Source organism: Tyto alba, unplaced genomic scaffold (assembly GCF_018691265.1).
Source record: "Tyto alba isolate M040663 unplaced genomic scaffold, T.alba_DEE_v4.0 Super-Scaffold_2, whole genome shotgun sequence".
Classification (NCBI taxonomy): domain Eukaryota; kingdom Metazoa; phylum Chordata; class Aves; order Strigiformes; family Tytonidae; genus Tyto; species Tyto alba.
In genome coordinates, this window is record NW_024881282.1 from 18,430,871 (window position 1) to 18,575,049 (window position 144,179).

Genomic DNA, 144,179 nt, shown 5'->3' on the forward strand with positions numbered 1-144,179 from the left:
AGGTCATTCACGTGCCCAAAATCTGCTGAACTGAATTGAAAACCTCACATACACAGAGATACCCGTTTGTGTAAATATTTGCCAGTTATGGTCTTAAGTCAAGAAGTAAAGGCAGGAAGCCTCAGGGCACAATTTAAGAAATTTAAGACATACAGATTCTGAAAATGTCCTGGCTCTTTAGCAGCTTTGTTCTGATTCACCATCTTCTGTTTTGTATTTCATGTAAGTAGTGACAGCAATTTTGCACATTTATTTGGTAAAAAAATATTTTTCCCATGACTTTTATTTGACTTGTTTGATGCATTTTTTTTTTCTTCTGAGTGTCATATAATCCCCCACCAGCTTTTTTTTTCTGTTCATATCTAGTTCTTTCCATCTTTCTGAAGAGGAATTGCCACCTACTCTTTATATCAGAACCTTTTTATCATTTCCGTTGCTCATAGTTGGAATTTCTCAAATTTCTTCTGTTTAATCAGTACCCTCCTGTAGTCAAGTGCCTAGGAGTGCATACAACTATCCAACAACAATCTTTCCTAAAGACATATACAAAAAAATAATTATTTCTCTGGCCTTATAAATGATACCCCATAGTATAATATACTGAAAGACTTTGTCTTCTGAAGCAGAAATAACAGTGCACACTCATATTTAGCATGTTTAATTTGTTATTTACTATCAACTCCAAAATTAATAAGTTATTATAACTTTGGAGCTCTCTGAACCCTCTGGGACTTTTCCCTTTAGATATAAGCATCATCCTCATTAATGCCATTATAATTTATTCATCACTCTCTAATGTTCTGTTAAATTCCTCTTTACTTTCAAAGTTAGAATTAAATATGTGTATGAACTATGTTCATTTCTGACTGAGTAGAGGCCCTCCAGGAACTGATGAATTCAACATTTAGCTGATGAATGACAGTCAGTCCCTTGCAGCAAGCTCAGTAATCAGTTGGATTATGAATTTTGGAGGGTGGAAATTATTGGCTGTTTTTCTTTAGTGTCATCTTTCACCACTGATGTCAAAGGGTGTTCTGCATCTGATCTGATATCAGTGAACTGATACCAGGATTTTGTGTTATCTTTTAGTTTCAGAAATGAACCTTATTCACAGTATAGCAGGAGATGCAGTAGGTCCCATGTTGTTTGGAGTCATTAAATCTGCTCTGGTTGGTAATATAATAGCCACGTTATTTTTCAGCTGCAACTTCTTAGTCTGGGTGGGAAATGTCCATTGACTCTCCAGCTCCTCTGTTAAGCCAAAGATAAGAGGACATTATAACTCATTTAGAGCTAAGTTCTACCCAAGTAATTAAGTCTTAGATTGTTCTGATTTTATTAAGAAGTACTTCTGCACGCAGGCTGGAAACAGACCCTTAGCTACCACATGCTGAAGTCAGTGGCTCTGCCTGCCAAGGGTCAGGAAACAGCAGCAGAAACCCTATAGAAGCCCATCTGACTGCAGCCTGGTTTTCATAGCCACACCTCACAGGGACCAGTTAATCCTCCTTTTGCCCTTGTGTCCAGAGGGACCTGCAGCAAGGACCTCCAATGGTGAGGAGATGCTGGGAAGTTGCTGAGTTATTGATTGATTCTTATTGTCAGGTAATTTGAGTGCATACTTCCTGTGAGGAGAGGCCAAAGTGTCAGATACGTATTTTACCATTTTTGAGAACATCTACATCAAACTGATGATGGGCAGAACTATAGTCCCCTCACTTCATGTAATATATGCTTCCAAAGTTCAATAGGATTGTCATATAATTCAAGTACTAGCTTCAATCATTATTCATATCTTCTGTTAGCACTGGAGTTGGGAAAAATAATGAAAATATTATTCATAGAATGTATTAGTCCCCAAATTCCATGAATCTCATTGAATAAATTATTCAACTATTATTATCTCCCTCTTCCCCCTCACTCCTCCTCCCTGTCCCTAGGGATTTTCAGATGACTACTCATAAGGAGGAAGAGGTGCAGATGCAGGTGTTGGACCAAGGTGGAGAGGCTGCAGCTGTCTTGTATGACTCAGGTGGATGGACATGAACATGCAACACACAGTGTGTGACTCCTCCATTTCATTTTATGTATGGGACCCCAACAGATATTTCAGTACAAAAGCCAAAAATGACATCAGATGCCTAGGCGTAGACAACTGAATCACATCCTGAATAATATTTAAATAAATACACTTTCTTCAGAGGCAGATCATGTTGGAGGTGGCCCTGCTTGTCACTCCCCAGGGACAGACAGGGCAGAGGCAGCTTCTGCTTGGTGTCTGCAGCTGAGATGTGCTTTTGTTGCTTCTGGGAAGGCATCAATCACTGACAGGGGCAGTGCTCTTCCAAATCCATTGTGGCAGTACTGGGAGCTTGTGCTCTCTAATATATGATATCCAGATAATTTTATAAGCTCAGAGCTTCATTTTAGACTATTTGCAGTTATTGGTATTAAAGCTGAATTATTCATCCCCCTCCAATGCAGGAAGATTTAGGACAGGGCTGCACCCTGCAGTCCCAGCTGGAAGTATCTTGGAGTTACGGGCTTCACATGTTTGCAACCAGGTAGGTATTTTCAACATCGCATACCCTGTCTGTACCTGCTGAACTGTGGGAAAAGGTCCAATAGCCACATGTACCTTATGGGGTAGAGTACAGGATCTGATCAGTCTTGTGTGTCCATGGGAGTACCCCCATACTGCAGAGGACCAAGGACCTATAGGACAGCCCATAGCATCTCTCTTGAGGGTCTAACTCCATTTAGTCAGAGCTACTGGTGATTTACCCTGCAGGCTTTACTGTTTGCAAATGAATCTTTTTACATATTCACCACAGTCATTACCACTGAGATGGAACTGTCCTAGCAGAATAAGTCCCTATTGCTCAGCTAATAGTTTCTGTGTTTCCCCACCTCTGTCAGAAGTCTATGATAGGTGACAGCTGCCCAAGAGCCTTCTCTATCTCCATGTAATCATCAGTAGGTACAAGTGTCTGTTCAACACTTGCAGTCATCAGGCTTGTAGAAGCTAAGAGATGTTTGTGGTCAGGAGCACCAACCTGCAGGAGTTACATGTTGCCTTTATTGCTCCCCCTGATCATTTACAGTTTACTTTCCAAGGTTTGTCTCTAACCAGTGATGTTTCCTCATCTCAGCTCTCTGGAGTTTAGTCTGCTCCCCTGCCCCTCGCCCAGTGAGCAGGGCATTCTCCTCATGCCATTTCCCTTGGCCTGGTGAGAAGTGAGCATAACTGCTACTCACCCCAAGGCACTGAGTGATTTATCTGAGGGGAAATACTGCTGAGGCCATTTTCACCATCCAACTTGTAAAAATATGTTTTGGGGTTTTTTTTCCAAAGACTTAGTTATCCATTATCCAACTATCACAAATATTTCCAGTATGCCTTTCTGCATGTGGCTGCTTTTAGGCTTTTGTCTGTCTGTTTCTCTCCCCTCCTCAACTCTTGTTTTGCACAGGATGCTTCAGAAACTCCCATCATTTCTAACGTTGAGCACTGGTTTAGGTCAGTGGGGGTGGGGGGAAGCAATGTTCACATTCAAAGATGCATGGGTGTGTGTTTAACTTGTAGTCTTATAAATGTCGGTTTGTAATTTGCATGTAAGTGCTTTGCAGAAATAAAGCTGTAGGACAAAAGCAAGGTGAAATGTGAGTTATGAGGCTGTGGAGATGGTGCAGCAACACCGGTCCTCTGTAATGTGGTGTAGCCTAGCTGTTTTGCCCTGACAGGAGATTTGTCCCAAGGGAAAAGTGAAGCCAGTCCTTCATGCATTGCAAACCAAAGCACAGACTGCCTTTCAAACTGTGATAGGCTGAAATGAAATGGGCAGAAAACAGTCGATAGACACAAACTCCTTTGAGTTTTCTCTCCCTGACACTGCAAGTTTTCAGAGCTGTTGGTGGCTGCTCTGCTGTTTAGCTATCCATGCCCTTGCTGCCAGAGCAATGCATGATGACCCTATGGCCAGTGGTACTTTGCCAGCTGCACAGTGCTCCTAGCCCAACGACTCTGGGAGTCTGCAGAAACCAGGGGGAAACGTGTTTATTACTTCCTTTTTCAATGACTGCTCACTTCATAGTAATCCCTGAAGCTGCTTGCATAAGGTGCACAGGAAGAGCTGTGCCAGCTCACCCAGTGAGCTCTTCAGTCGTGTCCTCTCAGCACGGGGTAGAGTCTTCTGAAACGCTTCTCTCAGGCACAGCGTGGGCAGTATTGCTTATCACGTTCACTCACTTCAGCCAAAGAAAGGAGACTACTTGTCTGGCAATGCCTTCAGTGTTGAATGTCTGCAAAGACGGCTGCAAGCACAACCCCTAGAATGGCACCCATCTTTTTACGTCATTGAAAGTCTTCACGCTTCAGTGCGTGCCTGCAAGATTCCCTTGCCCTCTGACTAAAACCCACCATGAAGACAGTTTGAGCACATTACAGGTGCCTTTTCTTTCATGAGAAAGGAATTAGCCTTACTAGGGTTGCATTCTGGACTAGAGGGCTGCATATGGGCCCAAGGAAGAGATGAAATCCCCTGGATAACCTGAATGGACCACCATCTGAATCATGGGTGGGAATGCAAAGCAAGCATCTTCTCACCCACATCTTCACACTACAGGACAAGAAGCAGAGCCCACCTGGACCAGTGGACCTGCAATGGTCAACATTTGTCTTCACTAGAGCACAGGGCACACAGTGAAAGAAATGTTTCCCCCAGCACAGCTGTCTTTCCTGCTGGGGTGCATATTGAGAGTGTGTTGCAAGCTGTGGGGCTGAGACAGAAATTTCTGCATGCATGCAAATGCTGCCAAGGTCCATGCCACACTCCTCCAAGGGGAGTCCCAGAGTGGTTCATGGAAGGGAGTTGCAGGACTGTGACTGGTCCCATCCAGCCCTAGTGAGCTGTGATGTCTCTCTCTTGCAGCCCCACCCCAGCCTGGGACCTGACTTTACGTTGTCCATGGAATGCCTGTGGCTCAGGGAGCTTGGCTTTTCTGTCCCCGCTGAGTCCTGCATGAGATCTGGAACAGCACTGGGGCAGCTTGTACCCTTTTTTTTACAGTAAGAGCTCCTTTATCTTCTGTCGCAGGGAAAAAACTGCTCAGCTCAAGAAGTTTAAATCAAATCAGGATCAAAGCAATTTTTAGATTTTTTAATGACATATAATTAACTGGCATTCAGTGAACTGTACATGCAAGATCAATATCAATGATAGGACAAACCACATCACTTGATGTCTATTAAATGTTAATAAACACCTACAGACTTCAAAATAGCCTTCATAACTAATCCCCCGAAACTCTAATCACATAATGTGCAGAATTACATGTACACTACCTCCTCAGAGGCCACGTGGTCCCCAGCACTTCACCCCTCTCCCAGAAATGGGGGCTCCCCTACTCTAACACCCCTCCTGTGAGATGTGGGTGCTCCCCATGCACACACCAGGGACAAAGGCTCCCCTGGGCTCACACACAGGCACTCCAGGTGTGTGTCTCCACTGTGGCACCCCATGCTGTCACTCCACTCCACTCCACTCCACTCCACTCCACTCCACTCCACTCTACTCTGCTAGAATAGAATAGAATAGAATAGAATAGAATAGAATAGAATAGAATAGAATAGAATAGAATAGAATAGAATAGAATAGAATAGAATAGAATAGAATAGAATAGAATAGAATAGAATAGAATAGAATAGAATAGAATAGAATAGAATAGAATAGAATAGAATAGAATAGAATAGAATAGAATAGAATAGAATAGAATAGAATAGAATAGAATAGAATAGAATATTTCAGTTGGAAGGGACCTACAATGATCATCTAGTCCAACTGCCTGACCACTTCAGGGCTGACCAAAAGTTAAAGAATCTTATTAAGTACATTGTCCAAATGCCTCTTAAACACTGACAGGCTTGGGGCATCAACCACCTCTCTAGGAAGCCTGTTCCAGTGTTTGACCACCTTCTTGGTAAAGAAATGCTTCCTCATGTCCAACCTAAACTTCTCTTGGTGCAGCTGTGCACCATTCCCACACATGCTATCACTGGATCCCAGGGAAAAGAGGTCAGCACCTTCTTCTCCACTTCCTCTTCTCAGGAAGCTGCAGAGAGCAATGAGGTCACCCCTCAACCTCCTTTTCTCCAAACTAGACAAATCCAAAGTCCTTAGTCACTCCTGATAGGACATGCCTTCCAGCCCTTCCACCAGCTTTGTTGTCCTCCTCTGAACACATTCAAGGATCTTCACATCCTTCTTATATTGTGGGGCCCAGAACTGCACACAGTATTCAAGGTGAGGCCACACCAACACTGAACACGCTGGGATAATCACCCCCTTTGACCGGCTGGTTATACCATGTTTGATGCACCCCAGGATGGGGTTTGCCCTCTGGGCTGGCAGGGCACACTGCTGACTCACATTGAGCCTGCTGTCGACCTGCACCCCCAGGTCCCTTTCTGTAGGGCTGCTCTCCAGCCACTCCTCTCCCAATTTATACTTGTGCCCAGCATTACTCCATCCTAGGTACAGAATCCGGCATTTTGACTTGTTAAATTTCATCCCATTAATCATAGTCCAATGCTCCAATCTATCTAGATCCCCCTGCAAGGCATCTTAGCCATCATGAGAGTCAAGAGCACCTCCCAGTTTGCTATCATCAGCAAACTTGCTAATGGTAGATTCAACTCTTACATCTAGTTCATTGGTAAATACATTGAACAGAACTGGCTCTGAAGCCATTTCGACAGAACTGAGCCCTGAGGAACACCACTGCTGACGGGTCATCAGCCAGATGCAGCCCCATTCACTACAACCCTCTGAGCCCTGCCCTTCAGACAGTTCTTCACCCAATGCACTGTAAACCCACTCATCCCACTGTTGGACAACTTGTCCAGAAGGATGCTGTGAGGGACAGTATCAAAAGCCTTACTAAAATCCAGAAAAACTACATCCGCTGCCTTCCCTTCATCCACTAGATAGGTGACCTTATCATAGGAGGGTATCAAATTAGTTAAACAGGACTATCCCTTTGTGAACCCATATTGACAACAACACTAGCTGGATGCCAGCTCCTCATGGTGTCCAACGGGGCAGTTGCTCTGCCCAGCCTCAGCAGAGGTTGGGGTGCTGGTGGTTCTTCTGGCAGCATCACACCAACTTTTGACTACTGCTGTTCCCACTCCAAGGGCTCTCCCCATTCTTACAAATTTTTATACTTCACTCATTAGTCTTCTTAAGCTGAATCCTTCATTGTTTAGAATTCTCTCTGTAATTCCCAGGTTGCTGTTCAATACAGCTAGTTGCCACGGTCTTTAACATGCTTGGTTTTGGGCAAGTGAAGGTAGTTTTGGGTATTCTGCTCGCACACACTGTGTACACTCACCTTTCTATCTTAACAGCTGTTTTTAACTGGGCCATTCTGCCAAGACTGGGCTTTGTGAGCATCCCCACAATTCTTCCAAGGGAGGAGCTGTGTGGAGTCACCTGCACCACCCATTGCAGTGAAACACTGCAGCCTGTCCTACCCTGTCCATTGGACCACTAGTCCCTGTGCCACAAAACTCTGTGTTTTGCCTGTTCACAGGTTGCTGACCTCTGTTCTCTTCTCTGCTGTGCAAAAAGGGCTGCGTGACCTTCTGAGGTCCCAACTGACACCTCTGTCTCCTCCCTTTCCTCCATCTACCCTCGCTGGCATGGAGACCTTCCTTCTCTCCCTGCCTTCTTCCTCCTCTCCAGACTTGAGCCACCCATCATCCCTTCCTTGCCCAAGGCTGTGTGTACCATCCTTTCTGGGTCTTTAAACCCTGGTCTTGCTTCTTCTCTTCCTTTTTGGGGAAGGATTCTGTCATAAGCATATAAAGGCCTCTTGGGCAGGGCTGAGCTAAGAACATCCCTCTACTAGAGGATGCTGAAAAATACTTTCCCCTTCTAGATATACAGTCTTCCAGATTTCACAGAAAACAAGGTAGAGTTCTGTCCATTTTTGCCAACAACATCCTCTTTGAAGTTGTGGAAGAAATTGGAAATACTGTTGAAAAAGAATTCTGTCATAGTCAGACAGAGATGAGAAACTTATGGCCAGAAAAGCACCATCAAGATTTGACAAGCTCAGTCAGTTCCTACGGTTTCTCTTCTCTTGGATTCCCTGCCTCCCTTTAGGTCCAGTTCCTTCAGACTGAGCTGATTTTCAGTGGGTGATTTTGTAGTGCATGTGTGTGCATGTGCGTGTGTGTGCATGCATGTGTGTACATGTTTGCTTTTCTGTAACAACTGCTGTAAATGCAGTATTGAATAAACAAGAACTACCATTCCACTTATATACTGCTAGACATTTGACTGCAAACATACACGTTGTCTGCATTTCTCATCAATACTTTTTATTATGTTTTCTTAGCCTTATTCCCAACCATGTGCCTTAATATACTTTGTCCTTTTCCTGATTTTTTTTAAAGCAAATCCCCAAAAGCAAATGATAAGGATGAAACTGAGTTAGGTAGCGACAGTAAACTGAAGATATTAATAGTCTTCAGCTTGGCATTTATAAGAGATGAGGATTATTTTTTGAAGTGCTACTCAGTGAATGGTCCAAACAGTTTCTTAATTAACAGTGTTAGGAGAAAATGCTAGGTATTGCCATGTGGCTTGATTTGTATAAATAGGTCATGGAATGGCATTTGCTGCACAGCCTACTGCCCCTCTCTCCACTTCAAATCAAGCAGAAGACAATTCAAAAGACAGGTTTTGGGCTTATCCTATTTTTGGATGATATTATACAGTTTCACATGATTCATATTTAAAGGGGATGGATATCTCCTATTTGCATAAGTGAATACTGTCTAACACACATGGCATTCTGCAGCAGACCCGTGACATTCTTATGTGCATCGCGGAGACTGCTGCTGCTGCCTGTTATCATTGGTTGCACTGGGTAAGTTTTGCAAAGTGTGTTCACACTGCAGCTGAGCCGTCTACCCACCTCTCCTTCCCTTTTCATTTTCATCTATTTTATTGTTCTGTCTGAACGACCTCCAGCCCTTACCCCAGCCTGGCTCCTGGAAGACATCAGTTGCCCAGGAATGGTCTGGAAGCAGTGCAGAAGAGGCTGAGTACCATGGCTGGCACAGGCAGGCTTCAGCTCACAGGTGGTGAAGATGCCGTGGTGCCACCCCATCCTTGGTGGCAGGACCTGCCTTCACAAGTTCCTTTGCCCACAGTGGTCTCACTGGGCACAGCCTCACACTTCACTACCACTTCTGACTCAGCACCAAGAAGAAACAGTAAGCGACAGGAAAACTGCCCAATTCACCCCACACTCTCCTGTGCACAAAGCCTAAGGTCCCTTTACCTCCCTTTTCCTTCTCCTTTCTAAAGGAAGGTCTTCTTCAGCTGTGAGTAAAGTCCAAGAGTCATTCCCCTCCTGGAGCAAAGCCCATTATTTCATACTGTCAGGGACAGCTCAGGCAAGAAAGAGCATTTCAGTTGTCAATTGTTTATCCTTTCTTCAACTGCAGCAGGAAAATCCTACCAAAAGGAAGTTAATTATTTAAATGCCTCCTCATTTTGAAATGCTCATTCGGAGCTGTTTCTTACACCTCAGTCATCCTAATGCTTTTCCTGCTTTGAGAAAACCTGTCATGCATTTATATTATTTACCAAATAGTGCTTTTGCTGACCACAAATTTACTAAAGATCTACTGGAGACAAAGCAGCCACTGTATTACAGCACAATTTTAGTCTTCACTGACTTACAAAAACATATTGTGCTGAAGATAATCTCAGAGAGGGCAATTATAGAAGCTGGAGAAGTTCAAACACAGTAACAGGGATATAAAAGGAAACCTGCATTCTTTATACGCTACTCTCCATGCATGTGAATGCTTCCCTTTTATCTTTCTGTTTACAGATGTTTCAAATAACATAATAATCAAAAATTCACAATGATTTTTTTCACACAAAGCCATCTGATCTTAGCCACTCTCTTAAGTAATATTGGAGCTGCTTTCCAAGGCTTGCAGTTAAGTTATCCATCACCGCAAATGCAGGATAATTTTGTACTAGTTATGGTGTAGTTCTTTTGGGGCTCAGGTCTTCACCCAGAACCTTCTGCAGGGGTCAGAATAGACGATACTTATGATTTTATTGTCTACAAAAAGATATAAATAATATCTTGAGCAGAAAGTTGATTGATCTGAATATTACTAAAGTATCATTATAATCTAAACCAGTAGTCAACTGACTGAAGGTGCAGTGAAGTGTCAGAATAATTCTGTAAATTAGTTATCATTTATAGCTGCCCTAGAAGATTTCTTCTACTCCCTAGGATAAAAAAATCAGTGCTAGTGATTATGGCATGACTTTGGGAGATGTGAAATGGTGGATCGGTGCCCAAGGAGTGTATGTGGTGGCAGCTGCAAAAACACTGCATGAGGAAAGGTGATTAATAGGCACAGAGAGAGCTTTCAGTTTAGATCTGAATCAATTCTTCTCAAAACCTGTAAGCAAGTAGGCAAGTCTGTGGAGCACACGGGACTGCATTTCCTTGTAAAACTTGCATATGGAGGCTTCCAAGGGTTCATGTCTACGTATTTTTGGAATTTGGTTCAATGGGCAGATAAAAGCAGAGAGGAAATGAAAGATAACATTTCCTTGTGAGGCTCTTCAAGGAGAACTCTGTTGCAAAGATAGTAAAGGGACTCAGTCCAAATTACCTTGAAATGAGAGTTTTTCCATTTGCTTCAATGGGCCAAAAGTCATTTATCATGTGCACTGAGAGCCACTGACAGGGAGGAAGGCTGCCCATGCGCCCTGGTCCACAGCAAGCTCACACAGGCAAGCAGTGCTAATGGAGAGAGGGAAGAGGAAGGTAGTAGGTGAGGTTTAAGACTCCCTAAGTCATCCTACTAAATTGCATTTGTAGTTAAATTCTTCCAAAACCAGCTGTTCTGAAAAATGCTGCCAAATATTTTCTTGCAGCTATTACAAGACTGCTACTCTTTGTGTGAGGAGTTATAAGAAGTATTTGTTGACTATTATGCTGGTATTTATCATAATATTTCCCAGAATTGTTTTATAACATACCAAATAAAAATCATAACAAAATACCAATCTTGCACCTTGCAACTTTGACCTTGCTTGCTTGTAAGCAAGGTCAGCACATAAACAGAGCATCCTCAAGCTTGCATCAAGGCCTGTTCTTGACACTCACTTCTATCTCACTTTGAGATGCCTAAAAACTTGAGTTTGTCTCTCCCTCTTTTTTTTTTTTTTAGCATTCTCAGTCAGGTTCAAGGGTCATCTTTTTGAAATATCATATTCCATGAAATAGGAATGACCAAGAAGTTTCTGTTCAGAAAGTCTCTATTTCTGGAAGAGCATTTATATGTCATATATGCCAATCTGTAGACTCCTTAGAAAATATCATGATGATAAAATAATATTGCAAGAGAGACGGCCCATTGTTTATCATATCTGTATACTGTGTAACATAGGCAAATTAATCAAATAAAGAAAAATTTGAATGACGTTAGCATTAATTTCACAAATAGGTGTCTCATGATCCATTTTGAATGACGTTTTTGTGCTTCTGATCACATGAAAAATGGATGTCCTTTACATCTGCTATGACAAAGGAAAGTATCTCTTGAAAGATCATTGGGGATTATCCAGAACGTGATAATAAGCCCATAGCAAACATGGTGTACAGCAGACATGAATACAGGATGAAGAGCCTTCACTGTGTTCTGCTCCCCTCACACATCCTGAAGGGCATGGCCCACCAGCTGCTGTGACCCACAGCGTCTTTACAAGCACCAGAGGTGTCTTCTGTTTGGCTGATGAAATCTTCTCTTTCCCACTTCCCTGAAACAAAGTGTGTGAAAGAAAAAAAGAGGAGAAAGATAAAGGAAAAAAACAAACTTTCCATTTTCTTTTGTCTTCCAGTGATTTATGTTGCCTTGTTTCTAATATTTCTTCCATTGCTAGGAACTGGCTCTAACTACTTGGCTATTTCTTGTGAGTAATGATCACACCAGCAGACACTCTTGTACAAGAGAAAGATTTGGTGTCTTTGCTCACTGTAAGGGTATGTTGGACTGGATATATACTCCTATGTATCAAAGCCCTCTGGGAATAAATGATTTTGAAGATATAAAAGTCTTCCATTGTGTTAATAGCATCAGTCATTAATTAGGAAGATATTTTTCTGTTTAAAGAAAGGGATCAGAATACATGGCATAAGCTTTTGCCAGCTTACGGTCTTCATGGGGGGTCTTTTGCAGTGTGATTTAGTTTATAAGGTCTCAGGGACTCTTTCATTGTCACCAACTATTTATATTTATGCTGTAAACAATGAATTATATAAATGTCTCTTTTGCTGTTATGCCACAGAAATTTTCACAATGAGCAGGCAGCTGTGCACAAGACCCTTTTCTGACAGCCTGATATTGCAGTTTCACTCTATAATGTGTTGCCTCTTAATTTATACATAGGTTGTTATCTGTTTGAGACAGAGGGGTTTTGTACTTGCTTTTATACAGTACTTAACAAGGTGATGGTCACACTGAAGAAAGATTCACTATACCATGCTCCAATTGGAAAAAAGGGGCAGGAAAATTAGTTGGTACTGTTTTGCTGTGATTTCATCTGTCTGACTTTCTAATGACTCAGTTCATTAGGAAATGAGGCACTACGAATACACACATACATGTGAACCCTCGGATTAATAGAGGATGGGTTGGCAGCAAGGTATGCACCAGGGGTGCTCACTGGCTCTGGATCATAGCAGCTGAGCCTGACTCATTATCACTAAGCAGGGTGCCAAGAGGTGATTCTGACATACTGGGAGCTAGAGACATAGAGAAGAGTGAAGAAATAGCACCATGCATCTCAAGATACATCGTGTGTGAATGTATTTGTGGGTTGTCTGGTGAGCATTTTGGCTGCATTAATGTATTTCTATTGATATAAAATACTCAGGTTAGAATTGGACACTTAAAAGATTAAGCTAAATGTGTTTTAAAAGAAAGCAGCAGCAGAAATCAATTGGTTTCTTCCTCCCTCCCTCTCTGTACCCCAGAAGAGTGATCTGTGCACAACTGTCATAGCCTTTGCTCCCTTTGACACTGGACTAGCAGCAGAGGAACTCCAGGGTCATGTTTCTGGAGACCACCAAAGGCCAGTTTGTGTTTAGCAGTACTTATCATCAGTTCTCTCAGCTGTGCTTTAAAAGCCTGGGCTTTCTGGGTAGACACCAGGATCATGGAGACATGAGCACCCAACTCCACAGCTATGGCTCAATCAGGCTTTGAATGAAAATGTTAGGGCACAAGATATGGCCCAAAACCCAATAGCACCCGAGACACAACATTTTTTTTGTTTATTAGCCTCTAGCTGGGAAGTAGGGCATGCAAATTGTCTTTGTGTTAGGAGAGACTTTTAAAAGATCATTTGTTTGCCCAGTGGTTAAACACTGTCAGTGGTAACACTGTCAGTGGTAACACTGTCAGTGGTTGACAGTAGTTGACCACTCTCTTCAGCCTTTCCTGGTGAGTTTGCTTATATGGCAATGCCCTTGGAATCCAACTCTTTTGAAAATGAGAGCCCTCAGCTAACTCATGGCATACATTAACAGTCCAGCTGATGTGTCTGTTCTGTGTTGTCTCCTATTCATGTTCTCTGCCCTGTGCTAATAAATACATTGATCGAGTGCCTATGATACTGAAAAGTAAACTGGGAAAAAGTAATTAAAATACCAGAAATTTCTCTTTTTCTCTACCACCTTGTCCTGAAGTCAATCCAGGGGTGTTTAAAACTTCATCCTTCAGTTTTTGATGTCTGATGCAGCCATAAATCACAGGTCAAATGGAAAAAAGCAAAACAAAACAAAACAAAACAGTCCAAACCACAAAGATTCACAGGATTTTTCTTCTGTGCTTTCTAATGTCCCACCAGCATGCTGTGCAGTTCTGTCATCTGCCCTGTAGATTGTGTCCACATGTGTCACTGTGCCCACACCAGGGCAAATGTACATCACCAGTGGTGGCACTGAAAAAGGAGGAATTAGTGCATGCCTGCAACATATTCCAAGTTAGACAGGTAAACTCCAAACACAATAAAATAGTGGTGAAAGTTGTTGATCAGTTATTTAGTGGCAATGTGACTTACATGCCAAATCCATCTGATGATTAGCATCACCCTTCTTCTCAGGAAGGAAGGCTCCAGTGTATTTTTCAGATTTGATTAATAATTTATTTGGCATCTGGAAGTCACAGCAAAACAGCTCATATGGAACGGGAGGATATAAATTGTCTACCTCTCTCAGGCACTACCAGGTTATTAGTCACAGCTAAAATACTATTTGTAAAATATTTGTATATTTAATGTTTTAAAGAGCAGCTCTGGTGCCTGGGCTGATTTCAGCATTCTCGAGGTGGAGGGGGCTGTGTGTGTGCTACAGATACTGTCATCTGGAATACATGCTCTCATTGCCAGCTGAACCAGCCAAAAAAGGATTTTACTATGCAAGGGAGCAGGCACTAGAAAAAGGGGAGATTTATGTGAGCTTAGTGCCTTTTGAATGAAAGTTGTCATCCGTGGAAGGGGAAGCTTTCCAAGATGGGACTCTGGTCACACAGAGGGCACTCTCTGACTACTGTAAACAGGGCATTGCTGGAGCTCAGGTCAAAGTATATTAAATGCAAGGAAGTTGCTTACAGATTTTACAGCTGTACAGGTGATATATTACTTCTTTCTGCAGGTATCACTCAGTGATGACCTCAGGTTCTGACAGCTTCCTCGATCGTCTTCTAGGAATTCACCTGCTAACATAAACACAGTATTTTAACCTACATCTATTTCCATGTCACTTACTCACTGTATGATATCTGCAGTATTTCTCCTAAGAGTAGTAATTCTATTTACCAACTACAGATATTCATAAGTTGCTAATACCTCTCATTGTCTTATCAAGAGGTTTTTAATAGAGGAGGCCACTTAATCAACGGAAAAGGGAAATAAAACTGTTGTGTCATATTCAAGCTACAATTTTTTTAACATTTTTTTTTCCTTTTTAAGAGATTTAAGTTGCAGTAGCTAAAAAGGGGTAGCTGCTGTGTTTATTCTTGTCTTTCATGACCATGACAGTCAAAAATTGCCCAAGTTTATATACCTAAATTCACAACCTGACCTACAATAGAAACTAAATATTTTCTTCTGTTTATTTAGCCCTGGCATGTGGACCATACTCTCATTATTATTGTTTATTGCTTCCATTGGACCCAATTCAGACCAGCTTTCCCCTGTGTTACATTCTGCACTTACATAGTCCAAGATACTGAAGAACAATTTGGCTGGGGTGAGAGAATGGACTTGATGACCACCCAAGTTCCTTGTGAAGACTTGGTGTGCAAGGGTGGTAGCTGGGGACAGTGCTGGCCTGAATGGCAGTGTGTCCAGACACATGGCTGTGTTGTGTGAAAAATTGTACCTGGCAGGGGCAATTTTAAGAATGTGAATTGCAGATGCCTAAACAAGCATCTGGACCCTAGGCAGTATCCCAGAAACAAAGATGAAAAAGATGGGAAGGGAAACAGACAGGAGATGAGTAGTGAGTTTGTGGCATAGCCAAGATTTACCAAGCAGTCTGATTGCTATTCATTTCCCACCTTACCTCTCCTGGCTAATTTGATGGCCTGAGTGAAATTGTTGCTGAGGAAAGCAGTGTGAGCATGCACAGTATGCTGTGGTTAGAAAGGGCACTGGTGGGGAGAGAAGCATTAGAGCAGCCAAGCAGAAGTTTTCTGTGTATTCCCTCTGCCTTTTCTCCCGAGAGGTACTTGCCTTTTATTCCCAGCTCCTTAGCTTTCAGTTCTGTTGTTGCAGCTTGCACCTCTCACCTAAAATGTATAATGCAGTTGCTTTCAGTGCAATGGAGGCAAAGGGAGCTAATGTTCCTTCTGCTCCTGGGTGGATAAAAAAGCCACAGCACTGATTCTGTATTGCAGGGAGGGGACAATCTAGCTTTCAATAACCAAAATAAATCATACAGTTATTGAAATATTTGGGATCACTGGTTATCAAGATTTTTTTGTCAAACTCCTCCCATATAGAATATAAATCTCCCATTAAAAAAAAAAAAAAATACTGCTTGTTGACATTTGGCCACATTGTCAGTCAGTGGTTAGTAGATAAATCAAACCATTGTTGGAGTGATTTAACCCTAAATACAACAGAGTGTACTGGTCTTTGGCTAGTCCACCCTGCTTTAAGAAAAAAAAAAAAAATTCAAACGTTTTTTCCTAACAAATCAGAGATAATATGGGCTTGTCCATCCCTTGCTGTAACTGTTTAGGAGTATCAATTAGAGCTGTTGTGCTCCTGAAGAGGGAATGAGGTTTGATCAAGGGCTCCCAGAGCCGTTTCACTTTGGGAGGTCTGAGAGGTGCTGGGCGAATATGTCTTCCCTGCTGTGGAGGAAGCAAGCAGGGCTTGGTAGCAGACCCAGGACATTTTAGTGTCATATTAATTCTCTGTTACTCCTAGGATGCAACTGGGGATCCCAGTCAATGGCCAGGATTTGTTGTACCTGACTCAAAGGTTGCCTAGGGTCAGCTCATCTCCTTGTCACATTCTTGGAGTGCCATCACCTGTATTTGTCCCCTCCTTACTAACAATATCTAGGCTGGAAATAGAGGTTTCCTTAATCTTGTCCCTTCCAAGTGCACTGGCTGAGCACAGATGTGATTTCATCTCATGAAATCTCCTGCTGTATCTAGGAGGAAAAAAGGAACTAACCTTGCAGAATGGGTGCACAAATGCATTCAAGAGTGTTGTGCACACAGCAGTGTTTGGATGGTCAGTGAGGAAAACAGGTGGAATTTGTTGAGCCTAACACTAAAAAGCACAAGGTTGAAAAAACACGGCCAGTCCCTGTTCTTTTAAGGATCCAAATTCCATTTTTCGGTGGCTGGAGAGCAAGAACTTAGGAAAGAAGAACAAGACATATATTTAACCCCTTCAGCCTTCAGGTGAAGGGATGAGCTGTATTCTAAAGCAGACTTTCAGAAGCTGAGAGCACAAGAGTGACTGACTGCATATTAATCCCCAATAAACATTTTCCAGGATGATGGCACAGTTCAGAAGATATGAAGAGGGACAACACCCTGCAAAGCACTAAGAAGCAAGCAAGCAAGCAGATATAGCAGAAAATGCAATTATAGTAAAGCCAGCTTTGAAAAGAACAGAGACCTTACAAGCCAGGGTTACTTTAGCCTGCAGTAAGGGAAGATTAATAATGAACATAGATTGCTCAAATGAATAATATCATAATGGATGCCCTGAATGTTTTGTGATGGATGGCTAGACAGCATTTAGTGCCACTAACACTGGTGATTGAACTGGAATACAAAGCAGGTAGGAAAGAGGTTTCGGTCAGAGAAGGGCACAGGCAGCGTTTGTCAGTAGGAGGGCAAAACCCACCTCCCAGGGAACAGACGTGTCCTCCAACCCGTGATACAGGGGAGAAAACCAGTGAAAAGAAAACAGCCGTTGCTCAGACAAGGACAGCAATGTCAGGCAGTGCAGAGACTGATGGATGTGTTCAGGAGCAATCTTTATCACATGGAGCTTCAGCGTGGATAGTTGCAGAGCTACACTGCATCAGGAGATTGCATGAAACTGGTTTTCTGCCCTGTGGTCTGCTCAACCTGAACAGCATTTTGAACTTGCAGTTTGGGTAGAAGTCTGAACATTTCACACCAATTCACTGCAGACAGAGATAAGACTATTAATAGGTGCCCTGTATATAATATCTTTTTCCTAATACAGCAGTGGTTCTTCAATTTATCGGCAAAGGTAGCAGAGTTTGCTAACTGGCACCTGATAAATGTAATGTCAGCCTCACTGGGACACCCGCCAGTAAATAAATTCAGCACAAACTATTGAAACATTGCTAGGTGGTGAACAGATGTGATGCAGGGCTGGTTGGACCAGAGGAGGCACAGAGTTTCACAGACTGCCCTCACTACATGCCACTACCAGCCCCACCAGGGCCAGTTGTATTCTCTCACATCTCTCTTCCCCAGGCCATGAAAAGTGTAGCTGACCTACTGGAAAAGAGTCAGAGCCTGTGAAACTGGTAAGCGCTACAAAAAAAAAAAAAAAAAAAAAAAAAAAAAAGGAAAAAAAAATAGCATAACAAATTGTTTCCTGACTTGGTGACAGGCAGAATCCCAAAACAAAACAAAACAAAACAAAACCAAAAAAAAACCAACCTCAGAAAACCAAACAGAAAATAAAAAAGAGGCTCTCATTACCCTCCTTGATGGGTAGAAGCAAAGTTAATTAAAAAAGCAGCAGGAGAGGGGGAGTGCCACAAAATCTCGCTGCAAAAGCATGGTCCCTTTCTTCTTTTTTTTGCCCAAATTTTTATAGGTTTCAAGTTCTGACCATCAGAAGCTGTAGGTGACAAATGCAAGTAAGTTGCTAGACCCTGTCTTCTCTTCTGAGACCAACGTTTCTGCAAGCGTGAAGCAAGAAATCGAGACATTCCCAGCTGCACCATGATTGCTCTTCCCCTTCTGACTGCACTGTAGCCTGTTGGCAACTGTAGCCATTGCTAATGGGGAAAGCAGTTTAAAAGAAGAGGAGAGTGTATCAGCAGCTTTTGGATGCGTTCCAGTAGCAACACATACATTTAAGCCAAACTCACAAAGTTGGTCAGCTCATCATCGACCTCCAGCAGCTGGTACCTGTGTCAGCACACCACAGGGACAGAGGGAGAGAGGGAAAAGGAAAGGAAGGCAGGAAGGGAACAGGGAAGGAAGGGAAAGAGGAAGAAAGGAAGGGAGGGAGGGAGGGAGGGAGGGAGGGAGGGAGGGAGGGAGGGAGGGAGGGAGGGAGGGGAGGAAAGAAAAGGAGGAAGAAGGAATGTTTTAACGTACTAAAGACATGGGAACTGTGCATTATAGTCTCATAGATATACCAGTAAGCAGCATGATTATAAGCAACCTATTACCCTAACAGGCTCTACGATTGATAGCAAAAATTTACCAGTTAAATGTAACTGCCAAGCAACAATTCCCCTGTTAAAAACTGTCCAGGAAGGTTATGACTGAAGTTTCACTGTGGTCCTATAATATGTGTGAAGTAAATGCAGCCCTTCAAATATATTGTTAGTCTGATGCAGCCTTTCCTTTTCCAGGCTTTGACTCTTTGTCACATCTCCTGGATTGAAGGTATGAAACAAAATAGCAGGTGGAAAAATTCAGAAAACTTTGCTCTGAAAATCAACTCTGTTTGACTACGCACTCCTATATTCAGCAGCTCTGCCTCTGTGTCAGTTAGATCCTCTCTCAAGTGATTAAAACAAGCTCTCACTCGGAGAAGAGCTGACACAGCCCAGAAAATGATTTACATAATGCAGAACAAGAAGAATTTATTCCTTATGTTTCTGCTGTGATTAAGACTGTAATATGAGCTGACCTCTCAAATATTCTCCCCCAAACAATTGAGATCTGAGCCCATGCTCTCAGCTTGGGGAAGGGGTCATAGTGGCCGTTGCCTCGCAAGACACCGCTGTCATTTATTCTCCAGCTGCAGGGCCAGGCCAATGCATCCAAAACATAGGGTTGGGAGAAGGAGAAAGGCCACAATAAATACCTGTGCTTTGGGCTTGGATGTTGTAAGTATGGGCAGAGCAGTAAACACTGTGAGCATCTGGCCTGGTGCATACAGTCTGGCCAGTCTGAGCCCTGTGTATAATTAAAGAGTACCTTTTATTCCATATATATCATGGCTATGCAGCAGCACAGGAGCTCCTTTCCAGGTAGCACTCCAGGCCACTATCTTTTCTACAGCAGCAAACAAGCCCATTTTCCCCAGAGGAATAGAGAGCAGTGCTGGGAGGGACATGCACACGGCAAACTGTCTCACCCAGATTATAAGTCTTTATTCACCTTCAGCTCTGCTTGCCAGAACAGGTGTGTTTCACATCTTTAAAATCCCTTTGCTTCAGTTACCTTTTGTCACCTTGGATATGTTTACAGGTTTTCTTGCTCCTTCTGTGCACACTTAAATTGAATTTATTCCTGTGCTTCCTCCCTTCTTTCCATCTACTCCTCCCCACTCCTTTCCCTTTATCAAGCTCATCTTGAGGAGACACCCATTTGGGGAAAAAACCCTTGTCTGATTTTGTGAGGATGTTTGTATGTATACAGAGTGTCTGCAAATCTCAGTGTGTTGGTGTGTTCTACATGTCTTATTTTATAATTTTTAACCTTAGAGCTGGGTTTCCACATCCTCTTTTGGGATCCTACTATGCAGTTTGAATTTCAAGGTTGTAAAGCTCTCTATAGATCTCACTGAGATCTGAAATAAAGTCCCCAGGAGCATGACCTGGGAGAATAGAATAGTATAATTTAGGTTGGAAAAGACCTTTAAGATCACCAAGTCCAACTGTTAACCTAGCACGGCCAAGTCCACCACTAAACCATGTCCCTAAGTGCCACATCCACACATCTTTTAAATACCTCCAGGGATGGTGACTTCTTGGGCAGCCTGTTCCAATGCTTAATAAATGCTTTTCAGTGAAGAAATTTTTCATAATATCAAAACTAAACCTCCCCTGGCGCAACTTGAGGCTGTTTCCTCTTATCCTATCACTTGTTACTTGGCAGAAGAGAGTGACACCCCCCTCGCTACAACCTCTTTTCAGGTAGTTGTAGAGAACAAGGTCTCCCCTCAACCTTTTATCCAGGCTAAACAACCCCAGTTCCCTCAGCTGCTCTTCTTAAGATTCCTCCTCTGGACCTTTCACCACCTTCATTGCCCTTCTCTGGACACGCTCCATCACCTCAATGTCTTTCTTGTAGTGAGGGGCCCAAAACTGAACACAGTGTTCGAGGTGCAGCCTCACCAGTGCCAAGTACAGGGGAGCGATCCCTTCCCCAGTCCTGGTCACCACACTATTTCTGATACAAGTCAGGATGCTTAGCAGAGGTGTAACAGATGAGATTTTACCTCTCACTTATTTCTAGGTTTGAACTGTTTAACCGTAGCTGCAAAACACTGCAGTAGGGCCTCCGTGAGGCTCCCAGCTATAAAAAAAACAGATGATGCCTGTTAGTGTTGCTATAGAGCCAGAGTGGCATTTTAGGATTTAAAGAGATATGTGATATCACAGATATTTTCTGTCTGTCCTAATAAGAGATATGGGCAACAGGGTGCTGGAGCCCATTGCAAGGGATGGGAAGAGCTAGGGGCACAAGGCTCAAGGACATGCTAATGCCCCTTTGCTGGCCTTGGAGTTTGACTATAACTATTTGGCAGCACCTTATACCAAGTAAAGATGAAAACCTCAAGGTCCAGGAGCCAGGCTTCCCACAGAGAGAGTTTGTGGTGGGTTGCTGAACACGTACACAAGTCCTGGCTTAACAAAGTGCTGCCTAGCTTTCAATGTCAAAGGAGAGACCCTATTTCAGCTGTGGGAGAGCTGCCCAACAAGTAATTGAATGGGAACAGAGTCTCTGTAAGCACTTCGGGGTAGTCAGACAGAAAGGAAAGAAGAGATACAAGAGATGAGAAAGGTCACTGAGTGTATGAAAACTAGTGCTTTTTGACACACGGGATTCGCATGTCCCAGAAACTGACAGTGTCTAATGAGGCAATCCAAAGGTTGAACAGGGGACTGAAGGTCTCCTTGAACTATTAATTACCAGTCACTGGGGTGGATTCTTTCAGCAACACTAAAAACATAACTGTCCTTTATTTCATATTGCAATAAGGCTGAACTTATTCTTTTTGCTGAATTGCTTTATTTGGTTTTGTTGCTTTTACACTGTCAAGACTTTATTTTTGTCCAGCAGCATGTACTTCTTACCTTGTTGCATGCTGTACTAATCATGCTTTTATTATGTACTTTTAGATTCTTCCCACAGTGTGCAGAGATCTGTGGGGTTTTTTTAGCTCAGAATATCAATAAAGCTTACTGCCAAAGCTCCTGGTAGAGGTACTGCATCTACTTATTCTGATGTCCCTTGAAAAAATTAAATTGTTGCAATGTGAGTGCAAAGCAGGGTTCAAGGTCCGCTGCATATGAAAATGGAATTGATTACTCCCAATGAACAGAGGCTTGCAGCTCTTAAGAACATTATACGATAAATATGTTGGCACATACTATGCATTTGGCATGCTAAGTAGTTTACTGAACTACTCCCTGCAGCATATTTTAATGAAATGCTGACAGTTTGGCATCTTATTGGATAACTGCATTCAGTAGCATTGGTCACAAATGACAGATGTTAAGGAAAGCATACAAAGTACTCCTTAAGGCAGCAGCTCCTCCATGACTTTCTGCTCTGTGTTGCTACACCCTTGGAATTTATCATAGCCAGCGATTAGAAATCGATAACAAGCACATGGCATTCCTCCAGTTGGGCATCTAGAAACTTCTGTCTCTAAGCTCCCACAAAAAAACATTGCACACAGAATATTTCTCCTAAAGAACTTGGCCTTATTTGCTAAAGGAATGACGTTAGCATCCCATGTTAGATGAGGTGTGAGAAAGAACAACTTGCTGATGGAGGGGCTCTGCCTCTTGCTCAGGTCCTGCTTTGCTGGCTGGTGCACTGGGCAATGTGGTTGAAGATGGAGGGAGCAGAGGAGCTGCGAAAGTGCCACTCCTGGCTCCAGCAATCCCTGAGACATGGACAACGCTGGCACAGAGCCTGGGACTGGCCCTACCTCCCCACTGCTTTTCTCTCACCTTTTTTTCTGTACCTGAGGAGAGGGTTTATTCATGACAACAAGAGAACAAAAACTTTAATCACAAGTGGGGTTTCTTTTTAGCTGAAATAGTTCCACAGTGGAAGTAATTAAACTTTACAGATAGTTCTTCCTATCTTATATCCTCACCTGCTCCTAATCCTACTACTACCTGAGATCTCTTGCTAGACTAATGTTTTTCTTACATTCACTGCATCAAGATTATAAACAAATAAATTGGTAGCACCTCACCTCTCCCAGGATCACAACTCCCTTTGAACGAGGAAAGGCTAGAGACGTGGACCTGATTATTTATATTGTTGGTGCCACCCAGTGTTGAAAGACTGGAAGTGGCACTGCAAAGGCACAGGCTCAAGAAGTCACAGGTGACAGATATTTCTGGTGCATATTCTGCAGCCATGGTCACGCTGCCAGACCTGTTGTGACCGTGCACTGTCTGAAGACCGAAGTGCAGGGAAGAACCAGGAGATAAGGGGCTTTTTCAATTTCAGATGCTGATTGAGATCAGTTGGCATGAAAATGAATATGGGTGATTGTCCAGGTATTTAGTATCTACAGTAAGTGGAGATCTCTCAAGTTATTCTCCTCTCAGTGTGAAACTTTATACATTGGGATGGATGGATGGAGCACATTACACACAGAAACGTAGTGATGCCTGATGAGTTCACACATGTGCTTGGTTCCATGTTTTAGGTGAAGGTCTCCATGTTGAGGATGCCTCATCATAGCTGCCCCCTATGTGCAGGTCCCAGGCGCCAGGCAGAGTCCTTGAATGAGCACTGTGCCTTCTCTCTGTAGGTCTTCTCGTTTCCACGTGGCTGATGGGCTCATCACACTGTGACCTGCTGCGGCAGCAATGAGGAAGCGGCTGTCCTGTCATGCTGCCGATGTGAGAGATGCAGGCAACATGGTAAAGAAGAAGGGAACTGGACATCTCAGGCAGAACCTGCGAGGGTAAAGAATCCATGCATGGCCAAAAATTAATGCTTAGGTCCCATTCCAAATAACTGATGTGCCTTTCAGATATGCTAAAATCTTTTAAAAGGACATGGTTTCTTTCTACACACTCTTTAGTGACCACCTTCCCCATGTATCAGCCAGAGATGTGCTTTAAGCAGGAGTCTTTTCCGTCCTACTTCCACCCACATCTCTTCATCAAAAGGCTCACCCTTCCACTGATGCTTTCCTAGGTGTGAGGAGGGTGACTATGAGGGACACCAGTTGGTGTTCTCATGGGTGTTGAATGTATTTTAGGACTCATATTGACAGTAAAGGCTAAGAGTTCAGAAGTCCACAGGAAATACACTCAGGACCTCTGGTATATCGGTCACACTCATTTTGATGACTTATCCTGAAATCCAGCCTGGCCTAACTTGGTGAACACTTCCATCACCTGCAGTGCATGTACTGTTACAGATTCAGCTTGAAGGAAAATGGAGAGCATCACTTTGGTGATGCAGAATAAGAATCCTAGCCTCATTCTTTTAGAAGTGCAAGCAGCATATTTCACTTTTTTGTGGACATTCAGTCCACTGAGCAGGGGAAGTGTGAGTCTACAGATATGAGGTGTAATAGTGCAAATGCTGGTTGCAAAAAAAAAAATGGTGTGAAAAACATGTTACTGGGTAGGGTCTAAGTCAGGCTATGGAAAAAAAATAAAAAAAGAGCATCTCCATAAGAAAAGAGAAAGATGGCCTAGTGATAACCTGCAACTTGCCACTGAATCAGGTGTTGATGATAGTGAAAATAGTTCAAAATGGACCAGTCCCCCCTAAACATGAACCTGACCCATCACAACACATATTCCTATCTTAGATGGATTATAGCTATTTTTGGCAGATACCTGAGGCGTTCGTCTCCTTTCTGACATTGGCAGCACTGTGCAGGTTGCTATGCCAATTCACTTCTCTCTGAATTGAACTGAGCTGCCCCCATAAGATGCCCCTGAGACTGTGTTGAGCCTGGGAAGTTAGTTGGGCTTCAAATTTATATCCAACAAGAAAGTGGGACAATTCCTGCCTCAGTATTGTTTTGACCTTGAAAGACAGCTGTAAAGCCACTCTTACAGGGATGAATACACAGATGTCTTAGAGAAGAAGTGTCAAAGAAGGCACTGAAAGACCATGTCCTTTCCCAGTGGTACTTTGTCTGATTTTGGTGGAACTGCTTTGCATTTCATCCATCAGAGAAAGGAACCAAGCACACTGTCACCAGTACCGGAAACCAAAGCTGCTGAAATAGGGCCACAGAGCAAATGCATTATACATCCTTGTTAAGAAGAGGTTTATATAGGAGAGCATGAAAAAATACCTGAGCAGTAACAAAAGTGGAGATTCTTCTGAAACTCAGTGGAACTGCAGCTCTGAATTAGGGTGGTTCCAATATTAAAGGCTACCTTTCCTACCTTCTGAAGACCTCCTCATCCCCTTTTTCTCAGTTCTTCCATATTACTTCCTCAGTTCTGACAGATGGAGCCATCCACTGTGTTCACCTTTCCAGATGGAAGCTCCCTCTTTTCCACCTGAACATCCTGCTGCATTTCCGGGTCTTCTCAATACAGATTTTCCACTTGTCACTAACTTTGTTAAATATTTTGCACCCTTAGCTCCACCTTAGGCCTCTTCCTAAATACGGACCTTTTGATCAAGAAGCCATAACCTTCCCTGTGACCCACAAAATCATCCCAGTAGGTTTCTTCTCCATTTTTCAGAAGTCCTGTACTTGGATTGTCCTTGCTTGGATTTCAATGGTTGAACTGTGATCCTAAACCATCTTCATGCACGGACACCATGTGTTAAACTTTCTCTGACGTAACTAGGAAATTCCAGCAGGATATAGTTCTTCCTCTGAGGTGTTCTTCTCTTTTCCTTATTACTGCTAAGAGGCAGAGAAAACTTTTCCCTTAAGTGTTTCAAGGCTGCTGGTTATAATCATTAAGGGGATGGTATCATTTATGTCTTTAAGAATGATTTTGGGGATCGGCGATCCCAGATGCAATGTTAATCCCCTGTGATTCCTTACACTCATATGGAGTTTTAGCCAAGAGGAGTAACATGGTACCTCCATGCACACCATCATTAGTGTTTATTGATACAAGACAGAAGAGATGTGGGTTGATGCACGTTGTCCTGGTTGGGGCTGGCCTAGCGCTCCCGTTGGTCTGGCAGCGGGAGGAGCTGCAGCCCCCTGAGACCCCAGGGGCTCCCCAGGGCCCAGTGCCCTCACCTGTGTGCGGGGGCGGGGGGAGCACAGCTGGAGGGCTGGGCCCCGATTGGCCGATATCCCATGTCATGTGACACTGTGCTCACTATATAAAGGCAGGAGTGGGCTGGGAGGGGCTCTCACTTCCAGGGGTGTGGCTGTGGGGCCTTGGTGTTGGGGATCGCCAGCCAGGAGCAGGTGGGTGTCGGTTGGTGAGTGGTGAGGAGCTGTACTGTACATTACCCTCTGGTACTGCTGTCACTGTATTATTCTGTCACTGTTATTAAGCTGTTTTTATGTCAACCCGCGAGTCTCCCTTTGCCCCTCTGAGTCCCTCCCCATTCCCAAGTTGGGGGAGGGTGGATGAGCGACTGCGTGGTGTTCAGCTGCTGAGGAGGCTCAAACAATGACACAGGTGCATGTGTTTCAGAGTATCATGGTGCCTGAGTCACTAGAAGAAAGTTTATTCTTTCTTGAGCGATCAGTTGATAACTTTTTGCCTAAAGGTATGAAAACAGACATCTGACCTAAGAGAGGAGCATGGGCTTAGTACCACCCACTCCCCAGATCCCAAACCTAGCTATTCCCCACCTTCCTTTTCCTTTGTTCCATATGGGTCTCTGCTCTTCTAATGGCCATCATCTGCTCCTGAACGCCAGAGTCTGTGCCAGATGATGCTGTACAACAGTGTTTGACAGTCCTGTTGCCCTGTGACAAGCCAGACCTCTTCACCCTCACTCACCTAGTCAAAAGATTCATGTTGCTCATATGGATCAGCTGTCCCAAGTTAGCTGCAGAGGTGAAAAACCACATTGTGGCTTTTGGATCATTGTAACTGGTTTATTCTTGAATTACCAGGTCAACATAAGGTCTCCTCTATTCATTCACACTTTGGCTATAGATACCCACTCTGTCCAATTAGCTGAGATCTTTCCTAGCTCTTCACAGAATAATCCCAGAAACAAGAATTTCTGGAGGAAGACATGCTTTTGTCCTGTGTCCACTTTGCTCTTTCAGAAGTTATGTAGTGGTGATAGAAGTTGAGTGGCTCTTTTACTGTTTTACAATACATTTTCCCTTTTTCGCTTATACTGCTTTTGACACAAACCTGTCTCAGCAGTAACCTGCTGCACTGCCAGCTGGCAGTCTGACAGCATGTATAAGCCTAGATTTGCAATCACAAACCCTGGGCAAATGGACAGTCATGGGTTACAAGGGATGGTTTTGACTGAAATGCCTTATATGCAGTTTGTTAATGCATGAATACTGGCATAAACTCCCAGCTGTAGAAAGTCCTTTTCCAGTCCCGTTGCCCAGAAGGATGCCGGCAGCAGTACAAAGCTGCAATAAATCAATCAGCCAGACAGTCTTTAAGTGTCTTGCATAACTGGGTAAATAAACAAGTACTAGAAACAATAAAACACTGTAGCTATTTTCACCTTGTCAGACCAAGCCATTCCAGACAATCAATAGGGGGTACAGGAAAGGTCACTGACTGCCTGAATAAATCTCATCAAAAAACAATGGCCAAATAGCAATAGCTCCCTCTGAGAAGAGAAAGGCATGGCCTTTAACGGAATAAACCCAAGATTACAAAGTGGCATGGAACAAATATTAAAGCATAAACACTACTGAGTTCAGAAATGTTGTAGAAAAGTAGGATATTCAAAGCATTGATCTTTTTTCTCAGTTTCTTACAGCTACAGAGGTCTTTATTCCCTTTTGACACACGGAAGAGGAGTTCTGGAGGAAAACGCTTGCTGAGCTAACCTGATGGATGTACTTGTAAAGAAATAGCTTTACATATGTTTTGAAGTTCTGGAGAGTTTTTTAGTTTAAAAAAAAAAAAAAAGTCTGAATATGTTTAGAGCCCTAAAGATATTGCCCAGACTAACATATGTTTATGTAGGTCAAGTGCTGGTTTTAAGCCATTTCAGGACAGATTTTCAAGTCACCTGCACTGAAGCAAATCCCTCAGGAATCAAGTACTACTGAATCTAGTCTCCTGCCCAGTACTTAAGAAAAGTTTGGCTGAACACTTACCCCCTGCCCAGAGATGTTTATGTTAGGCCCACTCCTTGGTGGATGCACTTGGGAAGGTTAATGTTAATAATAATGCTAAGGAAGATACTACTTGTTAGCCTGTGTTGGTTGAAAAGGTACAAGCTTCAGCTGTGAACCATTCACTGCTGATCTTAACCTGCTGTCTGGCACCATTGTTGTCTGCTGCTCCATGCCAAACCAAAGCATTGGACAATTATTTCCCTGCTGTGTGTTACAGGTACAGCCACAGTCCAGAAAATCTACAGCTTTATGGAAAGCTCCGTGTCATTGTGGCTGCAACATGGCAGCAGGTGCTGCTATATGATCATTTACATCTTCCAAGCATCCTCTAGCAGAGTTTGCAATTCTGCTTCAGTGGTTGGCAGTAGTCACCATATCTACATCCGATCTGTGCTGCTAAAAGCTAAAGTGATGATACATTAGACCCTGAGGTTTGTTGACCACTATAGACAGGGATTCCAGTTTCTTTATGTCCATAAGTGTGCGGAGACCAGATCAGCAATCAGCCCTGCCCATTCAGTGTGCTGAGCTGCTGTGGTTTGAGCCTGGTCAGCAGCTAAATGCCACACAGTCGCTCACCCACCCTCCCCCCACTTGGGAATGGGGAGGGAATCTGAGGGGCAAAGGGAGACTCGCGGGTGGAGATAAAAACAGTTTTAATAATAGTAACAGAATAACATGCTGACAGCAGTATCAGTGGGTAATGTACCATACAGCTGCTCACAACCCACCTGCTCCCAGCCAGCGATCCCCAACACAAAGGCCCCACAGCCACACCCCTGGAAGTGAGAGCCCCTCCCCACCCACTCCTGCCTTTATATAGTGAGCACAATGTCACATGACAGGGGATATCGGCCAATCGGGGCCCAGCCCTCCAGCTGTGCTCCCCCCGCCCCCGCACACAGGTGAGGGCACTGGGCCCTGGGGAGCCCCTGGGGTCTCAGGGTGCTGCAGCTCCTCCCGCTGCCAGACCAACGGGAGCGCTAGGCCAGCCCCAACTGGGACAGGATCCAACAGTAGATTGGTATCTCAGAGCTTAGAATAAAACAGTTATCATGGCTGCTTCATCTCTCTCCGTTGACATCAGTAACAAACAATTCCTCTAACAGGGTGAAGCCTTGATGAAAATCTGAGAAAAAGAGGAACCATGCTATCTGAACTAGGTGTCCAGGTGTTGTGGTTTAACCCTAGTAGGTAGCTCAGCACCACACAGCTGCTTGCTCACTTGCACAAGGTAGGGATGAGGGAAAGAATCAGAAGGGTGAAAGTGAGAAAACTCGGAGGTTGAGATAAAGGCATTTGAATAGGTAAAGCAAAGGCCCCATGTGCAAACAAAGGATCCATTCGCTGCTTCCCGTTGGCAGGCAGATGTTCAGCCATCTCCAGGAAAGCAGGGATCCATCATGTGTAACAGTTACTTGGGAAAACAAACACCATAACTCCAACCAATCATCCATCCCTCCCTCCACCCCTTCCCTCCCTTCTTCTTCCCCCAGATTTTACTGCTGAGCATGATGTCATATGGTATGGAATGTCCCTTTGGTCAGTTGGGGTCAGCTGTCCCAGCTGTGTCCTCTCCCAACTCCTTGTGCACCCCCAGCCTCCTTTCTGGTGAGGCAGTGTGCCAAGAAGAAAATGCCTAGATGTTCTGTAAGCATGCATTAGCAATAACTAAAACATTCCTATGTTATCAACACTTTTTTCATCACAAATCCAAAACATATCACCATACAAGCTTCTAGGAAGAAATTTAACTATTCCAGCTAAAACCAGCACACCAGGGGTGCTCAGCACTTTTTTTTGTTACCTAGTTAAACACCTGGAATTTAGTAAAAAGCTCATGGTAGAAGCAGCTAAAGCCTTTAATGACTCCATAAGTGCGTAAACAACAATTAGTAAGGGTAAATATGGCCAAAGACCTGACTTTTATTTAGGTACCTAAATGGGATTCCTACCCCACCCCCTTTCCCTTTATTAGCAAGATTATGTAACTAAACAAGTAATTAACAGCAAATTACAGGAGTATACCCGCAATAAACCTGAGGGTAACTTGCACTAAGTGACAAACAACCTTCACAGAGACAAATTAAATTAATTGAGGTGATTGAGTATCACAGGCAGAGAAGAGAGGTGTGCTGGACTGTAATGGTTGCTTGTGACAAAGAGGTTCTTACCCTGCTGTCCCTGTGACTGTACGCTGGACTGAGGGACAGACAGAAGAAATGTTTGCAGCAACACTCACTGAAGTGCTGATGACATTTAAATAAGGTGCTTGTATGAAACTTGTGAAGTCATCATATGAGGAAAGGCTTGGTCCTTATTGAGTAACTGCATAAGTTGTTTGCTGTTCTTTATCAGCAAGCACTTGCTTGTTCTTGTCAACTTGTAGGAGGGAGTCAGGGCAACCTGTATCTGTGTAGGATAACACCTCCCTACAGAAAAATTCACTGAGCCTTGGGGTTAATAAAATGTTCCGCTTGCCCAGTCTGAAACCTTTGGGTGAAAACCACTAACAGGGATGCACCATTATCTACCCAATGGTATAGAGGCCTAGCAGACCCTGGATGGGTCAGGATCCAGGAGCATTTTATGCCTCTCGGGAGAAGGTCACCCTGGCCTGGGAGGTTGCTTTACCAGGGTGAATCATGTCACCTGCCCGGTCATGGTAGAAGTGATGCTATCTGGTGAGTGAGCAATTTGCTAGGTGGGGGAATCTCTATTAAACTATAGAAAGCATAACATCAGGCAACAGTCAGATCTGTTATTTGTATGTAAGCATGACTACAAACAAGGTGAGCAGGTCCTGAGCTACTTATGGACCAGCTGCACAGCTCTGATTTCCACCAGCTGGAAGGACCTGAGCTGGGCAGCACCAAAAGTAACTGCTTGCTCTCTTCTTCAGGGAAAAGTGGTGCCAGGAGTGTAAATTTGGGCAGTCACTTAAGATTAAACATGGAGAAATATTAACTGTGCTGTAAATCCTAATGATAAAAGGAAAATGTGCCCAAGTATAATAACATAAACATAAACTGTGTGCCCTCAAAGTGACCTGTTCTGTGAAAAGGTATTGCTTTTTGCCATCAGAAAAAGATCATCACACAGAGACTACACCGAAAATGCCCTAAGGGAAGGAGAAGGCTCACTGGCTAACGGTAAGTGCAGAGATAGAATAATTCAGATTATAATAGAGGGAAAAAGAGTTTCACTGTTCTCCTGATCTATTCTTAATATGCCAAAATGATTTAACAGACACTTTAGGTACATGAAGGAGTTAAGAGTTTATTTCTCTTTCTCAAGAAAGAAAAATTACTGATGAGATGCAGCCAGGGGACCATGCCACATTAAAACAATAAGCTTTGCTAAAATACTTGAGAGAACAAAACTACAGTTTGAACTCTGCCCACTGAAAATAAGATTAAATGTTATTGCTCATTATAACTGCAAAGTAAGAAAATGTAAGAACTTGTGTTGAAATTCATAGGGCTAAAAAGTGGTTTGCAGAATTAGAAATTGATAATTCTGTATGTTTTATGGGAGTGAGGAAAAATCTACATGGCTATAGACCAAGCATATCCCTTGGGTCTCTGTATGTGCAAACAAATAAATCGCACCCACAGTTTATCAGATTAATCCCTAAATTTGGCATATGAACTTTGCTGATTTCATTCTGAATATTTTGCAGAACTTTAGGTAGTGTTGTAAAGCATGATGTCAGGAAAGAATTAGGAGAGAAAACACTGTCAATTAAATAAGCTTCAGAAGAAGATATGAAAATTGCGTAGCACAGTTTGCACAAGATCTTTTAGAAACAGTGCCAAAGTCTCTCTGAGATTACTGCTTCAGAGATGCCTTAGCACACATGTATGTATGCACTACTGCATTATCTGCATGTGTTGTCCATCTCCCAAAAACAAGGTGCCACAAACCAGACGTGGGGGTGTTTAGCTCCATCTTCTAACCTTAGCCAAAGGAGGCAAGAGACTCTAGAATTAAAATGTGTCCTCTGTGCCTACCACATAATTCTCATACAACCTACTGGTACAGCTGTGCTATGGGGCGATTCCAAACCTGTAATTTCCTCTTGCAGATGAAGCCCCTGGGACAATTTACAGAGCAAGCAACTGTGGCAGCTTTGGCTTGCTTTCAGAATTTTGAATCAGATCCTGTCATTGTTTAGCACACATCCATTTTGTGCAGCACAAGGAGTACAAGTGTCTGATGACCTGAGGCAGAATTTCTAATTTGTCAAAATAACACTCAGCATAAGCTCCATATCATAATTAATCAGATGTCATTAAAGAAAGATATATCTATGATGTCTCTGATGTTTATTAAAGACTTTTCATAGCATTTTAATCACAGTATTGCCATGGTAGGATTTCCTTTCATTTAAAAGAAATATTGTGCCTTGCAAAATGTTTTAGGGTGTTTTTTTATTCCAGATTCCTGAGCATCATTCCTAATGATTCTTTCTGTCTTCTAATGGTTTAGTAAAACGATTGTGAAAGCAGCACCGTGATTAAAATAGTCTCTAGATCAGGAGCCTCATACATCTTAGGTGCTAATGTTTGGGTTTGCTTAAGCTTTGGTACACAACACTAGGTAGCATTACTACGCCGGAACATTCACTCCCCAAAAAATGCAACAGGACTAAGACTCTCTGAAATAAGAACAGAGAAAGTAAAATAAAAAAATAAAAGCTGGGGGAAGGGATGGTTGGCTGGGAGGAAGGAACGAACAAAATCAACAACCTCAGGGAATAAAAAAGGAACATCAGATTTTCCAGAGGGGCAACCTCATGAGTTAAAGCACAATGATTTTGAAGTCTACACTTATATCAAATAAAGAAGGATTTGATTTTTTTATGAGGAAAATGAAATGCTATCCAGATGCATGTTTCTATGTCTTGAACACCAGTTTCAAAATCTCAATTTAAGAGGCATCTGGGGATTTGGGACTGGGTCCTCAATGATATTTAGGTATGAAACTTTGACTGAAATTACCAACAGTGAAGGGAAAGGCAGGGAAGCCAAGCAGTCGGCTCTAGTGGCTCCTTAACCCTCTCAAAGATTGTTGGGAGTAAGAAGGGCCTGTCAATTGTGTTTTCTAGACCCAACTCCTGACTTGAGAGGACAGAAAATATTTAAAATGTCTGTGGTACATGGGGCAAGATCTGGGCTATTCAGGAAAGCAGAGGGTAAACTCTACAGGAAGTTTAAACAAAGTTTTTTGTGTTATTTCTGTCCTGTCAAACTCTCTAAAATTTTCCTTCAGGAGATCCTATGTTCACACAACAGAAAGTGAGCACAGACATGAGTTAATACCTCTCCATTACTAAGTCAAAGCAGTTGCTTTCCATCAAGGGAAAAAACATAGACACAAGACAAACTTTAGGTCCTGACCTGGCATGGCATGCTAGTACTCTTTAGCTTTCTAACATGGCATGGCAAAGTAAGATGCTAATTGCAGTTGGCAAGGTAAGGGGAAGATTTAGAAACATATCAAAACACATATATTTTTTCTACACATACATTTTCACCTTTACACATTCATTTTTTTCCAAGCCCTTCCCAATCTAGCTTTTTTTTTCTGCACTACAGCGTCTGAATTTTACAGGTTAACCCTGTCTCTTACTATCCTACCAGCGTCAGCACTTTTTGATGTTTTAATAGTACTACTTTAGAATTTAAAGCTTGTACTTGGTTGCTACCCAAAACCAACCCTCCTAAGTAAGCCCAAGCATTGTAACTTTACAGAAATGCCATGTCTTCAGGAGGGATATTTTTCTAACAAGGAAAATCACTTTTATCTTTTTTTGGTATAGAACTAGCTGCTACATACATCATTGTACCCACAATTCATTCACTTACATCAAATGATATGGGCCTCTCAAGCAGCTAGTTTCTTCTACTTGTACTTCTGCAAGGTTGAAAACCTTTTAAGAGCTGACACATACCAAGATGACATTTCAAGAAACTGTGCTATTTCATTCAGCTAATCTACATCTGTTGCCACACAAATCATTCCCCATGGTATTGCTTTTGGTGGTAAGATAAAGTGGCAGCTCCTAGCAAGATCAGGAGATAAGATATCAAACTATATAATCTCCGTTAGCTAAATCAGCTCAGACTTTTTGTAAGTACTTACTTCAGTCCATCACCAAGGACTAAATAACTTTGCTACTCAAAAACTTCAGCAGAAGAGCTCTTCCTATCTGACCCTTGCCACATACACACAAAAGGATTACTCAGACAAGAATGATATGACTAAATAAAAATGACAGGTCATTCAGCTGATGTGCTCACAGGCTACCATACATGCTACTTGGAATAGTGATATGGATTTTAAAATGATAGCTGGCAATATTTCCCTATCCTTAATACTTGGTACAGTGATGAAATATCAATAATGTGATAAGGCAGATGTTAATTTAAAGTTAACAGAGATGATACTCTCCTAGATAGTGTAGTTTATGTTACAGAACCAGGCTTTATCTTTGCTTTTTGATAAGGAAACAGGCAAAATATCTCCTGTAATATCTGCTACTCTGCCAAATCCGTTGGTGTCAAGAGCTTGTTTAAAATGATGTATTATAATGATGATTTCTGTGGTTCTCAGCAGGATTTAGGGCTTCAAACACTGAAAACTCTATAGAGGCATTTTACTTTTCCAGTGTCTCTTTTGATGAGCTGGTTGGCTGGCTTCTTTAAAAAAGAAAAAAAAAAAAAAAAAAGGAAAAGGAAAAGAATAAGTCTTAAATACAAGCTTTAGAAAAAATGTAAACCCTAAAGTGTAAACCAAGCAAGAACTTCAATGGAGTAACATAGACATATGTTCAAAGAGAACATTATAATGCTCTGGTTTTGCTTCAAGCTCAGCATTCTTCCTTTCTCACCCTTGCAGCTGTATAAAGCAGCAAATACTGTCAGCTTTTCATCTCTGTTTCTTATAAGCTGTTTTCAGTGACAGACTGGTGGCTCCTCTGTGCTTTTCCTAAAGAGCCTAGACATGCCTTTTCTCTGAGTTTGGCTGGCAGGTACAGCAGATCCCATTCTGGCAGAAGGTATCAGAAGCAGTGGTTGTTCTGCCAGAGGGCACCTGTGAGTCCTGGGACCAGCGTTGGGTCTCAGCAGCCAGCTCTGCAAGTGCCTTTCAACACCTGTGGGCCCAGGGCTGGGCACAGGCCACCCTACACATGGGTATGAAGCTCAGAAGTGCAGAAGAGCCCCTGAGGCTGGGGGCAAAGCCTGAGGAAGACAGCATGGAGACCAACCATCCTGTCTGAGCTGTCAGCGCTCTAAGGCGAAGCACGAGCTGAGCTGGGGGCTGTGGCAGTTTGCTTGTTCAGCAAGGATGGATAAGGCTGCAGCAGATGCTCTCCAGCAGCCGTTTGACAGTTCAACATCTGTTATCGTGCAAGGGGGGAGCAAGTGTTGGACAGTCAATGCTTGCCCACAGGTTGCAGTCCTCTTGGCCTTGTTTGCACATTTCCTTGGTTCATTGGTATGTCATCCTCTCCCTAGATGTCTGAGACAGCAGTCTTATTGCTATGCTGAGCTTTCATCCCACTGCTCTTCCTCTTGCTCCAAACATGTCTTCTATGGCTAGGTGCTCCCCTTAGACAGATGAGGTCCAGCTGCTGTTACACTCTGCTGAATTTACAAATGCCTCGTGTTTAACTCACTTGTTCTCTCTCAAGTATTGTCTCAGTTTCTTTTATCTCTTTCTGAGTCACAGAAGAGGGAAAGAAATAAACATTGTACTACATGGACTCTGAGTGAGGAGGCAAGTTCTGAATAAACATTGTTATATCCTGTCACTTAGCAGGAGGCAAAGTTGAATTTTCTGAAATCACGGAGGTGTAGCTTAATATGACCAAGCACAATGCTATAAAGGTCTAATTGCAATAGACACCTGGGTCCCCTGTGGAGCATCCCAGGCACCACGTCACCCACCGTGAGTGATCATGAGCTGGATCACCCACTGAGCCAGTTCAGGGCTGTCAGTCAGGACCTTAAGGGACTTGCATGGAACGCTGCAGGTCAGGGCTTCCCACAGCACCCTGAGGATTGCCCCTGAGCAGCCTCAGAACCTACTGCCCTCCCGATGGCAGCCTTGCTGGTGGCCTTGGGCATGTTCTTCAGCTGACACTGCTCCACTGTGCTGGGAAGTAGGGCATTGAGATTTGGCTTTTGAGCCCACGTGCAAAGACAGAAAGAAGGCCATGGCTGGGATCTGGAGCATCCATTGGGCTGGGGAGTGGATGAGGGACCTTGGGCCATGAGGGGATCTGTGGGACTAAAGAGCATCAAGGATATCCTGGGACTTACGTAGAAGGACTACATGGGACATGTGGTAGGGACCCCGTGATGCTGGGGACAGCCAGAGCTGGAGTGGGGTGAGGTGGAGAAAGCCCCCAGGTCCCTGGAGGCACAAGGGTATTTGTAGGACTGAGACACGCTGAGGATCCCTGGGGAACAGAGGGACATGTGTGTGGAGTGGGGCAGTATCTGCGGGGTTAGGATGGAACCCGGGGGAATGTGGGAGGGGAGGTGGGATCCGTGGGGCCAACGCACTCCAGGACCTCTGGGGCACGGGGAGACCTGTGGGGCCGAGGCCCGCCCCCCCCCCCGGGCTGCCCACGGCGTGGCAGGGCGGCCACAGAGCGCGGGGCGGGCTCCCCTGCGAGCCCGAGCTATTGTTCTTGCCAAAAAACTTCCTCCCCCGCCCTGTGATAGGAAAGAAACATCGCGCTGCTGCTCTTTGACCGTTTCTTTCACTTTCCATGATTTCCGAGAAAGAGCAACCGTCAGACCCGGGCGGGTTATAAGAGGCAGCGACAGCCCCGTCTAGAGGGGGGATGTACCCGTGGCAACCACAGCACAAGGTAGGGGCTAGGGCAGGGTCCTGCGCCGGGGTTTTGCTCAGGCCTTCGCACAGTTTTAACCCAAGGAAAGCGGGGGGGTTCTGGGGTGGGGGCTTCTGTGGGCGCTTCCCCCCGCAGCATCTCCGAGGGAGCCCCGCGTCTCCCCCGGGGCTTCACCCGCTCTCTCCCCCCCGGCTCTCTCCCGCTCGCCAGGCAGAGCCTCGGCTGTCCCTGAGCTGCCACCTCCAGCCCGCGCTCCGCAGGCTGCCCGGGCTCCGGGGAGCCGAAGCAGCCCCCCCGACTGGGTGAGGGCAAGGGGAGACCGTCCCTGCCTCGGTTTCCCGCCCTCCCAGTTCACGGCCAGGCCAGAACCGTGCGCCCGGTCTCCCTGCGCACCCGAAGCTGAGGCAGGAGGGTTTACAGGGCTGTTCAAAATGTGCTGCTCTCGCCCCTTGCTGCATCGCAGGAAAAACATTTGGTGGGAAAGGGGAAAAATTGTCTTTTGAATTGTCTTATGGTTTTGCTGGTTTAGAGGAGAAAAAAAAAAAAAAAAAAAAACAAAACTGTGAGCGTGGAAAGGGGGTTGAGCAGGCTTTAAGCTTTTAGAGACCAAGTTGCAGAGAGAGGGAGAGAGAAGCAATGCACAATATAGCTGAGAGCAGTACCAGGAACAAGGAAGGGGAGGACACCAGAAAAAAGGTGAAGCAGTGCACACAGAGAGACACCAGGACAGAAACTTCAGGTCTTTTTCCTTTGCTTTCACAAAGCAGAACTGGACTGAGCTGAACTGCATTCATCTAGAAAGTCCCAGTTCATAGAAATTCCTCAAAACACTCATGTGAAGTCATGTTTCCAGGAGAGGGTGTAAATATAAAAAACACCTGATTTTTCCATGCTCCTGTGCATTCTTGGAGGTGCTGGAAAACTCCTACATGGCTTGAAGAGGGGTTTGAAACCAGTGAGGTTATAACTACTAAATGAGGTTCTCTTCCTCATTGCATGGGATTGTGGGGGAAGGTAAAATGACAAGACCTGGTCTTCTCAGGCTGATCTTTGTGGTCTTTTAATCTTTCCTTTAGACCTTTAGCTTTGAAGGTGCAAGTCTCATTGCTGAAGTTTTCTTCTTGGCCGTCCAGGTTTGAGCTGCCACTATGGAGGATGCAGAGGGGGACAGAGAGGGTGAACGCAGAGAGAAACCTCATCCTGTGCTTCTGACTGTCCAGGAAGGCAGCAGCGGCCTGCTATGTGAGAAAGGAGGTAACAGGAAACGTAGGTGGAGGCTGTGTAAACAGCCACCAACCCACTCCCCGTGACTCTAATCTAAGAACTTCTTCCTTTATACAGTAAGGGAAAGCCTAGTGAAACTAAGTATAAAGGCGTACTTGCCCATTGAAGACTTCCAGCTCCTGTAATGGAGGGTGAACTTTATCTTCTGTTTAAAAAACATGAATGTTATTTATAAGGAAATGTATATAAATCTATATAAAGCTGATCTCTCATCAGTGCTACCAGAAAAAAAAAAGGCTGTTTCACATGGTATAAAAAAAGAAAAAGATGGTGAACTCTCTCCAGTCTCCCTAGGCCCAAAGAAAAGGTATCTGAAAGAAGCAGCATGTCACACTTGTATGACAGCCAGTCTCTTACCTCCTACACCAGGGATTTAATCAGGAAGTCTGCAAAACTAAAAGCAGAAGTTGCCACAACTTGTGCTAAAGGCCCTGTAATAAACTTTGCCCCCAGTGGGGACACACACTCTGCCTTTACATTTGTATGCTAGTACCAAATAATGGGGAGGAACATTGCTGATGTGCATGTTTTTACGGTGCTGTTAGCAGGCTGGATGGATGTCTGAGCATCAAGTTGCAGGCATAGTCTGCTCTTACTCAATGATTTTGACACAAGCATGTTTGTTCCTGGGTGGTTTTCCTCGGAAGGGGCAGAATGTGGCAGAATTTCAGCAGCAGGAACTGGTTTCCTGACTTCATAAAACTTGGTGCAAGCCCTGCCCCAGTCCTTCTTGTCTTCTTTTCCATGTGCTTCTCTTTTATCCCATTCAATGACATTTTCTTTCACTGCACTATTGTTAACTCACCTCTACTGAATCTAGATAACTGTCTTGGATTAGATCTGCTAGTTTTTAGCTGCCTCAGATGAGTCCACCCACTAGGGTGGAAATCTGGGCTGTGTGACTGCTGGCCCAGATCGTACCTTTCAGCAGATTCTAACTGGATAAATGGAGCATTGTAAAAGCAATTGATGCTCCTTCATTATTAGAAGCAAAGTGAGAGGAATTAGCATTGTTGTAGCAGATACGATGAAGATAGACACTGTGCTCAATACATGCATTTTCTTGCACCAGGAATGAAATCTGCAGCACCAAAAAGCAACGAGCAGCAACCTCTCTGCACAGACCAGCTGACAGATACCATGCTTGCATCCCAGGTAAGGGATAAGGTCTAGGACCAAACACTGAGGCTGGAACCCTGTTTCTCTAGGTCCAGGATGGTCAAGTTACATGATTTCTGAGCATCACTTAGCCAGGATCTGGAGCCGCAGGGGAATCCAGGGACCCATCCTGTTAGACCTGAGCTTCACCCTACCTGGTGTTCCACAGAGAAGCTGGCAAAATGAGTGGATGCTTGCAGGTTGTAGAATATCTTAGCCATGGCTGGCTGGAAAGGGGCTTACAGCAGAGGAAAGTAGTTGGGAATGATACAACCACATTCATTAGATCCCCTGAGGTGGAATTCATAGTCCTTCCTTGTGAAACCTGCTCCTCTATGATCTTCTCTGAAGATCGTATCCTGATGTCTGAATTATTCCCAAAGGAGGGCTGTGATACCTGTTCATCCCTGGATTGGGTGAGAAGCAACCCCTCAACTGCACATGACAGCAGCTTCTGGGAAAAACTGTCTTCCAGTTCAGGTACAGTGTGACTGGTGAATGTCTTGATGAAACAGAAATGGGTAAGGAAACCCAGGCAAAAAGAAGATCAATATTCAATCTTGAGGAGTAGAAGGGCATTTCTGCTCTCTTCTATATATTACCTTGTTGCTGTTTCCCTCACTGCCTGTGTTGTAGCATTATTTATTCACTTCCTGGCTCCCAGGAAGTGAGATTGTGAGACAAAAGATGGGGCCAGCCCTAGGAATTTGTCCTTTCAAGGAAGCACCCCTAAAAAGTGGCCTGGTTGAGACCATTCCTAGACAATCCTTGCTCTACACAGTTCTCTGACAAGTTAGTCTGCAGCTCCCTGCAATCAGTGTCATGGGCCTCAAGGCTTCCTGTGTGCCTCTGTGCTGGCCAGCTGGTGGCTTTGGATCACAGAGGGAGGGACGAGCACCAGTGCTGGCATTAGGTGTGCTAACTATTGTCCTTAGGCCCATTCCCTGCCCCACCTTTGCCCCCAGCAGCACAGATTACTCCATGTCCTTATCCCCAGGAAAGCTGTACCAAGCATTGGTGGAGCTTGGCAAGATAGATGGGGGGTGGGGGGATCACACAAGTGAGCTGGGATTCTTGGTTCAAAGACCTGAAGGACCATACCCAAGATGAGAGGAGCTTCAAGAGCTTCTCTCCCATTCACAGTAAGCAACTATCTTCTATTTTTTTGTGTCTTGGTGCATCTTCTGCTGATGTTAACCCATTCTCCTCACTTGCAGATGACAGTGAAAACAAAGAAGACCTAGGAGCTGATAGCAGGTTTGTTGATGGAGAGACGTATGCTGTGGAATTTCCCATCAGACCTCAAGGAGCTTGAGATCTGGGAGCTTGCTGGGATAAGAGCTGTCTTTGGGAGGAAGTGTAGCTTTAGTACTGTAAGGCTACTCCAACCTTAAAGTCCTTTCTCCACCTTCAGATGGAGATGGAGACAGGTAGAGGCCCTCCAGGACAGGAGTTGGTCTCTTTACAATGCCACTTGGTCTACAGCACGCTATCTGTATCTGAGTTATTCACACAGTGGCTTAATAGTTGCATGTAAGCAGCTGGGACCACTGTAAATGCTTTATGGTAATCAGGATATTTGTACAGGACTGGAAGATATGATGCAGAAGATACTACTCTTCCAGGAGCTGCAGCCAGAGGCTGTGACAAATGCATGTGAGTATCTCAATGCTGTCCTGAAGTCCTGATGTGGATGAGGTGAAGATGGTGACAGAGTGATGGAAGGGGGCTTGATGTTGACCTTACAGTATTTCTTTCCCTTCCAATAGCTGCCTGGAGAATCCATATCTGTCCAATGAAAGACTTCGAACAGAAGAAACAATGACCCTAGAGTTTGTTGCTGTAATGTCAAAAAAATACAGGTTTTCTGAATTGTCGTCCAAGATCTGTGTTGCTATTTACAAGCAACCTGGACAATACCAGGAATTTGCTGTTCTGAATAAAAGGTAAAAACATACCTAAATGTATGTCAATGTCACATTTTTGGAAAGCATACAGGTCACCCCAACTTTAGGTTCCAGCCTGGGCTTCAGCTCCAAAGACACCTGAATTTAGGTATCTGTAGGGGTGAATTACAGTGTTAAGTCTAACTTCTCTAGGTCCTGCATCAGATCTGCCAGATCTGTATGGAAGTCTAAAACATTATGTTGCTTGTCAAATGTCACCAGATGTCTTGCATGAAAGAAGATGGAGTGAACAGAGTCACCTCAGTTCTGGTACAGTTGCAGCATTCAGCGGGAATATCTATAGATGCATTTCCCATTCTTTTTGCAAGACAGCTGCAAATTTGGCTAGGACCAGGGTTGTTCACATCAAAACTTCTTACCAGTTATTTTTATTTCTCTCCTGTCAGATAAACCTTCAAGCTCAGGTTAGATTATCAAGGTTTTGTCTGCCATTATAAAGGCTAGAGGCATTTTGTTGAACTTTGCCTTTTGAATATGAATGTTGGTTGCTCATTCTTGCTGCACGAACTGATCTGTACAGCCAAAGTCTATCTGGGGTTGAACCTGATGGAAGCTCCTTATGGTGTAGTAACGAATTAATGTTCTTCTCTGTTCTATTCTAGAAAAAAAATGATGGTGGGCCATGCGATGATCCCCATTTCTGACCTACAGAGAGGACCAATTTTTTATAAATATGCTATCTTTAATGTACTCTCAGCTGACTCTGAAGTTAGATTATGTGATTTAGAGCATATTTATGGAATGGACTCCAAGAATATAGATGGTCAGTTACATCGAGTCATAAACATCCCCAAGGAAGAGATCAAAGCAGATGGTAAGTGTTGTGCTTTCTTCAAAAGGTGGAGTGGGGTGAAGTATGACCAACAAATCCTTTCATGTAGCAGATGAATATAAACTCTCCCTTGTTTTGCTTCACATTGGGGCAGCACCTGCTTCCTACAACAGAAGCATATTTATTGTGGGGATTTTTGACACATACGCTTAAGAGATATTTATTTAACACAGACAAATTCTTTATATAACACAAACACAAACTATTCTGGGAGGAGTGTTTAAGTTATTTTGCATTTTCCCAGAATAAACTCAGACTTTTCATTGTTGGGCAAGGGAGAGTGTGTAATAAAGCTTTGAATCACCTTTGCATCTACCATCAGGCTTTCATTTGCCACTCCAGAAGGGTGCAGGTGAGCTGGAGGTCCAGTGTTGGATCTGCCACACTGTATAGATGTTTTGAATATGCCAGGGTGACTCAAGAAGTAGTAGACACCTATTGTTGGAGCAATTGAATCAGCCATGGGCTATGCACACCAGGCCCATCTAAAGTGCAGGTGAGATATCTAGTGCTGAATTTAAATATTCATGGTGAGTTTTGTGCATTAGTGGCTCAGTTATGACTCAGCTGGGCTTGGCATTCATATAATGCAATTGGTATTGTTAGCTCAAGGACAGTTTAAGATTCATCCTTTATAGGCTTCAAGGTTTGTTCACAAACCCTGATTCCTCCCCAGGAACGTGGACCATTTTTGAAAACCTGAAGTGCTATTTTCATGAAAAAAAAATAGCTAACTTCAAATACTTGTCTGCCTTCAAATTCTGGTCTTCAACAACAATGCCCCAGAAGTCAGTCAACTGTGGTATTATAGAACACCTTGCAGATGAATTTCTCCGGCCCATCAGGCTCCAGAGCAGCTTTAAGAATATAGAAAGGAAACTGAAGAACTACACAGAGAACTTCAAAATCTATCTTGGACATGCTGAAGAAGGCAAAACCTTTTCAACTAATCTTACTGAGCAAGTGGTAAGTATGCACCAAGCCAAAGTACTAAGCAGCTCCCAGGTAGACAGATCCCAGAGCAGAAATTTCTGCAGCTACCTCTAAATCCACACAGGGTTTTGAACATCAAAGGGATGGATGTTATTTTATTGTTTTTTCCAATTTCTGGGTTGGACCCAAAGACTGATGAGGTCAAAGGAGATATTCTATTGGAATCAGACCCAGATGGTGTCATTTGTAGAACTATCTTTGAGTCTGGGTCATGGAACGACTACCCTGGTTTTGAGAATCCTGCATGGAAAAAAAGAATTTCACATGCAGTTATGTTCTGGCTTCAGTGCTGCACTTTAAAATTAGATTCCCATTTGACTTATTTCTCAGCAGTATGAAGCAAATGTAGAATACAGTTCAAGGTTGCAGACGTCTAAAATAATAGTGGCATACTGAAAAATAACTGGGTGCATACGTGCTGAATGTCTTAACTCCTTTTGTAGATGCTGAGTAGTCTACAGAGTCATTGAAGGATTGGAGAGTCATTCAGTATGCACTGATGTTTAGTCAGAGGAATGGCTTACCAGTCCTTATTGACAGCAATGATGGATCCTCTCTGTGCTGAAATTACTTCTTTCAGGTGTTTACTTTCCTGAGCTGAGTGCTACTTTCAGTGTGAACAGGTCCACCTGAGCAAGTTTCCCCTACCCAACTCTCTTTATTACCAGCAGAGATCCATCTGCAAGGGACAAAGGGTAGTATGTTTGTCTTACCCTAAGGCGGACAGGTGGAATTTTGCCCTGGACACATCCATCTCTTGCTATGGGTTGATCAGGAATCCTGCAAGAAAGGTTGAAGTCAGTATACTCATTGTTCATGGAAGTGCATCCCTATCCTGCAAATGCAATAAGAAGGCAAAATCTCCATGGCTGAAGGAGACCACTGATGTCCACACCCATACCAGCATGGCTTCTGTCTGAGATGGTGCTAGGTTTGGCTGGGATGCAGTTAACTTTCTTCACAGCATATAGCGCTGTGCCTTACATTTGTGACTAAAACAGTGTTGATAACAAATGAATGTTTTGGCTGCTGCTAAACAGTGCTTGTACAGCATCAAGACTTTCTCTCTCCCCTTGTTCCCCACAGTGAATATACTGGTGGTGGACAAGAGGTTGGGAGGGGACATAGCCAATACAGCTGACCCCAATTGATCAAAGGCATATTCCATAGTATATGATGTTGTCCTCAGCAATAATAGCTCAGAGAAATGAGGAGGAAGGAGGGATGTTCACAGTTATGGTATTTGTCTTCCCAAGCAACTGTTACACATGCTGAGGCCCTGCCACCCAGGAAGGGCTTGAACATCTGCCTGCCAATGAGAAGTATTATACGAATTCTTTTTGCTTTGTTTATGTGCACAGTTTTTGCTTTCACTAACTATCATTATCTCAGTTCAGTGGTCTTCTCACCTTCTGCCCGTTTTCATCCTGGCCCACAGGAGAAGAGATTAAGTGAGAAGCCTGGTGGGTGTTTGGCTGTTGGCCAGGCTCAACCTACCAGTCCTGTTTAATGGAAGCCCTGTTTGAACTGAGGTGCCATATCCACCTGGCATGGGCTGGGGGCTTGCCTCAGAGGGAGTCAGCAGGGTATATACAGAAGAGGACTGGGTACCTAGGTTACAAACATCTAGGTGGGGATGTTGTCTTACATTGTGGATGTATCCTAAAAGGTCACACACAGTGGAAAGCCTAAAGTACACCTGGGCTACACAGGATACAGAGCAATGCCTTGCAAGTCATCTGTAGGGAAATCCCAATGAGAGGAGTAGAGTGATAGGTGCTGCATCTCTGTATAGGTGAAAGTTGTTTATCTGCCCTTTGGGTTTCTCTGTCATGAAGTCATGCTCCTATACTAAGCTAGACCCCTGAGAGTATTTATTCCTTTTGATTCCCTTTGATTTCCCAGTTCAGATGGGAGACTGAAGATCTGTTTACCTATACTTCATCTGTGGTAGGGCTTGAGCATCCTAGAGTATAGTCCTGGTGCTGGTGTGGATTCAGCACATAAGAGCTGCTTGATAAACTTGTGACAGCCAGGAAAACATTCTCCCTGGCATAGTGCCAGGGCAGTGAGACACAATAGAAGATCGGATTTTTTTTAGCTGTTGCAAAGACAGGAACCTGTCTTTAAGTGCTTTAACTGCAAGGTGTTTGCCTCCAAATAATGACTCATAGCAACTTCCATCTTCCATCCTCCATCCTGAACCCTTCCCAGTTCCTCAAGTAAAATAGTCTTGTCTATCTTGGTGAAACTCCCTTTCCTTATTCTCATTGTCCAGTTGCACGATAACATGAAAAAGTTCGTGGACAAGATCATTGGATACCTGGAGACAGAGGAGCATAAAGATGATGGACTGCTTTTTGCCTTACACACCTCATTTTGTTATAATGTCCCACTAAGCAAAGAGGTAATTATCAAGACTGAAAAACTCTTCCAGGACATCGGCCCATTTCAAGGCAAATTCAAGTATCTGAGAGGAAAGAGGTAATTGAAAGTGTCATTCTACTTTCTTGAGTTACAGATCCTTCTGTAGTCATTCAGTTCGTTGGGCCTTTTTCTCCATGGAACAATTGTGTGAAGACAGAGGTAGAATGTGGTCCCCCAACACTCTTTCCCCTTCACTTCAGCACTTCCTAGTTGTATTTCTGCCACTGGCTGCCATAACCTGTATAGCTTGTCCCCTCTGTCATGTCTCTGATAAAAGGAGAGCCACAGGTTCTATTTTTGGCAGAGATTGGTTTGAGTTTCAGACCCTTACATTTATGCACGTATGTAGGTGTCTGGGCTTCTTTTGTAATCTTTGGAGATCCAAGACTTCACTGGGCATCAGTGTCATTTTAGATGCCCTGTGCTATCTCACCAAGCCTCCTGCTGACAATTTGAAAGGACTAATATATCCCATAAGTTCTGGTTCATATCTGAAAACCCTGCAGGTCTATCTTGGATGTCCCAGACATCTCAAAGACAATTAGACATTTTTGCAGACAGCTGAATTAAGCCCTACAAAAATGATTATGTTATACCACAAATTCAGCTTACTGTATTCTGTCATGCTGTTTAGATATAACCTATATCATTTGAGGGTTTTTTTCTTTTGATTTCCCTTTGCTACATAAAACTTATGGAAGGAGACTGTTTTGGGAAAGCTGGGGTGAGATTAATTTGTTGTACATGAATGTCTGCTGATAAGGTCTCTAGAACCAAGCTCTCACACTCTCTCACACACCTTCATACATCTACGTGTTGGCAAGGTGAATGCCATTGGGTTAAGGGGAAAGCACACAGCTCCCACTGCCATTCTAGGCAGTGGTTATGGAAACTCTGACCACTGATGGAGATTTTTGGTGGTTTTCTTCCTTTTCAGCAATTACATTTCATCTGTGAAGGAAATTTGCTTAAGTAATAAAGGTAACACCTTGTGTATTTGGCTGATTCCATTGCTATATGCAATCACAGAGGAAAAGGAGGACCGCTTTTTTCCAGAAACCATTTCCTTACAACATTTGTTGCATCTGAGAGATGACGAAGAGAAGCAGAGGTAGGTTTAAAAGGGAGACAGCATCAAGACTGTATCAGGGAAATAAGCTGTTGTACTATTAGAATAATTTTTCATTGCTTTTGCTTGTGGACTTCCAACCACCAAAAACTTTTTGTTTCTTCCCTGGGATGCAAGTCATTCACTTTACATCCTATTCCTGCCCTGGGCTCTAACTGGGGGAAGAGGAGAGTGGTTGAAGGCGAATTGGAGGAAGAGGAAAACTGAACTGAGGACTGTGCAGTCGCATTCAGACAGCCTGTTGGGAGTGGCCTTAGGGAGAGAACTACCCCGAGATCCTCATTTGGGCATTGTTTCACAGTGGGAAAGGTGGACTCACTCCAAAATATCCTGTCTGCAGGCAAACTGGACAGGAATCAAAGGCATGTATGTGCATTTATACAGGATGGTGTCACCTGGACAGAAAGTCTCAAACACAGAATTCCTTCTTTAAGAGTCTCAAAAAGAAAAAAAAAAAAAAAAAAAAAAAGGTCTTATAGTGTAAATTCACTTGCTATAAAATCCCAGATATGCCATTCAATGTCCAGCCACCTCTTCTTTAAGTCCAGTGCCACGATTGCCAGCCACAGGAGCACATGAGATGGCACAAAGTGCCTCCTGATGCTCTAAAGTGAATCTGCTGTTGATGGTCCATTTTCATAGGAAAGTCCTGGCGATGGTGGAGATTCACAAGTCATTCATTGAAAGCTGCTCTCCGCTGGCAAAGATGGTCTTGGAGATGTTGGCACTGAAGAATTTCACCAAGGACTCTGTGCTCCAAATCAAGTTTTCACCTCACCTCCTCCTGGATACTGTATATCTCCGCATCGTCGACTTAGTCTGTAAACCATCCCAAGTGCATGTAAGATCAACTTCTTTTTAGTGTTTCTTTCCTAGGTTATGGAAAGTTGTACAATTTTGTACAGGTAAGCTAGAAAGTCTCACTGTCTCCTGAAGAAATTTTCAACAAATCCAAGGGGTTGAATCATAGGAACCTGGAATAAGAGCTCAATAACCATGTTTTGAGAGAAGTGGCAGAAGAGAAAGGGCAAGAGGATCTCATTGTTTTTTGGTCTGGTCAGAAAATTACTATCAAATTCTGTATCAAGTGAATTTCAATCAGAATCTTCAAACAATTTTTATACCTTGTCCCCAAAAACAGAACCCAAAATGAACACTGTGAGGATCAAGAAATTGGAACTTTCTTTAAAGCTGGAAAGGCTGAAAGAAGGAAGTTAAAGTTCTAACTTGCATTTTTGGAGCAGTAATTTTTTTAAATCAAAATTGGAAAATTGGACTTGTTTTGGGGAACCTACTTTCTGTCATTCTTACTTATGTTTTACCTAGACTGTTGTAATATCCTCTGTAGGCCCTGGAGATGAATTCCAGTTAAAATCTACTTGTTGGTGCTTATTATAGGGTTTATCTCCAACACACTCTGGCTTGTACTTGAAAAAATCTGAGCTAAGCCCTCCCACACCATCCACTGAACTCCAAAGATCTTGGAGACAGATGGCTTCTGTGGGATTTGAAGTGGTTGTTTTAATATGAGCTAGATTTGCCTTTCCATCTGGGAGCACTGGGGATTTTTTAAAATCAGACACTGGCAGAAAAAAATTCTCTGAAGGTTTCACACTTAGCAGCTTTCATAGGAGACTGCCTCAGCTCTAGGAATGGATGTGTTTTCACAGTGTTTTCTGTGTATGTTTTTACCCTCTATTCAGGAAAAGGATTTGAATGGAGTTTTGAACAACATTGCTGAAAGGATGGCATTCTGGTTCAAGGACTTGTAAGTGCTAACCTTTTGAGAGGGAAAATACTAGGACAGTTCTGTGGAGGAGATGGGAAATAATGGCTAGACTTGTGGTTGAGCAGAACAAGGGAGGCTGTAGTAATTTTCTTTGTTAGTTGTATGTCATCTTTTCAACCCCTCTGGGGATGAGGACAATCATAAGGTAAGGAGGTCCCCGGGGGAATCTGTCCTGTCAGACAGTCTACCTCCATCTCATGTTGTGGGATTGAGCTCCAGATTCAGACACATAAATGGCTCTGGTTGGCTGAGATTGCATAACATTGTTCAGAAAATGAAGGACACTTAAACTCAAGGTTGTGTTGACTGTTTTTTAAATGCTATTATTAGAATTAACACAAGAGGTGTACAGTGCTTTTCTGTGTCCACAGGTCCCTGTCAGGGGGTACGGAGCAGCTGACGAAGCCCAAGAATAATATGGAAGATGCCATGCGGTGCCTGAATTTAACATATGCATTGCTTTTATTTTGCTTGAAGAATTATCATGCAGTGCCATTTAGCTTGATAATGTCACTGCTACAGATACTTGACACGTTTGCTGCAAAATCAGATGTGTTGCAAGCAAATCAGGTAAAAAAAAAAAAGCCAAAACACCTGTAGCTTTCATGAATACATATACCCATGTTTTTTTATCTGAGAAGGGCCAGTTCAGGTTTGATCATTCAAACATGGCCCACTATAGGAGTGTCAGCAGTGCATGTAGTTACTCATTATGCTTACTCTCAGTTACTTATTATAACCTTGTCAGAATTTGTGTTGGGGCAAATGAGGAGGGTTTTCACGGACAAAGAGGTGCAAACAAAGCTGGTAGCATCTCAGAGTGTGCCGGCCATTTCTCTTCTTGGAGGTCCTTGATAGTTATCAAAAGGACTTCATTTTCACTCTGTACACCGCAGTTAAGAATCAAAAGCCAGAGTGAAAGTCTGGCTCTTCTTGCCAATTCTTAAATTTTTTTTATTTCCCAAGGAATTTCAGCAGTTTACCTCAGAAAGGCTCAGTGAGTTTGAAGGTTACATCAAATTGTGGCTGGAAAAATCCTTGCTCAGGCCACCCATGGAAAATAGATGGTTCCTGCAAGACATCAGTGTGAGTAGCAAGAATCCACACAAGGGATAACCACCCATCCTGGAAGGTCTGTCTATACTTTGAGGCCCAGTTGACCAGCTTTTCTTTTTGCCACAGGTGTGGCATGAGCTGTTCTTGCTTAAGATCCTCTGTGTGGAATGGACCCAGAAATGGCAAAGCTTGATGTACAGCATATTTGAAAGGTGGCTGGAGAAAGTAAGTTACGGTTACTTAACTCCAAGTGGGGAGGTGATGCTCAGACTTCTTCTGACCCCAAGATGCTATGTTTTGTCCCAGTCAGTGTTTGGATGATGGGAGCTGAAGCAGCCAGCTCCTTGCTGGTGTAGAGGGGCATAAATACTCGCCACACTCTGAGAACCCTATGGTATTTGGTAAGGGCTCAGAAACCAACAGCAGTTTAAGAATTTCCTTCCTGCAGGTAGATGGCAGAAAACTTCTGGACTTGTATTTGGAATTCACGAAGAAGGACAAGTGCTGGAATAAAATTTTGGAGAGCTGCTTTAGAGATTGTGTCATTCAAAGGATTAAAAACTTTGAGAAGAGTGAGGTACAGAGTTTCTATCTAAATACCACCATCCCTTCTTGCACAGCTGAGAGTTTCTACTTCCCGCTACACTGAGCCACTCTTATAGCTGTGCTTATTTGGCCTGTGGTGGGTTAATGGTGTGGGAGAGGAATTTTCTGTAAAAGTACAAGTTCTGCAAAGCCTATTTACAACTAAGAGGAGAAATTTATTGTCCCTACAGGAGCCCATCTTAGTAAAAATGGTTTCCAAAGTCATCAAGATAAACAGGTCAACTGACGTGAAAGTGATTTCTGCTGTTGTTGAGAAAATATTCTCAGACAAGATGAGCATGTTGGAAAAAGTAGACAGATTTGTTGACAGCACGGGCCCAGTTCTCACAGAGGTGCTCAGCTCTTCTGTGATCTGTGATCTCCACTCCGTTCTCAGTGAGTTTCCCGCAGAGGGGCTTTTTTTTTAATTTTTGTTTTGGAAGTGAGATTTGATGGGCTCTGATAGCCAACCAACATCTGATGCACATATTACTAAAATCCCACACCAAACAAAAGTTCAGCCATGGAGCTTAGTGAAGTGTGAGATCAGGTACTTTCTTTTGCTAGAAGGGAAGATGAGGTTTCACCAGCTTTGTTCAAAGATCTGCCAAGTTTGTTGCCAACACAAAATGGAAGAGACAAAATATTCACATATCCTGGGAAAATGATGTTTCATTTCAGAAACTAAGAAGCATGTCAATTTTTTTTTCAAGTTGAAGTGATGTTTTGTTGAACAATCATGAGAGATGTTTCATTTTTTTAAATGAAGGATATTAAAAAAAAAATACCATCTGAAATTTAAAAAAAAAAAAAAAAAAAAGAAGAACCAAACAGAAATGCTAATTGTGAAGCATCCAAGAGGTTTATCTCCTGTGTGAGGGAGGATTATAACCAAAGCTAGGCCAGGGTCCTCTAAAGACACATTTTGTTTTTCATATACCTGAAACAATTGAAAAATGCTATTTGACATTGACTGGAAACAAAGCAACATTTTTCTCATATACTGATGTTGGCCACTTAATTGGAAAACAACCATATCTATGCAGTTCACAAAGGTGAATGTAACAGATCCCCTTACTATTCATGGCCTGGAGGCAGGGTGCTTCGAATCTGCTAACTCTTCCTAAGGATGTATGTTAAAAAGAAATCCAGTGGGGAAACTGCTTCTTTTGAAAGCACAGCTCTATCACTAGATTTAATCTCTTTTACAGATAAGTGGGACCACAAGCTTCAAAATCAGATCAGTGAAAATGCAAAAATCCTGCTTCACCGGTTTTACAATTTCTTCTGCTTTTTGAGGGATCGACTTTTCTCAGGAGACATCCCCTGCAACATATTGTCCATCATCTTGTACCATCATGTGCAATTTCAGAATATATTGTGCAACTGTGGTAAGCTTACAGTTTCCAAATTTATTTCCCAAAACAGTAGTTCCATGTGGTGTATTTTCCTATGCAATGGAGAAAAGATAAAATCTTATCTATTGGAAAGGTATCTAAAATAAAAAGAAAACAAAAAATTCTCTGCAAGAGACCAAACAGAAAGGCAAAAATTACAAAAGCTGCATACAGGCAATATTTTTAAGCCCTGTTAACACAACAAAAGACAGAAAATGTTATTCTTCTTCTGTACAATGTGTAGCAATTAAAATATTACAGTGTTCTTATGATTTATTTATAGAATTGTATTTGTGTTGTTAGAATCATAGGATAGTTTGACTTGGAAGGGACCTTTAAAGGTCATCTAGTCCAACCCCCCTGCAATAAGCAGGGACATCTTCAACTAGATCAGGTTGCTCAGAGCCCTGTCCAATCTAAGCTTGAATCTTTCCAGACATGGGGCATCTACCACCTCTCTGGGCAGCCTGTTCCAGTGTTTCACAACCCTCACTGTAAAAAATTTTTTCCTTATATCTACTCTAAATCTACCCTCTCTTAGTCTAAAAGCATTATGCCTTGTCCTATCACAACAGGACCTACTAAAAAGTCTGTCCCCATCTTTCTTATCAGCCCCGTTAAGTATTGAAAGGCTGCAATAAGGTCTCCCTGGTGCCTTCTCTTCTGCACGCAGAACAACCCCAACTCTATCTGTCTGTCATCATAGGAGAGGTTTACCATCCCTCTGATCATTTCTGTGGCCTTCCTCTGGACCTGCTCCAACAGGTCCATGTTTTTCCTGTGCTCAGGATTCCAGATCTGGATGCAGTAGTCCATGTTGGGTCTCACCAGAGCAGAGTAGAGAGGGAGAATCACCTTGTTTGACCTGCTGGTGACACTTTTTTGTGATGCAGCCCAGGATACAGTTGGCTTTCTGGGCTGCAAGCTCACATTGCTGGCTCATGCCCATTTTTTCATCTACCTTTACCCCCAAGTCTTTCTCTGCAGGGCTGCTCTCAATTCCTTCATCCCCCAGCCTGTATTGATACTGGGGGTTGCTCTGAGCCCCAGGTGCAGGACCCCACAGTTGGCCATGCTGAACCTCTTAGGTTCACATGGGCCCACTTCTCAAGCTTGTCCAGATCCCTCTGAATGACATTGCGTCCCTCAGGCATGTCAACTGCACCGCTCAGCTTAGTTTAGTGTTTTTAGTGTTTGTTTTCCTGTTGCTATTTATGCTGGTTACCAAATAGCCTTGAAGGTCACAGGCCAGTTTCAACATCCACCTAAATTTTATAAAAACTTGGAAGAAATTTTTTTCAAATTCTTCTGCAATAATAAACTTCATTTTGAGTGTTTTAAACTTTGGCAGTGATCACATCAGAACAGCTCTAGGTTGATACTGCTGCTTCTAGATCGAGTGACACATCCTTCGTGCAAATTCAAGTATGTGTTTGTTAATGGCAGTGGTTATGTTTCCGGTAGCTCTTCTCTCTCTCCAAGTGGTTTTCTCAAATACCCTTTATATCTGAGGTCTGAGCATGGGGTTTTTTTTGTTTGTTTGTTTTTTTCTTTCCCCAGATTCCTCCATCTCCAGTTGTATAGCAACAGTGCTGAAGGTCAGAAGAGAGGAATATGAGCAATTCGAAGAGCAGAAGAAGCAGAGATGCTCATTTCTGCATCTATGCACCAGCATAGAGGATGTGATAAGAGGTACTATCCCATTCTATTTGAGAGAATGGGATTGCCTATGTGGTTCTTGAATGAGGAGCTGTCTCCTAAAATAAAGAGCTAGTAGTTCCAGGAAATGATGCTGCGTGACTCTCTAGTAGCAAGCAGTAGCTGGGAGGACAGAGTAAGCAGGGAGCTCTTTAAGGAAAGATGGAATGATGAAAGTCGGATAGGGGTTTATCTATGGAGAGTTCAGAATAGTGGGAAAATCTGTCTCATGGGGGAAGCTTAAAGAGTCACAGATATTTAATTTTTCTAAGAGACATATAAGGTTGGATTACCTACTTTGGCAAATGTTTTTAGAGTGAAAAGGCACTTAAGGTAGGGAAAAAAATTTCAGGCAAGGTCTGGGACCTGAAAAGAGAAGGACAGAGCTAGCAATGTATATTGGTAGGGAAGACTCACCCAGTGAGCTTTTGCTTCTGGACAGTAGAACATAAACATCCCAGTGCTGAAATTCTTGGATTGGGTGCAAGAATCAATAGAACTAATTCTACAGCTGGGGTGGGCCAAATGGTGGGGTAAGGCTCCTCAACCTCTACTTCAGGGCCAATTATTTTTTCTTATAGTACAGACACTACCACAGTTTCAAGGCCATGATTTAAAGGCTCCCTTCCTCATCATAAGCAACTGATTTTGCGCACCAATTGTTTTGGTGTTGATCCTAGATTCAGTTTTTCCCCAAGAACTCTGCCACAAACAAACACACACAAACACACCCCTACCTCTCTTTGGTGTTGCATTCAGATTCAGAATACTTCCATGCTTAGAGGGTAAGTGTCTTTCTAGCTGGAGAAATGCACTAATTTTTTTGTTTCCACCTTGTTTAGTGGATAGGAGTTCTGTGAAGAAAAGCATCAGAAAAAGAGGAATTTTTAAGGATCAAATGTCTGTAAGCAAATTCTCTGTGAATGGTGAGAAGAAAATTCCTGAATTGCACCTCCTTGCTAAATACAGTGACATGATGAAAAAAATTAATATCTTAGAGGAAAGCAATTATTTTTGGCAACTCTGCAGGCAAAAAGCAAGACAGATGAAAGCCACAATCCCTGAAGAGAAAATTCTCTTGATAGAAGATGTTCAAGAAAACATTTATAAGCCAGCCATTGCTGACTATCAGAGTACCTATCTGGCCCTCAAAGACTTTTCCATCACCCTTGGGACTCTACAGAGATATTTTGGGAAGCAGTTAGAAAATGAGAGTCAACTCACAAAGGAGTTTAAAATTATGGAGAAGAGCGAAGGGAAGGGCAATGGAAAAGCTGACTGGGTAGATGCTGCAGTGGAGAAGATTAAAAACTACCTGACCCTGTCTACAGTGGTGAACACTGCCAAGATGATTGATGAACTGCGGAAGAAACTTGAGCTTAATGGGAATTTTCAGATTCTCAATGACCTAACAAAATATGTATGTAGAACACATGTGGATATCTGGCTTATACTGAGTGCTCTAGTGGCTCATGTATTGTGAGGTCTGAATAGGAAACCTCTGCTTTTGTGTGTCTTAACTTTTAACTAAATCTTACTGGACACAACGGATGGAATTTTTCTTCTGGAATATAAATTTCACTGTTCTAGCAGTCTCTCTTTTAGCCTGGCACCTTTATAGAGCAGTAAGTGGAGTCAGGAACGTGCTTCAGCTTACCCTGAATCAGACTCCTGATTGTCTGCAAATGAGCTCCCAATGCCATTACAGATGCCCAAGAGTATCTGAGGCAACTGTGTCAGGACAATGGATGCAGGCATCTGTGTGTGTCAGCAACCAAAATCTGCATCAAGTGATTTGGAATAGACAGGGAAGCATTATTTTCCCCAATCTCCATGGAAATTTTCCGGCAGAACCAGGCGTTAACTCCAGTAGTTAAATAACAGATCCCAACCTAATATTCTGTACCAATTCCAGCAATTTGTCATTTGGCTTCCACATGTTCCTTTTTGTAGATCTCCAAGCCTGGTTACTCCAATCCTGTAAAAACTAAATTTTTATATTGTCATAACCTTTCTATTATGGTAGCAATTATGGAGCAGCTGGATGTTCTGTAAGTTTTTGTATTTTCAGTAGCTTTCCATGTTTTGGACGAGTTTCCCCAGAAAATTAAAATTGGATCAGACCTTGTACATTTTGTGGAAAGGTCCTTTTAGTGATCAGGACTTCGGTGCAGATGTCAGACAAGTTTCATATTGTGACTCTATGCCTCTGCTGCAGGGACTTGCATTGAAATAACCAGACTGGGTTTATGGAATAGATTGGATGAGAGGAATAGAAGTCTCTGGGGAGCTGGCCCTTCAGAAAAGACCCTGAGTGGCTGGTGAAACTGATGGATGGGGCAGAGGCAGAACTTACCTTCCATCTTTTCTTACCAAGGGACACACATCGGTATGTCTTGGTTTTTTGTTTGTTTTTTTTTTTTTTTTTTAGGAAGGACCAGACTTCAGGAATAAGAGACTTGATTATATGACCCAAGACTTAATGAAGGTGAAAAATAGCTTGACCAACCTTCCAGAAGAGATGCTTGACTTTCTGAAGGAGCTTCTTGAATGCACAAGGAGTGGCTTTGTTTCCTGGATCAAAACAGTAATAAAAGGTGAGTTGTACTGAATTGTAGTAGAGTCATCAGATAAGAGAGGCAATAGAAAGGGATCAGTCAGTCCCTACTTGTCGTAATAGCCAGAGGCATTGTATCAATCAACTATGTGAACTCCTCAACTATGTGTTTAATTTTTGAACCTTTTATTTTTTTTTTTTTTTTCCCCAGACAAAACGGAAATCCCTGTGTTTGTGGATCTGGCATCAATTTTTGCAGGTGGAAATGACATGGATATTGACAAAGTGCGGTTTTTCCGTGATGCTATGGCTGCTTCAGCACCCATTATATTTGACTTGGGACCCACATCTGGATTTGAACAGTTCTCTGAAGCCCTGTCATTCATCAGCGAAGCCACTGCCAAAGACAATAACCTTTCAAAGAAGCTGGTGAGTCTGCAGATCTCACGTTCCAAAATTACTTGGACTTTTACTAGAAGAATGAATTGCCGAAGTCTGATGCCATGCCACAGGGGTGTCAAGTCATCAAAGAAGGCATAGTGGATATGACATAAAACCTATGAGAAATCCATGCTGTTTAGAACTGAAGTTCAGCTGGGACACCTTAAAAGACATCACATGCCTATGTGAGGGCAAATGGAGGAGACCCATTAGGTGTCACATGCAGAAGAAAGTGAATCCAATGCTCTGTGGTTTAGCAGTCTCTAGTGTAGCCCTGTCTTGCATAATCCTCTCCAAAGAAGCTATAACATCCTACTCAGGGTGCCATTTAACTGAGACCCTTCCTCCAAATTGCCAAAGGCTGTCAGAGAACAGCAGCTTCACAAAATACTTATTCCCTGGCTTTGGCTTTCAGAAAACTTATAAGGTAGATGCAGATTTGGGTGCAACAGCTGTGCTTTGTCTCTTCAGCCACAGCAGGTACAAGAAACTACACTCTTACCAAAATTGTCCTTACAGAGCTGCCAACTGGTTATTAGGTTTCATTCTGTTGTGTTGGGTTTTTTCTTTGACAGAAAGTTTCTTGTGATAACAGAGAGTGGATACGGATGGTTCACGACTCTCATGGCTCCATAGAGCGTTCCTCAATCTCTCAAGCCAGAGCCATCAACAGCAGAGGGATATTTATCATCTCACCACCTCTAAATTTCAAGGTAACAGTTCTTCACACTTCGAAGAGTGCTTTTCAGGGGGTTGTTTGTGTCCACAGAAATTAAGATTCTTGAAATCCATTTCCAAGAAGTATGTCAGATAGCCAGTAGATGTCTACTCAGGTTTGAAAGAAGCACAACCTCATGTCACATTTTCCATTAAGCCCTGGTGATTTTCAAGGCAAAACAGATTGGGTTTGTCCCCAGGAAGGAAAGAAAACAGTATTTTAATACAAAAAAAAAAAAAAAAAAAAAAAAAACAACAAAACCAACCTCATCTGATCAATGAGAAAGTAAAAAAAAAGGAAAGGGGAAGATTTAAAATGAGAACTGCCACACCATTGTTCAAGGAGAATGGCGTTTGCAGCATACCCTGAAATAATGAGCCCTGCACAATAGAGGAGGGAAGGAATGATCCACATCTTAAGACATGGGAAATTTAGATGTTTGGCTGTGATATGCAGGTGTGTATTACTATTATTCTTGCAAACCTGTTGCACAAGGATGGGGAATTATGCAGAGAAGAAGCAGAGTGGGGCTGATCCTCTTACTGGCTTTCCAGGCTGCCCTTGACGACTGTGTTTCAGTACTACTGCTGAAGGACACCACAGAGAAAGAATCTCAGACAGATCATATAGATGAAAATTACAGCCTGGCTCATCTCACGGAGCTCCAGAACAAGCTTATGTTGATCACTACAAAAGCTGAACAAGGCAGAGAGGAGGCAAACCGTTTCCTGGAGGTAAGACACAGTGCAATACCAATGTGTGCCAGGAAAACAGTGTCCATAAGGCTTGGGGGTTTTTGCTAGAATTCTTTCATGGACACTCATCCTTGACCTTCAGGAACAGAAGTAGCAGACTGCCAGATCTCACGCGTAAGGCAAATTATAAATACAACCTTTCCCTTGAAAGGTTTTGGCGGTGTGTGTAGAAGTCTGACTCTCTGAGGTCTTGGTCTCATCTGCATGTTAACAATGTGGATATCTCCACCCAAGCAAGCCATCTAAGCTCCTGCTGTAGTGAATGAAGAGAAACTGGGAACTCCGGGAGTATGATGGAGCTCACCTGAATGTAGGCGCCCACCGCAAGCCAGATGCTTTCACATACTAAAAATGCCTTTTCCTTACTTCCTATACAACTGTATATTCAGAAGGTATTTGAAGCGAGGTGTTATCTTATATACCTGAGGAATCACCTCAACGGCTTGCTGTCTGATCAATTGTTGGAAGTGCAGTTCTTCAGTGAGAGATGCAGAAACCTCACAGGGGCCAAATATCTCAAAGGTGATGATTCTAGAGGTGGGATACAGCTCACCAAAATCTTCAGGGGTGGGATATGCTTGCTACCTGAGACAGTGGATCTGTCCATTGCTTACCTCCTTACCCCAGTAAACATGTTCTAGTTACCATTTTGAAGAGTAGTAGAAGTCTTCCAGGAAAACATGTACTTCTAGACATGTTCTCGGCCAAGGAATGTATCCTGAGAAGAAGCTGTACATAAAAATTGAGCCAAAGCCTTTCTTTGTTGTTGTTGTTGAACAGAGTTTAATAGACCCTTGAAAGAAAATGTAGTGTGAGAAGTATTCAGCAGTCGCTGAAAACAGACAATAATTAATTTCCCTATTTTGTATGTGGCACTTTACAGATACTGGAAAAAGTTCAAATGGTTGGAAGGTTGTACCTGCAGCTTCTCAGTGTTGGCAATATCCTCTTCATAAACTGGAAGGCTGACATCTACTGCAATCCCCAACACAGAGTAAAAGTTTACGCAGAATTTGGAATTGCTGGTATCCTTGTTCAGAGCACCAGACCCGTACTGGAGGAGCTGGAAGGCCTCTGCAAAGCAATGGAGCGCTGCCTCGTAGAGTGGAATAAATATCTGGAGACTCAAAGGAACAGCTACTATCATCTCAACCTGTTCACTTCACAGCAGCTCTTCTATTTATGTACCCAACTGGCCAAAGCCCACAATAGTGTCATAGAGCCACAGATTCTTAATATGCTTTCTGTCATAAAGCATGACATTAAAGAAGAAGATATTAGAAAAGCCCTGGAGGAAGCCCTCATGACTCCACTTGACTCTGTCAACACATCAACAGAACACAAGGAGTCTGTTACCTGGCATGACTATGTAATTCGTTTTCCCCAACTCATCAAAAGCCTGGCTGAATCTGGCTATGATACAGCAGTGGCAAAGGCAGCTCTGCAGAGCTGCCTTCCAAACTCTGACATCACAGAGCAGAAGCTCATGAATTTTGCTTTTGAACGAGGCGATAACAAGGAAGAGGTTGAAAATCTGAGCAAATTATATGATGAGCAGCGAGCAGCCTTTCTGCAGAAGTCAAGGAAGTTTAAAAACAAGAACACAGGTGTTGACCAGGCAACTTTTGTCACCCTTGCAGAAGATGAACTGACCACCTCCTTTGAGAGTTTGCCATCCATCTGTGACAAGGTGAATCTGCTCTGGGATGCTTACTGTAAGAAATTCACTGGCCTTGTGTCAGACAACTACATCAGCCTGGATGTCTTTGGTGAAACGCTGAAGAAATTAGCAGCTCTTGAAACCACATGTGTCAAGAGAAGTTTACCAGTAGGCCTTGAAACCAGGAAACCTTCTCTCATCATGTGTAAGGAGGAGGAAATGTTACTCTGCATGCTCTCTGTTTACGGACACACCAAGACAGCACCTCTCCCAATGTATGATGAAGTCCTGGTGTGCACACCTGACACAGATGAGGAAGAAGTGGAGCTGATTATTAGGAGAGCTCTTTCATCTGATTCTCAAAACCAGAAAATCTACTGCTTGCTGGGTGCTGATAAATTAGTGTACAAAGTTTCCAAACAACTGGAATCCCACTTCTTCCGCTTGCTGCAGTCTTCTACAGTCCCTGAATACAGGTTCATTATCTTTTGCAATGCCAAAGCTCACAATTCTTATGTCATCACAGCCTTCGACACCTACAAAGTAACTATCCCATGCTACTCTAAGACAGAAATCCAGGCATACCTGAGCACTCATCTCAAAGTGCCTTGTGGGACAGCCCCTGTTGCTCAGGCCTTTGAAGAGCCCTATCAGCAGAATGTGAAGTTCATATTTTCAAATCGAGCAGGAATGGGTAAGTGTTAGTAATCCTACTGTGAGTCATGTCTCAAACCAGGAGGCCTTGAGAGGAATGTTGGATGCAGCGGAGATCCCTCCACTCTCCTACATGTGTTTGGTTTTGGGTAGTGAATTTCAAGTGGGACTTTAAGCCACCTGGAAAGAGTCCAAAGGGGAATGACAATGCAGTCCAGAAAATATGAGCTTCAGGGAAGCTACAGTTGTCAAATCTAAAGAGAAGCAAATAATGGTGTGAGACTCGGGGAAAGAGCAAGAAACAAGACTCTGTCCACGTGATAAGATAGCTCATAGTGATGATAGTCAGTTGCCTAAATAAGCCGAGATGTCCTCTGAAAGACCATAGGCTAACCCAGCTAGCTGCCACCTGCCGTTCCAGAATGGAACAAGTGTTCTGTAGGCCCTTTGCAAGCCCCAGCAGGACATCTCATGCTCTCTACCATTTCTGAAACATTTCAAGACATGTCTCTTTAGACAGTAAAGTTTTTTGACATTTTGTAGGGCACATCTGAGGCAAGTTGATCAGGATTCAAGCCTTCTATCTATGTCTGTATTGGTAACCTCAGTGGGGCTGGAGTTGAGTCATGAGTGGGGTCTTGTGATGGGCCATACTGCTAAAATTGTGAGCACAGATATGGAAGATGTCCCTCGTGTGACTGGGATCTAGTCCCAGGTGTTGTTCTAAAGAGGCTGTTGAGAGATAGCCACGCAGTTTGGAGGCAGTTCAGATGTCTGGAGAAAGACAGTCCCATGCATGTGAAAGGACAGACTGACTGTGAGGGTGAATCTTGGCTATCTCTTCTGTTCCTTAGGGAAGTCTCTCTTCGTGGACAATATCCTCCAAAAGATCCGTTCCCAGATGGATGATTTACCAGTGGTTCACAAAACCATTAGGCTGACAGAGTCAGAGATTGATTTCCAGTTCCTTCTGGAGGAGCTACTATCTGTTGAGGAATTCCCAACTGAATCTCAGCCCACTGTCTTCCATATTGATGTGTCACCAGCGGTAAGAGTCTTTATCTTGGTGGTTGAACATGGAGTGTCCAAGACCTCACAGGCTTTTTTAGAGGAGGGTATTTGCACAGCTTCTTGTGCTGGCTTATTCTCATCTACAGTAGTAGCAGCAGGTGCTTAAAAGTTAAAGTGAACAAAAGTTCTGGGTGCAGTTTGGAATCTCAGGTGCTTATATTTGCCTTGTTCCATGCCCACAGGTAGGGAAGCTGTGTGAAATGGGTCCCATTTCATAAAAGCAGTCTTTCCTCATACAGTGGTATCAATCAGAGAGTGTTAGGCACTAGAGCATGGCTGAATTCAAACCAAGTGATCAGACATAGAAGCCCCAATACACCGATAGAAGAAGGGGTGGATTCTCCAACTCACATCCAGTCTAGTAACCTCTCTGGAAGGGGCTTTATTTAAACAGAAGGTAGTGTGATTAGGGCAGAAATTGAATCCAGATGACCTAGTCCTCTCTCAGAAGGCTGCAGAGCACCAAGCATCTGATCATGTCAACAGTTACAGCTGCCTCAGTGTGTGCTTGAATAGCAGTCCTTCACAAGAATGGGAGCAAAGCTGTAGCCTGGCTGCAGGTATTACTATCTGCTTTGGGGAGTGGAGTAAGTGTATTTTGATAGACATTTCTTTCACCAGTTTTCAAATGTTTCTTCTCTGTCAGGTTTCAACAGGTCTCTACCGGCTGCTGATTATGCTATGCATCCTAAGACACATTCAGAGTCCCAACGGCTTGGTCTGGAAGTGCAAATCCTCTCATCTTTACTTGATTGAGTACCTGGCAAAAGGGAAAGGTGTTAGCAGAACAAGGAAACAAGAGGTATTGCTTTGGTGATGGTGTGTTCAGGTCAGAGGAATAGTAAGGAAGGATGTTAACATAACGGGGTCTGCACCTGCAGTAAATCTGCTAAAATCCAAAGCCTCTTTTAAAGCTATGCATAATTTAGGATCTGTCTCTCCAGTGGAGTGATGGCTCATCTACACAGAAACAAGCAGTCCTACTCTGGAAAGGAAATGTAAGGCGCTGTGAAGGGTTTGTTGTTTGGGTTTTTTTTTTTTGGTTAATTCCTGGTGTAACATAGACATCCCGCGTGTTCAAAAAAATAATAGAAGTATCCTTTATGAGAAATGAGGCAGGACACTCTAAAGGAGGAAATTAGGGATGTGATAGAGAGTTAGAACATCCTGAGTGGCCTGGAGAGGGTGAATGGGGAGCGAGCATCCCCCATCTCATCCAACACAAGAACCAGGAGCATCAAACAATGTTAACAAGATCATCTTAGAGCAAATGAAAAGGGGGTGTTCTTCATAGCATGGGTTATAAACCTGTGAGGGTCCTTGCCTAAGGGTACTGTGTGTGTGCCCTTTGACAGGTTGACACAGGTGCAAGGTGAGTCTGGCCAAGTATTTAGAAGGGAAAGCCATTGTGGCTTATTAACTAGAGAAAGCAGATGAAGATGGAGAATACCCTGTGCTGAAACCTGTCTGTTTAGCAGATCATTTGGTAGGTGGAAATAATAATGCTTGCTCTGTTCTAACTTTTCATTGGACATCCACTCACCACCAAGACCTTACAGGTTATGGGCATGTTAGTACATATCCATCTAGGAGGATGCATGCAGGCTTGGACAAGTTTGATCTACGTATTATTCTTCCCAGCTTCCTGACCTATTTGTGTGCAGAAAAAAACCCTCTTGAACTGTAGGCAAATTCAGAAGGTTGGGCAACTGTCATTGTAATCTTTGCACTCTTTATTGACTTTCTTTTAGGTGTCCAGTGAAACAGAAGAAAAGTTCCTGGATCTTTTTCCTGCAGTGAAATGTGTATCACCAATGCGGGTACTTGACTTGCTGGAACACCCCAGCTATGGTCATCTTTCTGAAATGAAAGAGGAGCAGTTTGACCGAGACAAGTTAAAGAGTGAAGCTTTCCAGAGGTCTTACCAATACCTCAGCAGATATAAGAGGAAGAAAGACCTTGACCATTTCATTTTCATCCCTAAGAGGACTGAAGGGACAGAGAAAGAGTGCCTCAAGCTCTTACTGGAGTTCTGTGGGAAACATGACCCTTCCTGGACTGAGCTTAGCAACTTCACTCATTTCCTAAACTTCCAGCTAAGCAAGTGTGAGAAATCAGTTTTCTGTAGCCCAGCAGTCGGAAAGGATTTCCAGGGGTTTAAAACATTTGTGGTAAAGTTCATGATCACCATGTCCAAGGACTTTACCGTGCCCTCTCTTGACATCTCTGATGAAAGTGTACCAAGTGCAGAAAATGATGATGGTGGTGATGATGATGATGATGAAAACAGCATTTTGACACATTACCAGCTAAGACGAAAATGGGAACAAGAGTCCCACCCCTATATAGTCTTCCATGCAGACAATGACTCCATGGAATTCTTGGGTTTCCACATAAACAATAACTTGGATGCTATTGATGCTCATTCTCAAGCTATTTTGGAAAGAAATGTTATCGATTTTCAATTATACCTTACTCTGACAGTCCAGCATGTTCCTTTCAATAAGAAATTTGAAGACTTGCCTAGAACAATGCAGCTGGAGGCTCTTTGCAGAGTTTTTGGTGTGAGCTATACCCAAGATCCAGATGAATCATATCAGCTGACACTGGACAACACCATGAAGATGCTTGCCATTCACCTGCGGTTCCAGTGTGGGATCCCTGTAATCATCATGGGCGAAACGGGTTGTGGGAAGACAAAGCTTGTGCAGTTTATGTGCAACCTGCAAAGGGCAGGCAGGGACATTCAAAACATGATAGTGGTGCGTGTCCATGGTGGGACTACCTCCAAGACCATCCACAATAAAGTTAGGCAGGCAATTGAGCTGGCACGCATCAATGAAGAAAGGTACAAAGTGGACACTGTACTCTTTTTTGATGAAGCCAACACATCAGATGCTATTTTTGCAATCAAAGAGGTGCTGTGTGATCGCAGTGTAAATGGAGAAAAGATTCTCACTGACCGTTTAAAAGTAGTAACTGCTTGCAACCCTTACAAAAGGCACACCAAGGAAACCATAGCAAAACTTGAAAAAGCTGGCTTGGGGTACCGAGTCAGGAGTGAAGACACACTGGAGAAACTGGGCCACATTCCTTTGCGGCAACTGGTGTATCGGGTCAAGCCCCTTCCACCTAGCTTATTGCCTCTTGTCTGGGATTTTGGAGAGCTGAATGAAAAGACACAGAGCCTGTACATCAGAGAGATTGTAAAGTCCACCATGAAGAATATGATGTCCATTAAAAATTTAGACACCTTTACCAGTGTCATTTCAGCCTCCCAAAATTTCCTCAGGAAGAAGAAAGATGAATGCAGAGTTGCCAGTCTTCGGGATATAGAGCGCTGCATGAACGTTGCGCTCTGGTTTTATAATTTAAGAGACCTGCTATTTCCTCAGATTGATGAGAAGTACCGCCAAAAGAAACAGGAGCCAATCTTAAATCATGCAGAAAGGGCCTTGGTCCTTTCAGTGGGAGCGTGCTATTATGTATCTCTGGAGAGCCGCAAAGATTACCTGGAGGAGGTTGCAAAATGCTTTTCAGTCCCTGCATCCCTGCTACAGCAAGAAATTGAGCTTTGCCAAGAGGTATTTCTTGACAACCTCTCTGTTCCTGAGGCAACAGCCTGCAATGATGCTCTGAGGGAAAACATCTTCATGATAGTTTTATGCATGGACCTACGAGTTCCACTCTTTCTGATTGGGAAACCAGGAAGCTCAAAATCCCTGTCTAAAGCCATTGTTGTGGATGCCATGAAGGGCAGGATGTCCATAAAGCCGTTGTTCAGAAAATGCAAGGAGATCCAGCTGTTGTCTTTTCAGTGCAGTCCCCATTCAAAGCCAGAAGGGATCATCTCCACTTTCCGACAATGTGCACAGTTCCAGAAGGGAAAGAATCTGGATGAGTTTGCATCTGTGGTCCTCCTGGATGAGATTGGCCTTGCAGAAGACTCACCAGAGATGCCACTGAAAACACTGCATCCTCTTCTTGAAGATGGATCTATTGATGATGAAAACCCAAAATCTTACCAAAAAGTTGGCTTTCTGGGCATTTCAAACTGGGCCCTAGACCCTGCCAAAATGAACAGGGGTCTTCTTGTATTTCGGGCTGACCCTAGCAAAGAAGAGCTCATTAAAACTGCAAAGGGCATCTGTGCTGCACAACCTCACCTTGAAAGTGTTGAGTATTTGTTCCCTTCACTGGCAGAATTCTACTGCACAGTGCTAAAAACACAAAAAAAGGAGTTCTTTGGGCTCCGTGATTTCTATAGCTTGATCAAAATTATACTGTCCTACACCCAGGACAAGAAGTGCATCTCTCAAAAGGAGATTATTATGAAGGCCATTCAGAGAAACTTTGGAGGTTCCAGTGATATCAATCCTGTTGAGCTCTTCCGAAACTGCATCAATGACGTGTATCTTCCCCCTGACTTGGAAAGCAGCCACACACTTACCTTGCTGAAGGAAAATATGGGAGAACAGCAGCCAGCACTTCGGTCTCGATACCTCCTGCTGCTGACAACTAACAATGCAGCTTTCCACATCATCCAGAAGACACATCTTATAGATATTGAGAACTGTGAAATCATATTTGGCTCTGGTTTTCCACAGGACCAAGATTATTCCCAGGTGTGCCGTTCTGTCAGCAGAGTGAAGATCTGCATGGAGACAGGCAGGCCTGTTGTTCTTTTAAATATACACAACCTTTATGAGAGCCTTTACGATGCACTCAACCAGTGCTTTGATAAGCTGGGGGGAAATTACTATGTGGACCTGGGTCTTGGCACTCACAGAGTCAAGAGCCGTGTGAAGGACGAGTTCAGACTCATTGTGATAGAGGAGAAGAACATAGTCTACACACAGTTCCCCACCCCACTGCTGAACCGGCTGGAGAAGCACTGCTTGGACATGAACACTGTTCTGAACTGGCAGCAGCAACAGCTGAAGCGGGACCTGCAGACCTGGGCTAAGCTGTTTGTCTCCATTGACAGCAGCAAGTTCCCCTATGTTTCATCCACCAAGCTCAGCCCCAAGGAACAGGATGTCTTCATTGGTTTCAGCAAGGACACATCTGCAGCTGTTGCTTTGGAGACCACAAAGAGCAGGTCCTTTGGAGACCTTGAGCCCTATGAAGAGTCAGTGCTCTCTGTTGCCAAAAGGAAGCTTCTGCAGTGTGCAACCCCTGACTCCATCTTGCGCCTTAAGTACTCCCTTCTGGATGATGCTGAGCAGATCCAAGACTTGTACTTCCACAAGCAGAAGCACAACAGCCTTGTTAGTGTTTTGAGAGAGACAGTTAACCAGCAGTCAGGGAAGGAGAGGACCACTGGGCTATGCTTGCAGGTACGTGTGCTTCACTGTAAAGCAGTGAGAATGGTCTTCATTTTCCAGGTGAGGGAGTTTGCCACACAACCTCCATTAAGCCACTGGTTAAGTTCCACTGTTGAACAGTGATGGGCTTCTACATGTCCTGTTTGGCACCTGCCCTATCAGTTGTATCACATATGAGCCTGGATTCTGCCTTGTGGTCCTCTGCAGTCAGGGTGGGCTCTGCTTCTCCTCTTGACCTGGATGTGGTGGATCTCCTAACAGACAGACAGCTCTCTGAATGACAGCTCCTAACTCTGAAAGCTTTGGAGGTTCAAGGTTAAGATAAACAGGGTACCACTCAGTGCCTGCACACAAATGACAAGCACCACTGATGATGCTGTGGGGATCTCACCAAGCCTCCAGCAAGACTTAAGGTGGTTCAGGCAATTCTGCACATCCCAGATCATGCCAAAGAAAGCATCCTGATCAGTTCTTCAGTGACTGTCACAGGAGCTCAGGAACCTGTGTTGCGCAGACACTTAAAAGGGTAGTAGTTGAATCCCCAGACAGAATCTACAGTACTGGGAGCCCACAGCCTTTGGAAAGAGTCAGCCCAGTAGAGTCACATGTGGGGTCCATCATGCTAGGCCCATAATGTTGCATGGAAAAGGCTCTTTCAGCTCCAAACACTTTGAGGTTTGAAGTGTTCATGCACATCTCCCAGCAGGATTCCTTTGAAATCAATGTCTCACAGCATCTGAGTCATTCCTAAGGGTGCAGCTCAAGTCTAAGTCTCTTGTAGCATGAGGAATCAGGGTTTTTCTTGTTGTTAACTGTGCTCCCACCTTTCTTCCCTGTAAGCAGGGCACATTTCTGAGTCTTGCCTTTAGGAAGCATTTGAAAAGGTCCATAAGGGGATCACTTCAATTTTCCCATTCATTAGAGATGGTAATAAAAAAACTACACACTATTTCCCTGGAATTTATTTCCTTTTCATTGCAGGTTTCTACACATGCAAGACTTTTAAATGAGAGAGACTTAGAAGAGATAAAGAAGACACTTAACCTTCAAAATAGAATCCACTGCCTCTTCCTAAGCCAGTTTGACACTGAATACACTTTCCGCCAGGAACTCAGGTGAGAAGAGATTTCCTTCTCACCTTTGTTTGTTAAATTTATAGATTGGGGTTTGGGGGAAAGAGGGAAAGGGGGAGCAGGGAGAGTGGAGAGCAGAGGTGGTTTTATGAATAGAGCAATAACAGACCATTTCATTGTCTGCAGGAATTTTTTTGCACAATCATCAGAAGAGAAATTGCTTCTCATCCAGTTTCACTTTGATGAGCCACAGAGCAGCAAAAGACTTCTAGCTTGTGCCAAGTAAACATCCTTTATTCTTTCTGCTTTCCTTCTGTATTTCTTTAGTCAGGTGCAAAGGTAAGGGAAGATGCAGTGGCCAAATAGCCCTGGGATATAACATTGGGTTTAGTGACCTGTTCAGTGGAGTCGTTGTAGATGTTCTCATATATCTTTATGTGCATATCTATGTGTGTGCGCCCATGCCTGTGTTCTGTAGCTTAAATTTCCAAGCCTATGTTTGTTAAGATATTAGATAAAACATCTCTAACATCTCAGCTTTTGTTTGTATAAAAGATCATCTTCCTCATTCTAGGAGCATACTTTATACATCCTTCCTACATTAAAACCATTTTTTCCAAACATAGTTGACTCACACAGCACAAGCTGCTTCAAACAGAGCCTAACACAAGATGACTTTTTCCCTTTAATCATCAAACCAAAGGACTTGAACTGATATCTGGTGCCTTTTAAGACATCCTAGGATCCAAGACACCCTTCAGGGCTGGCTGATAGGACACGGGGTTTCAGGAGACTTAAGCCCTTCTGGGTACCAGTGAGGGCTGAAGTAGTGGACAGTAGCATTATATGAGGTTGGTCTCAAGCCCTTGAAGTACATTAGTGACATACTCCCCCCAGCCAGATACATCCTCTCTCATCATGATCCCTCATACCCCTTTTTCACTCTCCTACATTTCCTGGTCATATCCTTTCTTCATCATCTCAGCTAATGTGCATTTTGTCTCCTGAAATGCTTTGTTCTGGGTGGATTTGTGCTTTTCTAGAGAGGGACTTGAACTTTTCTGGTCCTACTTCTAGGAGAGCTGTGCTTGGCTTTGGCCTGATTTCCCGCAAGTCCTGGATTGGTCTGTGTTGTGTTTTTTGTTGTCTAATTCGTCTCTATGTTTGTGGCAGATATTGCTAATGTTATTCCCATGATTGCCAGAAAGAACATATGATTGGGCAGAGACTCATACATATAACACACCAAAACCAGATTAAAATAAAGATTCGGTATTCAGCAGGCGGTGAAATCTGTCATGAAAGACCTTACTGAGGCCTGTGGCTGAATCACTGCTTGTAGAGGGTGTATGGGAGATATATGGTCATGAGTCTTGAAGCAGCCAGCACCATCTTGGCTCTTGGTCTTGCTAGAGCAGGCGGTGGGCTGAGCTGAGCTTCTCTCTTCCCTTTCCACCGCTACAGCACAGCCACACCTCAAGCTGTTGGTCTTTCCAAAAGCTCTGCCTGAACCCTGGAAAGGCAAGGGGTGGCTTTGGAAGACTCTCTGCCCAACTGACAGAGGGAATGGACTTCTTAGCTTCTCTGTCTTGAATCTAGGTACTGTATCACAGATGAGAGAAGGAAATCAACAGCCACGGGCCCATCACATGTTGTGCTGGCCACTCAAGTCCCACGAGTTTTAGGAGGTTGCAGCTACCTGGCATTTGACAGTGGTAAGGTTGAAATCGCTATTTTGGACCAGGAAGAGAGTGGGAGGGGAAGGAGTGGTTGTGCAAGGGAAAGAAGCAGGATCCATGGAACTACAGACCTGATAGCCTCAGTCTGATCCCTGGAGCGATGGTGCAGCAAATAATCCTGGAAACCTTTTCCAAACACATGAAAAGCAGTAAGTAAGCATGAATTTATGAATGGAAAATCAAGTCTGACCAACCTGATAGCCTTCTATGATGAGATGACTAGCTTGGTGGATGAGAAGAGAATGGTAGATGATGTTTATCTTGACTTTTGTAAGTCTTTTGACACTGTCTCCCATAACATCCTCACTGACAGACTAATGAAGTATGGACTAGGTAAATGGACAGTGAGTTGGACTGACAAGCAGATGAACTGCTGCACTTAGGAGGTTTTGCTCAACAGTACAAAGTCCAGCTGGAGGATAGTCACTAGTGGTGTTACCTCAAGGATCAATACTGGGGCCAGTACAGTTTAACATCATTAATGACCTGGATGATGAGACAGAGTGTACCTTCAGTAAATTTGGTGATGATACAAATCCAGAAGGAGTGGCTGGTACACCAGAGTGTCATACTACCATCCAAAGGGACCTGAACAGGCGGGACAAATTGGCTGACAGGAACCTCATGAAGTTCAACAGAGGGAAGTACAAAATCTTGCATCTGTTGAGGGATAACCCCAGGCACCAGTACAGGCTAGGTGCTGACCAGCTGAAAAGTGACTTTGCAGAAAAGGACCTGGTAGTCCTGGTGGACATCAAGCTTAACATGCATTAGCAATGTGTTCTTGTGGCAAAGAAGGCCAAAATAGCCTTCATTAGGCATAGTGCTGCCAGCAGGTCAAGAAAGGTGATCCTTCCCCTCTACTAACCACTGGTGAGGCCATACCTGGACTACTGTGTCCATTTCTCTGCTTCCCAATATAAAAGAGATATGGATATACTGGAGCAAGCCCAGTGAAGGGCCACAATGATGATTAAGGGACTGGAGCATCTTTCATATGAGGAGAGTCTGAGTGAACTGAGACGGTTCAGCCTGGAGAAGAGAAGGCTTGTGGCATCTTACCACTGTGTATACATGCATGATGGGAGGGCATAAAGAAGATGGAGCCAGACACTTCAGTAGTATCCCATGACAGGAAAAGAGGCAGTGAGCACAAACTGAAATACAAGAAATTCCATTCAAACATGAAAAAAACTTATTTACGTTGAAGGTGGTCAAACACCTTTTGGGTTATAGGATCATTCTCTTCCCTACTTAATGCATGAGAACAACAGTTAGGGTATTTGTGGACATTAGCACTATGAAGATGGAGAAGCGCATCCTCTCTCAGAGCAAAAAGAAACAGGAGGTGGTAAATCTTCCATCTCAGTATCTTATTATCCAGGCTGTTGGTAGGTCAGGGCAGCCAAAGTTTATTGATTTTTCTGCAGGTCAACTGTTCACAGCAGTTATGTCTGGTACTACTATTTTGTCATGCTTACTGCCTCCCCAGGTGAATGGATGTCGATCCACTTGGATGATCTGATGCCTCCAGACAACTTTTCAGCCAATCTAGGTCAGCTTGCCAAAATGACTATTGCTGAGATTTTCATGACCACTTTCCAGGAGCATCTCCCAACAGGTAACCAGCCACTTGCTTTTCACCCACTACCTGAACAGCTCTGTCCCTTCCTCTGTGTCCCATTTGCTTCATCTACAGCTTTAAGTAAAGCTAGATCAAGTGGTCCATGGAGACAGTGGCTCTGGGTGTCAGCAGGACTCACTGTACTTGCTGTTTCTGAAGTCCTCACAGTAATGCATCTTTTTTCCTCCTGGTCTGCAAGCTGTGACTGTAGGGTAGCAGGGTACCTAAGCTAGTTCTTCACTTAGAATAGTAAATTGGTTGTACTGCTGTGGCATTCAGCATACAGTAGACACACAATTATTCACTCTGATTCCCAGCAAGTGTTTCTACCCACCTTACCCAAATAAAACTACTAAATATTCCTGATCTGGTGAGTTCAAAGCCAATTCAATACATCCCTGCTATTGTTTTCAGGATGTATGGACAAGGGGAGGCAGGAGCAGTTGGGGAGGAACTCCACTTTCTGTCCTGACACACCCACATTTCCTATGGGTTGCCAACCAAAACTGAGATCTGGTTACTGAGCAATAATTCTCCCCAGAGGAGTCAAAGCCCGGGTTGAAATTTCTGAGATTGACAGCTTTGCAACCCTTTGTTGATTGTTAAGAGGTTCCAGATACTTCCTTTGGACAGAGGTATCTATTTTTCAGGTTTCTACATTTTTTACAAAGGAGTCTTATGAGTGGTTGTGATTTCAGGTTCTCCAGAGGAATCTGCTGCTCTTGAAGATCCATCCAAGTCCACTCTTTTTCCAGAAGAAAATGTATGATTTATTTATTTTTATTTATTTCAGCTGACTGACGTTACACAGGAACTGGTTTAGGAAACAATAGATTTCATAGGCATTTAGGGATCTAGTTAAGCTGGTCCCTGGTTCAGATAGTACATTTGCCAGAAGAAAAGGCAGTTGCAAGTCTTTGTGAGTCACACAGTGAGAGTGAAATGGTCACCACCATATGACAGATTGGCACAAGGCCAGAGTAGACACATTTAAGCCTTTTGTAAACTTTGAAAAAGCATGAAATCTCTTTCCCCACTTTTCCCTCCCTTCCCAGCATTTTTAGGACTTCTCTGCAATGTTGAGATTGATTTACTAGGGATGGGATGATGAAGTAGACATATACCTGGGAGTCCATTGTGTTAAGTCAAGTAGGAATTGACAGAACAAATGCAATGGAGTGTTAGGCAATATACTGACCTCCAATCTTTTCCATTCACAGCTCCTCAGCATAGACTCTATGATCAAACAGAGCATCCAGAAAGCTGTGATCCAGCTGGAAGACAAGACAGACAACAGTTGGCGTGCCACTGAGAGAATCATAATCATTCACAACTTGCTTTTCCAGGATCATAGCAGAACCTCATGTGAGTACCAACCAAGGCCCACAGTGGGTTGTTTTGTTTTGTTTTTTTTTTTTTTTATTTACGCATGGCTGCATCTTGCACATTGCAAACCATGGAACAGGAGGAATGAAATGAGTGGTTTAATGATCTGTCCCAGTGTCTATCTAGGCCAGCATGGGGTGAGGTCCCAAAGGAAAGAGGACTAGATTTGTGCAGGGCCTCTTCTGCTCTCCATGCACCCCATGTTTTGTGTTCTCAGGGTCTATACTGAAACATCCAGCTTTTTGCATGAATTTTGATGGACTCCTTGGTAGAAAAATCTAAGGAAGAGATCACTTTAAATCCCTATGACTATATTGGAGTCCAAAGTCACCCAACCAATTTCTATATAGAATTGATACAAATTATTTGTGGAGGTGGCTTCAGCAAAATGGAAAAACTGGCTTCAGCAGAATAGAAGGGGTCCGATAACATCAGAAATCAAGCACCAAAAGCATCCTTGTAGGCGCATTTTGAAATTATTATTTCCTGCACATGGAAAGACTTTTTCACTGTGGTGCATGACTTACTCTTCTTTGAACAATTGTTTCCTGTCAGGTGCCTAGGATATTTGTTAATGACTGAAAAAGGAGACATGTAACCACTTCAAAGATGTGGTGGGTCTGGAAAGTCCTAGTCATATGGCAAAACCAGAATTTATTCTGTACTAAGATTTGACTATAAGAAAATGTCCCTCAGGAAAAGATGTTTTCTTGTGATTGCATAGTGACATCTTCATTCCTCAGCACAATGCAGGATTAATTTTGCTTGTGGTTATATTAGTACTGAAACAGAAACAAACCCATCACTTTTATTTTATATTGATATTAGTGTCATAAAGATAAGAACAGGACGTCAACCCTTCTGCAGCACTGTGACTATTGTTGTGACATACAATACTAAACATTTATCCATATCAGTATGAATATCAGAGTATTTATATAACAAAGAACATAATTCACACAATTATTTTTAAAAGACTGAGAGAGAGAGAGAAGTAGATTTTCTCTCCTCCATCAAAGATGGCATGTCTTTACCAAATGTTGCCCCCAAAATCAACTCACTAGAAATAAAGAGGAAAGAGAAGAGACTAGGGTAGAATATAAAGGGCCCTAGATTTTATTGTGGAAGAAAACCAAGAACTTTTATACAAGCCACTTTCTATGACTGGCTTTACTTTGACTGAAAGCTTTGTATGGAAAATCCTTTAGTTCAAATGTTGTAATAAACCCTGTTTTATTATTAGTTTCTAGTCATTTTATGAGTGTGCTGAAAAGGAGAATTTGCCACCTCCTACAAGAACGTGAAAAAATAAGCCTTAAGCCAAGGGAGTGGGTTTTCCGCAGAGCTGTGTCCAGTGAGTTCATCCTTGAAGACACTTCATTCAGGTACTTTTATCTATGCAGCCCTTCCCAAATTTCTAACAGGTCTGTTTCCGAGAGCATTAAAAGAGCTGTGGTGTGTGAAGCACAATACTTAATGGCACTCAAATATGACAACCAGGAGGGACATTGATATCTGGTATACAGCAATAGATGTGAGTTTCTGATGAATAGAGGATTGATCAGGAACGAGGAAGACACTTGACAGGCCATGTTATTGCTTCTAGGCATGCGCTTTGGATGCATTTAGAAGACATTGTGGCCAATCTGTTTGCTCAAATTCTCGCAGTGGTGGATGCAAACAACAACCTGGATCATCTCTCTCCGCCATCTCCACTCTCAGAACTGTGGCTTCAGATGTTCAAAGAAGAATCATTCTTGAGAATTAAATATACCAGCAAGTAAGAGACTTGGTGGAAAAGTAGAGGATGTACATTAGGAGAATAAAAATGTGCTTTCATAATGCAACCCTCTGCAGAAAGAAATGGTAAAACAAATCTGAATTTAAGATGAGCTCACACAGCTCATAACTTATCCATGATAAGTCCTTTGTGTCATGACATTGGAATCAGAACCTTACAGTTCTCTTAAACCTTCAGCAATTCAGGAACATTAGCAAGGAATACCAGTTCCTTGGATAATGATTAACACAGGGTGAAGTCAGAAACAATAGGTCCAGAATTTAGAAACCTGAATTTGAGTTCCCTAAGGTCAGAGCAGATGAATCTCCTCCCAGCACAAAAATGCATTTAGTGTCCAACTATCACATTTTAACTGATCATTCAGCTTACTCTGAACAGCAGCTGTGGTCAGAGACAAGGCAGACGTTGTCTGACTCAGTTGCCTTTCCTCTGCTGCAGTCTTTTTGAGACTTCATCTCCCAGTGGCAGGAACTTTTTCTGCTCCTGCCTTGTTTTCACTGTTGCTGAGTTTTTTACAAAATGTCTTTGTGTGCTTTTTAACCTCTTAAGCATATACCAGTGACACAGAAATTTTTCTGTGATGCTTCAGTACACATAGAGCATATTATGTGATTGATTCATTCTGTGCTATTTAAGGAATCAAGATACTAAGATTTCCGTGTTGTCAATGACTGAAGACCCCAACACATCTGTGTTTTGCCAGTTCCCATTCAGTTGGGTTTTGAAGGCCTATCTGGAAGAACTATGGGAGAGAGTCTATAATATGAAAGGTAACATCAGCCTTTTGACACAGGTATTGTTCTTTAACCCAAGGAACCTGATCTCCAGAATTTCCCGCAATAGCCCAAGGCTGTGGTAGGAACTACCACAGCAGTTCTGTTCCCCATAAAACCATAATGACCTAGAACATCTGTTTTGCACTCCTGTTTTCCTATCAACTTCTGTTTTCTGGTTACCTGACATCTCTGTCCTTTCCTCTAGGACATCCAAAAGTGCCTATGAAGGAACCAGCCAAACTGTTCCAAGCACTGGTGATCAAGAATGTGTTGATGCCAGGTAGCAGTAATCCAGAGATGATGCAGTGTTACACCAATGACTTTCTAAGAATGACTTTTCCTGGGCAAGATCTTTCTGTCTATGAGGTAAATGGGGTTTAGTGGAGTACAAGTTTTAAATGGCACTGGCTTGAGTCACAGGGCCACAGATATCTAAGGTTCCAAGAACTGGGGAAAAAAAATGGCTTCTCGTGTTCTGCACACTTCCCAACAACTGCTGGTGCTCACTCTTAATTACACCTTAAGAAAAGTTTTTTTGATGGAGAAGCTTTACTGGACTGCTTCAGCAATGCTGCATGCCATCCTTAGTCCTTTGCTGTTTCTTTAGAGACATAATACCTTTTATTTTATCTGCAGATTCTGTCAAAAGCTCTCCTAGTCAATGCGGAACAGCTCTGCTCTTCTGTGGGGCAGGAGGAGATAAGCTTTTCCCCCATTTGGCTTCATATGGAATATTTCTACCTACGAGAGGAGTATCAACTCTTTGTTGACTTGGTGAAAAGTGATGAGACTGTAACAAGCGAGCTGAAAAAAATGTATGAGAAGGACCCGCCAGAAATGGTGAGCAAAAGTGAACAGCTGGTGTTTCACAGAGCAAAGTGGCACAGCCTGTTTCTAACAATGGTCACTAGCAAATACTCAGTGAAAGTATGTAAGAAAAGAGTCAAGACTTCAGGAGATCTTTCCTTGGAAGTATCTTCTAGCTTCCAGTAAGTCTTAGGGAGTTTTTGAGCTAGTGGTCATATCCAGCTCATTCCCTAGCAAAGGACCTGTCCTTCATCCTCCTCTAACCATTTTTAAATTTCATTTATACCTTTTGGTCTTCAAAATTTGTATAATTTAGTCTACACTGTGTAGAATAATTTTCCACATCCTTTTCCTTGTGTTATTCTGGGTATGATATTCATCACTTCTTAGACATTCAGACCTTATAGATGACAGTCATAGTGTTTAACTTCTGTGATGGGGTCTGAAACTGGATCCAGACACCATTGCTTACATGTCTACAGGGATGTGTCTACATTTGCAGTGGTCATCTAATCTCCTGTGATTGCTGGTAAAAACATGAGTGACTCATGACTGAAGGGAGCGGTACAGTTCAGTTGCCCACAAGTAGATATCTACTGACATTTCAGATGCTGTTTGGCCTCCGCGTCCTGCTGCATTAGGACATGAGTCTCCTGTAGGTTCTGTGCCCCATCTGCCAGCTCTGTAGAGATGTCTCAGACATTTAAAGGCATTTCAGCTGACAGCAGAGATCTACAATAGGACAATTGGATCCCACCTAAATAATTAAGTCTTTCCAAAGAACAATTCATTCAACAATCTTAAACATCTCTCTGTGAAATGGAAGAACTGTTCTTTGGAGATACCTATTCCTCCCTCTTGAACGTCCAGGGGACTGAAGGCAACAAGTTTAGAAGCTTAGAGCTGAAAGTTTTCCTGTAGTGGAAAACCAGTGATCTGGTTCAAGTAGTCAAACAGTATTCAAGACACAAGTGCAACACAGAGTTCCACTATGGTACAATTATGGTTTCTGTGCTGTTCTCACTTCCCTACCTAATAAATTCCTGCTGTGTTATTTGTTGCTGTGTGCACCAAGCTAAAGTTTTCAGAGAATTCCCCATTATAACCTCCAAAGTTTATTTTCATGGGACTAGGTCAGCTATAAAAGCTTTTTTTTCCTTCTCACTTTTTTTAATATAATTTCAGTTTATCACTCTTGACACGTTGAACATTCTCCTGAAGAAGGTGCAGCCCACAGATAATCTTCTGTCATTTGAGGCCTGTACAGAATGGCTTAAAAGGGTCAAGTCCATTAGGCCCTGGATGGAGTGGATCAGTATGGATAATTACCAGATTCATCTTTACCAGAAGAAAAAGGAACTCCTGAGGAGTGTATTGTAAGTCCAACCTTTTTCAACAGCCCTATCTTTGTATTTCAAATAACAGACAAGCCAAAACAGTTTCCTTCAAATTTTTGGCATGTGTTTGCCAAAAGATTCTGCTAAATCTCACCAAAAGATTTGAAAACTAAAATGCTTGAAACTTAAAAAAACAGTCTGTGAGGAAGGATTGCTCATAGCCTACCCTTTTTCCTTGGAGTTCCCAATCCAGCATTTCAATTAATTGAAAGACTTGAGACAAATATATAGGGCCTTATCTCAACTATTCCATGACCTAGGTGTCTACACTGTGAGCTTAATCCCTACTTTCCTTGTGAACCTGTAGTAATTATCTTGAGAACCTTGATCCCTGAAACTGTTGGCTCCTTCTTAATCATTTCTTCATTATGTTGTCTGATTATCATAAAATCATTGGCAAAATCACTCCAAAAAGCTGTGTCAAGAACTATGCATATTGATTATGGTCACACACCCATCATTCCTTGACAATAAGACCTGTTTTCCTGCACGTCTGACTGCATGATTGATCATTCCCAGGATGCTTGCTGTAGTAGAGTAGGTATCTCCATGGACAAAACCCAGTAACAATTTAATAACTCAGTTTGGTTTGAGGGACACTTAAACAAGTGAGGTAGATAGGACCATGCCATGTTTTTCTCTCCTTGCTTAGTCTAGTCATCTAAATCTATCCCAGGAGTTCTTGTGTCCTCAAATCATCTCAGAGTACCTGTGACCTGTCATAGAAATCTTGGTTGGAAGGGAACTCACAGGTCTGTAGGCCAGGCTCCCACTTAAAACTGCACCATCTCCAGCAGTAGAGTAGGACACCTGTGGCTTTCTTTGGCAAATCTTGAAGCTTTGTTCAACATCTATGTGTGTGTGTTTTCCAGACACCAGTGGACCTGCACCAACATCGTCTACATGTTCTTTGACCACCTGCTGCACAATGAGACACAAATAGATGAGAAGCTTCTGAGACTTCTTGTGAAGCAGTTCATCTTCGTCTGGAACGTATGTGTTCAGCGTAGTGCTTGTGTAGACAATTTATAGCCTTGGAGATCAGCAGAGTTTGGAAAGAGACTTATCTTCTGTGAATTCCTCTGATTCCAGCTTGAGGGAGGGTAGAAATGGGAAGAAAGTGGGAAGAAGTTGGAAACACCATCCAATGCAAAAAACACTGAGATTTCAGAATCATCATGAAAGTCCCTCAAAATCAGAATTTTATTTAAAGGAGGGTTTCCTTAAAAGTTTAAGATGTATTTCAGGTCAATTATCCCTGGCATTACATGAGGAAAGATATTGGTGGGTCTGTTTGATTTTGGTGTTTTATTATGTAGTTTTGTGGTGCTGACATCCCACATTGTTCCTCTTTTGTATGCCAAGAAGATATTTGCATTGAATTTTCACCATCCTTTCTTTCCTACAGCGCCTGACTGAAACACAAAACTTTGAGCCAGCAGAAACTTTTGATTTGGTGATAAAAGTGCTCAAGAAATGCAACCAAAATGCTGACACTGTGTACCTTGTGTAAGTCCAAGCCAAAAAAAAAAAAAAAAAAAAAAAGCCTTTTCTGGGGACATTTTACATCAAAACTGTTTTTTTGTAAGGGGTGGGGAATATTGTCACTAGTCAATGGGGATGAATCTCCTCAGGCCAAAGGATTGCTTCTGGAGACTCCTAATGCCAGGGCATGAAATGCCCAACCTCAGAAGACCATGGAGCAAAGTCTTTCCCATGCAGTGCTGTGCCTGCCTGGTGACAGCGACAGCCCTGGAACTGAATGTGGTGTAATTGATGTAGGTACTCACAGGCCTGGTGAGACTGTGAATGAGGCCCATCCCCCTCATCCAGCCACGCTTATAAGGGCAGGCCACATCTCTTAGGTGGGATGGTGCTTGGTGGAGCCACCCCCTTATTAAACTAGCAGATGTTGCCTTTATTCTCTCCTCACCAGTCAGACTAGTTAAAAATGACCATTCAGTTTTCATGCCCAGGGAAAAAGTTGGTCATGCCCACCATCAAGTGTGGCACCAGTGTAAAATCAGCCCTGAGTTGTGTCTTCCTTTGGTGGCATCTTTCAGGAAGGGTGTGAAGGACTGCAAGAGCTGTCTACTGGAGATCACTGACCCAGCAGAGCTGCCCTGTGGCCACATTTTCTGCTCACAGTGCATCCGTGAATGGAGAAGCAAGCAGTGTAAGATCTGCAAGGATAACTTCCCAGAGAATTACATACCCACAGCTACAGTGGCCACAAGGTATCATGTAACTAACTAGTTGTCCTGGTTTGGGCTGAAATAGAGTTAATATTCCTTTTCAGGGACTAGATGAGTGCTGTGTTTTGGCTTTAGCATTGGGTTTGGAATGAGAAGAATGCTGATAGCACACTGATGTTTTCAGCTGCTGCTGAGACTTCAAGGACTCTCCGACTCCCCATGTCCTGCCCGTGAGCAAGGGCACAGGGAGCAGGGACGGAGCACGGACCGAGCACCTGACCCAAACTGGCCAGTGAAATATTCCATATCATGGAACGTCATGCTCACTATATAGAGGAGGGGTGGCTGGGAAGGAGCTCTCTCGCTTCCGGGATTGCGATTGTGGGATCTTGGTATCTCGGGGTCGCTGGCCGGGAACGGGCTGGATATTGGTTAGTGGGTGGTGAGCAATTACGCTGTACATTGCCTGTTTAGATATTTCTTTTTGTTTTCCCCCCATCATCGTTATTGTTTTCATTTTATTGCCATTATTAAACTGTTCTTATCTCAGCCTGTGAGTCTCCCTTCACCCCGCCAATCCCCTCCCCCATTCCCAGGTAGGGAGGGGGAAGGGAGGGTGACCAGCTGCGGGGGTTGGTTGCTGATCAGGCTCAAACCACGACATTAGTAAAATAACTAGTTTTGTTGTTTCAATCTCTATCACTTTGTATAAAATAGTGGAATAGTTGCCAGACCAGAGGCTACACAAATGTCATAAACAAGTGAGCTCCATGGAACTGTCACGTGTAGCAAACCCTTGGTAGTGAAAGGATTCATGTGAAGCAGTCTGGGATCAGTTCCAGCCCTTTTACCTCCATGTCAACAGGCAGCCTATTGAGGTCTCCATACTACATGAGAATCCATTTGTCTTTGTTCTCTAGTTATCTTGAGTGGAGATAGGAGAGAGGGAGAGTAACAAGGAAGAAGAAAGTTTGTCCAAAGTATTCCAGTAAAAATGCTGTAGTGGGTTTTCTGGGGGTTAATTTCCCTCTCTATTTAAAAAGTGTATTTCTTCTCCACAGTCTAGGTGTACCTGGCCTCCTGGTCACATTCAGAGAAGCAGTAAATAGTTGTTTCTTTGCTTTGTTGGGTTTTGACAGTAGATCTTTATTTTATTCCTTCATAAAGGGAAGCTGTTGCATGTCACAACAAGTTCAGGAGGAAATGTAACTCCTTCTTTGTGGAGTTTGTTACCACCTCTGTCTTGGGAGAGAGAGGCACACCATCCCCAGAGGTTATCACTCGACTGATCCAAATTGTGGCCTGCAAGCCATCCAGCCCTGAGCATCAGGCAGTAAAAAGGGGTAAGAGCCTGACTTCACTGGGACTGTGCCTTGATCTTGTACTGAAGCAAAATAATGAATGTCATCCTTTATTTTTAGTGTGCAAGTCAAGAAGTGAGCTGTCACCATTTGAAGAGTGCATAGACACCAGTCCAACATTCAAGTCCTCCCTCTTGAAACTGCTCCTGAGACATGGGTTAGCATGAGCTAGCTTCTAATGTGATCACTGAGCCACACAGGCTACATGGATGCTCACATATTATGTCTTTTTTTGTCATAGGTTTAACAACATAAAAGTTCACCTGGAAAAATACCTGTCTGAGATGGAGGAAAAGACAAGCTTCAACAAAAGGAACTGGAACCATTTCTACTTCATGGTGGTGCATTGTTTGGAGGTAAGTGCAAATATCTTTAAGCTGTTCCTGGAATCCATACTCAAACTAAACATCATTTCCTCTCCTGCCCTTTGCAGATCACACTCTTCTCTCTTTCCCCACACTGGGTCCTGAGGCTGCCTGGAACAGGCTGCTGACCTCTCTTGGTTATGCGCCTAAGCGCAGTCTGGAATAATCCAGGCCTGAGTTAATAAGGTCCAATGTGCCATCTGAATTTTGGAGATGGAGCTCCTGGAGTCCAGGGGTGCCCATAGCCTGATTCATAAGACACAAGAGACTCCCTTGAGCACAGCTGATACTCTGAGCAGAACTGCCCCAGTCTCTGCTCCACTTTGAACTGGTGCAGTACAGAAATGCACAAGCACATCTGTTCAACATGTGATTCTCCGTCAAGTGAATCAAGAAAGGAGACAGTCCTCTCCTGCCAGAGAAGCAGAGTTGGGACTACCCTCAAAGGTGATGAAGAATATTCCACTTGCAAAGCAGGTCATTTCTGGGGACTTGAGATGCACAGGGTACAGTATCACAGCAGAAATGAGCTCTGCACCTGGTGAAAAGGCTAAGGAAAGAAGAAGGGACTATCCAGAACCTGACAGCTTTGGACTCTTAACTTTCCCTCTCTCTTTCTGTTGAGCAGGATTCTATGTATCCTTCTTCTCAAGATGATGTCAACCAGATTGCTGAAAGGTGCCTCTCTACTGCAGACCTTTCTGCTTTCTGCTCGTGCAAGGCCTCAAAAATTGACACCCTCCAGTTCATAGCCCGTCTCCGGTTCTCCATCAGCCATGTGGCCACTGTGCTTGGCAGACAGGTGCTCTGCGGTGAGTCCTTCTGATAGCTACAGAGAGCATGAGATTTGTGTTTTCTCATAAGCAGGTTTAGAACAAACCTATCATTCACTAGTATAGGAGATTTCTTCTGAAAAAAAATGAAACATAGGAAAAAAAGAAAAAAAAAAGATGAAGTTTTGTATAAATTTAAGGGCTTTAACAGATGAATTTTCAAGAGATGATTAAGGATCAGAAGGGCTAATTTATTTCTTTCAAATCTAGATAATTTTTTAACCCTTTTATTCTGACACTATAAAACTATTTTTTTGGCAATATTGAAACTGAATGGGGCTAAAGTAGATAAATTTTGTGTAAAGATGTGTATGTTGCACCCAAAATGCATACCTTTCCTAGAACTTGTTGATTTCCTCTGAAAGCATTTTCATTTTTCTGGAGTATTTTCTCAGTTTTTGTTCAGAGTTAAAAGAAACTTACCTGAATATTAGCATTTCCCCTGAATAAATATTGCACCATACTTAAAGGACAGTGTGCAGCAGTGTATCAAGATAATCACTTGAGTCTCTACAGGTAAGTGCATGTGCTGGGACTCTGTTCTCCCGTTAGTCTGTTGAGAATGACAGGCAGAGTCAATGGAGTTCACACTGAACATGTGGGAGTCTCTTGGTTTAGAAGCGGATGTACTGCACTTTAAACTCCATTGAGTCACTTCCTTACACCTTTGTCAGCTTTGAAGAGTGTCCAAGTCCGAGTGAAGAGATGGACATAATCTTATCTCAGACCACATCATCAACAGAGATACAGGGGATCCAAGATATAAAATAGGCCAGAAGATTCCCACTTCTGTCAGCTACCTAGAACGAAGCCATAAGATTGCTCTCTACTTTCTCGACGGCCTTTGAGAGCTTTCCTCTATGACCTAAGATAGATACTAGAGAAGATTACCTGACCAAGATCCTATAATGACCAAATATGAGAAAACAGCGTGCCATTGAGTCCCCATGTTCACTGCCTAGTATTCTGCTTGTCTGCATGCTGTAGGTATTAAGAAGCCCAAGATACTATGGTTGCGGGCCATATTTCTACTCTTGGGGGAAAAGTGTTGCTGCAGCCTAAGCAGGTGGTGTGTTTGCAAAAGGATCTATGATATATGACTGCATGAGAGTGGGCCTAATGAGAAATCTCACTGGTAGCTGCAGATCCAAACGTACCATCTCCTGGTGGGAACAAGCAAGAGGAGCAAGACCTGGTGAATGCAATGAAGAAGCTGGTGGAAAATGCACAGACACCATGGCTTCAAATATTCCTCATTAGAATTCTCTGTAACAACTATGGGTTTATCCCAATGCAGAAGATCCTTCGGGCAGAAGAATGGATTTTACCCAAAGGGGTGGAAATTTCACAGGTGAGTGTTTTCCAAAAGCTCACCTACAGATCACTGAAGTTGTGCCACCCAAGCACACAGATGCACTTAGGCTTTTCTTTGCAGCCAGCTCTGAGGGCGTCCAGCTGGCTACCTTGAGCCCTGCCTTGTGAAATACATCTTGTGTGTTTTATCAGAGCTGATGGGATAGGAAAAACCTAACTTAAGTAATGAAAAATTTCTTCTTGGGGGTTTTCTTCCAGTCTGGGGAGAGATATAAGCTCCTTTAGAGAACGATTCATCTCTCCTTCATGCCTGCTTCATGTGTGACTGTTCCCATGGAAGAACCTATTCATATATTTGGAAGATTGCAGAAATTAAACAATTGCACAGTAAAATTCAGGCAGAACAGATTTCAGACCCCATATCTCTACGGCACTCAAAACTTGCCACTGTGATACAAATACAAATTTTAAAAGATGCAAAACCAGTTTGTGATATTCACAACACAAAAATAACATGATCATTTGTAAGGGGTCCGTCTGAATGATTCGGTGGGTTTGAGATAGCCTTCTACATGCTGGTGGTATCTTCATTATGATAACATAATTTACATCTGTGTTTCACAGCATATGAGTGCCTGGTCAAATATAACACTGATGTTTCCGGTGCTGGACAGAGCAGAAAATCAAATAAAAAACAAAGATCCCCAGGAAGTCCAGAGACTAATGGTGAGTATCCATCGTGTCTCTTAGAGATTTCTATGGGGTGTTTGTAGAAAGTTATAGGTATTTCCTCCTGAGTTGGAGACAAAAGGATCATCACATTTATATAAAACATGACTTTTGAAACCTACCAGTGGACGTCTCATCAAAAGATGCCTAATGGGTTTCCTTAGAGTCCATCTAGTTTCTTCAATTTCTTTTCTAGCCTGTCATAAAACAAATGGAAAATATCCTCCAAACACCATTGTTCCCACAAGAGCCTCTGGAAAACAAGATGAAGAAGATCGTCGATGCTCTGTGCAGCCACAAAAACAGGGTCTTGATGGAGGTGGTATTTCACACTGCATTTACTCTGGCCCTATCCCAAAGTCCCCTCACCCAACTTTTCAGAAATATCTGTTTTAAGCCTCATCTGATGAAGGTAAGTCAAGATGTGGGGATACAGATACTTCATGATAACACTGTCAGGGTGGGTCTTGCTTTCATACAAGCTCTGTCATCTTACAGCCAGATTTGGTTTGAGTCAGTTTGCAGCTTTCTGGGTTGTTGTAAACACCATATGGAGCCTTCTAGTTCTTCTGCTCTCTTCTGGACAGTCCACTGAGGAAAACTGAGACTGTCCATCACTATCTGTATTGAAAGTGGGGGACACAGCCTACTGGCTGCAAAATATTAGTTGTTGACTGCACTTATGTGACTCAAATCCTAGCCCAAACTTCCCCATTCTGACCACGAATACGCCAGCTGTCAGGCAAAGATAAACTTTTTACTGGATTAGGGCCCCTTTTGCATCTAACGATGCATAAATTGTTCCTGCTGTTTGAGGAGTGCAGAAAGCAATTGCCCATCTCTTGGCTGTGAAGACAACAGCAGTGTTCAAATCCTGCTCTTTCCCTCTGAATCCTCAGCTTGGTAGGCAGATATCAAAGAAGTGTGAAGACGCTAACTTGGGCATCACTGTTCTTGTAAGCCAGCCATCCCCAATGTACCCCCAGCTGTACCTTGGTCTATACCTCAGTCAAGGTTTTTCATGTACCCATTTGCACCTACTATGCTAATCTCTGGAACTGTTATTTCTCCAGTAGATGAGAAGCAAACTAGGAAAATGGTTACACAATTCCTCAAAACCTTCTTTACACCTGTGTTTCCTTTCTAAGGAATCCTACCTTCCCACCATGCATGAAGACCTGCTTTTTGATCAGAAGAACTGGAAAATTGGTCAATATGATACACCTTGGAGTAAGTGTTGGGGCAGTTTTACCTCAGTCCAGTCCAGCTGCTCGTATATGGATGGCAGACACAGGCAACTTGCTACAAATGTGCCCTGAGACAGGCTGGATAGGGGATGGAGGGAAAGGAGGAACAAGTGGATGGAGGGAAGGGTGGCCTTAAAGCTACCTCTGTGCTTCTGTTGAGTACTTTATCAATCTCCTTTTGACTACAGCAACTCCAGGTCTTTTTATGGAAAACTCTTAACCATGTTGTTAGACCAGATCCCAATAGATAGGAAGAAGGTCTTACTTGAGAAGAACCTGGGCGGTTTCCCTCCCAGTGAATTTCTGGCTGTGCTTGCATCATGGAGGATTTTGTAATTGGGAGATAATCAACTGATTAATCTAATTCTCCTTCATACACAGCTTGTCAGTGTGGATCATACTGGATTGTCACCGATGTAAGTGTCTTTTGGCTTCTTGTGATGTGGAGGGTCTTCTGTCCACTGTTAGGTTTTCTGCCCTATGTCTTATGCTGCTGTCCTTTCTTTACCTACAGTGTGGGCGTCCTGGAGAAGTCAGACAATGTGTCTGTGGTGCCAAAGTTGGAGGAATTAATCACAAACCTGAGAGAGGTTTTGTGAGAAAGGAAATGTAAGTTGATGCTCCCTGCCCTACAGCACGAGAGAGATGAACAGAGCAGTGGCCACTTGACCCTCTTTCCATTCACTGAGCACAGGGGAAACACTGTAGCTGAGCAAAGCAAAGTCTTTGTGACCCAGGTTCCAAACGCAGGAGGAAATCTTGGAAATACCTACTGGGGGGAACAGAAAGGAGAAAGCTTGAGTGGCATGGAACAGCTGGAAAAGGCATTTCTTCAGCAGCAGTTCTTCCCTTCCAAAAATCTCATCTCACCTCAAGTTCACACTTGTTCTGACCTGGTGATGGCCAATCCTCTGTCAGTGTTAACTTACATGAGAGGAGCCCAGTCACTGAGCATGTAAACTGAATTACATTTCATTATCACAGCACAAAGTGTAAAACAGAAAAAGGATACATCCTTGGGAGCCCTTCAACACGGGTAATTGAATTGGAGAGGGATCTGTCGCCTGCCTCTGTCTGTCTTGCAAGAGCTCTGCTGCATTCATCCATGTTGCTGGGGATCTATACAGATAAACAGGTAAGACAGTCCCTGCTTCTTTTCTCTGCCTTACCTCCTGTCTGTCTGTCCACCCCACTTAGCCTGCAGCTTCCACGTGATGAATAGCTTCTGCCCTACTCTGAGAGGAAGGTTTATGAGAGCTAAATTAAGAAACTACCCTGTCTTCCAGGCGATTCTGAGTCTGATGACAGAGAAGCCAAAGGATGTGGCAAAATTCTTCTGGGACCACCTTGAAAAAGATATTGAATGTCTGGCAGAGGCACTTAGCAGAAACACAGAGGATGCCACCGTGGTTGTCCATCTGTTTCTCCAGCACCTGAGCAACAGTACAACAGGTAAAGGTACATTCCACGCATTGGGAGGGTATCAGCAGGCTTACGTCAGGTGGGTTTTCATATGGCTACCAGAACTGGTGGCTCTCATCCCATGACTGCAGCTGTTCTGCACAGACTCCAGTGTCTACTGTGTGAGGATCCTTATTTTGATTTGCATTTCTTACAGGACAAGACATAGCCTTGAATATTTTGCTTAGGCAAGAAGACCAAAAGCAGTGGGAAACCTGCTTTAAAAACCTGACTCAGCCATTCTTCCAGGTATGCAAGGGACTGGTTACTGTGTCTCCATGTATCCCATATACAAACCATCACTTTTCTAGGGATCAAGTGCAGAGCCCACATGGGCTCTGGTGAATACCCAAACATATTCAGTGAGCTTGGACATCCCACGTACAATAAACAGGTTTATCACCTCATTTTTAAGCTGCTTTTTACATGCTGATGTAAATCCCCTTTAGAAAAAAAATGGCTCTATGTCCTAGAGGGCAAGAAAATTCCCTGTTAGTTTCTTCTTGTCCCAGCTTCATTCTTCAACAGGAAGATTTTACTGTCACTTCCCTTTCTTCAGAGCCACCATTGTCTTCCCTCTGGAGAAGACTTGTAAGTCTTCCCAAACCCTTTTGTAACAAAAGGCAGCTCGTAATAACCCTTCACATTCCACAGGCCTTGGAGCAGAGCCTTACTTCTGTCAAGCAGCAGAGGGTGAATGATCCCCAGGGCTCCAACCTGCTCCTACAAATAGCTTATGGCCAGATGGCTCCTTTCAAAGACCAGCCCAACCTTGGACTGATTGGCCTGTCCAACATGTGGAAATTTGAACAGAGGATGTCCATCCAGACCCTGATGCATCACCTTCAGCAGGACCACAGAGAAGGCGAAGGAAACCACTACCCTGTCCTTCTGGAGCTCGTGTCTAAGGTTTGCTGTAGAAACATTGCTCCTCCTTCAAAACAGAGACAGGCACTGTGTTGATTCACCATTTTTGGTGTCAGTGGGGCACTAAGTTGGCTCATTTCCCTGTGTTTCCTAGTCCCGTTCCCTTCTCCTGAATACCACATGATGCCAGGCACAGTCCTGGTTCCTCAGATAAGTGAATGGATAGAAAAGTGATGCTGAATTTTCCCTTTCAGCTCCAAAACATCCAGCATGTCCAACATCTGCCTGAAATTTTCAGTCTGCAGAAAGCTCTCATCCACTTCTTCCAGAACAACCATGAAGCGGGAATATGCTCAGTACAACAGTTTCTAGACCAACCTGAACTTTCAGGTATGAGATAGACCTATTCTCCGTAAACTGGCCTATACTACTGCTCAACAGCCACATGCTCTGCTCTGATGTTATAACAGGACCTGTGATTTCTGTTGCAAGCTGTGAGGGAGAAGCAAACATGAGACTGCTGCATGAGGGAAGATGAGCTAGGAGCTAAGGGTGACCACAGAATAGACCAGGCAGTGACCAGGGTGCAGTCCCGCTGTATCGGGGCAAGGCCAGGGTAGTGATAGAGTCAGGTTCTGTCAACATCTCAGTGGTCATAACACAAGGCAAGGTAATAAGTCCAGGAGGAGTCTAGGAAGTCCGGTCAATAACTTACAAGAGTAGAAGACAGGGCTACTTACAACTCAAGTACTGTCCTGAGCTTACACATGTCTTCTGGGCCCATGGGGCAGAGGTGGAGTCCCCAGGTCAGGCTGCTCAGGGCTATTAAGGCCTATGAGTGCCCTCAGGGCCCCGATACAAGCTCACAGTGATGATTCTCAGTCATCTCTATCTTTATGGCCATCTTTGGGGTTTGAGGGAGAGAGTAGAGGTCTCTGAGACAATGAGATGATCTCTGAAAACCTAAATGGATCTTGGGCGGATTGCCTCCAGTTCTCAGAGTAGGTGTAGCCAGCCAGACTTTGTAAACTTTTCCTGCTGTTTCACCCATGAATGGGCAACATACACAAGACAGGTTTTTAAAACTGTAAGCAAGTGTATTATCATGGTGGGTGTGATCTGGGATTCAGCACCTCTTAATGCCAGATATGGTTTAATACGGCTTAGAAAAAAATTAACTCTGGTCAAACTTAGAGCCACAGCTATAAATGGCAACCTAGGCCCAGCCTAACACAGTTTACTGAGCAGTTGCACTCCATAAGGTATATATTTCAAGGAGACAAAAATAAATCTTTTTCAATTCCTTTCTCTTGAGAGCATGCATTGACACTGCTGATTTTCTCCCCTCTCTGTGCCTGAAGAGGACCAGCGTTCAGCTTTCTGCCGAGCTATAAGGACCATCCAGAAAGTCTGGAGTAATATCAGAATGAAACCACTGTGCTCAGGTATTTTGACTTCCCAGGTATTACTTCCCTTTCCTAAGCCATCAGTGAAGGCTGGAAACCATGTTAGTTGCTGATCTTGCTTTGTTTTGACCCTTTCGCTGAGAACAAATTAAAAATCCTTCCAAAAATCCAAAGCCTGATATAAAAAAACTCAAAAAGGTTTTAAGAAAGGCTAGCCAGAGTTTCCCCCTTGAGAGAATTCTTCCTAACACCACACAAGGCAGAAAATAACCCCTCCCTTTCGTTACAGATGTCAGAGTCCCCCAGAACCTGTTTCCAAAGGACATCAATTCCAACACTGCTGTCCTGAAACTCCTCCCAACGCCTCTTTCTATCAGTTATTTTGTGACAACGCTCCTCATACAGCTCCAGAACAGTTGTGTGGACACAGCTGCACGCATCACAAAGGAAAAGCAACGGTACATTTCAAACCATCCCTCTGGAGCAACTCAGGACTCATCTAGAGCTGCACATGTCACTGATTGCAGAGTGGGATGAGGTAAGAAGTAAGGTGCTGTCTTTAACAGCAAAGGGTAACTTCTCCCCCAGGATTATCTCTGCAGAAGAAGTGAAGCCATCCTCTGTGCTGAAGATAACTGAAAATGATCTGATCACGGCGATGCTGGCCAACTGCCTGTATGTGGTAGAGGAAGACGGCACCAACACAACCAGTTTTGACTTCCAGAGACTGCAGCAGCAAGTGATCCAACATTTCATCAGTGGGAAACCGGTCATCAAAATTCAGGTGAGCTTAGCACAACGCACTTTCAGCACCAGCCAAGTTGCAGTGCTCCGGGCCAGCAGAGCGTGTAGGATTTTACTTCCAGCACCTGGTACTCACCTCTCCAGAGCTGGAGCAAACACAAATTAAGGTGCTTATACATTTGGCAGCCCACCACTCTGCATCTATCTGCACTCCTTGGATTGTAACAGTTGTGTAATGAAAAAACACAACTATGCTCAGCAAACTTTGGGGCTGTGAAAGGCAGTGTGAGCCTTTCTATTCAAAGCCTGCAGGGGAGGTTGTCCTGGATTTTCTTATAACCAAAGAGGAGTCAGACGCTATCTAAGAAGACTCAAAAGAGTTGAGTTCCTGGATATAGTATAGGGCTGGAGTCTAATGTGGGTCCCTAAATCATACTGGAGAAGCCAGTCTTCTGCTGGGGTACTCATCTTCACTTACTTATTCACATTAGCCTTTGGGTTTCCTCCAGAAGCTCTCAGGGGACCAGATTTCAAATGGCTCTTCCCATCTGAAAAGGAAGGCCAATGATACATACCTCAAAAATGAATTCTTGTGAGACAGGAACGATTTCAGGTACCTAAGCCCCTTCAGCCCCTTTAAAACTGCATAACCCTCAGGTGGTTACATAAGCCTCACCTGGGATTCTCCTCTGACCACTGGTTGCCCCAGCTATTTCCTATGTCAAAGGAAGGGCCTACTGGGTGTTTGGATTTGTGAAATGTGAAAATCTGGCCATGAAGAAGTGGGAAAAAGGGGTTCAAGGGCATTATAACATGGCTATCACATAGTGATTCAGGTCCACATGCTTGTCCAGTAGTAGAGTAGGATAAGCAGAGAAACTGACACAGCATCACAGAGAAACTTAAAGAGTTTGGCTGGAGGGGCCTCTGGATGTTTCTGGTTCAATCATTTTCTTCAAGTAAGGCTAACTTCCAGGCAAGAGCACATTGCTCAGGTTGCTGCAGATTGTACAGTTGAATTTTGGAAGTCTCCAAGGATAGACATTCACCACCTCTCTGCCCCTCTGTTCTGATGTTTTAGCACCCTCACTGTGAAAATGTTTTCTGCATGCTTAAATAGGAGATCCCTGGTTCGCCCTTGTCCTTATTGCTTTCACCATGATCCCCCTTTTAGTAGTGGAAGAACAATTGGATCCTCCCCATAGAGTTCTCTTTTACAGAGTGAACAGTCCCCTGAATCCTCAATCATTGGTCTCTGCTGAACTCACTTCGATTTGTCAATGTCTCTTGTACTGAGGAACCCCAAATTGGACACAGTTCTCAAATGTAATCTCATAAATTCTGCACAGATGGAAAGAATCACTTCCCTCATCTTGCTGCCTACAATCCTGCTAACATAGCCTGGTGTGTACATGAGGTTCCTGTTGGTCCATTTCTCCAGCATGTTGAGGCCCCTCTGAACGGCAGCCATACCCTCCAGCATATCAGCTCCTTTCCCCAATTTGGTATCACCTACAAACTTCCTGAGATGTCACGTCAGTTGTTGATGAAATATTTTAATGACATCAGCTAGCTCCCTCAGCACCACTGGATGTGTTCCATCTGGTCCCATGGACCTCTGTATATCCAGCTGTACTGGGTCTGGCTGAGATGGAGTTAATTTTCATCATAGCATCTTGTATGATGCTGTGTTTTAGATCTGTGACCAAAACAGTGCTGATAACACACTGATGTTTCAGCTATTGCTGAACAGTGTTTGCACAGCATCAAGGGCCTTCTCCATTTCTCAGTCTGGTCCCCCCCAGTGAATAGATTGAGGATATGCAAGAGGTTGGGAGGGGACACAGCCAAGCAGATGACCTGAACTAACCAAAGCAGTATTCCATGCCATATAACGTCATGCTCAGCAATAAAATGCAGAAGAGGGGATTTTAGAGAGGTTAGCCATATTTTGCTCATGAAGTGGCTGGGCATCGGTCTACACATGTGAGGTGCTAAGTGATTGCCTTTGCATCACTTGTTTTGTTTTCTCACTTTTATTCTTCCCTTCCTCTTTCACCACCCTACTTCTGGTAAGGAGGGGAGGGAAGTGAATGAGCAGCTCTGTGGTGCTTAGCTGCCACAACATCAACTTATCTCAGTAGTCCCTAATTTGGTCTTCTTTTTTTGAGACATGCCTTTAAACTTTGACAGTAAAAACAGAGGACTGAAAGCAGACCTTTACGGTAAAAAGGAAGGCAAAGAAAGCATCAAGTATCTCAATGAGTACCTTTTCCATGTCCTTTGTCAGTAGGTCCCCTTCATTACTGAGCAGTGGGCCTGGTTCTTATCTGGTCTTCCTTTTGCTACTGATGTACTGATGTAGAAGCCCATCTTGTTGGCCTTCACATCCCTCAGCAGTTTTAACTCCAAATGAGCTTTGTATTTCCTAACTCCATTCTTGCATACCTGAGCAACATCTCTATATTCCACGTGGGTGTCCCCTCCCTGCTTCCACCTCCCCTATACCTTCTACACTAGGATGTCATTGCCACAGGCTCTGCAGCCCACATATGGGTAGCTGTGTCCTACTGCATGGTCATGGGTTTCCCATTTGGCCTGTGCCAAGTAACTTTGTGTCTTCATAGCCACTCATTTGCTTTCCAGACAGCTCCATCCTTTGCACCAAACAGCATGAAGACCCTGCAGTACACAAAAACAAAAGTGAGAGAACAGCTGAAACAGGTATGAGAAGAGCTTGCCATCCTTTTTTTTTTTCCATTCAGTCTTTCCTCTGCCTTGTAATGCTTATTAATAAGCCACCCCAGGGGACAGAGAGCTCAACAGAGGATACGGCACCTGCAGGATGTGTAAAAAGGTCCAAGTTCAAAACAGGCAAATGTCTGAAGCCTCATAAGAAGTCAATTTTATTTGCTGGCTCTAAAGGGAATCTAGGCAACTCTGTCAGATGGACTCATCTGTGTGAGTGTCTAAACCAAGGTGATTTGGTGACCACAGCATGGCATGCACTGGCATAGTTCATCAGCACAAGTGGCAACTATGGGGTTATTGCTCCTGCTTGCAACTAGGCTGGGAACCCACGTCCTTGTAGATTCTGTGTCTTTCCCATGTAAACCCTGGACATACCCACGTATCTCTGACTCTCCCTCTGATAAGAGGGCAGAACTGGTGCCAAAGGCTATACAGTCACTCTGCTGTACAGACACAGTTGCAGGACCCAGACCTCATGTGTCAGAGTCACAGTCTGGCTATACTCTCCTATCGATAGGAATCCCTAACTGTGAACCAGCGGAAACAGATCATGGAAGAAGCCCGATCAGTGAATGCTATTTCTCAAACACTTGCCACCTTGAAAGTGGCTGCCGAGTTCCTGGCTGTGACCGGTGGGGACCCAGAGCGCCAGTTGTCCGAATATGTAAAAAATGAGCTGAAGATGGATGCAAGTGTAGAACAGTTCAGAGACATGCCGGTAAGCAAGGCACTTTGCTTGTACTGAATGGGAAATTGGCTGAACATTTTCATTCCTCATACCCTCCCCTAAGGATTAAGACATCACCTTTTAAGTCACACACTTTTTTGTGAGCTAACCCAGAACATGGCCAACTCAGCCATGGCCTTTCTGAAGAGCAGGAACTGGCTAACTGATTGCCCATCTGTTTTCTCCTCCTCCAGGTGGTACCAATCACTCAGCTGAAGCACATCCTGTCTCTGTGGCAAATATTGTCAGCAAAGAGATCTGTGCTGCTGTTGCAGATGAATCAGGTGAGGGAGACAGCCTAGATTACACAACTGCCTACAAGAGCTAGGGAAAGAGAGAAACTTTTTGATAAACTTGATTTTCTGTGAATAATTTTGGAATTTTTTAGGAAAAAAATAGGAAAATTTTGTGATTGAAATATCATTCAGCAAGAGCCAAGTAATCTACTTAAGTCACATAAGACCCTTGAAAAAGGGCCATCCACAAGATTTTGTGCTAGAAGCAGTGGTGCTTTCTGGCATGGGTCGTATCAGCAGCTGGTGCTGTGGTCTCTGGTGGCCCTGGCATGAGAGCCGGGGAAAAAGAGGGTCCCAGTTTTACCTCTTCCATCAGATGAAGCTTCTAGATGGTCTCTGCCCGGAGTCCCAGGCCATCCTCTTTCTGATGTTGTTTGTCATTGCAGAATCCCTTCTGCCTGGTTTCTGAGCAGTACCAAGAGGAGTTGAGTCCAGAGAAGGAGAAGGTTCTGACTACTGCACTCTCCACAGTTAACCTGGACTTATTTCTCATCGAGCTCCATGAGATGATCACTGTGCCTCTGGATAGCTTTGATCCACAGTGGGGGTAAGAGCAGATTTTTCCTGGTTTGTTCCAGGAGTAGATACCAGCTCTTTAGACCCAGATGGAAGGGGTCTTGAAGTCCCTTTTAAGGTGGACTCTTGAAGCTTGCATGAGAGAGAAGGGCCATGCTTTCCAAAAGTGGGAGTTACTGTGGCTGTGATGAGCCTCATCGAGTCTTTTTGTGATGCTCAGATAAAGAGAAGTGGGAGTGAAATACAGCAGAAACCCCAGCACCCTCAATTCATCTGGCATATTATGAGGAAGCAAGAAACCACTAAATATCATACCATCATGGAGACTTAGGTTGAGAGGGGCCCTCTGGAGGTCCTTTGATTCAAGCAGGTCTGACTTCAGAGCTACAGCAGACTGTTCAAGGTCTTGTCAAGTTGTGTTCTGACAGTGTCCAATGATAGTGCCACCACCACTCTGCATTGTCCCAGGGCTGCACCACCAGTGTGGAGAATATTTTTTTCTTTATATTTAGTCAGGATTTCCACTGTTGCATCTTGTGTTTGTTAATTCTTGTCTTTTCACTGGGCACTCCAAGAAGAGTCTGGCTTCATCTTCTTGACACCCACCCGCTACGTAGTTAAAGATGCAATGAGAGTTCTTCTTTACCTTCCCTGCTGAAGGCTGAATAACCTAGTTCTCTACCTTCTCTTCATATGTCCTGTGCTGCAGATCTGTAATCATACTGGTTGCACTCCGCTGAACTCACTCCAAAAGGTCAATGTTTTTCTTGTACTAGGAGCACAAAATCAGATACAGTCCTCCAGATGTAATTTCGCAAGCACTAACAGAGGAGAAAGATCACTTTCCTTAACCAGCTGGCTACATTCTTGTTAATACAGTTCAGTATGTGTCTGGGCTTGGGGGGAAAAAAAAAAAAGGATCATGTAAGGGAACAAAAAAAGTGCCCCCTATACAGGACCAATGAGAAACCCCAATGAGAGAATATGGCCGCACCACCTCCCTTTCTGTTTCTTGCATGAGAAAAGTCTCCTAATGCCACAGGGACAGCATGACAGACCCTATGAAGGAAGGAGCTGGGGATATATCAAGTTGAGTGCAGATAGGTTCAGCATGCTGTGTTTATACCTGAGATGGGAGAGGCTGTCAGTGAAGCTGAGAGCTCAGCTTTGAGGAGGCTACAACATCAATTTGTGTGCTGTTGACAGTGTTGACCAACAGTTGCCCACATTGTTGTTTGATACCACCAGAGATACCCCAGAGAATACTGCCTGGCTTCCAGCTGCAAGGCCATCTCAGGGGTACCAGCACGTAGCGTCAGTGACTGCCAGCATTGCCTGCTGAAGGTCAGGGCATTTGGAAACCCAGCAGTCCTCCAGACACTTAAAATTATGATCTTTCTCATCCACAGGCTACAGGAAACTTTCAGATCCTTCCTGGAAGACAGGCAAGATGATGCCTCCATTGCAAACCTAACAGGCAATTTGACTCCAGATCTACTACTGAAGGATGTTGTTTCTGTCTGGAAGACAGCTGTGAGGATCAGCAAACTTCATAGCCCTACTTATATCCAGGAGAGACCAACCTAATTCTTGCTAAGTTGCCCAGGAATTAACTCGCCTTTCGCTTTTTCAACCCAGTTATCAGCGCTCTGAGTGCCTTAATTGTCCTGACCAAACTCACCCAGGACTTCCACCCATGTACCCACTGTCCACTGGTCCAGAAGCTCCACTTAAGCTCAGCTCTGGGCCTTCTGTCCTTGCCTGAGCTGTGTTGCAGGTGCATTAGTGTCCAGCCCTGTGCCCTGACAATCCTGATTTGCTCACTAGTCTTCCTTCATTGACCTTGGACCTGTCTCATGACTTCACCTTGTTTGATGATCACAGGGCAATCAATAGAATCTGGCTCTGCCCAGGTTGTATGGGTCTGTGCCTGGTCAGTGGGGACACTATCCTGCCTCTTCCAGGGTCACCCTCTGCTCTCAACTCATTTTCCTGTGTGGAACAACCCCATGCCTGCTGCTTCCTGACAAAAATCTCCCCAACAACCATTCAGTTTTTAACCAATTTATGGCATCAAAGTTTCAGAGCAAGTTACCAAAAGCCAATCAAGTGGAAAGGGGGAGGGAGCCTCATTTTAATGCTTAGTATTTTACTTGTGTCTTTTCCTAATATCTGTGATAGCATATTCAAGGCAGCAAAAGCAATGTAAGCAAAAATACATCTAGAAATAAAAGTAAAAGCAAGAAATTTACAGCAGCTGCAGTACTGCATCATGGATCAGCAGTGATACTTCCACAATATCCACTTCACAACTGCAGTGAAGACCCATTTTATAACCATATGTGGGGACTCTGCACCTTGAGAGAGATTGTAAGTCACCCCTTCAGTTGGCCCAGATCAGGTCTTCAGTTTTGGTCATCCCGACCTAGAAGTACATGCTGTGCCTTTGTTTCCTTTGGTATCCCTAAAATCAATCCCAGTTCTCAAGACTGGATTCCTCTGGTGATGAGTGACTGACTATTGGTAAGTAGTTTATAACCCTGGGGCTTCCAATATCATCTTGAACCTGTATTTTCAAGGCCTCCACTCTTATCCCATGCCTGTACTCCTCTTTGCATTTTTATTCTAGGGTCATTGCTGTGGTTTAAGCCCAGAGGGCAACTGAGCACCACACAGCCACTCGTTCACTCACTCCTTCCCCCTCAGGGCTGAGGAGGAGAAAATAAAACAAAAGGCTCAGGGATTGAGACAAGGACAAGGAGGGATGACTCACCACTTGTGGTCACAGGCAAAAGACAGACTCGACTGGGGAATAAAAGAGAACAAAAATTTAATTTGACCACCACAACCACCATCACCAATTTAGCAATCAAACAGAGTAGGATCACATCTTAAAAACTCCTCCCCCCATCCCTCCCTTCTTCCCAGACTCAGCTTTTCTCCTTATTTCTTTATCTCCTCCCAGACATCAGCACGAAGGGGCAGGGGATGGGGGTTGTGGGCAGATCATCACACCTTGTCTTGGCTGCTCCCTCTGTCTCAGAGGAGGACTCCTCACACTCTTCCCTTGCTCTAGCATGGAGTCCCTCCCACAGGAGACAATCCTCCATGAATTTCCTCTGACATGAGTGCTTCCCACGGGCTGCAGCTCTTCACGAACTGCTCCAGCGTGGGTCCCTCCCACGGGCTGCAGCCCTCCCAGTGACAGACTGCTCCAGCACGGGCTTCCCTCAGAGTCTGGGCCTTCTTTGGGCACAGTCACCTGCTCCGGTGTGGGGTCCTCCATGGGACAGCCTGCCCTCCCACCATGGGCTGTAGGGGAGTCTCTGCTCTGGTGTAGCTCCCCCCACTCTTTCTTTCATTGACCTCAGTGTATGCAGAGGTATCTCCCTCACAACTCCTCCTCCTCTCTAATTCCCCTTCTTAAATACATTATTGCAGAGGCACAGCCACTATCACTAATAGCCTTGGCCTTGGCCAGAGGCAGGTTTGAGTTGGAGCTGGGGGAGCTTCAAGAAGCTTCTGACAGGAGCCACTTCAGTGGCCGCTCCCCCGCTACCAAAACCCCACCACACACAAACCCAACAGTCATACATATTTTATTCTGCATATAGTAACTACTTGTTACTAGTATTAGTCACAATATATATGTGTGTGTGTATATATCTATAAATACAAAAATACAGATGTATATTTATATATGCATGCATATATTTATATATACACACATACATATACATGTCTAAATATGTATACACATGTGCACACACAAAAACTACTGTAATGGTAGAACACACACTTCTAAGGGCAGAGAAGTTAAGGTGCTGTAAGCTGATGGAGAAAGGAAGATGAGATGGGTCCTCCTGGTGCTGGTGCAAAGCAAAACCTGGGCTTCCCCCTCTCTCCACAGTAACTTTGCAGTTGAGCAGCGAGAAGTAGAACAACTGGCTCATCTCCTTCCACCAAGCCAGTGGAGGACAACACAGGTAAGTGAGCCAGGCATCTCTGGGCATAAACTAGCTGGGCTCACCCACATTGGTGTCTTCTTGGAGCAGGTCTGTGGAGACCTGGATGTGGGGTCTGCCACAGGGCTGGGGGCTGAGACCCAGGAGCCCTGCTGGGACACCAGGCTCCTAAGCTGGCCAAAACCTCTGATGGGAACCAGGAGTGTGCTAGAAACATTTCCAGTACAGAGATAGGATGTGAGAACAAAATGTACAAATATTGTTGCTGTGGTATGCAAGCTCTGCACCTGAGATGAGAAACTGCATTTGCTTAATTAAACTTAGGTAGGTGAATAAGGCTAACATAAGGTAATTCTGCCCCAAAAAGCACCAAATGTAAATAAAATGCTACCAGTGTGCACTATACAGTCAGGAGGGAGTCTTGCAATGTAAGACATTTTCATATAAAGAATTGTATCAGTAATATCATAACAGGCCTAAAATAACCAAGCAACAGTGTCAGAAACACTTAATTTGGGTGAATGTAACAGCATTGAGACCAATGAGTGATTAAGGATTGTTTACTTGGGAGAAGTCCAAATGACAAAAATAGGTTCAAGGGAGGCAAAAATGTGGATTTGGGAAAAGGAGAAAATGGGCAATGAGGTATAAGATCGGGTGGAGAACATAAAAGGTGAGAAGCTTCTGGTGACAGGAGTGCAGATGCTGAAGCTGAGCTGTGGACCCTACACCACTGGGGATGCTGGAGGGAACCCCCTTGGAGAACATGCTGGTGATCTCTCCACCAGGTTAGTCCACAAGACTTAGTGTGGTAAGGTGCAGTAAAAATGCATAAACTTAGAAGGAAGGATAGACTTGGTACCTTAATACTAAGTGCAGGAAGAAAGGTAATAGAATTGCAACTTAATAAGTGCAATTTATAAGATTTCTTTGTAGTAATGTAATTATGTATCAGTACTAATACTAGTAATAAGCAATAGAATTGTCACTCCGTATTACTTGCAGCAACATAATTGTGAATTATGCTACTAAAAAGTGGTGTGTTCATAAGGTAGTTAAGGTGTTATGAGCTTTTTAGAGGAGTGTTTTGCTAAATTAATAAGTATCATTACCCTCTCAGTCTGCTGCCTCTCGAGCCTCTAATTGAAAGGAGAAGAATTGGACTTGGGGAGTAGCTGCTTTCCACTCTTGGGAAGAACAGGAGACTATGAGAGGTGATTTAGACACACAGCGGACCTTCTCTCAGGAAAAAAAAAAAAAAAAAAGGGCTTTTTCTAGGGAGGTGTAAACCCTTCACATGGACTTCTAAGGGCCTGTGGCCACACATACCCTGTGGCATAGTGAAGAAAACCGGGGTGATAGGAGCTGCTCAGCAGAGTTAAAGGGATGTGATGGGGAGAGATGATGTCTCCATTTCTGAAAGAGAGAACAGTGGGTGGTAAGGCTATATTTGCCCCTCTGCCTTTTCCTCCAACACAAAAATAAAACTCTATGTCCAAGTTTGGAGTAGAGAGCACATGGGGTGGTGGGTAAGCTAGCATGTTTGGACTGCAGCACTCCCCAGACTGTGGCCTTGGTATTTGACCAGCCATTTCCCCCTCCACTTGAAAGGGAAACTCTTTTCCCTGTTCCCTCCCAGCACCAGGTCTCCCACATTGGTCAGATTTTCCTTTTATAGATCTTGATGAAGACAAATACTGACCATACCACTTAATGTTGCCCTGACAGCTAGCTGATGGCATCGCCATCCTTGGAGTCACTGGACACTCAGTTGGCCATGGCCACTACCAGCCACACTCAGCTGTCGGAGGCCATCAGGGCAACCTGAGATGGGGCTGAGTTCTTCAACTACATTCATCCATCCATCCATGGCTTCATGCAGAGCTGCCACAGAGCCCTAAAGTGCCACAGGCATTACAGGGTGCAAATCAAGGTGTGCCAGGACAGGCTGACACATTGAGAAATGGCTGAGCCTTGGCCACCCCCTATTTCAAGGCCCTTCTTTGCAACCAGGTGTGATTTGAAGAGGAGGAAGAAGAAGAGGGAATGCTGGAAATTTATATCATCTGTCAGAATTCACCCAAGAGGAAACTAAATTCTTCCAATCTCACCCTAGGCAGACAAGTTTGGTTTTACTAATATATCAAAACTTCTACTTTTCGCTTTGTGACACATTCCCAGCAAAACATAAAGCCATAAATCACAGAGCAGTGGGATGATTGATTTAACTTAATAAAGGGAGATGGTAGGAGAAGAAAGTAAATCATACAGGTGGCTTGATTTGTGGCTACAAAAGCAACATGCCAGCCTGCATACACAGACAAAACATACAACTTACAGTTCTGTCTGCACCACTGCAACTCAGCCCTGTTATTTACTGCACTCTTACAATCACTGCTGCTCAAACATCCTGCTGATACACCCCAATTACTGCCAATTCTTTTGCTCTGCAGAAACCTTTTTGTTCTGTGCAGGAGTGAAAAATCCTAACGACATTCCTAGTGTTCACCAGTGTAGATCTCTGCTCTGTGTGTTATAGCTTGCATGGTGGACCACAGCACCCATCCTAAAACTGATGTTGCTGGAATCAGGAAGGAGACGTCACCATCCTGGAGACTTGGTACCAGCAGCAGCCGTTTGTTCACATGAGTTGAGCAGGGGATGACCAGAGTTCCCTGACCTGTGGCTGCTGCACTGTCTCCAGCAGCAGTTGGGGATGTAAACCTCTGTCCACAATCCCAGTTGTTACCTCCTTATCCCCTTATAGCAAATGGCCCCAAATCCCAGCTCTGATACAACTGTTGTGATTCTGTGGCTGTGGCGTAGGCTCCTGCAGGCATTGCACAATCATCAGGAGGAGCCACAAAACATCTGTAGAGCAGAGCCAGGACAGGACACAAGGTGACACCACAGGCACAGAGGTAGGGCAGTAGAGATGGCATCCCTACCAGCTCAAGAGTTCATGAGAAAAATCCCATCATGGGAAGATATAAAACCCTCAAGAAGCAGGAAGGTGCAGTAAGAAAACTCAGCACCATTGAGTATGTGCTGTGGGGCTGCAGAAACCAACACTTCTCCCTCCAGGGTGGTGTCTGTGCAGCCAGCAAAGGCACTGGGGTGGCACACGAGGGTGGTGAGCTCCCTGTGCTCACATGAGTACCTTGTTAAGCCCCAGCTATCCTGTGTGCGTTAGCTATCACATACTAGCTTTGTTCTTCAGAGCTGTGTGTGCCCTGCTTGCAGCACCTCCTTGCACGTGCTGAAGGGTACCCAAACAGTGACTCCAGCAGGAGGCTCAGATCTCACTGGGGCTCGTGTATTAAGCACCACAACCCACATACAAACAAGACTGCTTGCAGGGAGAAAGACAGAGTCTCCATATCCACAGCAAAGTTTAGGATCTGGGTCATGCAGTATGAGCCCAGCCACTGCAGCTGGTGAACTGCATGGGCAAAAATACTCCAGGGGAGCCAGGAAAAGCATTTACAATTTGCCAGGAGAGCGCTAAAGTCAAGATTTATTAAGGTTGCTGGCTATGGGTATTGTGGACAGTTGCAGCTACATTGACTAGTCCACTAAAAGTGGTAAAGGGGGAGCTTGGAGAGAAAATTGCAGATCTAGAAAAGGGAAAGATGGATTTAAAATAGAAGACTGAATTGCTGAAGGAACTGAGGCAGAAACGCATGTGCCTCTGCAGCAGAGGTTCTGCCATCCACACCAGTGGGGATGCAAGCCCAGGCAGGATGGGATGGACAGCTTACAAGAGCTAATAGAGCAGGAACTTGAGATCAGGATCCAACACAACAGGCAACAAGCATGTGTGAGGACAATGGCAAAAGAGACTCCACAGCATGGATCTGATGCTTTGGTTTGCCAGAGGACGACTGAGTCTTTGGAAGAACCGTACCGCAGCGAGCTGTGGCTGCAGCCGTCTGAGAGGGATTCCTGAGGGGAGATATTGACCCCTGGGCCAGGGATGGGGCTGGATGGTCTGATCGCAGGCTGGCTCATGCACAACCCCCAGGTTACTCCCCTCCCCTCTGACTGCTCCTTGGCAAAGCGCTGGACCCCTGGCCCTCCTCGTGTCCCCGGTCACCGCTGGCATGGAGCTGCTGATGAAGGGACACAGGAGCAGGTTTGAGCCAGACCTGAGTCAGAGCCTGGAATGAGCCAGAGCTGTATGAGAGCTGCTAGGTCCCTGTGTGCATACTGCTGCACAGGGGTGGTGAGACTGACAGGAGCCCCAGGAATGGCCATGAGTGATCATAACCCCACCGCAGCACCATCCAACCTTGTCCCTGTGTCAGCAGCACGGGGGGAAGGAGCTGGGGGAGAACGCCAGAGCCCACAGTGGAGGACTGTGGAGGCACTGCTGCTTTCCCTAACCATGGTGCGGTTGCTTGTTTTGGAAGAGCAGAACACTGAGGAAGGATCGGAGGGGGTTTTTACTAAAGAAAGCAAGTACTGAATACAAGATCAGATTTCATGCAGGAGGGACCAAGACAGCAACCTAATGCTGAGGTTCAAAATTAAACCTGCAATGATGGATGGATTGGTACCAGCTGCTAGGGCAATTACTGAACCTGTAAATCAACAGCATCTGACTCAGCTCTAGCTTAAGAGGAAAGTCATTCAAGCAGAACAATTCTACTGGGCACAGATAGATAGAAAATGTAAAGAGAAAGAAGAGGGTCTGTGAAACAGTCCAAGCAGTAACATTTGACACTAATTGTTTGCTCCATAGAAAACAAGGTTAACAAAGAAAAGCCAGGATCTCAAAGTTGAGGCAAAGGCCAGTGATTTTTCTAGAGTATTGGAGACAAACACGGAAGAGGGAATTTCAGTAGGTCACAGAGCTGAGGACTGAAGGAGAAAACATAAATGTTGGGAGTGGGGCACCCTTTCATGCATTTTAAGAACAACCAAAATTAACTAAACAAGAGCTGAAAAAGGAACAAGTGGTAAAGCCTGGCACAGACAGACCTGATTCTGCACAGTAGGGATGCCCACCTCCTCAAAACCACCAGCTGCTCCTGCCCAGACCCGTCCGTACTTTATGGGGGGCAACTGGCTACTAGAGCACTGACCACAACAAAGTGAATACACATAGTCCTAAAATGCTCACAGGTGTAGGAGCCCCAGCTGGCTCAATGCAAGAGCCTCTTGGAGAGCCCAGAGAGCCACCAAGCAAAGCAACTGTGTCCTATACTGAACACGACGTAGAAACACAAATTTTAGGACTGTTTTGTACCCAGATGGGGCAGCCAGTGCTTTAGGGATCTTAATGCTATGGCAACCTGCCCACTGTGTGTTATGGTAAGTATGAGGCTCCTGGTAAACAGCCAAGCTTCAGTTACACCTTCTGTAGATTCTGTATTTTGATCCATGGACTCTCTTGTGTGGCCATGAGAGCAAATAAAGAGATAGTACTGCAGGTAATAGAGGAAACTGGATTTCAGTTTAGGTGACCAAAGACCTGACTGGTACAGTGGGAACTTAAAGAGCTGGACATAATTTTAGCTCAAGAGGTTGCTGATAAACAACAGGTAGAGGTCATTGACACATACACACACACACACACACACACATGCCAAATCATACCAGGATTATGGGCCTTACAAAGAATGTTTAACTTTCCAGAAGTTTTATTCCAATATTATCAGGCAAAATCTGGATGCTGGCCATGTCCCTTAAGGAGAAGAGATGGTGGCCACGGGGCCTGGACCAGGCAGGGGCACTAAGGCAGCTGAAGGAAGATTTTGCTTAGGCTCCTGCACTGGCATGCCCCAGCAGGGCAGCCCCACTGCATATTCAGTGACCCATCGCTGACAAGGTGGGGGCAGTCCTGATGCAAAAGGAAGTCCCACGTGTGGGTCAGAAGCCCTGACAGCGCCGCGGTCAGCTCTCACACTGCGCGGAGGAGCATGCACGGGCCAGGGGACACGGTGAAGTCACCCCCAGCGCAGGCCTAGCCAGCACACAGCACTGGGAAAGCCTGGAAAGGCGGGTAGAAAACCACAGCTAGTGCTGCGGGTGCCAGACTTAATGAGTCGGGGAAAACACCGGGAAAAGGAAAGGTTTTAGCACCTCTGCCAAAAACTAGGAGCTGAACGTGAAAATATCAGGAAGCAAATTTAGCTGTTAAATCCAGACTTAGACTTAAAAAAAAAAGGAGGGAAGAAGAATGGATAGTACTGTTTACTGATGGATCCAGTTACTGTAAATATGGGGAACCTGAAAAAGGATTTGCAGCTATTTGGATAAGTGCAAAAACATACACAAAAATGAAAGTGCTCCTCCATTCAGCAAAAGAAGCTGAAATTTGGGTTGCTAAACAAATACCATAAAATGAGGACTGAGAAAAACTACTTGCTATTTTCATAGATTTGCCAAGATATTGCTGTCTGGCCACTGACATGGGAAAACAAAGGGTCAGGTTCAGGAGATGGCAAGCTAATACTACATGTTGCTCTCTGGGAACAAATGACCCAAACCCTAAGGAAAAGAAATGGTGATAAACCAGTAATGCATGTGAAATCCCACCAAAAAATCAGATGGAAAGAAGGGACAGAGGTGACAAAGTGGATGCACTAGCAAAGGCTGCAGCCCTAAGAGCCGTAGAGTACACAGAGACACAGAGATAGAGCAGCTGCTTCTAAATGGAACAACATTTTTGGAGTCAAGCAATGATTTCACATGAAAGGACATTCCTAAATCTCTCACCCAGTGGGCAGAGAGATCTGTACATTAAAGGAAGCCATGGGAAAGACAGGCAGCAGCACAGGAAAAGACTGGGATGAAAAATGTCCAGCCACTCTAATGGTGTATGTTCCAACCCTCTCCTCTATAGACCTTCTTCTCACATGGCAATGACTAGCCAAAAGCAAAACACCTCAGTCATAGTGCATTGATAATGAAATATCTGATGAATATCAGCTAAAAATATTAAGTATTCAATAGCTACATATTCAAATAAAACAAATTGTAAAAAGAAAACAAAAAATCCAAAGATGGCTATCCAGCTAGGATGGAACTTAAAAAAAAAATACAAAACAAAACAAAAACCAGGGGACTTGGAAAGCCACAAAACTACAAGGAGTGCAATGCAGGAGGGCAGGCTGTGTGCCAGCGCTTCAGTGAACCCCCTAAAGGGTCTTCCCAGGAAAGGGCAAGATCCAGTTGTAACTGTGGAAATTGTCAGCACAATTCCACAAAAGAAACAAAGAGCAAACCCATCTTGGAAGAAGAGATTTCACCAATCTTAGTTCAAGCTTTGGGAAAATGCACTCAAAAACATAATAATCATCTTGACAGGGTTTGTTGGGTTGTATTACAGGGTGGTCCACTATGGGATGAGAACTCAAATAGAAGCAGCTCAACTTACTGATATTACTGTTCACTCCAGTAAGTTCTGTCAAGTGTGTGAGTATGGAAAGAATCTAGGACAGGTGAGTTATAAATAATAAAATACTATGATTAAATTGGGACAGAAGTAACAAGCCCAGATTGTACAGATAGGTATTAGAGGAAATTTATACCTGCTTAGTAACCTGGCCTTAACCAAGGCAATTTACATAATGGTTCAAATGCAGATGGTTAACAGAAAAACTTAATTGGTAACTGATAAACTTAATCTTTAATCAGTTTTAAATCAACATCTCTTTTAGAAGCAGAGAAAGAAAGGTAAAGTCACCACTTTTTAATAATATTGAATACCCTAACCATTAGAAATCTAATTTTCCATCCAAGCTGCAACAAAGCATTAAGGACCACTGTCAAAAGATCTCTGCAGTAAGACTGACTGTGCCTAGAAAACAAGAGGATTTCAGTAGCTGTCATTCTACTGCACTACAGTGTCACCCTGGCATGCTGCTTGCTTATTTATGCCAAATATAAAGAAAATTTGTTTACTAGTGGAAAAGAATGGAACTGATGGATATCAAGCAAATAAAGAACAAAAGCAATCAAAAGATCACAGAGAAATAGTGCCCTGTTGGCTGAAATATTAGCTAATAAACTATAAAAAGATATTTGCTTTGCTGCATGAATTAATTTACAGTAGAATAACTCACTCTATGGATGATCAGTTCTGGTGCCATCCCCTGTCATTATAGGCTACTAGAGTTTATATAGATTAGTGATGTTTGCATAGATTATATTTAGATTGTATTAAATATAGACAAATGTATTTTATATATCTACTAGAAAATACACAAACGTGAACATTTCTGTCATTGGAGAGCAAGTTGTTATGCAGTATGATGCTTTGATATATGTATACTTTGATTTGTACATGTTCAAGCTGGAGAGAAATATTCACAGCTGATGTCTTCGCATCGCTAGCGCTAAGATTGCACTGTCAGATAAAGAAACGCTGTCAGGCTTTGTGAACACCCCCCAAACAGCTAACGCAACTTTCAGCGCCATCGCTCGCCGTGTCACGGTGCCTGGAACATGGCAGCGGCCGCCCGAGCCGCCGGCTGGCTGCGGAGAGCAGGACATAACAGCGCAGCTCCGGGCCGGTATCCGTGCTGCCTGCACCTGTGGCCCCCAAGCCCAGCCCTGGTACGTCCTCTGGGGCTGCAAAGCCTCAGCTCCGGCTGCTGTGGCCATTGCACGGTCACCAGGAGAAGCCGCGAGACAGCCGCAGCGCAGAGCCAGGAAAGGACACGGAGGTGACGCCGCAGGTAGAGGTGGGGTGTTGACACGGCACCGCTATCAGCACGAAGGCTAGGGGGAAAACCCCGACATGGGAGGGTGCAGAGCTGCCTATGTCCTGTGCACAGCCTCTCGTCGTGGGTGCCAAACGCTGCCCAAACGGGGATAAAGAGCTGCCAGCAGAAGCGACAGCAGCCTGAGGTCACTCTCATTGAACCTCAGGTTCCCTGTCCATGGCACAGTAGATCTGGTCTTGACATTGTGCTGTTGGGGGAAACCCTTACACCTCAATTTAGCTTTGACTTGCACTGGCCTTTGAATCTTCAGAGAAAAGGAAAGGTTACAGATTTTATTTGAATTGGGAGATAATTCTGGACATTTTTTTGTGAATACAGGTTTCCAAAAAATGTGCCATTTCTGCCTCTACACACAGTGTTCGTTTTGCCTCTGTCAAACATAATCTCTTTTGAACCTGTATTTGGGCATATACGAAGGTCTGTTATAAGTATCCCACTGCAGCACAAAGAAATGACACTATCCAGTTAGCCATGGTGTTCGTTTACACAACAGTGGCCAGTAGCAAATATTTTAGCAGGCTCGGACAGCCCTTTCCTGCGTCAGGGAACTATCCACAGAAGTCATTTTAATCTGCTGCTTTATGGGAATGGTTCAAAAGCCCCGAGACTACCTCTGGTCGTCGCTACGCTGTCGGTGAGCTGTTCACAGTCACTCTCACCCTGCCAAAGGCTGTCCTGTCTTCAGCCTGGCCTTGTAATTTCCTCTTCAATACAGTACATGAATTTCTTCTTGTATTTAAGTGGGGTAAAAAACCTCTGTGCCAGGTGCTTTGATCTTTCTGGATCCACAGTGGATCTGATCCATGATGGGTGCATAGCCTGGAGGTGGTGCCTGAGATGTCACAGCCCAGGAGGAGCCAACAGGAATCACACAGACCTGGCAGGGATCGCTCCTGTGCCCTCTGCTCCCTGCCCAGAACGACACGTGGATAGAAGGAAACCAAAAGAGTTTGAAGATGGTGTCGCGGTTTGGGCCTGGTCGGCAGCCAACCCCCATGCAGCAGCTCTCTCTCCCTTCTCTTCCGGCAATAAAAAGGGACAGAGAGCCAGGCTTGGGGTTCGAGATAGGACTGGGATGGGGAAAAATCCCCCTTTATGGGCACAAGCAAAAGACAGGCTCGTTAGGGGAAGAAAAAAAAGAACGTACATTTATTACAGACACGAACAACACGTAACAGAGTAGGACAGTGAGAAGCATTGCCACATCTTGAGAACACCTTCCCCCCACCCCTCCCTTCTTCCCGGGCTCAGCTCTGCTCCCGATATCTCTACCTCCTCCCCCGGTGGCGCAGGGGCAGGGAATGGGGGGTGCAGTCTGTGCTGACACTTCCTTCACCTTCGGTGGGGGGAGTTTCTGGAACTTCTTCCCCCTGCTCCATCGTGGTCCCTCTCTCACAGGAGACAGTCTTCCACAAACTTTCTCCAACGTGAGTTCCTCCCATGGGCTGCAGCATTTCCCCACACTGCTCTGTCATGGGTCACTAACTTTCTCTGACTGGATTCTCTCCCACGGCTGCAGCCCTTCCCGAGCTGCTCCGGTGTGGGACACCCCCGCATGCTGCAATCCTCCCAGCACTGAATTACAGCAGCGGGGCTACCTTTTCCCACAAGACCCCGGCCTTCTTCGGGTACAGAACCTTGATCAACCAGGTGGAAGCCACAGGCCATAAATCAGTGTCTCCTCCACCGTAGGTCTTCATGGGTGTCAGGGGGGGCCGCCCTGCCGTCTCCCCACAGGATACAGGGGGGTATCTGCTCCGGCACACCTCCCCCCTCCTTTCTTCCTCCGTTCCTCCACTGACCTTGGTGTTCACGCAGCTGCAGCAACTCCTCCTCACAAGTCCCACTGCCCGTCACCACGTCCCTTCTTAAATATGTTATCGCAGAGGCGCAGCTGATGGACTCAGTTTTGGTGCAGAGGTGGAGCTGACTTGGAGCTGGGGGAGCTTCGAGAAGCTTCTCACAGGGGGCCACCCCGATAGCCCCTTCCCCTGCCACCAAAAAACTCCACCACTCACTCAACCCAGGACAGATGGCTATTTCAGGGACCTTGGAAAGGTTTTTCACTCTGTGCAAATTTATTTCTGCAACAGTGGCTCCAGAGGTCTCAGAATTGCTCTGTGAGCCCCAGAAATGCACAGGTAGAGACAGCCCTTGCCTGCAATAGTTTATGATGTAAGTAGACAAGACAAATTACAGATGACAAGAAGGAAATATGATTACCCAAATCTTGCACAAGGGAAATCTAAGCTCTTTACGTACATATATGGCAAAATTTTTCAAAGGCACAAGATAGGATCCAGCACTCAAATTCTAACTGATGGCCAAACGCCTGCTCCAGTACATGCTCCAAAATGCTTCCCTGAAACAACATGCTCAATATCATAAAGTTTGCAACAGCTCTAGGTACCTGTCCCTGAGCTCCTGGGCCATGTCACATTAATCATAAGGCTACCCTCCCTTCTGGAGAACAGCCCCTCCTCACCACACTTGCATTCAGCTGAGCACAAATCATTTGTATGCATATCCTCAGACACTATTAAAAAGGAGAGTGAATACCAAAGCAAAAGCACAATTTTTGTTTGAGCTAACACTGACGAATACTTCTTTGCAGAATTTTCCAAGGTCTAGTATTGATTAAAAAATAATTAAATGATAACATTCAGTTCACATTTATTCTGCTATGGTTGCTGGAGTGTTTCTAAGTGGGCAAACTTCCCTGTGATTGTGTCATTTGGTTCTCATAGTGCTGCAGGCAGAACAAGGGTATAAATATGCAAAAGCTGCTCCATTTCACTGTTGCATGGATACTAAGCAGATGGACAGATGAACAAAACTCCTTCTTAGAAAGTGAGTGCCCTTGTCAATACAGAGTGTGCCCATCTGGCTCAGTTATGCACCCGACTTGGGGAAAAAAAAGGTAAACATCATATTTAAACACTATCCCATTTTTCTGAACATGGTGATAGTATTAACAGCTTTGTGTGCTGTTTCTCTTCTTGCAGTAGCATATTCTGAATCCCACTGGACAATCCCCTCTGGAGCAGAGAAAGACACTCTGCCACCACCTGCCTCCATCCCCCTTCTCAGAAAAACGGGTACAGCCAACCCGTGCACCATGTCACCACCACGGACCACATCTGTGATGGGGTGGCTGCGCCGAGACTACACCTCCAGCCACCTTGTGAGGGTCCAGCAGTCTCTCCAAAAAGGTGCTGAAGGCATTGCTGGCCCTGGCATCAACCATCCCTGTTCCAGCAGTGGGACCAGCCCTTCCTCTAAACCCCTACAGCCCGAAGCAAACATTCACAAACAGCGGCAGAGACCAGGGCTCAGTGCTCAGACCAGTGCCCTACTGGCAAGCGACTGGAGGTGGTCTGGCTTGTGTCTCCCCACTGCTGAACTGACTCAATGCCTGTGTGAACAGCAGAACCAGTGTGTCCCAGTATCCAGCATTTCCCTCTCAGTCGCAGCCTCCTGGGCTGGGTTCTCTGGTGTCTGATAAAGCAGGACCTCCTTGGTTTTTCCCTCCATAAGAAACCAAGCTTCTCCACCTATTTTCACTCAACATATGCTGACATTTCATATTATTTGATACATCTATCTTCTTGTCCAATGTGGTTGAAACTGGATCCAAAAGTCACTAGGAAGAGAACAGAGGGAGAGAGCAATGACATTATCCCATAAATCTCACTTCCTGAGGAAATTAAGCCAAGAAACAGTGAATAGTGTCTCTGATAGACAGCCAAGAATGGCCATAGACCTGGTGTGGATCCACTGGCCTTGTCTCCTACACCAATCCTCCTCTCACCATTCTGTGTGAAAACAAAACACAAACAAACCCAGTACAACAACCCCAAAAGAAAACCCAAATCCATCCTGAGAAGACAGAAATTTGGACAGGATGAATGGAGAAGGATTTTTGTGATTACAGACCCCACTCTAATGCAGGTTACAGATCTGAATGAGTGATCAGGACGAGCAACCCATGGGAGCTGTGCCAGCAGGAACCAGAGCAAGAGGTGCTCCCATACCAGCTCAGCTCCAGGATTCAGGCACTGCCTCCCCAGGAGTCAGCAGGAACTCAGGGCAGGTATCCAGCTCAGTTTCAGCTCTAAGCACAGGGTCCATGATCTGGGTGTTTTCATCAGCATCCCCCATCCCTCAGATCTGACCAAGAAGGAATTAATGATGCATGTTCGCAAAACAGTAAAGTCTAAGCAAAGGATTGAGCATAAAATTACTTTTCCATCAAGGCCAACTGCCGCTTTTTTGGGGAAAAAAAAATTACCTTTTTGTGCAGTTGTCACTTCCAGTGAAAAAAAAAAAAGAATAAGCTTCAGCTTTGAATGTTTATTTACTATTTTTTTATATCCACTCATTTGATCTTTTTCTTTGCCTACATGCAAACATGTAAAGTCCTTGTTCTTAACTTGCAGAACACTTGCTGATGCCTCACAGACCATCAGAGCTCCAAGACCCCCAGCTGTGAAATGCTGTGTTCAACTATGCAGATGCTTCCCCTCTTACTAAGACAAGGAGATCTGCACATAGGAGCTGGCTTCTCTGAGACCCACCAGCAACAGTCAAATCACTCTAAGGCAGGTAATTAATTATGGCTTATTCCCAAAGGCAGGGCATCATTATCATATTCTAGAGCCCCTGAGTTACAGTTGTCCCTTAATCACCTTTTCTGCAGAAGATGTGGGCAACTTGTGTGGAATAAGCACTTTCTTTCAGTAACTATTGGCTTCAGTTTAAAGCAATGAATGCTCAAATTGCTGGTATTGAGCTGTTTTTAACAGACAGAAAGGCGCAAGAGACATTACAGTAATAGATATTCAGCAGGTGCATGGAGAATATACGTATAAATATGCAAAATTGCTCTCCTTCATGGTTATATCATAAGGCACATGGGAGTGCAAATCCTTTTCTTCATATTGCTTCTGAGGGGATTTCTTCTTTTTAATTCAGTAATTTTGTTTCTTCTCAGGCTTTCAGTTCAGCAGCACACAGAGGATGCGGGAGCGTGGCCTGTGCAGCAGTGGGTCCGGCACCGCCGCTGGCACTGGCAACCAGGTACCGGCTGCCATCTCACGCCAGCCCCTTCCCTGACCCCCTTCTCGGGGGGGACATGTCACCCCAAGGCAAAGCCAGCTCCTGGAGATGGGGCAGAGCAGGTGGGGCTGAGGGGTTCAGTGTGGTCCTGCCTTGATACACAGTGTGGTCTCACACCTGGGCATCTGCTGTGCCCCACACCACATGAACCTCTGCAAAGCTCATCCTTTTCTTTCTAAGCATTAATAATATGAAAACTACCAAAGGGCAAGTGTGCTTTTAGTGAGCACAGAGTGCCACGGCTGTGTAATGCTGCAGACAGCTACAGACATGGTCTTCCTCTCGAGGTTTCTTATCCCTCTCCCCACTTCGTCTATCTGTTTTGCAGAATAAGAACAATGGTACCTTTTCCTGATGTCTCTGTAAGCTTAGGCATATGCAGCTACTCCAAATCATGCTGTGAAATGGAGGGGAAGCAGCAAACCCCATACCCACTGTGGGCACAGGGAGGAGAGTGGGACTGAGCAGGGCATCCTGACCTGTGCAACATGGCCCAGCTCTGTTGCTATTCGCTCTCATCTGCTTGCACTCATAGCTGTTCAGTCACTGCACCCTCAAAAAGCCACGTATAACCCTGAACCCCTGACAGGGGACAAAATCACTGGCAGGATCACTTCTCTAGCAGGGAAGGGAGACAAGCAATGTCACCCTTGCTTCGTGCTCTCAAGTCCAACTCATCTCAAAAGTTAACTAAGGCTTTCCTCTACACGCTGCTTTGTACTAACAGAAGGTGGCTAGCTGACCTCACAGTTTTTCTGAAGAAATTCAACTATTACATGCTTTAAGTGTTCCTGGATCGTGTACTTGCTGTCTTTCTGGAAATCTGTAGATCTTCTTGCTTGTATGAAATAACACTGTTGCTACAAACTCTGCAGAGCCAAGAAATATCTATTGTGTACTTCTTCCTCAAATCTAAAATATTTCATTTCTGCTGTGCCTGAGGTCACTTTTGTGATCAGAAAATATGTTTCTCTACTTTTTACAATATAGTTTCAAGAATGCCATCAGTGTGAAAAGGGTTAATTTGACAGCTGGGCCCTGCAGTGTGGTCTTTTTTTTCCTTTCCAAAGCTGTCAGCAAATGTCCTGTAATTCCAAGGAAGGGAGATGACTCCAGTAACATTTGAAATGTGCCTGTGCTGCAGACAGACGTGTCAGTGCTTTAGACAAGTAACTGGTCAGTTTTATGAGACCAGTGCCAGTGATATAATACCCAACAGATCATACATGAACAAGGAGAATTCTGTTGTTTTAAAATGGAGACATAGAGCAAAATTAGAATCACAGAATAAGTTAGACTGCAATGGACCTCTCCAGGTCATGTAGTCCAGTGTCTACTCAAAGCAGAGACAACTTTAAGATAACATTAGGTGGCTTGGGACTTTCAGAATTTGCTTTTTTAGTGAGTAATACTTGTCTCTTCTGTCCTCTGGCCCTAAAATTATTATTCCACATCTTGCCTAACACTTCTGCAGGCACAGGAGCACTGCACCAGTCTCTGGACTTTAGCACTTTCTCTCCCCTCCATCTGCAGCATCTACATTGGCATATCCGAACAAGTTCAGCTTCTCCTCTTCGTATTCCTCTCCTTTTCCCTCTTCCTCTCTTCTCCATGCTTTCTGGGGACTAAGGACAGCTTAAAAACATGAGTAAAATACTGTCTCAGGCCGGAGTGAGTAGGGAGTAGCACTAAAAAGCCACCATGGCCAAAAATAAGCATAACTGGGGAGAATTATTAATATTGTTCCATGCCGGTCTGAATGAAGGATTAAAATCCCCATCCTTTGAGGATATGGAATGCAGGGAGCAGTGAGCGCTGTAGCAGGCTGGGGAGCAGTGCTTGCCCTGAGGCCATTATCTGGGTTTGAGGCCATGAAGCCCCCGGGGCTGAACCGCGGCACCTCCGGGGGCTGGACCACAGCATCCTCCCGGGCCCGGCGGTGGGTGGGGGGGTGATGCTGCAGCGCTGCCTGTCCTCCCCCACCGTCTGTAGGAAAGGACGCGCTGGGACGGGAGTTCCTCCAGCATCCTGTAATACTTACACAGACCGCTAGAAGGTGCCGTCCTAAAAGCTTAAAAAAAAAAAAAAAAAAAAAAAAAAAAAACCAAAAACACAAACGGCTGTTAGACGCCAAAGCTGCTTTTTCTGAGACAGGCCCTACATGTGCACAGGCGATACACCGCTGAGCAGCGGGAACAACGCCCGGGGCCGCAGGAAGACCCACCTTTGCTCAGAGATCCCCACCCGAGCACCCACCCGTGAGACCTGCCCAGCTGCAGGAATGCCCCTGCTCCCACGCCAGCCAGGCCAGGGAACCCGGGGTGTCCCCAGCAGCGATGCTGGTCCCGGGCAACAGCCTACGGGTGCGCCCAGGTGTGTGTATTCTTACCGAGTGCCAAATGCACGCCAAAAAATAACCAGATGATCAAAATTTTCAGGGACATGCTGATGCCTTTCCTTGCCCGTCTGCGCCGACACGCCACGGACATGAGCACATCCATCCCAAAACCAGCAGAGCACAAACCCCTTGGTGGGTGCAGAGCTCAGCCCTACGTGCAGTCCAGCCCTTGACCCAAGGGAAGCCAGCACCAGCGGTGTGAGGAGATACCCAACCTGTCCATCTGCTACACACCTTATGACATACGCATCCTATCCCAGCTCTCTCTCATCTGGTGAAATGAAGGGCTCTCTCTCCTCACACAGGGTCTGGCTCCAGGGCAGGGAAAGGGTTTCACATCATCCTGCCAGCACCTCAGACCCGCAAGCACATGATACATGGTTATCAATCACTTCATGCCAGGTATTTACCACTTTGCACCTAAGAGGCACATCAAGATGTAACACAATCTTTCCCCAGATGAAGGCCCTCTGCTCCCTTCTCCTTGAGCCAGGCTGTTTGGAGGGGCTGTGTTTCCCGGGACGTATCACATCTCTTTCTCCATGGCAAGCAGACATGCCACCGCTGCGAAGCATCCCAGGAGATGTGCTGCCCTGGGAAGGTGTCACTTAGCCAGAGAGCACACCTGAGAGGGAAAATGGAAGGGTTAATCACCCAAATTGCTACTTCCATGAGGCACAGGTAATTTCGTTGGGTCATTTCTTTTTGCTTATACTTGTACACAAGAAAATATGTACCATTCACACAAAGCTTAATCAAGTTATGCATTTGTATTTGTATGCTTTTACATGGTATAAAGGTCCTTTCCTGCCTTTTTAAAAGTATGCAACTCACAGAAATAACTGCTGTGCTCTGTACTACACATCCATCCCAGTTACAGAGACTTAGCCTGTTGTCTAAAACACCAAGGTATTGTTTGTTTGTATGTTTGGTTTTTAACATGGCACAAGTAAACAGCAGTGGAAACACAGTCACTTAATGAGTTAGAACATGAAGTTTTCTCTCCATACCAGATCTTCACATGAGTTTCTAGAGAAAAGGCCCTTTATGGCTTTTCCAGTCCAGATTACAGAGTCATCCCATGTGTAAGGAGGAGTCAGTGTAGCCTTCAGCTTTTGTTCAGACAAGGCACGACCGCCTAACTTACACAGTCTCCAGAAGGAGCTGGAAACAAAGCTGTGTTTCCTGACTTCAGTCAATGTGTTCGCTTGTTTTCCCACTCTTTCTCTCTAATTTCCCTTGATCTTGGAGCAGCCACAGCCAGGATACTCCAAGCTGCTGTGTGAACCAACCCTAGAACAAATGGCATTACTGCGGTGAGCACAGGACACACGGCTCTCAAGGCAGAGGAAGAAGAAAATCTTTTTGCTCAGCCAAGGAGCTATCAGTTCACATGCCATCAGATGGTTCAAAGTGAACATAGCTATGAAGCTCAGAGACCGTAAATAGGAGACCATCTCATCATCAGCCCCCAGAACTTTTCAGGGCTTTCAGGCAAACCATTTGACAAATTGGGTCATACTCACAGATAAGTCTGGGGATGACCAACACTGCGCTGTTGCATATGAAGCAGTTCAGCCAGTGCTACTGACATGTCCAAATGGAAGATCAGGGCCTGAAGCTTTGTCTAAAATCAAAACTTTCTGTAATGTAATGGAATTCAATTAACAAAACAAATTAATTAAACCAGTGCAAATCCCTGAGCAGGTTATCTTAATCTTCTGTGCCTTAAGGCTTGTTTACAGACAGTTTTATGCTGCATTGACCATTCCTGTATAGCTTCTTTATATTGGTATAACTCATCTGAGGCGAGACCTCATTATATCACACCAGGGGACGCCTTGATTTAGCTGAAGTGTTTTCCAAACAGAGTTAATGAAAACAACACAAGCATTGTGAGTGTGAATTCAAACAACTACCCATGTGATTTAAGTTAAACTAGGTTTAGACAAAGTTGAGCTGCCCCTACAATATTGTGTTAGTCTAAAATCACTGCATACGCTTTCACTTTCTCCTGCCAAGAAACAAATGGTCTCATTAGTAAGTGAGACTGTAGGACAAGATGTGTGTTACCTCTAAGCTGCCATGAGTAGGCTCCAAATGCAGCTAACACGTTAGCTTAAGCTGAGTGTCATCAGCACAGCACAATTACAGTACATACTAAGAACAAGGCCAATTCTGCATGTCTCCTTATTTTAAATCATCCACATACTCATCTCAAACCACTTGCAGTTCATTGCTGCAAGGCATTATCGTCAAGCAGCAGCACCTCTTATCTTTCCTCCCCTGGGGCATCACTCCACCATCACATGCTAACAGCCGTAAGCCGCTCCATCCAGCACAACCAGGTAGGAAGATTAATGCAGAACCATGTCTGCTTTAATGACTTCAGCCTCTCTTAGCATGGGCACAAGCTAAATGTGCCTGAGTGGTCTTGACACCAAAGCTATGAGATGGTCTTCTTAACTCTTGCATGACTGCATGCCCCAATGATAGACACCACCCCAGAGAGAGGCCTGCCTACAGGGAAGGGCTGCATAGCTGTGTGGCTTCTGAAGAAATTGGAAACTATATAAACTCAGTGTCTATGGAACAGTTTGTTAAGTTCTGTTGACTTGAGTATCAGAAATCAGGCCTTTGCTCCTAGCTCTGCCACCAGCTCTCTGTATGGCCCTAATCCTCTCCTGTGACTTGTCTCCTCTTCTGCCTTTTTGTCTCTCCTGTACATGGAAGTCACAGGTGTTTTGGGGCAGGAATCAACACTTCATTCTCAAAGATCTTTAAGCCACAACTGGATGAAGCCCTGAGCAGCCTGGTCTGACATCTGAGCTGACCATGCTGTAACCAGGAGGATAGATCAGAGGCTTCCCAAGGTCCCTTCCAGCCTGAGCTACCCCATGGTGCTGTGATTCAGTAAATAGCACATAGAGTCAGTGTGGGGTTGGGAGAAATGGGATGGAAAATGTTTTAAAGAACAAATATTTCTGGTTGTAAGATCATCCTTACTATAAAAAATACCTTCTACATTGTTAAATATATGAAATTCATCAAATTAAACGGGAAAGTCTACCAAGACATTCAACGAGGTATTTATCTCACAAAGTGCTTTGGAGAGCCACAGTAAATGAACAACAAATTCTGTCTTCTGGGAGTTCAGGCTAAAACTTTCAACCTTGTCTGTAAAGAGTTTAAACTTGTCTGTACAAGGACAGAAAAATGAAACTACAGCTACTTCAGTTAAGTGTAGATTAGGCCGTGGAAGTTTTAAATTAGACCAATATAAATGAAACCATCATGAAGGTCTGAGGTTATCTCCTGTATACAGCCTCCTCCTTAACACAATCAATTCATTTCCTCTGAATACTCAGAAGAATAGTATCAGTAACCATAGCAACACTGAAATATAAGTATCATTTTTAGCTTCATGATGTAGGTTGCAGAAAATAAGAATGCACATTTTGGAAGTTTTCATCACAACCTACTTTAATTTTTCATGGGTTTATTTTAATAACAAAACATGTACCTGGGTTTTTTTTTTAATTGTTCTTAAAATTTTCATTGAGAGATGAGTAGTTTGCATCCATTGCATCTCGCGGTGAGGAACTCAGTGGAGCCTGAGCTCTTCTGCCTCCCACTGCAGCCTCCTCAGCACCAAGGAGATAACTTTGGTCACCTGCCCTCATCTTTTCTTGACCCAAAGCAGAATTTGAAACCCTTGTTTCAACCTGTGGAAGAGGCCCAAATGGTATTTCTGAGCACCACACCACCAACCAGCCCAGCAGGTCCCAAATACCTAAATCAGTGGCTTGCTGCCACTTTTCCTGCAGCTGGAGGACAGCCTGGGTCCATGCACGAGCGCTTGTCCTGTGGGTCCTGAGGCGTCAGGATGTGGCCAACCAGGCCTCAGCACCAGGGGCCTCTGCGCCATGTCCCCGTGGTGCCTGGGGCACGACCGGCCCTGCCCAGCACAGCACCCACCCGAGAGGAGCCCTTGCAGCAGGATGCTCATCACAGCAACCTCTAAACCCCATGTACACCGACACGTTGGGCACACTGTCTCTGGGAGACCAACAAATCCATGTGGAAAATCACAGCCACATTTGTCAGCCTCTCAGGCATCTTCAGTCAACAGGACATTCATCACAACGATTTAGCAAATTCAGAATGCCCTTTCAATGATTTTACAAAGACTAAGCAACTTCCACTGACTTAAGCACCATGTTGTAAAACTTTCTCTGCTAATTTTAAAGCAGATGAAGCCCTGAGAAGCCTGGTCTGACCTCAGGCCTGACCCTGCTATAAGCAGAAGGTTGGAGCAGAGAACTCCTGAGGTCTTTCCCAGCCTAAGCCATGCTGTGATCCTGTGGTGGTCTTGTTTAAGAGTGATTCTCCAACAGCCATGCCCTCAAGGAAACGTCAACCTCCTCCACTAAAACAATGCAAATAAATAATTCATGTTCTTCCATTATAGACCCATACTCTTTCAGAACTTCTTTAGCTGTTTGAGTGTTTATAGACTCTCTGGTAGGCTTCTTGCTTCGCATGTGTTTAAGAAAGGATATCTTCATTTTTATGCCTTAAGCTTTGTGCTTCTTCTTGGCCGGATCATCCATTTCCTCAAGTCTCTAATATTTTCAGACAATCCTTATGTCACCTTGAACACTTCACCATTTTGTCTGTTTCTGTACAAATATAATCATATTTATATTGTTGTTTGTTGTTTGCTTTGGTTTCTTGTGGTTTTTTTTTTTTTTTAATTAAACATTGTTGCTTTGACAGTAATATTTTAAAACCAGGGCTGTGTGCAGTTCTGGATTCAGCGGAGAGCTGTTGCTCTACGTGTTTTTTTCCCTGATTAGCTCCTCGATGGTGCAGCCTAAAAATGTATTCCCAGCACTGTATTGCAATCACACTGAAGGCATTTAATTTGTATAAAGCAACTCATGTATCTCATTCTTACTGAGTTTTTCTGCATTTGCCATCTCTCTGATTTCTATTAGTATGTTATAGTCATTCTTCCCATCCATCCGGGTCTGAATTATAGTCTTAACACTGCATTTTTGCTTTTTAGGTCTGGAATTTTTATCCATGGTGACTTTGTGTTTTGAGTCACACACTTAACCTATTTATCTCTTTTGACTGCATGTCTTCTTTAACATATAGCACCACTGCTAGAGTTGGGTAGCCACTCTTTTTTTTTTTTTTTTCCCCAGGTGTTACAATATCCCAATCATTATCATTTTTTCCTTTCCAGTTCTGAGGCGTCTGCTATGTCAAGTTCCAAATTTAATGGCAAACATACCTGGTCCTTAATTTCAGCTTTTAGATTTCAAGCATTTCAATGGAAGCACATACCCCTTCAATACAGCTACCTTTGTGTGTGTGTGTGCACAGGCATGCACTTTGTTTCAATAGGACTTTTTTCTTCAGACTGATCTTCACTGTTTCTCTCCTGAGTTATCAGTCTCTACACTACGACTCATCTCAAAATGTAGAGTTTTTCACACCTCCACCTCAGAGGACATGCCTTTCCAGGGGCTACGGCTCTTCATTTTCTCACATTTCTTTATTAATCTCCCATACAACTTTTTTCCATTTTGAACACCACTTTCCATTTATAACTTTTCTAAATGTAAACCCCGCATTTTCAAAAGCTTCCAGTGAGCGTGAGCTCTGCATCATTTATTTTCCTCATTTCCTAAATCACAACCTAAGACTGATTTTCAGTCTTTCTGTACTGCCACATGGCACTGGGAGCATTTCAGCAAAGACAGCCATGGGAAAAGGCAGACCACCGTGCAGCTACTCCCTATAAGTCACTGTAGAGGTCTACAAGATCTCCCACTGTTACATCCAGCTGGCTCCAGAAACCCAGTTATCTACGTGCTTGACAACCAAAATATCTTCCATTTTAACTTGCCTCTTGCCATCCATGGGGAGAAATTCTCCATGGCACTCCCAAAGGGAGTATCTTCAGTGTAAGTGGGTACAGAGTCCTCAGTGGGCAGAAGGGGTCTGCCAACAGAATAATCTCCCCTTCTGACAGCTTGCTGCCTTTCTGCCATTAAATCATTTTCTCCTGTAACAGACTGGGTCTGCTGGCCTAGAAGTGAGATTTTTCTATTATTTGCCTCAAAGTCTTGATGACAAACCTTTTTCTTTATTCCCAGCTTTAGTTTTTGATTAAAATAGTGTTCCTTTTTTCCCTTAGCCTCACAAGACAGCAGTTCGTACTGAACAGAGCCCTTTTTTTTTTCCCAAATGGAGGACTTCTTGCCTCTGATAAACTAGAATCCTCCATGGGGATTAAAATCTGCAGTATAATGAAAGTCAAACTATATCAATTACGTTTTATCCTACAGAAAACTGTTCATGTACCTGAACAAAAAGAATATGACAAAGCACTAGAAGTGTTTATCAGATTTGAGAGATTGTATAACATTGAGAGGTGGTGAATAGTGGGTAGCATTTATATGTGTCCTGTGAATCATAAGCTCCTTCAAAATAGGGTTTAATACTGGAAAGTTATCCCAAAAGTACCATCCGTTTGTCTTCAGAAGCAGGGAAGGGGTTTTCTTCAAACAGACACCTACAGACCCTGCTATTTCACCAAAAGAATGATGGGAGAGAAGGGAAGAGGCACAATTACTGTAAGGCATTGTGAAAATTAGTAGAAAAAAACTTATAAAATCACAGAATAGTTGGGGTTGGAAAGGACCTTTAAAGGTCATATATCCAACCCCCCTGCAATAAGCAGGGACATCTTCAACTCAGTCATGTTGCTCAGAGCCCTGTAAAACCTGACCTTGAATCTTTCCAGACATGGGGCATCTACCACCTCTCTGGGCAAACTGTTCCAGTGTTTCACCACCATCACTGTAAAACTTCTTCTTTATATTTAGTCTAAATCTACCGTCTCTTATTTTAAAAGCATTATGCCTTGTCCTATTGTAACAGGCCTTGCTAAAAAGCTTGTCCCCATCTTTTTTGTAAGCCCCTTTTAAGTAATGAAAGGCTGCAATAAGTGCCTTCTCTTCTCCAGGCAGAACAACGCCAGCTGTCTCATCCTGTCCTCATAGGAGAGGTGTTCCATCCCCCTAGACCATTTTTGTGGCCCTTCTCTGGACCTGCTCCAACAGGTCCATGTCTTTCCTGTGCTGAGGATTCCAGAACTGGATGTAGTACTCCAGGTTGAGTCTCACCAGAGTGGAGTAGAGGGGGAGAATCACCTCCCTTGATCTGATGGTGACACTTTTTGTGATGCAGCCCAGGCACATTGCTGGCTCATATCCAGATTTTCATCCACCCATACCCCTAAGTCCTTCTCTGCAGGGCTGCTCTCAATTCCTTCATCCCACAGCCTGTATTGATACTGGGGGTTGCTCTGACCCAGGTGCAGGACCCTGCACTTGGCTGTGCTGAACCTCATGAGGTTCACATGGGCCCACTTTTCAAGATTGTCCAGATCCCTCTGGATGGCATCCTGTCCCTCAGGCATGCCAACTGCACCACTCAGCTTTGTGTCATCTGCAACTTGCTGAGGCTGCACTTGATCCCACTGTCTATGCCATGTATGATGATATCAAACAGTATTGATCCAAACACAGAACCCTGAGGGACATCACTTGTGACCAATCTCCATCTGGACATTGAGCTGTTGACCACTATCCTCTGGATGAGACCATTCAACCAATTCTTCATCCACCAAACAGTCCACCCATTATTAATCTCTCTCCAATTTAGAGAGAAGGATGTTGTGGGTGATGGTGTCAGAAGCCTTACATTAGTCCAGATAGATGACATCCATAACTCTTCCCTTGTCCACTGATGTAGTCACTCCATCATAGAAGGCCACTAGGTTGGTCAGACAAGACTTGCCCTTGGTGAAGACATGCTGGCTGTCCCAAATCATCTCTCTGACCTCCATGTGCCTTAGCATAGCTTCTAGGAGGATCTGTTCCATGATCTTCCCAGGCACAGAGTTGAGTAGTTCCCAGGGTCCTCCCTTCTACCCTTTTTAAAAATGGGTGAAATATTTCCCTTTTTCCAGTCACCAGGGACTTCACCTGACTTCCATGATTTTTCAAATACCATGGAGAGTGGCTTGGCAACTACATCAGCCAATTCCCTCAGGACTCAGGATGCATCACGTCAGGTCCCATAGACTTATGTATGTTCAGGTTCCTCAGGTGGCCATGAACCAGATCTTCTCTTACAGTAAGAGAGACTTTGCTCTCCCAGTCACCATCTCATGGCCCATCCACTCGAGAGGTGTGGTAAGAGAGATTATCAGTGAAGACTGAGGCAAAAAATTTGTTGAATACCTCAGACTTCTGCTTGTCTGTTGTTATCAGTTTGCTGGTTTGGCCCTAACAAGCAAACAGACCCATTATCTTGTCAAGATGCTGCCAGGATGTGTTGAGTTTGCAGTGTTCACCCCCACAATCAAAGTTTCTGATAACAAAAAAGCTGCAGGAGTGTCTCTGGTGGGTGCCTGCTGGTGGGGCATTCATCATCCCCAGGCAATGCTGGGGTCATGCTCATGTGCTAGTGCAGGACATCAGGCTCAGTGGGAAGATTTACAATGACTTTGGCAGCTAAAGCCTAGCTCCTAATAAGCCTGAAGAAAAGGTATGTCTATAAACAACTAACTGTTTTTTTGCAGTATTGGCTCCTTTATGATTAAGGGAAAAAAAAAAAAAAAAAAAAAAAAAAAGACAAAGTTCCATTATTACAAATAGAAAATTGCTTAAAATTTTGTGGGAACGGCAATTACACTCCCACTCACTATGGCCCAACGCAGTGAGGAAAGTTATTTCATTTCTCCCCAGGAATTCCTGCCTGCCATTTTGGGGCAATGTTGAAGCACTGGACTGGTTTGATCAAAGCCTTCCTACGCTGTCAAAGTTGCTAATAATTCATGAAGTGTAAGGGACTGAAACCTGTCACAAAGTATGCTGTAATGGTACACTTTTTACAGATGTTGACTATATTCTTTCTATCAGCACTTGAGAATAGGCATCTCTTTTAATTGCTCAGCAGCTGTCAGTTTAATGCTTAAAACATGATTTAATTCAGTGAGTCAATGAATCAGTTCCTGCACACGTGCTTCCAAAGGATGCACTCATTGCAATGTCTGGCAAACCATTTCTGTGACCTCTTCATTCACATCACAATGCAAATTCCACAACTAAGCTGAAACATTAGGTCCACTTAAGTAATGTGCTCTGAGCAACAGCAGACAAATCCACTAAATCATCTCTTAATCTCTTAATATTCATGTCTCACCCACTGAATCTCAACTGTGCATACTCTGATCTCAGTGTGAAACATTTGGGATTAATGTCCATATTTTAAAGAACAGTCACTGATTCTGGCAATCCCAGTATCTGAAGACCAACTTCAGAAACTGGACCTGAAACTGGACACAGGACCTGATTTGCAGATGGCACAGAACCTCCTACTCCAAAAATCAGACAAATTATTCTTGATTTTTCTGATGGAAGACTAATCCAAGAGTAGTTGTTTCTGACTGACTGTTCCTACATTGTCACTTTTATTCCAGGATGGATTACAGGGCAGTAGGAAAAAGCAGGAAAGCTCAAGAGGAGAAAGCATGGCCTGCTTTTACCTGCCAGAACATAAAGTCTCTCAAAATATTTAAAATCTCACCAACCCTTTCTATGTCTGTTCACTCAAAAGACAGCAGAGTCCCTTCATACCTGAGGACAAGAACATTGCCACATCTGCCCTCCCCACCAAGATGTTCTGCACCAAAAAGGCCCATTGTCACCTCAGGTATGAAAGAGAATGGCATATAATGGGAATGCTGAAGCTTTCAGTGTTATAGTAGTAGTGGCTATCAACAGGCTTTGAGGCAGGCAGCAAGCTGATCAAGTCCTGAGCTGTCTGAAACTAACTTATAATCAAAGAAGAAAAAAGCACTCCCACAAAAACTGGGCCTGGTATCAGAAAGGTCAAGTTCCCATCAGCTACTAGCAGCACCAGGGAAAGGAAAAAATGCATTGAAAAGAAACAGTGTCTGATGGAGCTCTCAGACTTAGATAGCAAAATAAGAAGACTAAATAATAGGCTCTATGTCTTTCCAAATACAGGTACTTCCATTTGAGATACTTTTTGGAGTCATAGGTGATAGGTTTCTTCTTCATCTCATTGAAGAAAATCTTAAAACCTGGACATGAGATTATATCATAAGCAGCCTTCATCGACTTAATATCACAACTCTATTTGCTGAACTTGATAACACAGTTTGTGAAGATGAGACCCCTGTTGATTCTGTTTTGAGATAATCAGACAACTTAACATGGCATTTGGAAAATTGGAAGTACATTTGTTGTTGATCATAAGTGCAAAATTATGTCACTACAATCGGGATGTGAGGAGGAAATAGGCAGGAGATACTGCAAACATACCTATCAAAAGGGAGACTGTTCCCTGCCATAGGTAGAATTTTACATATTCATGGGGAAGGAATTGAGAAATAATTCTGCAATAAAAGACTTGTTGGCACCAGATAAAAGGGATAAATGTAAAAACAAACCTTGAAATCCCAAGTATGTATACTTAAATTGTTACTGGTGCTGCTTGCCAGAGCCAAATTTAATATTCAAGGTCAAAAGAAAACTTGTACAGAAAATCTCTATCTAAGCCAAGATCGCTCGTTAATCTGATTGATAGAAAAAATAGCATGGGAAGGAAGAAGCGTGCCTTTTTCTTCCTAAATATAAGATCAGTACATTTAGCGGTCAATCTTTCTGGAGTTTTAATTCAACTGAATAAAAGGAATTGATTTTTAGAGGTTGAGAGTTGGCACATTTGTCAAATCCAGCAGTTTCAGTCAAGGTGTCAATGTGCACACTTAAGAAAGAAGATGTCCCAAATGATTTGTCATCTTTGAAAGGTACTGGCCAAGATTTGAATTTTAGTACTTGATCAGTACAAAGACTCCTAAAATGCTTTGTAACCCTAATGAAATATAGGGCACAGTTAGTAACAATTTCTTAGTACATCTGTTATGTTTTCTTATTTAAACCAGTGACCTTGGGTTTCAAAAAAAAAAATGGAAAATTAAGGATCTTGGTGCCATCAAAAAGAAGCTATAGGTTCATATGGCTGCAAAACAAGGCCCTTTTAGGAGATTCAAACCTCACTCTAAAATCTAAAATCAGAGGTGTTGATCAAAATGCAATCCATTATGTGTGATTCATTGGACTGGAAAATAAATGTTAAAATCACACTTAGAGAAAAGTTAATATCAGATAGAAGAAATAATTGTAAGCTTTCTGCATTTGGCAATCTGTTTTCACTACTAAACAGCCTCCAAGGATGCTGAAGTCCAAACTAGCCTCACCACTAGCACCTTTAAAACTAAGACCATTTTATTTAAAGTCCTGGAATACAAGATGTTGATACAAGTAACGAAGTACAATTAAGGCAACTGCTGAAAGAGTGGCAGTGATTGATAACGATATGCACAGTGTTACTTGTCAGTCTTGAGTTCAGCTCCAGATGAAATGAGTGAGGCTGAGTACCCTGATAAACTACACAGAAATTAGTAACTGGACCAGTGCTAGTTACTCAGTGCAAAGATAGAAAGTCATGTAATTTTACATGGTCTCTCCAGGTCTTTCAATTCATTAACACAATTTTAAGTGGCAGACTTATTACTGAAGCCTCAATTTTACTGACAATAGGCCTTTACTTAAAATCACAGCAGATGCAGCAATTTTCTAAGTACAGAGCAAAAGGCTCCAGAGCTGTTGCAGATGCTCCTACAGATATTAGACTTTGGAGGTATTCATGTCACATAACTTCAGCTGTCTAACAGTTAGGTATCCAGCCTCAGTTAATGATGAAATTCCCTCTCTAGTCAATGGGGGAAGTGAATCACCCTTTGCCTTTCTCTGCCTCTCTGGTCATTGATGGAGGCTATTTCATAAGCTTAGCCTGAACATTACTTCTAGATGACTGAAGTTAGGTGAAGTCTGCCTTCCATTGCTTCAGTGCTCCACAGGTACAGAACCCACAGATGGGATCTCGGAGGTGTGGAGAAAATGTCCCGGGTATCATTGCACCCTGGTGACATTGATTTATCCAGCATGTTTGCAGTATATGAGGGGAGTCTGCCACTAACCAGTCAGCAGTTTTGGGTACCTCATCCATATTTGGCACTTCATATAATATCATGTTGCCAAGACTGACTTCTCAGCTGTAACCAGCACATGTGAAAAAAACAGATGGAATTAACTGCGTAATGGAAATACTGGATTTAGAAATACCTCTTTGTTAGAAGAAGCCAAGTTTCAGAGTTAATAATACAGAGGGAAATCAACCTAGCGAAATAGATGAGATATATAATCAGTGAAGTCATGTTGATCAAAACAGTGTTTTAATAACTTCTACTTTTTAAACACTGTCACAAACAAATCAATGGATGTCAGTTAATTTATCATTCTCTGTGGTTTGAGATTAGTTTGTGGGAAATGACTGCAATATCTTAGCATCATTATACAGTATTAAATAATTATTCAGTGTGAAGTAATGCTCTTCATCAGCACTGCCAACAACCCTGAACATTGTTTTGCCTAAGTAAAGAATAAAAGTTCTGGTTCATAACTCTATTATTTTTGCCTCCTTTGTTCAAATGTGGGGATGTACTCTGCAGTCACAACAGGGTTCATTTAGTGAAAATGCCTTCTGGGTTTATCTATTGATGCCCCTGTCTCAAGGTATGGTTAGCTAAGTAGATAAAGGTAGTTAAACCAGGGTAGAAAGCAGTTGCAGATTATCCTTGTACATTTAGGCATGTACTTAGAGTTGCCCACATGTAAGTTAGGCACCTAGGGACCACTGTGGTCGGTGGAGATATAGGACTCAGTTCAGACAGGTGTTGAATGCCATCTGGTATGTCAGGTCTCCAGCTGTTGCTACAGAGGTCATTAGTCTCCTGTAGGTCTTGTGCCACAGGCACCAGCCCACATGGATGTCTTGGATACTCAAGGACATTGCAGTTAGCACTAGGTACCTGCGTGCCAACAACTGGAATGAATCATGAAGAAGTACAGACAGCAGACCCCAGACAATAATTCAGTTCATCCTGACATATTTACCTACTGCCTAACTCAGTTTTCCAGACATTAGGATTTAGTGCTGATTGGGATGTCATGGTACACCCAAGATGTCCATGTGTGGCTGGCAGACACCCCCATGATTTATGAGGGACCATGGCCTGCTGGAAGCCTAGCAGCTTAAATGACACCATGTGCAGGCACCCAAGCAGGCATGCAGGTATCTAGTGCCCGGCCACCGTGCAGCTCCCTCCATCCCAGAGCTGTGTCAGCTGGGATGTCATTACCCACGATGGGATCCTCACCACTACAGTTCTCAGTTCTGTATATTTAGGCTTTGTAATCTCAAGTTGAATTATGCCCTGAATGCTGGACGGTTATGTCTTTTCTTTTACTATCTTGCTGAAGAAGCTGGAGTGGCCTCTGCGGAGTTTTATTTCTCAAGGCCTTAGCAGCACTCATGGGTCCAAAAGGCTTGGAGGAATTATCTTTTCCACTCTTTTCACATATTCAGGAAACACCAGAAGAAGTTGATAGTGCCTGCAGCATTCATGTTGAGGGCTCTGAGGTAAACTTTCCCTGGTGTCACTTCTTCTCTGACCTACTCTCCTTTTCCACAGCGCATTAATCAGATCAGCCTTCACTACCCCATCCCAGTCTCACCTGAAAGGCATCTGCTTCTTACTCTGCATGCTGCAAAATCAGGGTGCAGAGGAGAAACAGCAAAAAATAAGGAGGGCAAGAACAACATGTCAAGGAGTTGTTTGACAGGTTGATGACTCCACTAAATTAATTCTTGCTGTAGTCCCACTACACATAATAAACTGCAGATACAAACACACCCCAATGCCCGCGACCTCTAATAAATTGTCTCCTATGGGCCCAACCCAAAACCTATGGAAATTAATGCACCTTCTTCCCGTGACTTCAATGACCTTGGTATAATTTCTTCTGCTTTCCATCTTTTCTTCTCTATTTTCCCTCTGCTGTAAGATTTTACTGCCTTAAGCATGCTGTGAATTATGGCAACCAGCTACAGAAATCTGATTCTTTCAGGAGTCTGTATTATGTTCTGCCAGATAATCCATCTGCGCAAATCAGCCTGAAAACAGAAATTTAGTTGTGCTGAAATTAAGCTGAGAGAAAACAGAAAGAAACTACCATTTGAAATGTAGATCCGCTACTGAATTTTAAAAAGATATGGCCATGATCTCAGTTAATCTGTTCCACCTGTGACACTCTCCTATAAATAATACCATTTTCTCTGGGTTCGCATGTGTTCATAAATCTACTGCAAGTGGACTGTGTCAAATTTTAGCTACAAATGCTAAAATTCTTTATTTATCCATTGAGCTAGCCCTAAGTTCCACCTTCTTTTCTTATTTCAAACTTCGGATGGCTGGACCAGGCTTATACCCGAGTAAAAGTCTAAATCACTTCCCATGTCCCTCTTAACATAGGGGACATGCCAGTTGATGCATCCAGCCAAATTGTATTATCCAGACAGCCAAAAGGCATGAGAACAGCTTTGAATTAGTACAGCTGGGGAGTTTGCTATGAATTAGACAAATCAAGATGAAATGTGCTGCCCTTCTTTCCCAACCTCCAGTCTTGAAATACATTTCAACAAAGACAACAAAAACAGAAACAGCAAAAAAATACCAACAAATTAGAAAAAAAATTTCTGTTTTTCCTTAGCATAATGGGTATGCTTCCATACTTCCGTAATTCCCATTTACAGGCACATATACAGAAAGAAAGATGAAGCACTGCTCGGGAAAGAGAGGAGCACAGGATGAAGAGAAACCAAATTCTTGTAAGATATAAATCTTCCTGGAAGTGGATAAACCATAGGTGAGCTGGCAGGAAAGCTGTGGGAGATACTCACAACCGTCTTAGAGGAGGTGAGGCCACAGCTGACCCCTGCCCATCCCCATCATCCTTAAGAACATACTGGAGAAACATGTTTCAGGGACAGCATAGTTACAGTTAATTTCCACTTAGGTGAAAGGACAACTAGGTGACCTGTAAGGAGCCACCAGCCCTGTCTTTTCCAGCTGTAATTCTCAGCTGTGTAGGAAACCAGCACAAGAAAAGGGACTGGTGTGTCCAATATGACACCTGGGTTCCCATCTAGGAATTAGGAGTATGGCATGTCCCATGACATCCACAGCTTGGACACTGCTAAGAAAACATCTGTTTAAAAGGATACCAGTTCAGTTTCTGTTTAAAACAAATAGCAGTTGGTTTCCTGTGCTCTTTCATATAAGCTAACAAGTAATTGTTTAAGTGGCTTCTTCAATGAAGGCATGAGAGATTTATTTGGCTGAAAGCTGTTAAATATTACAGTCAATTTACAATGAAAGCTGTGGGCAGAAAGCAAGTTCTGTTGCACTGATTTGTAAGTACATAGCAAGGAATATCTCCTATGACCAGGCTGAGAGCTTGCAGACTTGACAACTAAGATACACTGCAGGAATCATCTGCTGGATTTCTATTCTGCTATACATAGGTAAATATTTAGCAATTTCACTGACTTCAACAGAGGTTGGAGTTAACCTAACTAATCCATGTTAGAGGTTTATCTGTGTTAGATGGAAGTCACTTCCTTGTTTTTGAAGGACGATAGGATCAGGCTTTCTCACTCTTCCTGAGTCAGAATCTGGACAGAAGAGTTGAACTCAGATTTTATACTCAGGATGTTGCACATAGTACCTATACAGCACACTGGACATCTGAGATACAAGTCCCATTCTCTTAACAGTGAAGAACTGACTTTTTACTGCCTCCTGTAAAAAATACTGAATCATTTATTAAATTATTGTTACTAGGGCTGTCAGACAGATAACAGTAAATGAGTGAGAATTTTTTTTTCACCTTTGCATCCTATTTAATTGCTGCCATGCAGCACATGCCCTTGCATACCAGCTGAATGAGGAAATGTTGCATGGTGTAGCAGCAATGAATTGTTGCTCTGTTTAAGGGACACTGCTAAAGAGGGGGACCAGGATTTTATATGGTAATTAATGACCTTCCTTTATTAATTACCTGATTGGCTTGGGGAGACTGTAAACATGGCAGTGAGTGTTCCTTCGCTTTATCTCAACAAAAACATAAGTGGGTTTGCTGGAAGGCTTAACTGAAGGTGTTGAGGACTTTTTATCCTTCAAAATGCCCATTTATCTCAGTCCTCTCAAGATGCAGTAATTTTAGAAATTACAATGTTTCTGATTCCAGTTCAACTATTAATGGGAATTTATCTGCAGCTCAAAAGCTGCCAGATTCAATCAGCAGGCTGGGATGAAGGGCAAACAGGCAGCACAGGGCAAGCATCATGGCTAGCCTGCTACCAGTACCTGAGATGTCTGGCTAAAGCTAGCGCCTGTTTGCCCTGTATGGCCATCACTCCTGAGGTTGTTTGGTTTTGGACAGACCAAAACTATCACAACATCTCTAGAAGAACTCTGTAAAATAAAAATTAAGCCCTATACATCATCTTGTGGACTACAAATTTATATTACCTAGGTTTTTTGAGAAAACAGAGAACATCAACCACTAAATTGCCATTCTGCATCAACTCCAGAGCAGTCAGTGCTTTACAGATTGCCACTCAGTAGGTGATACGATATTGCTCATTGCGTTTGGTGGGAAATGACACTACATTTTTCACAGTGCTTGAATGCGATTTGTCCACAGCATAAGTACATGGTGAACACTGCAACTGCCATTTCTCACTAATTATGTGGAAAAATCCACCAAGGGAAAAAGAAACTCTTGCAATAGCTTCTTAGCTAAGAAGAGAAGGACATGAAAGGTAAATGTATATCCCTAGAAATTAATAGAATATTTTCTCCATCCATAAAAAAAAAAGCAGAACTACTACCAGCAAATTGTTTTTTGCCTTTGAGGGCTTTGAAGAAAGAAAAGGGAAGGTTAGATTCACCATGAAGTGCAGGGTACTGAGCATGATGAATCATGCCCAGGGCATTGTTGCTGAGGCAATGCTACTAGTATTTAAGGTTGATTGAACAGGACAACAAACACGGATGTGTTCAGGTGCTCTGGTTCCTGTAACTGGGTATGTGGGTGAAGGTTTTTGTGGGGTTGCATTCAGGAGATTACACCAGAGATGTCAATAGTTCTGGTTCAGCCAGCGGATTGAAAGTAACATTAATTAAGGTTTTAGCTATGTTATTAACTTTGTGCCCATAATTTAAAGGACAAAATGTTCAGACTGAATTTCCCCTCTCTTGCCTACTGTTTCTACAAATTAAGTCTGGGTATCACTGTAAGTAATGACCACAGGAGTATTCAGAGGTGTTAAATGCAAGTAGAGTTCAGCCCTGTTGCTGGAACTGACACACAAGGAGAGGAGTTCAGCTAATGGAAAAGCTACATTTCATAATGAGGAAAAAAATGTTTTTATTCAGTTTTTAGGATTCACCCATATTCCATTTCTTTTTCATAATCCTCTTAGCCAAAAAAACCCTGAAGACATAATAAATGATAGTCTAAATTTTTAAATTTTTCTTTTATGTACCGATTTTTGACATCTTTAAGGAGCATGTTTTGCAGAAGATGAGTGATGAGCACTGGTTTTATTCACTAGTAGAGTTAGCAGAAAAGAAACATTCTGACAGCTTTGGCCCAAATCACCAGTGTCACTTTCAAGGCATTGCACATTCCTAAATTCATTTGGAGTTTATCTGAATGGTCTTTCAGGTCTAGCTAGCAGGATGCAATATATAGTGGACTTGGAGCAAGCCCATGCAGGACACCAACTAACAGCAGGGCTAATCCTGATATACACAAGTCAAAATGTCTGCAACAGGCTGACAGCAGTTATCAGCAAAGACATCAGAAAAACCATATTTTTCTAGTCATCTTAAGTACTCTCAGGAATAAAAATACCAATCCTGGACCAATTTTAAAAGCAAGGTGAGTAGTTGCCACAGGCAATCCCACTAGTGAGTCAGGAAGGAGGAGATATCACACCTTGATGCTCCTTAATGCCTCCTTAGATTTGCACAGAGCTACAAAACTGCTCCTTAAGTCCCTTCTCTTCAGCCCTGCTCTTCTGAGCCTCCTAAAATAGACTTTGCTGCCTGTTTTTGATTTTTCCCTCTGCCCTTTGAACTCGCCTAGAGGTCTGGGAGTGGGGTCTCCACACTCGGTTGAAGCTGAAGGCCCTGGTGTTGGCTGCCACACTTTTATCCCAGATCCTGCCTATTCTCAACTCAAACCCCAGGGCCAGCAGTTGAGTAAGGAACACAAACCTTAGTGCAAATGAGGCCCATTTTAACTCTTGCTGTGGGGGAATAAAGTATGGAGATATGTCCAGACAGTGGGGAGAGAGGGTGAGAGAAGAAAATAAATTGGTGTTTTAAAGAAAACAGCACCAATTTGGGGAAGGGGTGTGTGTGTGTGTGTGTGTGTGTGTGTGTGTAAATCTGAGTCACAACTTTTCAACAACTGAATCTGGTAATTTTGTGAACATCTTTCCCATCTTTATCCTCCTCCCTTGAATTGCTGCCATTCAAAATAATCACTGTAAAAGGGCTACTAGCAACTAGTCCCTGCTGAGTATGAGGAATAGCCAACCTGCTACAGAGACCAAGGAAGCCAACAGGCAGAGCTCACATGGCATGCAGAGAGCTGGAGCTCAGGGCCATGACAACCTGCAGGACAGGAGAGAGAAGAGCTTCAGATCCCTGTTCCTCCAGCCCGCGCTTCACCATGAGCCAAGATGCTTCAGATATCTGATTAGTGGCATCTTGCTCTGGCTCCTGCAATTCTCTGCTGGCACATTTGACCTTTAATTTGGAAAGGAAACATTCATCCTGGCCTTCTACCTTGGAAAGGATGCTGACACCTGCCACATATTTTCAGTGGGAAGAGAAAGTAATTCCTGGTCTCTTTAATACAGTAGATAGCTGGGGTGACCCATGGGACAGGCTAGGTAGATATTTTGGGAATGGTAATTCTTAACTAAAAACTCAGCTTGGAAGGGCTTTCCATGTTTGAGATTCTGCAGTTAGTTCAGTATTTATTTAGCTGCTAGTGCGTGCGAGTTCCTCTGGCACTAAACAAGCTCCCGTGCATTCAGGGCTTTAAATACTCCTCCCTCAGATCATGGTACTGGCTTTGACCTTGAGGGAGAGGGAGTACGCCTGGCTACGGCACAAGTTCAGGATGTCCTCCAGCAGAGGACATCTTCTATCGCACACCACCCCAGGAGCAGCAGGAGCCCAGGAAACTCATGCCAGGGTCACAAAAGGCTTTGAGGGGACATTGTCCGTGAACCAGGCACGTTACTGAGAGGGGAGACAATACAGAGCAGAGCACAGTCATGAAGCAAACATATTGTCACTTGGCACAATCAAGTGATGTTGTTTTTAAGCTGATTGAGACCTAATGAGTTATAATAATGAAGCCATAAGAGCCCTGGCATATGGCACATCACAGTTCAGTCTGTGTCTACATGATCAGGGGGAGCCTTTGGGCTAGCAGGGACGAAGCAGCACATCATATTCTTCCAATCAGGCTATGTGTTAAAAGTACTGCCGGAGAGACCAAAAGGACTCCTTGGGTGCAGAAAGAGCTGGTTTTTGGATGGTAGCACATTGCCTGGTTTTTTCATAGGGCCTTTTGAATGTTTATCCCTATGTCAAACAGGGAAACAAAGAGGAACAACAGATAGGAGCAACAAGAGGCTCACTCACTCCCAAGAGCAATTAAAACATTCACATGGTTTACAACATAGTAATACATGCCCTTGATGGCATGGTTATTTTTCTATCATTTACTTTGGGGAAGATGGCTGATATGCATTTACTTCTCCATGATTTTTGAGTGTCATCTGTGCTGAGCATGCAAGGACATTAAAGGAGGAAAAGAAATGGCAGAGGTTCATTAAATACAGTGCTCCAGTTAATCAATAGTGCTTAAGTATTCCTGGTAGTCACATTTTCTGAGCATCTCACAGCCTTTTCTCAATGTATTCTTTCTCATAAGACTTCGGTAGTACTTTCTAAACCCATATGACAGAGGAATAATGAAAACACAGATAGTGTGGTCCATTTGACTTCCCATTACACCACATCTGCACAAGTAAATAAAACAGCCTGGGGACTCTTATCTAACCAACTGGCACAGCACAGCCTGCATCCATGTAGATACCCTCCATCCACTAAAACAGAGTGGCCTCATCCAAACTGCCTGCAGGGAGTAGTCCCAGGCCTGTGCTAAACCAGGCTTTGTCTGACACAGCATCAGCTGGCCCAGGCCAAAAACCTGTGTGAAGTGCGCTACAAACTCAGCACAAACAAAGGTGATGGTGGGACAGACATTCTGAGCGCCCCGAGCTGGCATTTGGGAGCACCCGCTTCCCGGCCGGGGCTGCGCACAGAGCCAGGCACCCGCAGCGCTGCGCAGCGGCTGCTCGGGGTGGTCACTCGCAGACAGCAATGCCACCAGAAGTGACAGCAGCTGAGGATACTTTATCCAAAATCAACACCCACCAGAGCTCCTGTGATGAACACTGTGTGACAGGTTAGAGCAACAGTTTTCTGCAGTGAGTATGGGTGCAGAATAACAGAAACATGACGCCGACTGGTTTGCATGTTACTGCAATAAGCCCGTGATAACTTTTTTCAGTTTAATGCAAAACCCATTAGCAGTTGCATATGAAGCAAACAGGGCTCTTCCCATAACCACTAGTGCACAAGCTCTGTGATGAGTCATTTTTCCCTTGAATGTTGACACCATCACTGAATACCTTCTCTGGACAGAAAAACAGATCATCATTTCATTAAGCCTGGCACAAAATCACTGAGCAGAAGGGGAAAATTACTCTCTATCAAAATCTTTGCTGGTGAAACCACATTCATCAAATAGGGCAAAAAATCTGGCAAGATAAAACAATATTTCAATTTATCTTAAAATTACTGTACTTCTTGAGAAGCAAAAGCAGTAAATAACATAAGTAACAGGTTCAGAACATCACACGGTATGGGTAATTAATGTCACCTTCCCTAATACTACATGGATGTTGAGGTCCAGTGAAAAAAAATAAAAGACATTTAAAAACAAACCTTATTTGATTGTTACTCAATGAATAAAACAAGGAATTCACAGATGAATATGCAGAAAGTATTTAATTTTATATTTATATATATATATAAATATATATATATATAAAACCTCCCTCAAGCATTAGCTGGTGCTCTTAAAAATACATGAGCACACATAAGATATCTTTACTCCAGCACCAGCTGGAGTTATTGTAGTTTACAATAATGGAACTAAAAAAAACCTCCCAAAAGTCTCCGTTTCCTATGCATCCTCCACAACAGAGCACTGAAGTACGAGTGCCGTCAGGCCAGAAGCGAACAGTGAGAAGCTGCGCCATGAAGCCACTTTCTCAGCTGAACCAGGCACCTCCAAAGTGAAGATTTTGCGACTGTACCTGCTCAGTGTAGAATGGTCTTTCATGTGCAATGATCAGTGGAGTAGCCAACAGCACAGAACTAATTGTTTGAGGTTTTTATCAGCTTTCTAGCACACATCATGGCATCCCAGAGTCAGAAAGACAGACCTGGAGGACCACAGGGAAAGGAAAGAGAGGAGTCATTTACCACCAATACGCTATTGTTCCCAGATTCATTTTGGTATCTTCATAACTATTATCTATAAAGCACCAGTAATCACATTTTTCACCCTTTTATAAACATAAACATGTTTATGTTTCTGTCTCCGAAGGGTTACTGAAATAATATGTTCACATAATATTTAGTTTTCAGTGGCTACTTTTACAGTTACACAGTGTACTCCAAAAGATCACAGAGAGCTTCACAGAGGTTCACTTGAGGTCTTCACTGAAATCTTCTTTGAAGGCCTCTGGAGAAAAATGGTGACATAAGTTTGAACCCAAATCAGAATCCATTTCAAGACAAGCAAATTTGAGGGTGAGACTCATCAAAGAACTGGATCCAGTGAGGAACCCAAGAGCTTTGCAGCTGAACGATAATTAACTTCACATATTTCTATGTATTTGACCTGAAACAAAGCAATGACTTTCTCACATCTTCTGCTTTAGTGTAATTTTTTTTTTTTTTAATTTTTACTTTTAAAAATGCATTTCTCATAATACTAATAGTCATAGTGCTATCAGAGATTTTAGGGTATCTGGAAAAGTAGAGACTAAAATACACCAGAATTACACGTAATCCTGAAAAACAATTACCTCTTAGACTCCTCAGAGCCCTAGTAGATAATGTAGGTATCCAGGAGTGGGCTGAGAGACACATGAGCCGTCAGACTGACACCGAGTGTTGGTGGCATGCAACAGAGCAGCTGGGAAACCCTCTGAGTCACTAGAGCTTCCCCAAAGTCACGCCGCCAGGTTTCACAGCTCATGCTGGGTATCACGCTGGCACATTGAAACTGCCAGTGATACTTAAGCAATCGAGTTTTAAACCTGATCAGACACACTACTATTAGCTGGAGTGAAGTCATAGTCTTAATACAGTTAGAGAGTGCTAAACTGGGTATTTTACAAGTTTCTGCCCTATATAGGTGAGAAGCAGTTGACCAAGAGGCTGCGTTTTCGCTTGTTGTTTTAAACCTTAGCCTTCTTCCAGACACCTAACTCTCACCCAGCCAAACAATAAATCACATTAAAGAAGGATACATTCATGTACTTTCAAATTTAAAATGGGTTAATGCTGGGGTATGAAATAATTTCAATCAAATTTAATTAATCATCAAAATAAAGACTGATACAGGGAGAGTCGTGACATCTAAGGCAAGGACCTGGCATTTTCCTAATATAGAAGATTATTGCCTGTGTAAAAATGGCAGATTAATCATACTGATTAAGCGTGATGCAAATATACACTCAGTAATTCTAGCAGATGATCCTGAAAATGTCTTAACTGAAAATGAGGCAAGAACAACAAGTTTCATTCAGGCTTGCTGGAAGCTCTGTTCAGATAACTGGATACAAACTTAACCTTATGCAACCCATTACTGGAGTATCATCCTCCTGCAACTGTAGCCTTCACCATCACATTTGGAGAAGCATACAAAGAGGCCTGGTTCATGTTGCGATATGCCTAGAGCCAGTCCTGGTACATATTATGCTAGTATTTTGGCAAGATGCTTATAAACTGTTATCAAGACAGCTAAGCCAAGTCCAAGCTGCAAGGTTCTAATCTTTGATTAGCAATGCATCTTGCAGAAAGAAGTAAGATTAAATTTATGGCCTGATGTGAGTCAACTGTCTCTTTTTGTTAAAGTCTCACTGCTACCTACTAAAAAGCAACGAATGTGAGAACAAGTGATTCTCTTTTGAGTAAGATCTAGAGAAGGCAAAGATGGTGGCCTCGTGATTTCTTTTCCGTACTCCCTTGTTTACCCTTAATATGACATTAGATTGTCCAAGGAACATCCAGTTCTTGCCTCTAACAGGTTGTAGCTCTAAGAAGCAGTCTGGGTGTATTTGGTTTGTGTGGCAAGATTTTGGTAGTGGGGAGCTACAGGGGTGGCTTCTGTGAGAGGACACCAGAGGCTTCCCCCATGTCCGACAGAGCCAAGGCCAGCCGGCTCCAGGACAGACCCACCGCTGGCCAAGGCCCAGCCCAGCAGTGATGGTGAGAGTACCTCTGGGATAATGTATTTAAGACAAGGGGAAAAAAAAACCCTGAACAACAGCAGCCAGAGAGAGGAGTGAGAATATGTGAGAGAAACAACTCTGCAGACACCAAGGTCAGTGAAGAAGTGGGAGGACATGCTCCAGGTGCCAGAGCAGAGATTCCCCTGCAGCCCGTGGTGAAGTCAGTGGTGAAGCAGGCTGTGCCCCTGCACCCAGGGAGGTCCATGGTGGAGCAGGTACCCACCTGCAGCCCGTGGAGGACCCCATGCCAGAGCAGGCAGATGCCCAAAGGAGGCTGTGACCCCATGGGAAGCCCATACTGGGGTAGGCTCCTGGCAAGACCTGTGGAGAGAGAAGCCCACGCTGGAGCAGTTTGTAAAGAACTGCAGCCCATAGGAAGGACTGACGTTGGAGAAGTTTGTGGGCAACTGTCTCCTGTAGGAGGGACCCCACGCTGGAGTAGGGTAAGAGTGTGAGGAGTCCTCCCCCTGAGGAGGAAGGAGCGGCAGAGACAAGGTGTGATGAACTGACCACAACCCCCATTCCCCATTCTCATGCACCAATGACGGGAAGCAGGTAGAGAGATAGGGAGTGAAGTTAAGCCTGGGAAAAGGGAGAGGTGGGGGAAGGTGGTTTAAAATTTAGTTTTTATTTCTCATTATCCTACTCTGATTTGACTGGTAAAAAATTAATTTTCCCCATCAAGTCTGTTTTGCCTGTGACAGTTGGCAATAAATAAAATTAATTTTCCCCAAGTTGAGTCTGTTTTGCCTGTGGCAGTAAATACAGAGTGATCTCTCCCTGTCCTTACCTTGACCCATGAGCCTTTCACTATATCTTCTCTCGCCTGTCCAGCTGAGGAAGGGAGTGATAGAGCAGGTTTAGTGGGCATCTGGCACCCAGCCAGGGTCAACCCACCACACTGGAGATTTGTTTTTTCCATGTTAGGAAACCATTCCTCTGCTCAACAAACTGGCACAGTTTTGTTCTTTGCCAACCAAAATCCCAGTGGAGAGAAACTACCCAAGGACACAAAGTGAACATAAACCTCATGCAGAACACCTAGGTACCAGAACCCTGAACACACCACTCCACGGGACTGTTAGCAGGGGCAAAACCCACAAATGGACATGAGCTAAACCCAAGGCTGTTTAATATTGCCATCAAGCAATTCCTGCCATCCTGAACAAGGAGTACCTTACAGCATCATGTGGATCTGGGACACCAGAGAGCTCACTATTTCTCCCATCTGTCCCAGGAAGAAAGTGGCTCTGCACCCATCTCCTCAGCAAACACCAAGACAGATTTGCCACCAATAAGACAAATCAATTGCGGATTTTGCAATAGATGCCAGTCCCAAATCGGCCAGGATTTCATTAAAAGCAGAAACACAAGTGCTCTGGTACCAAGGCGGATACATGGCCCAGATTCTTCACACCTCCCTACCTCCTGCTGGATTAGTAATTGTGCTAATGTTGTTTCATTACCAACCTGTATCTCTCCCTAGGACACATATGGATGTTTCTGGCATACGGTGGAACCTCCACCACTAGCTGTTGAGCTCTTTCGTGTATGATCCATAAACAATTCACTGAACTCCATAACCCTTTGAAGCTGAGGATACGCTTGTTAGCCAGACTGTGTTGTGGCATACATTTAAGGTGTATTGCTCTTGGGGCCGTTGGCACAGTGAGCAGCATGGACTCTTAGCACTTCCCAGAATAGTACTCTTAACAAGTGTTCATTTTCGTTTGAACAGTTGCCGCAAGCAGTGAGGCAGACAAGCCTCCCCCATGCTGTGCATGTTTATGTATAAACGTAAATCTTTCTTACCTTTCATCTGTGAAAGCTGAAACATCACCAAATGTCCTCATTTACTGAAAACCCACATGCTGCTGCTGACAGAGAAGCAGCTTTCCATCCAGCAGTATGTACACATTCCTCTAGATGTGCACTAAATTAATTTTGGATTATAATAAATAATTGCAGTATTATTTTTACCTGAACCAGGATGGCAATCACAACATATTTAGTTAATGTGTTGTATAGACAGTGAAACACAGGAATACTTTTGGGGACTTCAAGACATTTAAAAGACTAGTCATCCCTTTTTAGGGTAGGTCTAGTATGGAGCAAGTATATCTGGGTTAGGAAAGCATTTCTGAGCTGTCTTTTCACCTCTGCCTAAGATGCCACACTTTAAGAAGATCTTTTGCATAAGTTATTTGGGCAAATAGCACACACAGCAATCACACCAGCAAACTTTGCAGCAGGACATATTAAAACATCAAATTGAAAATCATTATGCCTCTCTAATGTGTTAATCTTTTCACACTGTCACTTTTAAAAAGATGGTGAGATTTCACCTCACAACAGCGTGTTGAAACAATAACAAATCTTCTGCTAACACAGAATCAACCCTACTCAGTGTCACTCTGCCTTAAGTTCAATAGTCTGCAATGCTCAAGCAAATTCAGACGAACTACAGATAGAACAAACACCAAGTAAAAGCAGTAGTAGTAACTAAAACTAACCTGACATTTGACAAGAGAAAAAGAGAAGCAGTGCCTGGGCCTTTTTCACATCCTGCCTCTCAAATGCTAATAAGCAGTGAGACATGGTTTCAGTTTGTTCATAACATTGCTTCTCACAGTGCTTCTAGAGAGAAGTTGTCCTTTGACACAGGTCACCTGCAACATGGTTAACTCCACATTTTGAAAAGCACTAGTGGCATTCTTAGTAATTGATACTGAGTATTACTTGGAAGAAGTCAAAATCAGGGAGATTGACTATAAAATTGCTTCATTTACTGTACGCATCCTTGTGTTAGTGCAGTCTGTGCCTAAGACCCAAAGAGCCTTCCCTCATCCCACTGTCCTCTGGGGAAGAGGCAGATGCGAAATTATTTTCCTACCTGGGGAAAACTTTCAAGAACTGAAAAAAATACGCCACCCCAAATCAGGATCTGAAGTGTTTGTGTCAATTTTTAAAAAAAAAAAAAAAAAAAAAAAGACTTGGGTTTAAAAAGATATTTCAATTCAGTTTTGATGATTTTGTTTTTTTTCACCATACAGTTTCAGTTGAAAAATCACTTTTAAATGAAAAAAATGGAACTGCCTACACACAAATCTTTAAATATATCATATCTCCAAAGCCAATGGTTGTTCAGATCACATGCCTCCAATTGTGCCATCCATCTGTCTCTCCTGTTCTAAGTTAGGTGCTATGGAGGGGAAAGAGATCCTCTTTTCATTCTGTGTTAGTACAACATCTAGAACAAGTCCTTGATCTACCACTAAGCCTTTAGGTGTAACAATAATACAAACAATAAATAATAATTGAATAACTGGAAGAAGTACATTGTCCTTTATGGCAGCAAGTCCTGAACAACATAAAGCTTTATAAAGACAAAACTCATGACCGAAAGGCCATGGAGAAACTTAGAAGCAGTTAGCACATCACAATAAACTGATTCTGATTTGCCAATAACTTAATTTGAAAACTATATCAAGTAGCAGTAATAACAGTAAGAGAATACTGCAGGAGAGATTTATTTATTAATTCAAAGCACTTTGCAATATATGGTGAGTGGAAAATCTTACATATTATTAGACAATATTATAAAGCAGAAAGTACTGAATCAAGATGTTGACTGATCTTCAACTTCAGAATCACAAACACAACCAATGCTTTCAAGATTTTTAACATAAAAGCTTTCAGTCCATGTGTCAGGTCACATGCCATAGCTGGGACTCACCCAGGACCTTGACTCTACATCATAACAACTGATCACAAAGTGCATTCCAAGACTCCAGTGGACTCTGCCCTGAGGATCTGGAGGTGCAAGAACAGTTCAGATTTGAAACTATAACTAATTTCTGTCTCCACAGAGAAAAGAATGTCCTATCTTTCCTCCCAGATGATTTTGAACACAGAACATCAAAGCAGCAGGAGCTAAATAAGATGTTTCTAGATGAATGAACAGTGGCAACAGCATTTGAAGTAACTTTTCTATCTTCTATCTTGGTTTCTATCCTTCAAACTGTGATTATTTCTCTAAACCAATGATATTCATGTGAAATTCAGAATCCCAGGTTATATGTGCATCATGGTCATTATTAGTATCCTAATGCTATTAAAATCAAGGTATGATCAAAGTGGTATGGATTTACCACAAATGCTCTTTGCAGATACTCATGCATTCTCCCACAGTCCTAATATCAGTCTGGCCATGTGTATTTTCTTTCTATTTCCTTTGACCTCAGACAACTCTCTCCACTTGAAGTTTGTTCCATTTTTGTCACAAAACTGTTCTGAGTTTCTTATAGATTGATTGACATACGAACAATTAGAAGATTCAGAAACAATTATCCTCCATCATAAGATGTACTATAGTAATAAGGAATTTTTTAAAGGAACTATTATAAATCATTTAAGCTGTTTATAAAAATAGAACTGAAAAGAGTAATATTTCTGAACACTGAGCTACAATGGAGCATATTTTTAGACCAACTTGCTTTTTAGATATATGCAAAAAATCCTCTCGGTATTCCTCCTCCACATGTGAACTTAAAAATTTACTCCACAACTTCAAGAATGAAGGCAATAGCTTCTTAAACTAGTGATCAAGATAATAAAGTTTCTTAAGAGCACTTCTGGCATCTTATTTTTGCAAGCATCTTTTTAGAAGCATTATAGACATAAATCATCAAGAAACAGCCAGCACACTTCTGCTGATGTGATGTTTGCTGATTTTGATACTCTCCTACCAGCCTTTGTGGCTCACTGGTATCCAGAACTCAGCCTTACAGTAAGTATAGCCTGAAGCCAGCACTACACAGCTGCATGTACTGCTTTGGCTTCAGTGTTGATGTAATGGAAGAGAGATTTTCCTCTGATTAAGTTCCCTTCCCACTGTCCTAAAAGATAAGTTGGGGTTCACACAGTGTACATTTAATGCCATGCAGTCTCTCTTCCACCACGCGTTTAGTTTCAAGTTCCTTATTATGAGAACTACATGAACCAGCTGGAAGGAGTCTAAAGAGGAACAAAAAGGATGATTTGAGAATAAACAGTGTTTAAAGAAATAGTGGACTTGTTTAGCCTATAGAAGATGAGAGGCAACATGATAAATAAGGGTAAAGGATACAACGAAGAGGAAAGGAACAAATTGCACTCCATACCTGTCCTATGAATGAGGCAGAGTGAAATGGCTTTCAATATAGGTGAGACATTAGGGGTGCTCTTTCCGTCTCAGATGGTTCTAAACAGCTGTCTGTAGACAGTTGAATAAAGATCCAGATCCCCACTTCTAGCAGAAACTTAGAAACCTATAGTATTTGTAGGCCTGTACACATCTGTACACCTGGGTACCTGTAGACATCTATTCTTAGAGAATTAAGTCCACCATGACTATTTGAAAGACATTTCCCAGGGAAATTATTCAAACAGTACAGACCGGTCAGTGCTAGAGTATTTTGCCTACAGAGCATATGGTGTCTCTATCGCCAGGCATTCTCAGGAATAAGTAGGACAAACACATTCAGGACAAATTTAAGAAGAGATGATCCTGCTGTAGAGTATAATAATGTCTCTTCTCATACTATTTTCTATTATCTCTATGATTGTGCTTATAAGGACATACAAGGGGATGTACAAAGGGAGACATGCCCCAAGAGACTCAAAGACTGGAGAAGATAAAAAGGTGAGTGTATAAACTCATTATGGCCTCCCAACTAAAATACTGACACTGGAAACTGTTCTGTTGGTTCAAAAATTGGAAAAGTGAACCAAAATCTGAGAACACAGATGCTCAGTCCCAGCTATGATAGTAGTGCTATCTCAAACACAATGAATAAATAAATACTGAGACAATGTAATGCTTGTTTGCTTTCAGGGCTTTGTTAAAAAAAAAGGATGCAGGAAAACTATATAAATGGAAGGAATAAAGAAAGTAGAGATTCTTATCTCCTGGAAGATGAGGTATAAAACCAGCAACCATCACAAGAGAAGATATTACTGCTATCTCATTAATGACATGCAAAACCACTAAGAAAATGGTAGTGTGTAGTTAGCAGCTTTTAGCCAAATTGCACAGTTCCTGAAAAAAAATGAATCTTCACTGCAACTGAAAGCCATTTTGTTCATTTGTAGTAAGTGTTGTGTTGCATTCACTTTCAAGACATGATGAAGCAGGACTATATATGAAATAACATACACACACACACAGAGGAAAAAGAGCTCAAGCCTTGATTCTTTTTTTGTGTCAGTAAGATCAGACTTTACCAAAATGAAGGAAACAAAATGGTGTCACTTCACCTTACAAAAGCACCGACTACCCATGGCACTGACCTATAAAGCTCACAATAAAAAAATACTGTCAGGTGA

The 144,179-nt window shown here is 43.5% G+C and overlaps 1 protein-coding gene across 1 annotated transcript; it reads left to right on the plus strand.

Moving 5' to 3' along the window:
• The first annotated feature begins 36,855 nt into the window (after nucleotides 1-36,855).
• On the plus strand, nucleotides 36,856-96,085 carry LOC116961145 (E3 ubiquitin-protein ligase rnf213-alpha-like). Its single transcript, XM_032991172.2, has 67 exons — nucleotides 36,856-36,939; nucleotides 38,055-38,175; nucleotides 39,278-39,360; nucleotides 39,747-39,843; nucleotides 40,581-40,620; nucleotides 40,951-41,019; nucleotides 41,133-41,309; nucleotides 41,933-42,144; nucleotides 42,839-43,128; nucleotides 45,434-45,639; nucleotides 46,520-46,693; nucleotides 47,354-47,552; nucleotides 48,415-48,479; nucleotides 48,872-49,070; nucleotides 49,467-49,586; nucleotides 49,683-49,781; nucleotides 50,005-50,133; nucleotides 50,333-50,537; nucleotides 51,353-51,532; nucleotides 53,099-53,230; nucleotides 54,079-54,656; nucleotides 55,668-55,833; nucleotides 56,005-56,222; nucleotides 56,810-56,947; nucleotides 57,507-57,686; nucleotides 58,591-60,061; nucleotides 60,876-61,069; nucleotides 61,739-61,894; nucleotides 62,844-66,431; nucleotides 67,401-67,534; nucleotides 67,679-67,774; nucleotides 69,092-69,207; nucleotides 70,724-70,852; nucleotides 71,554-71,618; nucleotides 72,076-72,220; nucleotides 73,485-73,626; nucleotides 73,848-74,021; nucleotides 74,679-74,812; nucleotides 75,024-75,184; nucleotides 75,455-75,658; nucleotides 76,811-77,001; nucleotides 77,895-78,015; nucleotides 78,431-78,531; nucleotides 79,086-79,259; nucleotides 80,385-80,560; nucleotides 80,639-80,735; nucleotides 80,820-80,934; nucleotides 81,572-81,755; nucleotides 82,916-83,127; nucleotides 83,715-83,816; nucleotides 84,016-84,231; nucleotides 84,968-85,049; nucleotides 85,448-85,482; nucleotides 85,581-85,675; nucleotides 86,051-86,201; nucleotides 86,353-86,518; nucleotides 86,685-86,776; nucleotides 87,182-87,436; nucleotides 87,649-87,784; nucleotides 88,756-88,839; nucleotides 89,090-89,258; nucleotides 89,389-89,584; nucleotides 92,191-92,268; nucleotides 92,813-93,013; nucleotides 93,217-93,306; nucleotides 93,705-93,865; nucleotides 95,244-96,085. Exons 2-67 carry the CDS (start codon nucleotides 38,070-38,072, stop codon nucleotides 95,419-95,421), a joined length of 14,829 nt encoding a protein of 4,942 aa, XP_032847063.2. The 5' UTR covers nucleotides 36,856-36,939; nucleotides 38,055-38,069; the 3' UTR covers nucleotides 95,422-96,085.
• The last annotated feature ends 48,094 nt before the right edge of the window (nucleotides 96,086-144,179 follow it).

Excerpts from the sequence above, each read along its gene's own strand:
- LOC116961145 (XM_032991172.2), top strand. The coding sequence starts at position 38,070 with ATGGAGGATGCAGAGGGGGACAGAGAGGGTGAACGCAGAGAGAAACCT. Across the intron at positions 74,813-75,023 it reads GAGAGTCTATAATATGAAAG|GACATCCAAAAGTGCCTATG; the intron begins GTAACATCAGCC and ends CCTTTCCTCTAG. Across the intron at positions 77,002-77,894 it reads GAACTCCTGAGGAGTGTATT|ACACCAGTGGACCTGCACCA; the intron begins GTAAGTCCAACC and ends TGTGTTTTCCAG.